The 143,764-nt window shown below is 33.8% G+C and overlaps 12 protein-coding genes, 1 non-coding gene and 1 pseudogene across 23 annotated transcripts; 8 read left to right on the plus strand and 6 right to left on the minus strand.

Annotated features, from left to right (window-relative positions):
• Positions 1 to 481: 481 nt before the first annotated feature.
• LOC110624969 (PLASMODESMATA CALLOSE-BINDING PROTEIN 3) lies at positions 482 to 2,528 on the minus strand. The gene is made up of 4 exons (XM_021770449.2): positions 2,287 to 2,528; positions 1,783 to 2,028; positions 1,653 to 1,683; positions 482 to 1,012 (listed from the first exon to the last, which is right to left on the minus strand). Exons 1-4 carry the CDS (start codon positions 2,336 to 2,338, stop codon positions 784 to 786), a joined length of 558 nt encoding a protein of 185 aa, XP_021626141.1. The 5' UTR covers positions 2,339 to 2,528; the 3' UTR covers positions 482 to 783.
• Positions 2,529 to 12,641: 10,113 nt separating this feature from the next.
• Positions 12,642 to 16,666, plus strand: LOC110624978 (pentatricopeptide repeat-containing protein At1g26460, mitochondrial). 2 transcript variants are annotated; one of them, XM_021770457.2, is made up of 7 exons: positions 12,642 to 13,353; positions 13,500 to 13,722; positions 13,831 to 14,313; positions 15,185 to 15,391; positions 15,682 to 15,819; positions 15,911 to 16,099; positions 16,274 to 16,666. In XM_021770457.2, the coding sequence occupies exons 1-6, from the start codon at positions 12,734 to 12,736 to the stop codon at positions 16,097 to 16,099; spliced, it is 1,860 nt and encodes a 619-aa protein (XP_021626149.1). In that variant the 5' UTR covers positions 12,642 to 12,733; the 3' UTR covers positions 16,274 to 16,666. The 2 variants fall into 2 exon arrangements, with proteins under 2 accessions (XP_021626149.1, XP_043810233.1); XM_043954298.1 differs by lacking the exon at positions 16,274 to 16,666 and having other exon boundaries at positions 15,911 to 16,256.
• Positions 16,667 to 22,533: 5,867 nt separating this feature from the next.
• On the plus strand, positions 22,534 to 24,652 carry LOC110625036. Its single transcript, XM_021770533.2, has 5 exons — positions 22,534 to 22,776; positions 22,893 to 22,965; positions 23,676 to 23,727; positions 23,853 to 23,922; positions 24,275 to 24,652. Exons 1-5 carry the CDS (start codon positions 22,672 to 22,674, stop codon positions 24,356 to 24,358), a joined length of 384 nt encoding a protein of 127 aa, XP_021626225.1. The 5' UTR covers positions 22,534 to 22,671; the 3' UTR covers positions 24,359 to 24,652.
• A 1,865-nt stretch (positions 24,653 to 26,517) lies between these two features.
• Positions 26,518 to 28,946, minus strand: LOC110625028 (14-3-3-like protein GF14 iota). The gene is made up of 7 exons (XM_021770519.2): positions 28,794 to 28,946; positions 28,390 to 28,696; positions 27,794 to 27,881; positions 27,598 to 27,707; positions 27,372 to 27,520; positions 26,992 to 27,038; positions 26,518 to 26,894 (listed from the first exon to the last, which is right to left on the minus strand). Exons 1-7 carry the CDS (start codon positions 28,864 to 28,866, stop codon positions 26,883 to 26,885), a joined length of 786 nt encoding a protein of 261 aa, XP_021626211.1. The 5' UTR covers positions 28,867 to 28,946; the 3' UTR covers positions 26,518 to 26,882.
• Positions 28,947 to 29,259: 313 nt separating this feature from the next.
• On the plus strand, positions 29,260 to 29,332 carry TRNAA-UGC. Its single transcript has one exon. It is a non-coding gene; the product is annotated as a tRNA-Ala (tRNA).
• A 1,639-nt stretch (positions 29,333 to 30,971) lies between these two features.
• LOC110624988 (probable methyltransferase PMT5) lies at positions 30,972 to 38,230 on the minus strand. 2 transcript variants are annotated; one of them, XM_021770467.2, is made up of 10 exons: positions 37,964 to 38,230; positions 36,618 to 37,538; positions 36,374 to 36,509; positions 35,900 to 36,140; positions 34,415 to 34,640; positions 34,036 to 34,196; positions 33,095 to 33,398; positions 32,864 to 32,996; positions 32,178 to 32,385; positions 30,972 to 31,393 (listed from the first exon to the last, which is right to left on the minus strand). In XM_021770467.2, exons 2-9 carry the CDS (start codon positions 37,124 to 37,126, stop codon positions 32,236 to 32,238), a joined length of 1,860 nt encoding a protein of 619 aa, XP_021626159.1. In that variant the 5' UTR covers positions 37,127 to 37,538; positions 37,964 to 38,230; the 3' UTR covers positions 30,972 to 31,393; positions 32,178 to 32,235. The 2 variants fall into 2 exon arrangements, with proteins under 2 accessions (XP_021626159.1, XP_043810237.1); XM_043954302.1 differs by having other exon boundaries at positions 30,972 to 31,414.
• A 5,782-nt stretch (positions 38,231 to 44,012) lies between these two features.
• On the minus strand, positions 44,013 to 48,787 carry LOC110625001 (COBW domain-containing protein 1). 8 transcript variants are annotated; one of them, XM_043954306.1, is made up of 11 exons: positions 48,575 to 48,787; positions 48,362 to 48,391; positions 47,862 to 48,079; positions 47,382 to 47,496; positions 47,190 to 47,288; positions 46,713 to 46,802; positions 45,728 to 45,898; positions 45,508 to 45,627; positions 44,893 to 45,003; positions 44,348 to 44,429; positions 44,013 to 44,232 (listed from the first exon to the last, which is right to left on the minus strand). In XM_043954306.1, exons 1-11 carry the CDS (start codon positions 48,734 to 48,736, stop codon positions 44,171 to 44,173), a joined length of 1,260 nt encoding a protein of 419 aa, XP_043810241.1. In that variant the 5' UTR covers positions 48,737 to 48,787; the 3' UTR covers positions 44,013 to 44,170. The 8 variants fall into 8 exon arrangements, with proteins under 8 accessions (XP_043810241.1, XP_043810239.1, XP_021626174.1 ...); XM_043954304.1 differs by having other exon boundaries at positions 47,382 to 47,499; XM_021770482.2 differs by lacking the exon at positions 48,362 to 48,391 and having other exon boundaries at positions 47,382 to 47,499.
• Positions 48,788 to 62,144: 13,357 nt separating this feature from the next.
• On the plus strand, positions 62,145 to 66,668 carry LOC110626424 (beta-glucosidase 40). Its single transcript, XM_021772322.2, has 13 exons — positions 62,145 to 62,566; positions 63,671 to 63,737; positions 63,908 to 63,966; positions 64,057 to 64,132; positions 64,297 to 64,368; positions 64,528 to 64,615; positions 64,805 to 65,060; positions 65,139 to 65,254; positions 65,336 to 65,559; positions 65,663 to 65,694; positions 65,788 to 65,890; positions 66,149 to 66,254; positions 66,347 to 66,668. Exons 1-13 carry the CDS (start codon positions 62,420 to 62,422, stop codon positions 66,519 to 66,521), a joined length of 1,521 nt encoding a protein of 506 aa, XP_021628014.1. The 5' UTR covers positions 62,145 to 62,419; the 3' UTR covers positions 66,522 to 66,668.
• A 1,286-nt stretch (positions 66,669 to 67,954) lies between these two features.
• LOC110626436 (NAC domain-containing protein 96) lies at positions 67,955 to 69,547 on the plus strand. Its single transcript, XM_021772343.2, has 3 exons — positions 67,955 to 68,817; positions 68,920 to 69,209; positions 69,292 to 69,547. The coding sequence occupies exons 1-3, from the start codon at positions 68,505 to 68,507 to the stop codon at positions 69,397 to 69,399; spliced, it is 711 nt and encodes a 236-aa protein (XP_021628035.1). The 5' UTR covers positions 67,955 to 68,504; the 3' UTR covers positions 69,400 to 69,547.
• Positions 69,548 to 69,730: 183 nt separating this feature from the next.
• LOC110626607 lies at positions 69,731 to 72,018 on the plus strand (annotated as a pseudogene).
• Positions 72,019 to 102,000: 29,982 nt separating this feature from the next.
• LOC110625045 lies at positions 102,001 to 105,645 on the plus strand. Of its 2 annotated transcripts, XR_002489503.2 has the most exons (4): positions 102,001 to 102,689; positions 103,488 to 103,630; positions 103,775 to 105,383; positions 105,545 to 105,645. XR_002489503.2 is itself a non-coding variant. In XM_021770544.2 (3 exons), the coding sequence occupies exons 2-3, from the start codon at positions 103,492 to 103,494 to the stop codon at positions 105,247 to 105,249; spliced, it is 1,614 nt and encodes a 537-aa protein (XP_021626236.1). In that variant the 5' UTR covers positions 102,001 to 102,689; positions 103,488 to 103,491; the 3' UTR covers positions 105,250 to 105,516. The 2 variants fall into 2 exon arrangements, 1 of the variants encoding a protein (XP_021626236.1); XM_021770544.2 differs by lacking the exon at positions 105,545 to 105,645 and having other exon boundaries at positions 103,775 to 105,516.
• Positions 105,646 to 110,054: 4,409 nt separating this feature from the next.
• Positions 110,055 to 112,319, plus strand: LOC110623518. Its single transcript, XM_021768498.2, has one exon. It carries the CDS (start codon positions 110,608 to 110,610, stop codon positions 112,015 to 112,017), a length of 1,410 nt encoding a protein of 469 aa, XP_021624190.1. The 5' UTR covers positions 110,055 to 110,607; the 3' UTR covers positions 112,018 to 112,319.
• Positions 112,320 to 127,909: 15,590 nt separating this feature from the next.
• Positions 127,910 to 131,618, minus strand: LOC110625054 (probable WRKY transcription factor 57). Its single transcript, XM_021770561.2, has 3 exons — positions 131,012 to 131,618; positions 129,188 to 129,331; positions 127,910 to 128,559 (listed from the first exon to the last, which is right to left on the minus strand). Exons 1-3 carry the CDS (start codon positions 131,416 to 131,418, stop codon positions 128,196 to 128,198), a joined length of 915 nt encoding a protein of 304 aa, XP_021626253.1. The 5' UTR covers positions 131,419 to 131,618; the 3' UTR covers positions 127,910 to 128,195.
• An 8,851-nt stretch (positions 131,619 to 140,469) lies between these two features.
• On the minus strand, positions 140,470 to 143,725 carry LOC110625071 (probable inactive purple acid phosphatase 2). Its single transcript, XM_043954324.1, has 2 exons — positions 142,888 to 143,725; positions 140,470 to 142,076 (listed from the first exon to the last, which is right to left on the minus strand). Exons 1-2 carry the CDS (start codon positions 143,569 to 143,571, stop codon positions 140,805 to 140,807), a joined length of 1,956 nt encoding a protein of 651 aa, XP_043810259.1. The 5' UTR covers positions 143,572 to 143,725; the 3' UTR covers positions 140,470 to 140,804.
• Positions 143,726 to 143,764: the final 39 nt, after the last annotated feature.

Here is a 143,764-nt window from a genome sequence, read left to right on the forward strand (position 1 = left end):
TTTGAGTTTCTATATTAGTTGTTTCTAACTGGGAGACTGTCTTTTCTTTTTTTGTATTGCTGATGCATTGGATAGAAATTTACTGTTTTTGAATTAATAATTAATGTATTTTTCCCATTAATGGCTTCCCAGAACTCCAAGTTGAATGCTTGATTTGTCTGAGATTCATAAAATTACAGTACATTATTACTTCCATGAAGGTGCTTAGTTGGAGAAAGAATTTTAAGTTTTAAGCATTAAAATTTTACTTTTTAACAAAAAAAATTAATTTTGTTTGTTTAATTAGTTTTTTTTTTATTTTTTGAAAAGTCAAAAAGTTTTTTTTATATTTTTTCTGACCTATTTGTGCACAAATCATCATTGCCAATTTGTTAATCTAGTTGGTAAGTGGTTCAGCAGTCGTCATCATTGATCTGCCTGCCAACTGTTCCATCAAGCAAAAAATTCACCCTAAATTAAAATAGGAGGAAATAAAACTAGGTTAGTGGATGGGTACCAATTTTTCATTAAGATCAAAAAAAAAAAAATACACTAGCTCTCTCTAGATATACAAAAGGAAAAAGAAAGAAAAGAAAAAACATCAGCAAAGAAAGATCAGGTTCTAGCCCCTCATTATAGGGAATCAAATTCCCAGGTTTTTTAACACTAGAGGAAAGAAACCTAAAACCTTACTGGGGTTTGTCTCTAGATCCCCTAGGGTAAAATTGCATGCCCCATCATCTATCCATGGCAAAATCTCATCCACACATCAAAACCCACTTGCTATCTTCTTAGCTTTCATCCTCAAAACACCAAAAGTAGGACTGGAAACCAGAGGCCCAAGAGCATGCTGCTAGTGACTTCAATGGGAGCCACACCAGAATTGTCAATGCCAGTGCCACTTCCTGTTGGGCCCAACCCAAAAGTTGGAGTCAGCCCTGATGTGCCTGTGCCTGTTCCAGTGCCTGTGCCAGTGCCTGTCCCAGTTCCTGTGCCTGTGGTTGGAGTAGTGGTGGTTCCTGTCCCTGTAGTACTGTAAATACAAGAGAAAAAATTAATCACAGAGGCAAATTATCATACTCCTTCTCATCACAATACTTGATCAGCTTGATCAAGATTCAGACATGGAATCAAAATGTGAGATTGTGGGGAACAGATGTCAAGCTGAGAATGAGGAATCAGAGAAAAATTGACAAGAAAGAGGACAAACAACTAATGAAATATCAACATCATGACAGCTCACAGCTGTAAAGATGCATCCCCTTAACCTATAAAAATATCAATGCAGAATTTTAATATTTAAGAATGTTAGATCTACCCCTTTTTATCAATTTCTTAGCTATTACGCTGTTGATTAAAATAAATAAATAAAACACATGAAATTGATGCAAGAAAAACCCCATTTCAATAACATGTGGGGGGTTCAAATTCAATGATTTTGACACAAAAATGAAGGAATTTGGCAGTTCTGCCAACCAAGACTCATCTCATCAAACCAGAACAAATCATTGGTGTTTATGGTAAGAAACTAACAGACGAGAAACAGATTCTTGGTGAATTCATCAGTTTGTGGATTACCCATCACCAGAAAATTAGACAATTTACAAGATTACAAAGTTTTCTTCTTCTTTCAAAGAGAATCTAAGCTTTTAATGAAGAAAAAAAGGGGATACCTTGTAGGATAAACACACCCAGACGCTACACCTGCAAATTACAAGAAGATAGAAAAAAAAGGGTAGATTTCATTAGTTACCACAAGTGGATGATTGACGGATGCTTCATCAAAGAGAACAGAGAACTTACTTGAAGGAGGATTGGCACTGGTAGTAGCAGTTCCTGAAAAATCACAGCTCCCAACAGCTTGACCTTTCTTCTGGTAATAACTGTTAACAGCATAGCTGCAATGATCTTTGACAGTGTTGGGTTGAAAACAAGCACCACTTTGAAGAATTTGAGTGCAGTCAGCTCCAGCTCCACATGCATAATCCAGGGATTTTTGCAGTGCTGCATCACTTAATCCATCCTTGCACAAGCAGTAAGTAGCTCCATCTACATGCACAAATCAAGAAAATAAACTTCATTCCACAAAATCAAGTGTTTCTCCCAAATTTCTTAAAGAAAATGGAGAAAAAAACAAACTTTATGTGATAAATTTTGCTGAGATTAAAGAAGAAAAGTAGAACGACTTTTCTCCTTTCTCTTTCTTTCGGCTAAATGATCATACTAAGAGAGAGATCAAGAACCCATCTCATGATCATTGAAAAAAAGGCAAAAAGGAAGAACAACAACAACAACCCAAAAGCTTACTTGAATGGCCGGCAAGTGCTAGTAAAAGCACCAAATACACTAAAACAGCCATGGTTATGCAGAGATTATGGCCAGAAACTCAAGAGGGTAGAGCTAATCAAGCTGAGAAAAAAAGACAGAAAGAGAGAATCTGAGAGAGAGAGAAAGAGAGAGAGAGAGAGATGAAATGGGTAAGTGTGGGGATGGGGATTTCTGAGAGATAATAATAGTGGGGGGAGAGTGACGGTAGGTGTGGTGGAGTGATCTCGTCGGCTTGTGGTGAAAGAAGATGGCTTTATGGTTGTGTGAATTTTACAGCATAGTAATATTAACATGGGTGAATTTTACAACAGTAATGAAGACAAGACAAGACAAGAGGGAAGGCTGCGTGTGTGTTTATGGGGAAGGGAGAAGCTCTAACTTTCTCTAATCTCCATTGTTTTATTTGTCAGAAGTGGAGATTTGTCTCACAACGGTCATAAACTCAAGTGCTTGATCGAAACTTAACCACCCTGATTAAGGTTGGTACTCGGTACTGTGCGCGTGTGATGAATACCCAGGATGTTCATTAATCTCTAGTGGGAGTTTAGGTATTCGGTTAAAAGCATCTCACTCAATTTCAAGCTGTCTAAGTTTGAATTCAATCTCTATTTTCATCGCTTTCGAATGAGATTTAAATGTTATTGTCATGATAAAAAAAAAATTAAAATGTCAAATTTACTCTGAAATATACAGTGATGATTAAATATATCAATTTAAATAAAAAAAAAACCTTAAAATTTTACTATTTTTACTTTAAAATTTATAATTTAATTTATATTAAAATAATATTTATTGTTATATTATTAATAAATAACGATAATTTTAATATACAATTAGAAAGTATTGATATAATAAATAAAATATAAAAAAAATTATAAATATAAAAAATATCATCTATTTTTATTCATTTTCTTGTTAGAATTTATAATTTAATTTGGATCAAGTAATCGTTCATGATATGTTTTTTACGTCAGTTTTTCTAACGGCATGTGAAAATTATTGATGTTTGTTGAGTTAAAGTACTACGAAATACTATTTTGATATAAATTAAATTATAAATATTAAAAAAATAAGAAAATTATTTTTTAATTCCTAAAATTTAATGTAATTAACACTTTTATCTCTTTATTTTGGCGACTCAATACTTAAATCCTTTATTTTCTCTTCTAGCCAAATTCGTAGTCCTTTCATTCAAAATAGCCATTTGGAATACGTGAATTGACAAAATTGACCATCACTAAAAGTCCCGCTATTTCAAAATCACGAAATCCAAATCCAATGCCTCTTCACTGTAAATTCTTCTTCTTCTTCTTCACCATAATTCATATCATTTCTGCAACTTCTTCTTCTTATTCTCCTTCTTCTTCTTCTTCACCATAACTTCTACCCTTTCAGCAACTCTCAAATAATGTTTTAGGGAGAAGAAAGATGGAAAAGAGAAAAAAAAAAAATCAATAATGTCAAAAGGAAATAGAGAAAATATGAGGGAGAACAAAGATGAAAAAAAGAGAGAAAAAAAATCAACAATGTCAAAAAGAAATAGAGAAAATATAAGGATAAAAAAGATGAAAAAGAAAAAAAAATCAACAATATCAAAAGGAAATAGAGAAAATATGAGGAAGAAGAAAGATGAAAAAAAGAGAGAGAAAAAAAAGAGGAGAATTAACAATGGATAAAAGGAAATGAAGAAGATATGAAATAAAAGAAAGATATTGATTTTACGTTGAGAGGGGGGTATTTTTGGAAAAAAAATTATTACCTCTCATCTTTGACTCTTTGACCAAACGGCTTAAATGGCGGAAGGACTACGAATTTGGATGGAAAAGAAAGTGAGGGACTTAAGTGTTGGGTCGCCAAAATAGAGAAACAGAAGTGTTAATTATGTTAAATCTCAAGGACTAAAAAGTAATATTCCCTAAAAAATTGATAGAATTATAAGTTAATTTTTATACTTTCTCCGGAAACATGAGTTAGCTCCTGCTTGCAAAAATCACAATAAATATTGATAACAATTGGACTCTCATATTCATATCACGCTCAGGCCCATGTTAAAAGACCAAACCATAATTCATCCAAGTTTAATGTGCAGGCCGGGCTACTAGCATGCAGCCTAGGTTTGATTCAGGCAAGCCGGACTCAATAAAGAACAGATCCACAGGAAAGAGGTTCATCTCACTAGAGGTGATGGATACACGAAGTAGCGAACTCCCGAGCGTTCGGGATCGTATTTGCATAATACTGAGAGATATTAAATGGCCATCTAACAATAAGAAAAGGGCTAAACGTTCATACATACGGACTCGTACGGAATGACAGATTGTAGGGATATAGGACGATACAAAAGACAAAAAAAAAAAAAAAAGAATAAAGGAAAAATGAGGGAGTAAATGACACCAAGCTGACACACATATTCCAATACTATCCTCGATTGAATATCAACTTATTAGATAGTACTTTATTTGAAATTTTATTAATAATTTAAAAGTAAATTTAAATTGAAAAATAATATTTAATAATGTTATCGTCTAATAAAATTAAAGAACAGATTTAATATTTTTACTGATTTTTAAAAAATGTTGATTCATAATTTTTCTGTATATATTCAATCTGATTGAATTTTAATAAGATTTACTTGAAATTAAGCTTGGAATTGCTATACCTAATTTATTAGGTCATTCAATGATTTTAAAATTAAACTTTCATTTAAAATAAAATCAAATACACTCATGATATGTTTTAATATTAATTTAATTTATGAACAATGTAGTATCTTATAAGCATTTTTTTTCTAAGTTATTTGATATTCAAAATTTATTAATTCGATTAATTTAATTTATTAATTCGATTAATTTGATTTTACCGTATTAAGTCCATTAAATAAAATAGATAGTCTTTCAAATTTTAAACATATCTCCTATTTAATATTCAAACTCAAACTATTATTTGGATAAGATGATTGGATTAACAACAAAATTTAACCATTCTCTCTTTGGTTGCTTGAGAGAGAGAATCTCTCTAAGTGCCTCTACCCTTCCTTCTAAACTTAGATCATTTCATTTGCCATAGTTGAGTGTGGTTGTCTTTTCCATCTTATTCAAAAAATCGAGTTTTTTTCTCTCTCTCTCTTCTTTAGATAAGGTTTTGCATATATAAATAATTTTTTTCTTCGATTTTGAGTAAATATTGATCGATATATTTATTGTGGTATGCTTTCTTTTTTGCTTGTTTGCTCGCCAAGAGGATCTTGAAAATTGAGTTTTCCTTCCAGCAATGCAAAGCTTTTAATTTATGGCTTGCATATGATTTTTGGGACCTTCTCTGTTATCTCCTCTTTGATTTGCAGGTTCATCTTTTCTCGAACTTTAGTGAGATTTCTATAATTTTGTCCACTGTTGAAAGTTTTCTTCAAGCTAATGTGGGTTTTTTTTACTTGGATAGTCAATATTTTCAGTGGAGAGGTAAAGCGGTTTGAATTTCAACTAGATTGTAATACCCGGCTAGACTCCAGTATCGGAATTCCTACCGTCCGGTGGAATCTCGGATGTCGGAAGCCTCTAGTAGGGTAAAACCATGTTTTTATGAAATGTTTTAATGTGTTTTATGTTTTTTAGCATGAAAGAAAATGAGTTTTTGCATGAAAATAGCATTGGAGGAAAACTCAGGTTCGGCCGCTGAACCTCAAGTTCGGCCGCCGAACATGCATGAGTTGCGGGTGTGCTTTAGGCCCCCAAAAGCATAAGTGAGGGAAGTCCAGGTTCGGCCGCCGAACCCCAAGTTCGGCCGCCGAACATGGCATGCATACGGAGGCACATTCGGCCCCCGAACGTGGTCTGGCCAGCCACTATAAAAGGGTCCCTTAGCCGAAAACGGGCGAGCTTTTTCCCCATTTTCGGCCAAGGTGAGTCTCCGCCGCCCCTCACCCATTTTCGACGCCTTTCCTCTAAATCTTTCAAGGTTTTCACTTGTTTTCACTTTGTTTTGAAGATTTGAGCTTTTGAGCAAAGTTTTGGAGCTTGGAGGTTCAAGAACCCAATCTCTCCCAACTTCGAGTTTAGGTCGTCTCTCTCTCGATCTTCAAGAGGTAAGAGCCGATCTTAAGCTCATTGCATGTTTTAAGTAAGTTTTAAGTAGATATAGGGGATAGAATGCATATTTAGGTTATGGTTATGCTTTTGGAGTTTATGGGTATAAATGTATGTTCATGAACAATGTGAGTTGCTTGATGTGTTGTAGATGGGGTTTATGTTGGTTTGAGGCCCCTAGGAACATGTATGCTTGTGTTTGTGTGTTGTAGAATAGGTTTGATGCATGTTGGAAAGGTTTGGAGGCGAAATGTGCATTGGGAGCCAAGTTTCTGCCCTTTGGCAGAAACCAGGTTCGGCAGCCGAAGGACTTTCGGCCGCCGAACATGGCTGGGGAGGCAGCCTTTCGGCTGCCGAAGCTTGCCCCCGAAAGGGAGACTTTCGTCTCTGTTTGGCAGTTTCGGCCGCCGAAGGTGCCGCCGGACATGCATGAGTTTCGTCTCTGTTTGGGAGTTTCGGCCGCCGAACCTGCCTGACTTTCGGCTCTGGAGGGACTTTCGGCCGCCGAACCTGCCGCCGAAAGTGCCCTGTCCAGGCCTTCCTTGCATGTTTTTGTATGGTTGTTTCATGATGTTTTAGGGGGTTTTTGGGGAGTAGTTTATAGTTATGTTCAGGTATGTTTGGTCTCTCATTTGAGTCCACCTGTGTAGGTTCGGACCCGAGGAACCGAGGACCCCAGCAGTGAGTTCAGCTGCTTCGGTGTTATCAGAGTCAGCCAGAGGTGAGTGGAACTAAACTTAATCTTTTAAATTAAATGTTTTATCATGTTTCATGCATCATGATTATGCAATAGGATGATTGCATTAGTTTCACGAATATGCCGCATTGCATCGATTGTTGTTGATGTGGGTGAATGTTGGATGACCCAATTAGTCCATGACAGGAAGACCAGGACCCCATTCTACGGCCTGGCACTATGTAAGGAAAGACCAGGACCCCATTCTACGGCCTGGCACGGTTATGGGACTCGAAGACCAGGAGCCCAGAGGATGCCCTGGGGGAAATGGTAAGTAATGTATGTTATGACAGGAAGACCAGGACCCCATGCTACGGCCTGGCACAATGTTAGCTTGGACTAATTGGTGACAAGTTCACCCAACCCTTATGTGAATTGTCTGTGTTATGATGCATTTCATTGGAGCATAGTGTTAATATGTTTTATAGTCCTACTCACTGGGCTTTTAGCTCACCCCTCTCCCTTTACCCCAGGCTTGCAGGTACGGTATAGTGCGGGAGTCCGGATAGAGTAAAGAAGTCATGATTATGTAATAGCTAGCAATGGACATGATCAAATTGTAATGTAATGTCTTAAGTACAGTATGGTTATGTAATGATGTTTATGGATGATTAGAGGTGTGCTTGACCATAGATGTTGTAATCCCTTCTAATACATGATCTTGGTTATTTTATGTCTTTTATGTAAACCAACTCAGCATATGTTGTGTCACCCATTGGGGGCACTGATGAGATCCCACTGAGGGATCAATGTTATGGTTATGTTAAGTATATGTATATGCACAGGTTGAGTTTGGTTGATGTATATGGAAAGAAAAGTTTTTAATTTTTATGTATGTTGTTGATCATGTATGGGATTAAGCAGGTTCACAGGATGCATGTTAGGCTTGCTACGGGTCCCGGCGGCCTTAAGTCGACCCGGATCCTAGCGCCGGTAGCGGTCCGATTTTCGGGTCGTTACATAGATCAAGCTCAAGCTCTGGGTTAGGACTTTTTTATGAGTTTAACTCTCCAAATCTAAACTTCATTTTTTTTTTAATGTTCTTTTAGTTTTTGAGCCCTAATTTGCTTTGTTTCAAGCTGTATGGACCTTTATATTTTTTGATTTTGTATGTTACTATGGAAGTTTTGATATTTTAATTATATACTGAAAAAGGGTAATCTAAACTAGTGGAATTCATTTATTAAGAAAAACTAGAAGTCCAATTAGTGCAAAAATGAAAAGGACAGAATTGCACATTAGTCTTGTATTGTGGGGAAGAATTCATGAATAGAAGAAAATGTCTAATAGCTTGGAAAAATTATGCAAGAAGTCTTCTAATTTTATATACGATAATTCATATTGAATGAAATTAATTACAAACTCTATATTTTTTCTTTTACAAATATAAAAACCCTATATTTAGTTTGGTGATGTGTTGACAAATAATTGGACTGATTCGGCTTTTTGACATAATCTATTATTACAAAGGCCAACCAATAAGTTCTCCGAATCAATTATACATCAAATGATTAAGACAAAGAAAGTTGCATTTGACACCCAAACATTCGTAACCACCACTTATAAAATATCTTTTTTTTTATAAAAATAAATTAAGATTCCTTCAATTCTATAGAAATCGTTATCAATTTCATTTGCTAAATTTTTAGAAATTAATTGTTTTAGTGGATTAATTAATCTATGGCAGAGTTAAGTGAAAAAAAAAAAAGAGAGAAAAAGAGTGGGAAAGTGAAAATACAGAAACGATTGTCAGTATTGAGGGTTGACGGAGTGTTTTGAAAGGAAAGTATCATTTTTGCTGTGATTTTATAGCGGCTCTGTGTGATTGTGCTTTTTTTTTCCTCTCTTCATAATAAAAAGTTGTTTGTTGTTTTTGAATCCTTCATTCTCCGGCTTTTTCTTGCCGGACGAACATATTTTGTTGGCTCGTTATACTTTACTATTTTGTCTTTACAAATTTTTTATTCTCGTTGTTGAGAGATCTAGCTTTTTCTTGCCGGACGAACATGTTTTGTTGGATCATTATATTTCGCTATTTTATTTTTACAAGTTGTTTATTCTCGTTGTTGAGAGACTTTTGTGAAATTTGTTACTCTCGTTTATTTTGAGGATGGTGACTCTATTTCACTTTTCATGAGAGATTTTATGCTATTTGGCATTTGTTGTTCAGGATCATAATCAATCCATCTAAATTAGAGGTTCTCCATCCATTTTTATCGTTAAAAGTGTAGAAATATTTTTTATTATCCTTTTAAAATTGATAAACTAATTGAGTTCTTAAATTTTAGCGTAATTAATGGATCAATTTCTGTAATTTTTAAATTGTACACTCTAAATTCCTCTATGATTTCGTACTCGTCTATTATAATTCAAACATTTTGATCTTTTATTTTTAATTTAAAATAATACTTAAATCTTCATTAACTTTTGTTTATAATATCTCATTTAACTAATTTTTAACACTTTGTTCTTTAATTTTTATTTATTAAAATATTTCAATACTTATAACTTTAAAATTTTCAAAAAATACTTACAATTTTAGCTATTTTTAAATATTATCAAATAACATTTAATTAGATTGTCAACTTTTATAAATTGTATATTAGGAAGAAAGAAAAAAGTTTGATTATCCACTAATTTTGAACTAATATTTATAATTAATAAAAGAATTCTAATTTTAGATAGATTAAATATAGAGGAGTTTAAAGATTTAATTTAAAAAATATAAGAACTGTTTCGTTAATTACGTTAAAATTTAAAGAAAAAATGTAATTTATATAATATAAAATTCTCTATAGGATTTAAATATTCATAAAAATATTTTAAATATTTTAAATATTTATTCTCCTTTCGACCGGTTAACTAACGGAATTATTGATGAAAATTTCAATTTAGACAGAATAATTATATAAAGATTTAAGTATTCGATTTTCGATTTTAAAAATAAATGAATCGATTTATTAATTAGAAACTAAACTATAATTACTCAATAATAATTGTGTTTTAAATTTATTATTTAACGAGTTTAGATAAAAATTGTCTTATTATTTAATAAGTTTAAATAAAAATTATTTTATTGTATATATATATTAAATAATATAAATATTTAAAGTAATTAATAATATCCATTTTTTTATAAAAAAGCCAATTAATAATTTTAAAATAATAATATAGTTTAAATAAAAAATAAAATTAAAATAGCTACAAGTGCGAAACAATTCTAATAATAGAGCTACTCGAAAATGTAGCTAATAGGCCTTATATTTATTGTAAAAAAATAAAATATATTTTTAAAGATTTTTCTTTATTTATAAATATTGATTTTAATTTTTCAAATATTTTAAATCTCAAATATAATTATTTCAACCGGTAAAATATTATAATTATTAAAAATTTTATTTATGAAAATTTTTTTCATATAAATTTGATATTAAATTTAATAATTATAATTTAATTATATTATTTTAAAATTTTTATAACAACTTATAACCGTTAGTTTTTCATTATAATATACTGGATCTTCATAAAGAAAATTATTTTCATTTTTTATTTTATATTTTTTATATTTTCTGATAAATTATAAATTCTTATTAAAAAAAATAAAATATAAATTTTAGGGTTAATGCAAATTAAAAACCACAAAAAAGTTAGGTGGAATGAAAAGAAAGAATAGGAATTGTTGTTTGAAAATTTGTGGTTGCTTTTAGATCACTTTACTTCATATTCCCTTAAAAAGTCCTTGATTAGGGTTTTGAAGTTTCCTATCAGCCAAACAGAGAATAATTGGACCACTTATTGCTTATTCATATATATTTACATTTTTTTTAATAAAAATATAAAATATATTAAATTTACTATTTAATCGGTATGTTTAAAAAATTCATTAATTAATTTTTTATTTAAAAAAATAATTTTTAACATTTTAAAAAAATATATTAGTTAATTTTTATTTTATCTGTTTTTTCGAAAGGTTTTATTTTATCTGTTAAATATTATAAAATATTTAAAATATCATTAATATTAGAGGGAGTAGTATTCAGTTCAAATCGAAAAAATTGATCGAACTAAATTAAATTTTGATTTGATTTTTAATTCATATCGGTTCGGTTCGATTTTTAATTTTAACAATTTCAGTTATTTTAATTTGATTTATTTTTTATTAAAAAAAATTAAAAAAACTGAATCGAACATATTAGTGATAATAATATGTTATTTTTAATAAGATCATAGTAAGATTAAAATATTTTAATTAAATTTTAAAATACTAAAATTAAAATGTAAAAATTAAAAAATTTATTAAAAATTGAAATCGATCAAACTGAATTGAACCGGTTCTGTTCGATTCGATTTTTGACTAAAATTGATTCAGTTTGATTTTCATAAATACTAAATTTTCAGGTTTCTATTTGTTTGGTTCGTTTCGATTTTAAACTAAACCAACCGAGTGCTCACCCCTAATTGATATAAATGATAAATTAGTAGACATTTTATAAAATTGAGAGAATAATTAATAAATTTTTTATTAATAATATTTTAATATATTTTTTAAAATTTTAAAAACTAATTAATGAATTTTTCCATAAAATTTTCTATTTAAAATTATTAATAGAACATTATTATATTGATAAGAAACATTGTTTAAATATAACCTCATTTGCAATAAAATAATTTAAATAATGCTCATATAATTATTATAGTAATTTCGATATAATTTTTATTTTTTAAATAAATTATTTTTTAATTTTAAAATTATTGAAATTTTCACTTACCTATTTGGTATAAACCATTTACAATAAAAAAAATCAATTAAAATTCTAAATAACTATGTATAATTTCTACATCTTTAAAATTAAATCTTTATATCAAAACAATTAAATCATTTCACTACAAATATATATTTAAAATAAAATTTTCTAAATAAAAAATTAAATTCTTTCATTATAAATATAAAAATTAAAAAATAATTAAATCGAATTTTTATAAATTTTTTTATTATAATAAAAATTTAAGTTTTTAAATATGAAAATTGAGAAATTAAAAATTAATTAAATTAAATTTGTAGCATTGTCTGAATCCACCCCAATGAATATTATTCACTTTGGGTCAAGAAATTATTACCTTTTTCGCCACAGATTTTATTTCCAGGTCAAGGGATTGATTACTTTTTCTTTTCAAAACGAACATGCCTTATAACCAAATTTATTAGTAATAATAATATATTATTTTTGATAATTTAAATTATATTATTTAATTTTTTTATTATTTAATTTTTTGAAAAAAAAATTAAATAATATAATTTAAATTGAATTATATATGCAACAGTTATTTGGGCTTTTTGTTTAATCCTGCATAAGATAACAAGAAATTACAACGAAGTCAATGGGCCGAAATAGTAAATGCCCATAGGCCTATGAATTTACAAGGCTTAGCCTAACCCATTAGTTTTATTTAATTATACTAATGCCCACGTATTTTCAGATAATATCCAGAATGCCCTCCTTGCTAAAATGACCGCTTTCCCCAGCGGATCCGATTACGAAGTCAGGGTCATAAACCCTAAATCAGAACTCAACACTCTCAGTCACTAGCAACCTCACGCAAATCATCAATGGCGTCTCAAGTTGCCATTTTTGCTCGAAGGAAATCCCTAATCAAAACCTTTAGCTCCATCAAATCCATTTCCACCTTCACTTTCCTTTCTCAGGAACCCCAACTCGCCACTGAACCAACAGACTCCGATCCCACCACCACCGCTGCCCCTACTCCTCTACCTCCAAACCCAGCCACTGGTAGCCCTCTCTACCATGAGAACTGGCGCAGCCCAATCCCAAACTCACCACTTGGTCAGTCTCTAATCCCTCTCGGCTTCACCCAACAACACCTAGCCTCTCGCCTCCATTCCACATATGAACATCTCGACGTCAATGCTCTGTTGAATGTGTTCGCCGACTGGATGACCTCGCAGCGATGGTCAGATATAAAACAACTTTTTGAATTTTGGATACGGTCGCTGGACACAAATGGCAAGCCTAATAAGCCGGATGTCAATTTGTATAATCATTACCTGAGAGCGAATTTGATGATAGGAGCTACTGCTGGGGATTTGCTGGACTTGGTTGCTCGGATGGAGGAGTATGCCTTGATGCCTAACACAGCTTCCTTCAATTTGGTGCTCAAAGCTATGCATCAGGCCAGAGAGACTGAGGCTGCCGAGAAGTTGCTCCAAAGGTTAGCAATTTGAGCTTTTAGGTATCGCTTTATGTGCAATGGGTCTGATTCTGTTGATTTTAGAATTAGAATTGATAATTCTCACATGCGTCTCTTCAAAGTTGGTGTTTGTTGGCTTTGTGATCAGATATTGTTTATTATTTCAGGATGGAGCTTACAGGGAATGAATCTCGGCCTGATGACGAGTCTTACAGTTTGGTCATTGGCATGATGTTCTCGACATACAGAATTGATGCTGCCTTGAAATATGTAGATAAGAGTTTGAAATCTGGTTATATGTTATCAATGAGAGTGTTTAATGATTGTGTAACTAGCTGTGTAAACAAAGGCCGACTGGATACTTTGGTGTCAATTATTGAGAAGTGCAAGGTAACTGAGACTGCTAACTAATAGTTAACTCATTCTGGGTAGGGTGTATACACGAATGTTTTACATGAATTCTTTTTATGTGACTTTATACATTTGTGCTGCTCTTAGACAATGGATCAGAACAAAGCTCTCTGTCCACCTTGGAACATGTGCAACGTTATTGCAGAAGCTGCTGTACAAGCAGATAACAATAAGTTAGCATATTATGCCTTAGAATTTATGGCCAAATGGATTGTTAGAGGTGAGAATGCAAGGCCGCCTGTTATACTTTCTGTGGATGAAGGGCTGATCATATCCACACTTGGAACTGCTGGCAAGACCTATAGCTCCACTCTTTTGGATGCATCATGGGAAATTCTCCGCCGCTCATTGCGCGAAAAGAAGGCCCCGCAACCAGAATCTTATATTGCCAAAATATATACCTATGCATCTCTGGGGAATCTGCAGAAGGCTTTTAGTACTCTTCGTGAATTTGAGATTTCCCATGGGAGTTCTGACAAAGCAGCAGAAGAAGAATGGTTCTCACCATTTACTTCTTTATATCCATTGGTTATGGCATGCTCAAAGAAGGGTTTTGAGACTCTGGACTTGGTATTTCTTTATATTTGGAAGTAATAAACATTTATATTATTTTGAAATTGTTCCATTTATCTTTAGTTTTTCAAATTCTGTATATTGTCTTGAATATCTGCAAATTGATGTCATACGTGAATTTATAGGTTGGTTATTCCAATTAATAACAAGTTGAGATTTGATGATTGTAAAAGGAGAGGACAGAATCACTACTCTGCTACATCTTTCATTATGATAACCAGTGTATTCAAATTGTAACGCACCCTTACCAGGATTTTATCAAATTATTAGGCTGTTGCACTGATGTGTGTTGGGCTCTTTTATCCGAAATATTATGAAGTCAATTATTGTTGTTATTATTATTATTATTTTCACTGTGGGCCATTAAAAGAAATGTCGGTGTTGCCTGTTATTGCACTGATTTCCACTGTTCTGTACGTTAAAGATCTTGCATGGTCACATCATACTTGTATTATACTTATGCCTCTCTGTGGCTGCTGTATCTAATATAAGCAGTTTAGTTTGTCTTTAACTTTCTATATATTTTGTAGAGAAATAGAATTTTTGGTTGTGCCTTGGATTGCATGCTTTGTCATCGGAATATCTTAATATTGAACTCAAGTTTTTTACTAGCATTCTGGCAAAAGCATTATACAATTACCTCGATCCTGTTGCCATATTTTTCTTGAGACCAGTTTGGGAATTCTCATGGCCTTTGCATTCTGAAGCACCTGTAAAGCAATTTTTTTGTTGCTTTAAGGTAAAACATCCAAAGATTCCACTTGAAGAGATATTATTTCTATTGAATTGGTTGTAGGACTTGTTTTCCCGTTATTTTTGTTCGCCTATGCAAACTCTGTTGCTAATATTCATTGTGAAAATGTATCAGGTATATTTTCAGCTGGAGAATTTGAGCCGTGCAGAAAGTCCATACAAGTCTGTTGCTGCTCTTAATTGTATAGTTTTAGGCTGTGCAAGTATATGGGACCTTGACCGTGCTTATCAAACTTTTGAGGCAATTGGCTCATCTTTTGGATTGACTCCTGATGTTCATTCATACAATGCTCTGATGTATGCCTTTGGAAGGCTCAAGAAGGTGGGTATCTTTTTGTCACTCATCTCTTTCCCCCCCTCCACAGAAAATAAAATAAGATAAAATAAAGTATGCTGCCATGCTGGACATTGCAACCATCTATCTCTGACTGCATTGAGCAATTTGCTGAATGGCTGGGGGATTGTCAATGTGCTTGTCTTGGAAAAATAGGGAAAGCTAAAACATTATCAGTAATCATAATTAACAGAAGGTGCTGAGAAGTAGTTGTGAACTACTTGTTTGACATGCTCAGATTGTTTTATGGTTAAAGTTCTTTTGCTTTCTCATAACAGACATTTGAGGCTGCAAGGGTATTTGAGCACATGGTAAGCTTAGGAATCAAACCCAACTCAACATCATATGCATTGCTTGTTGATGCTCATATCATCAATCGTGATGTAAAAACTGCTCTCTCTGTAATTGATGAGATGGTAAGTTCAACCTTTCTTCTCTTTCAGTGCTAATTGAGCAATTCTGCGATTCTATTCTCTTGGATTAATATGTTATGAATTTGCTGGCCAGGTGTCCGTAGGATTTGTACCCTCTAAGGAAACACTAAAGAAAATCAGAAGGCGCTGTGTCCGTGAGATGGACTATGAAAGTGATGATCGTCTGGACTCCGTGGCTAAAAAGTTCAAAATTCGAATGGGTTCTGAGATTCGTAGAGACACGCTGTTTAATCTTGATTATGGCACTGATTTTGCTGGATAGGTAAATTATGATAAGGGAAACCTTGTTAAAACACCAAATATACTTTAGGGGTATAATGGTGTTTGCTCAAGTTCCATGAGATGAAAGACCTCACGCTTCATAATTTGTTGCCTTGATATAGGATCCTGCAGTAATCATTATATGCTTATTTTATCCACATTTATCTTCTTGCAGGTTGCTTATCATTCTTCGTGTCAGTCTCAGTTTGGACTAGAACTCTACTTTTTGAACAAGAAGCCAATTCTTGTTTGTAAATTTCTTTGTTGTACTCAAATTTGGGTGTTGGCAGCATGACTCTTAGGATCATAGCCTCATAAGTTTCTTTTACTTCAAAATTATTATTTACGCAAACTATAGGGGAGCGAGATGATCCAAGAAATATTTTCTAATAAATGTAGGACAATTTTTATTTTTAATTTAGGGTAGAAATTCTGTGTTAGGTGGATGAGACCACATCCTGGAAATGGCTTAGATGTCGGTGTCTTTCTCTACCTCATTTGGATTTTTTCTGCTCTCTGTAAATGTTGAGATTAATTTTGGCTTTCAAGGATTTGATTTTGGAGCTCAGTTTGTGGAACTTGTGTTTTTTCATATTGGAATTGTAGCTTTTTGTTCTCCCAAGGAGGTTGCCTTCTACAAAGAACTAGTACTTGGCCTTTGGGAATGGGTGGGTTGTGTTCATTTCCATTGGAACTAGCAGTGTGAAGGCCTGAATCTATTGGCATTGCTATTGGGGGTACCGTTCAGAATATACAGGAGTATTAAAAATATATTTTAAAAATAATTTTATATATTTTTGTAGTACGAATTTGAAAATAATTTATTTTTTAATTATTTTTTATAGCGCATACAGATATATATATATATATATATATTCCATAAGTAATTCATGTATCGGATGGAAGGCTTAAAGCCCAAAGCCCAATACAGGCTTCTAAGCTGATAAAAAAAACTTTTATTATTTTGATTAAAATAATGTAATTTATTTTAATTTTTTTAATTTACTCTAATATATTTAAGAAATGTTTTTTTTTCTCAACATCTTTAATGTTAACATTAATTTAATTTAAAATCAAAACTAGATTGAACTCTTAAACTTAGTTTTAGAATTATTTAAAATTATAAAAATCCTGCAGTTAGGTAAACTTTGTTTGGAAAGGCTAATTGTGTTAGTAGTGGATAATTATATAATAATAGTTAGCTAAAAGTTAAAACAATAATTTTCATAGTCGCTCTCTTAATATAGAGACCCTACAAGCTTTGTTTGGAAATACTAATTGTTTTAAGAGTGTTAACTATTGTAGAATCTAATTGTAATAGTTAATCAAAGTATAAAAAATAATTTTTATAATTCAATCTTTTAACATTTAATAATTAGTTTTTTTTTACTAAATTAAGATATTAAATACTAATCTAAAAATTATAATTGAAATAACGTTTTAGTCATTCAATCTGATCTATGAGAGACGAAGATCATACCTTCAGTACCCTTGACTTTATTGATATTCGGAAATCCCTTAACTTTATTGATATTCGGAAACTGACAGGAGGACCATTTTAAAAGTTTACGTCCCAAATACGAATCGAACAATGAAGACTTTCGACTTTAGTGATCAAGGGACCCTCCTCCACACAGATTAGGTGAATCAAGCACGACCTATTTAGACAAGAGTAAGAGATCGACTTTCTATGCGTTAGTCGTCTTTTCGATACATCATAGAGGTAATAAATGCACACGTGGGAAGATAGAATAACATAAGACACACGATAGACGGAGTATGGGCTAAACCTGCCCACTATTAATGAGCCACATAATGCTTCTACCAAAGGTGTCCACGTTCTATCTGATGAGATTTAGCACTGAACCATTGAACAAACCAACCGGTATATATATCACCAATCTAGCCCAAAAAAAGATTCTCTCCCTCCCTTTTTGACACACGTGGGGAAAATAATCAAATACCTCCTCTCAAGGACCCCTCCAAAAAGCTTTTCTCTTGCCTTTTCTTCCTCTTTGTTATTTTTTCTCTTGACACCATTAAAAGCCCCAGAGTTAACTTGAGTGTTAGAGAGTCTCCTCTGAGTGCATCACCGGTAGGCTTCTGACCGTCTTCTCATATTTTGCTGGTTCTTTTCCCCAAAATTGAATACAGAGAGACTTACACGAAATCAGCGAAGTATCTACCTCTCTTCAAATCAATCATGAACTAATGATCAACCTATCGAATCAAATCTCTCTTCAGGTGTCTGTATCAGGTCACCTCGCCAGATCTCAGAACCATCAATCAGTTTTGATAACATAATAATAACAGATCCCATTGAGATCGTGACACATATACAAGAGGAATAGTAGTCTTTCGCACTAGGTCATCTGGTCCGACCGAGCAATAGGAGGTCCGACCTATGCAAGGCACAGGTCAGACCTCCCATGTCTCTAATCTTATCTATACCCAATACGAGTAAGCTGATCTTACTAGCACTCAGAGCAAGCATATCGACCTCTTTAAAGCCCCTCGAGCCTTGCTAGGGCCATAATTGTGCATGCGGTAGGGCTGACAGAGGTGATGCGTGTGATTGACAGAGTATAGGCCAAGTGGCTCAATATTTATTAGCCGATTGTCTGCCATTAATGAGCCACCTGACACATCTACCATGACAGATAGTGTCCAATCCGAATGGATGTCTATCAGAACGTCCTAACTTAACTAGGGTATAAATACCCTTAGACCAATCACCTTTGGGGACAAATTTTCAACCATCACTAATCCAAAAAAACTCTGGATCTCTCCACAAAATCTCAATCTTCACGAATTATAAAGTTAAACCCTATTAACTCTCAACCACCCAAACAAATCCATTAATTTCATTGTGAATCAAGTCATCGCCTACGTGTCTCCATTCCCTCACCTCACCGGATCATAGGCTCATCATTACCGAATGCACTTCTCAAGTGTAAATGAGTTTTGCTTAGTTGCCATTCAACTTGGGTAGATAACACAACAAAGGTCATAAAATAACGAAAAAAAAAAAACATTCAAAGACAAAATAATAGTTTCGTATGGCCAAACTCAAAATCTAATTAGTAGCTAAACCTTCAAAAGCTGCCATTGAATCAACCAAGCCAGAAAGAATATTATTTAGGTTGAGGAAGAGGATGCTATGCGGAGCTTATTAGTGATGTGGCAGAAAAGAAGTCGAAAATAAATTGTCACTCCGCAAAAGAAAGAAAGTGAGGTGGTTGGTACCTATAGGCAGCCACTTTGACGTTAAAGTCAGTAATTTATCAGAGAGGCAAATGTAAGTAAATTGCTTGAGTTTTAAAATAGTGTATAAGAATGCGTATCTAAATTATGTGCGTGCTTCGCTTTTATATTGTAAGAAGATAGAGTTAATTGGTGATTTTCCTACAAATTCGATTAGTATCGGCTAGTGGATAAAAAATATCGTGTTTGTAGATATAATGTGGATGCGTTATGTGATATCTTTTAACAATAACTTAAATGTTATAAAAGGCTTGATCAATCATAAAAAGGCTAGTTTTCTGTCGTTCCGAGTATTGACCATCATGATGATCAGATCTCTTTTCTTATGGGTGAGACCTGCGTGACTAAGTGTTACAGTTTATTAAAATCTTGTCATGTAACTCTGTTATATGGTGATGGCCTATAACATATTTTGCACAAATATTGTATTATATCAATTACTTTCGTGTACTATACCTTGAAGTCAACCATCCAACAACAGCAGATGGGTTAATCAAACATCAAATGGCGTTTCCATATAGTTAAATACAAATTGAGAACTAAGTGGAGAACATTAGATAATTGTCTAGAAACAAATCTAAGAAAGGGAGGAATTCGCAAAGCATAGGCGGTACATTTTCCTTACCTTTGCAAAAGGAAAAATAAAACAAAATCAAAACGTACAAATGTCATATCACTAAAGTGACCTTCACAATCTCTCCAAATTGTTATATATATATATATATTTCAAATAAATAATATCTACACATTAATCCACCGATAGAAAAGGTAAGACCTGCTATTGCTCTCATAGAAAGTTTTCTTCTGTCTATAAAAATAAAGGTCTTGTTTGATCAAGAATAAGTAAATTAAGGAAATAGCATTTATCAGGAAGTACAAAAAACTCTTTTGTTTTGTTCGCATTTTAAATCAATTTTCTAAAAGTTATTTCTTACAAATAACTTATCTAGTTGAAACTTGATAAATTGCACTTTCCTAGTTAACTTATATTGAATTTATGAATTTATTTTTTAATTTATTACATTTAAAATTATATTATGGATATTATTATTTTTTACCACTTATAAATAATTTTACCTTTTTAAAAATTGATTTGCATATGCATTTCGAGAAATTAAATTTTTGAAAGTGTATTTCTTGAAAAATATACAAAGTAGGGTATTTTGAACTAAATAAAATCGGAAAAAAACTTCCAGTAATATACAATCCACATGTTGAAGAAGAAAAAAAAAAGACCTATCTGTTTTCCAACATACCAGGGATGAAAATGGAGGATACCTATGAAATAAAATGGAAGGATTGAAATGGATAATCCTAATGACACATACCATAAAATTCACCTATCATGAGTTCTAATTAGAGCTCTTAATTCCCACTCCCCACTTATATAGAGATTACTTCTTCATATATTTTCTCTTTTAACTTCTCAACTCTTAATAAGCTACCTCTTTTTTCATCTCTTAACCCATAATTAGTTAATTTTTTTAATCCCCTTTTATTTAATTAACAAAATATAATTATTTTTAAAAAATTAATTAAATTAAGGGAGAATTACTATCTAGTATCTCCGTCAATGAAATAATCCTTTCTTTTTTTCTTTTTTCTCCTCCTTAAAGAAAAAAAATTGAAAAAGAACCGAAGGAAAAGAAGAATTAAAAAAAAAGGGAGTAATTTGGTCTTTTGTTATATTTTTAACAGCAAAAATAAATGAAATTGAATGGAAGAGGTTATTTCGTTGACGGATAGAAAAGATAATAACGTTTTAATAGGTTTTTTAAAATTAAAAAACTCATTTGTTAATAATAACAATACTCAAAAACTAAATAATAATTTTTTAAAAAATAATTATATGCCTATTTTTTGTGAGAGTCTAGGACTTGAGAGCTATTATATTTTCTATGTAACTCCATCTTTCGATTAAACGTGTTATATAGTATCATTTTAAATTACAAGTTTTAGACTGAATCTGGTTAGCTCTTCCCCCATGCAGTCGTTTAGTGATTGGTTTGTTCGGGTATGCAATTCAGTTTTTATTTCTACTTTACACATGGTGGTTATGGTAGTTTAGGGTTTATGAGAGAATAGAAACGCTCAACATCATGTTGTGATTAGGTGTGTGTAAAGTCCCTTTTCAAGATTGGGAGGCGGCTAGAAGTTACAGGGAGTTAGTTGTTAATATTTCGATTTGCGTTCAAAGGAAAAAGCCACTTATTAGAAGTTTTAAGCTAAATGTTGATACTGCATTATTTCTACATCAGGCTATGGGAATAGATTGTGTTTTAAGGGATAGAGTGGTGAGTTTATTGCAGCACGTCAACAATGAATTCTTGATAATTTTGATACTTCTACGGCTAAGGTCATGGATTTTAGAGAAGTTTTAAGCTGGCTCAAAGATGGTGGTTGGTTCTCGGTTATTGTAGAGTCAGGCACTCAGCTTTTGGTTTGAGGTATAGCTGATCCTAATTATCAGTATTTTTCATCATGTGGTAGTCTTGTTTTTTATTGTAAATCTCTTTATCTTGGAGATAATCTCTATTCCTATTAACTTTGTTTATAGGTCTGTTAATGGTGTAACTGATACGCTTGTTCGAACTAGCCATGGTATTTCGGACCTGATTGAGGTTTTTTCCTCACTTTCTAGTTGTATTTTTGAGTTGATTGTTTTTGAATTTTAATGAAATTTATATTTTTTTATTAAAAAAATTACAATTTTTATGTTTTATACTTTTAATTTTTACAATTAAATAAATTAATTTATTTTTAATCAAAATTTATTTATGTTTAATGTAAATATTTTAAATATGTAAATTCTTCTAAAAAATTACCTAAAATATGAAAAACTAACTGATATTCTCTTTAGCAGATAAACATAAATTTTACTTTCCTTTTTTAATTTATTAAAAATTAAAAATTATTTTTATAGTAATTTATTTATTGAATTCTAATTATATATCTATTTAACGTGTATTAAAAATAATATTTAATAATTTCAAGAATATTTTAAATTTTTGTAATATTAAAAGTAATGGATAAATTAATTATTAATTTTAAAAATATTTAATGTAATTTTTAAATTAAAGAGATTAATTAATATTTTTTTTTTATAATAAGGGATCAAATAATAATTTTGTTCAAAATATAATAGTTTATATATAGCTGAATAAACCCAAACATAAAAACAACGTCGGCTAGTGCCCTTTCTGGATCAAAACGCTAAACCCTTGGCAAACGCCAATTCTTAATTTTCAATTTTCAAAGTTATTGAAAGCTTATTTTAGCTCAGCAGAAATCAAGATTTCCTCTTTGAAAATGGAGGCTGGTGGTAATGGCAAAGAGAGAGAAGAGGAACAAGACGGCATGTCCGTACATTCTCCTTGCAAAGCTCCTCCTTCCTCTGCTTCCTCTCTCCCTAAGGTCTCTCTCTCTCTCTCTCTCTCTCTCTCTCTGTTCCTCTGTTTTTTGTACGATTTTTGAATTCCTTTGCATTTCTCTAGTGGTTAACAGATTTTGGTTTTGTTTTGGTTAATTAGGAGCAATCACAGGTTGAATTGGAGCTTAGACTATTAGAAGCTCTTGAAATTTATCCTCCCGTCAAACTACGAGGCTGGTTCTTTAAGAATTCACCTTAAACTTCAATTTTATTTACTTGTTCAAAGTATTAGTTTGCTTGATTAATTGAAGTCGATATGTTGAACACCCAAAATTTTAGAACAAAATTCTTTATCAGGTTGGTAATTGTGAAGAAAATTCGTAAGTGGCAATTAGTGCATTCGAATTGTTTTTCAGAAAATTGAGATGCTTAACGTGTAAATTTTTCTTCTCCTGTGATCATTCATGCAAATTCAAAATATGTCATGAAACCCATATTCTTAGAGCTTCTATCTGGATAATTTTTTATTTTTATTTTTATTTCCCCCCTAGGAGAGACATATTTGGAAGCTTGATTAAGTGGAGCTGGATTTACTTCGTTTGATGTGTTTTTTTTTTCCTTTTTTTTGTCCTTCATTATTCATTTTTAGCCTCTAGAATATGTCAAGCATTTCAGTTGAGTTGTTGAATGTGGTTTTTGTCATTAATTACCAGTCAATTTTTAGGTCCAAGGTCTGCATCATTTTTGCAGATTGATCCTGAAGCATTAGGTGACTTGTCTAGTGCTTAATCTTTTTAATGTGTACTAGGAAACAGACACTTTCCAGTTTCCACAAGTTCATTTCTATCATAAAGTTCTATATGTTTATCTTATCTTACAACTAGAACTGCATAGTATGTCTATTCAAAAATTTGATAATCACCTAATGAGTACTTTTATGCAGGCATTCATCGCCACTTCGTTCTTTATGGTCTAATGGAATTTCTGCGAAGAAGGTTGTTTTGCCTCAGAACTCTGTTCTTTTTTTTAAAAAAAGCTTTTGCTGGGCCTTGAAGTAGAGAGTTTGCTGAAACTACTGTTTCTATTCCGTATTGTTAATACCTTAATGACCTCATTGCAGTTTTGATCGATATTTTTCGCCGGATGAGGTTTTGCAGTTGCTGGACCGTTTCTACAACATAGAAATGCTGGTAATTATAATTTTGATTGTATTTTTGCTTATATTTTAGTTACATGGATGTAATAAATACTATTTTATCATACAGTATTTGGAAGCATTTAATAATTAAGAATCAAATGGAGCAAGTCTTGGAACTGAGAGTTTGGAAGTCTCCATTTTCAATAGTTTTATATGAAATATATGCATCTTTGTGGTTGCATGCCTAATACTCAGAATTGCATAGCCTCTTGTGGCACTCTAGTCTAAAACTACAATGCCCAAATATTCCACTTTTGCTGTTCGAACCTCATCTATATTTCTTTTAAAGAAGAGCACATGTAATTTATCTGTTGATATTGGTGTGTTCTTTTACTGAGTTTCAGAAACCAGATGATGAAGAGTCAGAAATCCTGGGCCATGAAGAAGATTTTACTTTGCCTCAAAGTTATTTTGTCAAGGAAGAGTAGTGGCTCAGAGTTCTATCATGTGTTCATTTCAATACTTAGTCCTGCTTGTGTTTTCAAAATGTTAGGAAAACAAGGAGAGGAGATGCATATTGATTAGAATCTCAGATTTTTTTTTTTTAAATAATTTTCTGGGTGTGATCCTTCTCAATGGTAGCTGTCACATGACTTTGCACTTGCTTATTTGGGAACAGAAATTTGTATATACAAGTAGAGATGAACTGTAGTGCTTACAGAGAACCAGCTTGTCTGAACATTATACATAAAAATGCTATATGGTTTGAACAATCAACTCTACCTGAGGAGATTAAATCACCTACTATTATTCGGATTAACCCTTTGAACCTTGAACAATCATTTAATATATAAACACTTGAAATATTTCTTTTTCCATTAAATAGGAAGTAATAAAAATTATTTGTATTAGAGTACTTAATTGTCTTTTTTTTTAAATATTTTTATATATTTTTTTCTTATTTAAATAAATAAAACTGATTTTTTTTTTTTCAATAAAATTATAGTTTGATTGGTATCTAGTGTCAAAGTGCGAGAAATAGCAATCGCGGCTGCTAAGGTGAAATAACAAGAAAGCTTGACGGAAGAAGGGAGAAATGGATAGTGATAGTTTCAAAAAAGATAAGCAATTCTAAAATAATTTTTTAAATTATATTACATAAGTGATTAAGTTGTGAAGTAAATTCATAATTTTTTATGATAACCAGTCATGAGAACTCCGACTTAGACTGAGTTCGTATTGAAAATATCAAATTTTAACTCTATTAAGATCTAATAGTTAAATCTGTTTCACATATAAGTTTAGAATTCACTTTGATGAGTCGAATTGCGCTCGGATCTATATAGAGAAGTCCTGATTCTGCTTATCTCTTTGGGTCCGTAAAACAACAAACTCTATAATATTTGGGATCGTGTTCACGTAACGCCGAATGAAATTAAATAGTCTCTTAACAATGAAAAATGATACGGTACGTCTCCGTATATACGATCAATGTGACCATAGCAGAAGAGTACGAATATAGGACGGCAATTACGTGTCATTAGAAAATAAAAAAAAAATAATAATAAAAAGAAGAGACGTATTATTAAACTTATCCAAATATACATTGCATCCATCCTTTATCGGATCTCAGCACATCAAAGATATTAAATGCTCAATCATATAATTTTTCAATAAAATATTGAAATAAAAAATTATAAAATAGTACATTTGAATCCAATAATATCATATTCATACTAATTACAAATTTGTTATTTTTCACATTTAATACTTTTCATCGTCTGATAAGCCTTATTTTGATGCTTCATGTGCTGTATTCTTTCACTTGTTAATTTATCATCATTAATTTCGCAACCAAGATTTGACATAAAACTCGTTGCAATGTTATGAGAAAAAAATTTTTAATCGTAATAAATATTTTCCAACACATAATCATGTGGAAATAAAAACAATATATATGAAATTAGCCTTGATATTGTGCCTAATCAAGTTTCATGCATGCATATATATCCAGATATTGAGTTTGATCCAGTTGATTGATTATTCAATTAATAATTTAATGGGTTTTTTTTAGTTCAGTAATAGTTAAATATTCAAGTTTGAATAAAGTGTTTTTCTTTCTTAGATTAGGTTTTTAATTAATGTTTGATTGAAGTTGGTAAATTCTTTGAAAATAATTTTTAAATATTATCTTATTATTTTGTGGGGCCATAAGCTTAAATGGTTTTATCATTTTTTTTTACTTTACCAAATTTGTGTAATATATTCTTTGAACAACTTTTAATTTTAGAATCAATTGTTGAAAAATTGAAAGGTCCAGAAAATTTCATTTGAGTCCAAAATTAAATATTTATAATTATAAAGTTTTAAAATTAATTTAGAATTAGTAGACTCATATCATATGCAATGCATCTTTCTTAAAAATAAACTAATAAAAATTTATAAATTAAACATCCATTTATTTATAAAAAATAACTTTTTATTAAAAAAATTATTAAATTTTTTAAGCGTTTTAAATGTCAAAAAATATAATCTAGATGAATATATGTAATATAGAGTTAGTTTACTTTTTCAATGAAAAATTTTAAATTTTATTTTTATTTTTTATATGAAAAACTACTGAAAATAAAAGTTTAATTCCAACAGCTAGCAAAAGGTTTTGAAAACATTCATTAATTTGATAAAGGTTCATACATGGAAGAATATTTAATAAATGTAAACAAGGAGAAAAATATAAAATTTTGCTTCAAAAATTGAGGAAAAGGAACGAATAGACACAATAATACAAAGAAAAATTATAAGGTATTGTTGAAGCAGTGTCTTTGAAATATGGAGAGCAGTTGATCAATCAACAATCATCTAGCTTTGGTAGACCACAACACCACCATAACGTCATGGAGCGTCTACTTCATTTGATCAAATCTCAATCCCCCTCCCAAGAAAACCTAATAAAAAGCAGCCACTTCTGCAAATTTGCCCTAGACATGGCCATGTGCAGGATTCTCAATTTTATCAATGCTGGCTCTGCAAAAACGACTACACTTTGAACACTTTGGAGGAAAAAAAAAGTAATAAAAGGATTTTTGTTCATCCAAATTAACGAAATTATGTATGAACTCACCTCTCCTGCTGCAGGCTTGGATTCTTCATTTTTAAAGTTATCCTCACCTACATGGATATCGAATTCTCTTAGATAAAACATTTAAGTTAATTGAAATTGAATTAATTTATATGGATGACACCGAATTGGGTAATAAAAAATCAAAATATCTAATTTTGAATATGTTAAATAATTATAATACTCAAAATTCCATTGAAAATTGATTACAAAGCATCTGTGCTTATTTGAATTCGATTATTATTATTTAAATATTATCTAAATTTGTTCAATTTTATATTCATCATAATAGAATTTGATCGGATCAAGTATCTACAAATACCAACAGCTAAGTTTCTATTCAAGGCTAGTATAAGTGAGTTGCTTGTTGAGTTTAGCTATACCTCCATCTTCAGGCAAGTCAGAAGTCCAGAGAGTGAGGTTGTCTCTCAATAACTGCATGATTAGCGTGCTGTCCTTATATGATTCTTCACTCAAGGTGTCCAATTCTGCAATTGCCTCATCAAAAGCTTGTTTTGCCAAATGGCAAGCCCTGCAAGTTTTTTACGAATCATACAGCAATTATATAATCTTGAACAAATTAACAGCAGAGATAATTCATCTATATACCTCTCGGGAGAATTCATGATCTCATAGTAAAAGACAGAGAAATTAAGAGCAAGGCCAAGACGAATTGGATGAGTTGAAGGCAGGTCTGTGCTTGCAGTGGCAGAAGCAGCCTAAACAGAAATAGCAACAAGAGTGCACTTCAATTAAATCAAATTCACACAGTGTTTCTGTGTCAGGAAAATAGAAGGAAACATGCCTCATAACCCTTAAGTGACTGCTCAGCTGCCTCCTTCCTGTCCTGATCAGTCTTGAATTCAGCTAGATATCGATAGTAGTCACCCTTCCTGAATCCATTAATGCCATGACACAATCCAGAATTAAACGACAAAAGACTTAAAATTCTTGGTACCAGTGAGGTTTAGCACAAAGTATCGAAGTCTTTCTAAACTGCATAATCCTATCCATTAATTTAAGAATCTTGTACACATGTATGCGTTCAGTAACTCAGAAATTTCCATAGAAATTCTCAAAGAGGGATGAGATGTTTCACATCTTGTACCAAACTCAAAATATCCAAAATTGAATATGATAAATACCCAAATTCGATTAATTCTAAATCATATGTGTGCATTTGATTTTGTCATTGCTCCTATATTATACAAATTCGTTCAATTTTATATTCATCTTAATAGGTTTGATCGGATCAAGTATTGAAAGAATCAAACAATAGAAGCCCTAAAATTAGCTCGCCTATTGAAATCGTTTAATTTAAGAATCTCGTATACATGTATGCATTCGAGAACAGAGAAAATTTCCATAGAAAATCTCAAAGAGAGAGATGAGCTGACTCACATCTTGTAGTAGAAAACAGTAGCTTCCCCAGATGTAGATGAGGGGATGAGATGCTTATCGATGATAGAGAGAATATCACTGCAGATTTTATCGAGTTCCTCCTCAACCTTCTGGCGATAACTCTTAATGAGTTTAACATAGTTTTCATTGCCTTTAGTCTCTTCCTTCTGTTCAATCGAAGACATAATTCGCCAAGAAGCTCTTCTAGCACCAATGACATTTTTGTAACCAACAGAGAGGAGATTCCTCTCTTCCACAGTGAGTTCACAATCAAGCCTTGCAATACTTTTCATACTCTCAACCATTTCTGTTTCATAAGTAATCAAACAGAAATGAGAAATTAGAGAAATTAAATTACATAGAGAGGCAATTGAAAAGAAGATGATGATTATGATGATATATGCCTTCGTAACGCTCGGCCTGTTCGGCGAGCTTGGCCATGTAAACGAGAGTGTCTCGCTCCTTCTCGGCGGACATGGTTGAGAGCTCAGTAATGATGAAAACTGAAGAGAATGAGAGAGTGATGAGAGCAGAAGAGTGAAAAGCGAGGAAAAGGAGAGAGATGGATTAAATAAATACAAGAGAGAGAGAGAGAGAGGCGCGTGGGAAGAGGACGACCGTTGCTTTGCTTTCAACTACCTGAGAGGAAAACCCGCGAAATTTCGGTTTATTTTTGGCGTTCATGATCCGCTTCTTTTGGAATTTTATTTATAGTAAATAATTATTCATAATTTATAAAAGTTATTTTTTTTAATTAAAATTACGATAAAAATAAAAAAATAAAAGCAGTAAATAATTTTATAAGGTTTTAGGTCCTGATTCAGTGAAACTAATTCCATAGTTTAACTTCCTTATCAGCCTATCAAACTTGGGGATGTAGCTCAAATGGTAGAGAGCTCGCTTTGCATGCGAGAGGCACAGGGTTCGATCCCCTGCATCTCCAAATTTTGTAGTACGCCACGCTCCATCTTAAGCTGTTTACCATATGCTTTTCTTTTTTCTAAAAAAAATAAATCTCTATTATTAATATATTGATTTCTTTATTTTAAATGATAAAATAAAATGTTCTTGGCAAATAATTTATTTCTTCTTTGTATTTTAAATATATTTCAAACTTCTTTTAAATATTTTCTTAAATATTAATAAAATAATGAAAGTATCTGTTCATCATCAAAACCAAATTAAAATTTTGGTACAATTTTAATTCAATTCTTTATTTTTTTTTAATATCCTTTGATTTCACATACTTTAATTTCAAAATTTAATCCAATTTCGGTTTAAATTTTCATTTTTTAAAACAGTTTTATAAAATTATTATCATTAAAAATACCTAAATTGTTATTTGAATATATAACTGAATTATATTATAATCTCTAAATTTTAATATAATTAATAATTTGATTTATATATTTTTAAAATCGAACACTTAAATTTCTTTATAATTAATTCATCTAAATTAAAAGTTTTTCTATTTATTTTTACTATTAAATTAAATCCTTAAATTTTAGCAAAATTAATAGATTAATTTCTATATTTTTAAAATCATACAATTAAATTTTTCTTTAATATGTATATTTTCATTTATTATAATTTAAATATTTCAATTTTTTAATTTAAAAAATACTTAAATTTTTATTAATTTTTATTTATAATATCTCATTTAACTAATTTTTAACATTTTTTATTCTTCAATTTTTATTTATTAAAATACCTAAATACTTATAATTTCAAAATTTTTAAAAAATAGTTATTATTTTAACTATTTTTAAATTGTACCAAATAACCTCTAAGTTATAAACTTCTATAAATAGTATTTTAAGAACAAATTGTATTTATAGAAAAAGTTTGATAATCTACTAGTTTTGAACTAGTGTCTACAATAAATAAAAAAACTATAATTTTAAAAAAATAAATTAAATATAAAGAGATTTAAGAATTTTATTTTAAAAATATAAAAACGGATCCATCAATTACGCTAAAATTTGAAAATTAAAATGGAGTTTATACAATATAAAATTCTTCACCTATACTGAAAATAATTTAAGTGTTCACGAGAATATTTTAGGTATTTAAAATATCGATTTTTCCTTAGACCGATTAATTAATAGAATTATGAACGAAAAATTATCTAATTTGAACAAATTGATTACACAGTAATTTACGAATTTATTAATTATAGTTAAACTCATAAATTAAAATATAATTTAACTTAAAATAAAGCATTAAACACACATTGTACTTATAATTAAAAATTATTTAGTGATTTAATATATTTATAACTAAAATTATTTAAAATTACAAAATGTGAAAGAATAGCAAAGAAAATAATATTTTTTTTTATAGATCTACAAATTTATTCCCAAGTTCCACTACTATTTATATTTTTTTTATATAAATATAAATATTAAAAAAAAAAAACAAGTTAATGAACTAAACTTTTGTAGACATCAGTATTACTGATTAATTACAGGCTGGTTCAGCCACTAAATCAATTTGATTTTTCTTCTGGTTCATTCTATTTTGTGAAAATTTTAAAGAGAATAGGTTGAACAAATTACAAGTGGAGGTCAAGGACAAAGACATCAGCAAAATGAATCACTTTCAGAATGAAGAAACACTAAGTTCAGGTACAGAAATTACAACTGTATAAACATATTCACTGGAAACTTGAAAGCTTTAGACCTCACCTTCTAAACATTACACACCTAAAACAATAAACTTGGCAAGATCCCTTTAGGGTTTAGCCCCCACCAACTTCAAACACCCAAGTCCAACCCAAGAGAGAATATTGTTTAACTAACATTTCGTGGTTTTGCTAATTCTCCATCCACTGTAGTTAATTTTCAATACAGGGTAATTTTTTTTTTTTGAGAAAAAAGAATTTGCTTTGAAAAAATGATGAATGAATTACAACAAATGCCTTGACAAAAATTGCATGCTTCTCAGCTACTTGTGCAGCCAGCCTCCCTTTTACTTTACAGCTTCCCCGAGCAACATGGTGATACTATCAAAAAAGATTCATGACCTGGCGTTAATAAAAATATCAAAAACAGCTTCAAAGGACAACTACTCTTTTTATTATGAAGAAAATACAGAAAATAAGCTAGTCATTAATGAAGTATTCCTTATGTGCCGAAATAAGTAGCAGCCCTATTGAACATAAGCTTGTGGAAGCTCTTAACAAAATCCTAGTCATTTTTGGGGTCTCAACTCTCAGGTCATTGATGATCAAGAGTTCAGTTCACATATGCAACTAATGTGCAACTTCATGGAAGGAAAACTATTATGGTCCTTGGTCAAGAATCGTGTCACAGGATAATGGAAAGGGAAGGAGCTCATTAGAGGGAGCTCTTAACGCCTCAAAACTCAATAAAGGGAAGTCTCAATCTCACAATTTTGTAGACTCCTTTTTCAAGGCTTGGTGTTAAGAGCTTCCTCCAATAAGGGCATTCCCTATCCATCATATTGGACGCGATCCCTGACTTGGGATTGTAACAAAAACATTGCTGCTAAAACAGATTAGGTGTTTCCCTGGAGCTAAAGGCAGAAAATATTGTGACCAAAGCATAAGAAACAGCTGCAACAAGAAATTACTAATAACTAGTACATTCAGGTCCAAAACCTAATCTAAGCTCCAATTCATGCAGACATCAACTAAGCTAAGACTTGTAATGAAAAAATGTGGCTCTTACCAAGACTAAATGGTGAAGCTTAAAACATAATTAAACAACATATTCTTACCTAAAGGTTACATAAATCATTTTTATCGATAGATTAATAGGAATTACCAGAGCAAAATAAGTTTGTACACTTTGGTGATGGCGAGACCACTTAATGCTAGATCAATCATTTTCTCACAAATGGTTTCTGACAGACAAGTAACCTCTGGTCACTACCATTCTGCAAGTCAATAACCCTCGCTTCCCAGTGTATCTGTGTAGCAAGTGCCCGTGCCATCTCTATAGCTCCCAATTTATCAGAAAGAACAATCCATCCCTGCCAAACAAACTTGTTACAATAAAAATGTTGCATAGGAAGCAAGGGCCAGATGTGCTAGATACAGAGGAATGCATCCATGCAAAATAATATGAAGATGCGAGCTACTGTTTGGTTTTAAAAAGAAAAGAAAAAGGCAAACAACCACTTTACTAGTTATCCATTTTGAAGCATACAACAACCACTTGAAGTTTGGATGAGCAAAAGTAATCTTACTCCTATGAGACATGAAGCATCATTAAACCATGTATTGCATGGTAATTTGTTGTGCAGACAGGACTTACATAAAAAATAAGAAAATGGAACTTATGATAGATCCATTAATAAATTTAGCAACATAAAGCTGGAGCATAATCCACAGTGGGTTGTGCTAGGCTAGGCACTTTCACCATAAAATAGGGGGGCAACCTTGAAAGATGCTGCAGAAAGCGCTCAAGTTTAGATGATGAATAAAATGCCAAGAATGCAGTGAAAATACCTCAGGGCGTAGAATTCTATCCATCTCTAAAAGCAAGTCCATCATGCGGCATCTCTCTGAACTAAGATGTGAGAGAAGCCCATTGGCATGAAGCATGTCGTATGTACGGGGGTATGTAGGGAATGGCTCACACCTGTATACCAATAGATAAAGCAATTTTAATTTATCAATGAATCTATTTTCTAAAAGTTTGATGAAATATTTTTTTTTCTTATAATGAAACTAACATACCAATCATGCAAAACACCAGCAAAACCTCGGTCAAGTATTAGAGGAAGTGTATTATGAGCCCAAACAGGCACAACATTCATCACCCACACTGATTTCTTTTCCTCCAGAAATGCAGCATTTAGACCCCCATAGTGAGCATTCATGTCCATCACATTTCGTATCATGTTATATGGAGGTAATGGGTCCTCATCCCCTGGCCTCTTAGGATGGTCAGAGAAAATTAAGGGTGTAAGCAAAGACCAGTAGTTTCTTAGAGCTGATCCCCAAACCTGTAAGTCTTCAAAGAAATCTTCAGGCTGAACTTCTGCAAGGCCAAAAATGAATCAACAAATTAGACAGCAGTTAATATGTCAAACTAATATTGAAGAAAGAAATTGAATGATTTTACATAAATGATATATAGACCATTGCACGGCACAACAGAAAGTCTCAGACTTGCAAACATAAGACTGCAGGTTTAATTCTAGAGAGCAACCACTTCTAGTAAATGCAAAAGAATAGAGCTCTCTCTAAAATAGGTATCCTACATCACTTTGATAGGATGAATAACTGGGTAATGACTTTTCTTAATCTGATAGCCAAGATGTCATAAAAATAAGTCGAACAGAAACAAAATTAATAATCTCTTTGGAATTGCTATGAGAGAGCTGCTGGTGAGATGAGAAAAATACATTCTTAAATATGTTAGTTAAAGAGCATAAAAATTGGTTAAAAAAAAAAAAAGAAATTGATATGTTTTAGCCTAAAGAACACTAAAGTAACAAAACAACCTTTTCCACACTGCTTTTTTTGAATGGGATCTAGAATTATTCTTTTTTCTAAAAAACACTTTTTTGACCTTGAAACAATGCCAAACGGGGGCCTAAATAAATAAATATAGGAAAGACAATAAATACATCAATAGATCCAAGAACTATAGTGTGCAATTAAACAATACTTGCCATGAACTTGAAGCTCAGCCGAGTTCAAATGGAAACCCAAAGACATCTTCTGAATGGGAATCCAGCGTTTGCTGGTGGTTCCAGTTATACATGCCACAAGGGGTTGATAATATGGTGAAGCATCGTGCCCATCATTGCATAGTGGTGGTGTGTCCTGCTTACTATAGTAAAGAAGGGGAAAAAAAGAAACAATATTAACATGGATTTGCCAGCAGAGCTTCCATGTGATAGGAAAATAAAAAAGGAGAGGAGGAAGGGGGCAGGAGGGGAAGCTCTACAGATTCAAGTGCTCTTGCTAAAGTTTAAAACTTGCCTGATAATATATTAAATAAATTAACAATTCAGGAAAGACTCTGCACTAAATAACTAACATCCTCACCGGGATTTATAGCAATTGACATCCACAGTTTTCTGCCAGACAAAAGTCTCCTCCTGCTGAGCTAGAAGATTCCAACATATTTTTTCAGTTAATGCTTCCATCACCGTCACTATGTTTCTCCTCTTTGAGTTCAACGCACTCCCATGAGGCTTGCTCATTGGTGAGGTTAAAACAAAGTAACCTCCAGGCTTGAGAAGTCGATCAACTTCAATAAGAAGCATACCATCTGTTTTATCAAGCCAATGTTAGAAAGCAAAGGCATTTGACTTTTAGAACAAAGAAAAAGTGTTACCCCTTAAGTTTACCAATTTCACTTACCAAAGAAAGGCATGTTTAGAAAAGTGAATATTTTCAATGGTAGCATTAAAAAACCAACGTGATTATTTTGCACAAACCTTGTAAACAATGAAATAGCAATTCCATTGATTTGGATATGGATAATTTCATTTATCATTTTCCTTTAAGTTTCATCATTCACTTGCCTTTTTCTTCTACTGTGACAGCACCAAGAACTCTATTTTTTTTTCTTTTTCTGAGGGAGGAAATCCCTGTATGAACCATAAAAACTTAAGGAGATAAATAATAATACACTACCATGACAATTCTTTATGACTCCATTTACAAATGTAGTTTAATCAGTTTGCCATTTCTAGCATTGATGACAACTATATTTTACATGACAATAACCATTTTTGTTTTATGCAATGGTTATAAATGTATCAGAAAACTTTTCAGTATATTTATTTACAAGTTACAAGTTTCTTGCAATGCAATAAGAAAGTGTGCAAGTAAACATGTTGCTAAGTAGCCCAGAAGACACCAGAAAATTCAAAAATCTAAAACTTTCACCTTAAAATTCTGCATACATATTTTTAAGTATCAAAAACATGAAGCCACATTGTGAGGGCCTCATTGTGATAGTGCCATGTGATGAAGAGGCATCTACTTGAAGCCACAAACTGCTTCTACTAGATCTGTTTCTCAGCAGGAGGGTATGGTGCAAATGTTCCTTAAGAAACACATATTTTTTTTTGTCATTTAACTAATTCCTCTAATTACAAAAGGGATAAAAGGCTGTAGAAGTATTTCCAGGTTGGCAGTATTGTCTTTCCATAAGGATCAAGTCTGAAATCACATCTAAAAATTATTTTTATAGCAGTTTTCTTTAGGAGAATTGAAAAAAGAAATGCAAGACATAACTAGAACAAAAGTTCACTCAAGATTAACAGTACTATAGAACTGCTAATTCCAAATCAAAGTTATGCAAGAACTGAAGCTGTCAATCAGTGCATTCAAAAGAACCAACATCTAAAACGAAACTAATACATGAATTAAAAAAGGGAAAAAGAATCAACAGAAAGCAAGGATGTGGCAATAAAACTACAGCTGGTCCTTTTTAATAAAATAATTTTTGTAGGGCACACCCAAAACAATGCCGTCCAATCCAAATAGTAGCAGAAAATATGCCAAAACAAATAGAAGTACCTTTTTCATCCCAATTAATACCACATTGAGCACAATGAACCATATCAAACGACAATGATGGATATGGAAGTTTCCGTGAATTGAAGTTTCCAATAATTGCCGGAAGACCTCTCTCAAGGGCCAGCTGAACTTGACTGCCAGTTGCTTGATATGCCGCAATACAAACAGCCATTAACTTCAGCGATACCAAATGAGCTCCAAAGCTACCAAATCCACAACCAATATCCAGTACAGTTCGCACCTATAATTAAATAAAGCAGATGAAAACTATAAACAGATAGCCATATATTCATGCTTCCATTCAGAATACAGAAAAGGGTACACCATATGGCATCCTGACTATCATGACTGTGAACTTCATCATGAGCCAACAGAAAACTATTAAATACTCTATAGAACAAAAGCTAATGTGCTTAAAATCCTTGCCCCACAACATAAAAAGAATAGCAATGATAAACCGACAAGAAGACTTACACCAGCTTGAAGAAATTCTGAGTCGCTTCCTAAACCTATCATCTCTGCAATCTGGCGAGAATAATCTTTGACGCCATCAAACACCAATCCATCTTCTGATTGAAAAGCAATTTGATTCTCTTCCAATAACATCAACCTATACAATCATTTATTGGACACATGACCCCAAACAATTAAATTATTATAACATGCAGAAGTTTGATGCTGATTAGATCCATATATAATATCAACAAAAGAGAATGACCTTTTTGTCATGCTTCCAGATGAAAGAAACTGGTCCTTGGTAAGCATCACATTACCGCTCCATATGACATCCCTACCAGCAGGCCACCTTAAGGGGATCTTATAATCCTTTGGGGGGCGAACCAAACACCATTGTCTTGGTCTTGACACTTCGCAATGTCTATCTAACTCCTCCCCATCTTTAAATCCAGCCAACAAATTTGCTGAAACATTGTAACAAGGCACAAAATTTTCTCTTTCTTTGCCACAAAGTCCCAGCTCTTTTTGCCGACTAGCTCCTAATGAGAGAGTTCTCAGCTCCAAATAATCAACTGCAGCTTGCTCCTTTAACCTTCTATAGTTGGAATAGATGTCAGGAACTGGAGTGTTTGTCACAGAATCAAATGTACTTGAAGTAGATCCTAAAATAGCAATTAGTGCAAGTACACAAATGACGCACAAAAGCAACCAACTATGCGGCAGTCTAAGGCCGAAAATGAGAGATAGTTTACTGAACCAGGGGCTTCTCATGTCCAAAGTTGTTTTTAAGAGGAAACAGAATCCACTAAATAACCGGTGTCTCTCCAAGAACAGCAAAAAACATAACCTATCATAACATATGAGCTTCTATATATGTTACCACGAATCCGCACTATTCCTACAAGCATTGAAGACAACCTTCCGGAGATCTTTCTCAGTAAAATCATACCAATCAGTACTCACATTTTCCGAAGTCCAATAACACAACTTAAGTTCACTATAAAACAATCATTAAACCGAGTCCCAGGCACCTGAATTCCAATCCTACTCACGAATCAAGAATTCAGCACGCAGAAGAACTACGATTCCGAATCACCTTTTGGTGTCTCAAAAGCAGAGAACTGAACGCAATTGAGTAAAATCCAAACCAATCTCCAGTAACTAACCAATCAGATCAACCAACCTGCCAGAAATTCAAAATAAGCAAACAAAATAAATGAATTTGAGTCTCTAACGGTCTGTTTAGTTATTTAAGAAGAAAACAAAAGGAAAAGAGAATCTCACAAGAAGTTGAATCTACCCAAAAAGAAGTTCATTTAAAAAAAAAAATTCAGTTCTGCAGAGAGGATTCCAAATTCTTCAACTTTATATAGTTTAAACAAGAAATTCTGAAAAGAAAAACACAAAAGATTCAAATGCATAGCTTTCCATTTTCACTGCAGTCTAGATCTCGAAAAAAGAAAACCCAGTAACGAGATCAAACCAAAATTACACGCAGAATAAAAAAGGAAAATCTAACCACTTATAACAGCATACATTGTTTACCAAAATGGAAAGAAACCCAACAAAAAAGGAAGCGAATTTAGGGTTTTGTGGGGGGATAAATACCAGTTTTGATTCGTTGAAGACTGGAGATTCAAAGTAAAATCAAGAGAAAGAGAATGCAGCAGAGAAGTAACTAATGGAGCGTCCAACTATATGGGGTAGTAATTTGTTTGTTCGATACAATAAAGAATTGCGTAAAAATCAGTGACGAGATCTAAATCAAGAATCGCCTCTGGCTCTTCAATACACAACAAGAGACAGGTTAATTAAACAAGGTTTCTGCAGGAAGAGGAGGGAGATCAGAGAGAGAATATTTGTAATTTTATAGTGTTCTGCACTTTTACCCCCCCTTTATTTTAATTTAATTTATTTTCGAAAATTTGTTTTATTTTATTTTCTGTTTGGACATGCTGGAGCTGGAATGACAGCGATGGCCTGTAATGTCCACTCTCAAATTTGACATTAGGCCGTAGAATTTTGATATTACTTTTTATTTATTTGAATTTCAATTTAATTTTATCTTAATTCAATATTTTTATTTTAAAACTTTAAAAATAAAAATTACTTGCATCTCATAATTTTTATTTATTTTTTAATTAAAAATATTTTTTATTTTTAATATATTTTATTTTATTTTATTTAAATTTATTTAATTTTTAATAATAAAAATAATTTATATAAAAATATTTATTCTAAATTCTATATATATTTTACTTTTATATAGTAAAAACATGAAGTTAATTAATAATTTTTTGACCGATATCAATTAGTAAATAAGGAATTATACGATTATAAAAAAATAATAAGGATTTACTATATATTATTCTTAACGGTAATTTAGTTTATGAAAAAGCAAATTTTTATTATTTTGAATATTAACTATTATGACATCTGTATTTATTTTTTATGGATGAAATTTCTAAATGTTATAATTTATTAAAATTTTATCATATAGCTATTTCATATAATAATAACTCAAGGTAAAATTATGTTATAACATTCAATTATATTACTCATGGGGTAGAAATATTTGTGATTAAACAGAATAATTACTTATATTAAATTAATTTTATATTTTATTATATTTATTTTTGAATTAATGGCAAAAAATAAGTATGTAATTTTAATTTTATTGCAATTACACCGTCTACATTTTATTTTGTCAATTAAAACCTGAACTTTTAAAATTACTTTAATTATACCCTATCATTATTTCTGCCGTTAAAAACTAACAAAATTACTACGTTACTTATCACATGAACATGTCATATCAACAAATTTTAAGATAAAATTGATAGTAATTTAAAAGTTTAAAATAAAATTGCAATAAAACTAAAAGTACAAATTTTTTTGATAATTATTTATTTTATTATTATTTTTTTAAATTTAAACTAAATATTAGTATAATTTAAAAAAATAGTGAATTAATATTATATTTGAGGATTAAAAGAATAATTTTTAAAAAAATATCTTAAAAAATTAATGATAGTTTTAAAAGTAATGTTAAATAGTAAGTATATTAGACAGATTCAAAAAAAATCGATCCATAATAATTTTAGTTAAAATAAGATCAAGATAAATTATTATTATAAAATTATTGATAAAAATTAAAATAAAATTGAATAATAATAATAATAATTTTTAAATATATTGAATAGTGAAAAAAATAATTTTATAATTTTATAAATTTTCAGGTGTATTTGATTAGATATAAAAAACATAGTCTATTTGATAAAAAATAAAAATTTAGGACAGAATTGAAATAAAAATAAAGTATAAATTTTTTTTAATAATTAATTAATTAATTATATTATAAATTACGAGTAAAAAATATAAAATATAATTATAATAAAAATTAAAAATACAAAATTTTTAATTATTAATTTTTTATTTTTTGTTGTTGAATTTTAATTGAGTAGATAAAAATTGAATGGATAGTCGCGTCACGTTGGTTGAAGTTTGTTTATTTCATTAATATCCCAAACAACTCTCTTAATCACGACATTGCTATAAACAGACCATAAGCTTATCTTAATGATATTTGTTAAAATAAGACAATCTAACCGACATTGTGATGTTCATATTTATATATTTATACTCTGTTTAATTTCTGAAAATAAAAACATTTCCAAATAAAAAAAAATATTTTTCTTAAAAAGATTAATTTTAATTCAAAGTTTCCCTTATTGCAAGACAATGACTTAGTAACTTGTACAATTTACCCATAAATGTACGAAGCCATTTCCAACAGACAAAAAAGACATCAAAAACATTATAAATTTGTCGTTTTCTAGAGAAATTTTGAAATTTTATAATACAATTAAACATTAACCATCGATTTTGACGAGATTTATACAAAATTAAGAGTTAGTAGTATTTAATTTAAATTAAAAAAATTGATCGAATCGAATTAATTTAAAATTTTAATTCGAGTTTTTACTCATTTCAGTTTAGTTTGATTTTTAATTTCAAAAATTTTGAGTTATTTCAATTCGGTTCGATTTTGATCAGAAAAAAATTGAAAAAATCGAACTGAACCTATTAGTGATAATAGTATATTATTTTCAATATTATAGTGAGATTAAATCATATTAAAGTTAAAATATTTTAATTAAATTAAATTTTAGTATAAAAAATAAAATTTATTAAAAATTCAAATCAATCAAATCGAATAGAATCAAATTGATTCAATTCAATTTGATTTATGATTAAAATTAATTCGATTCGATTTTTATAAATACTAAAATTTTAAATTTTAATTTATTCAATTCGATTCGATTTTAAATCAAACTGAACGAATGCTAGTCTTGCAACGGAGCTAATAGTTATAATAATTTTTCCAATACCCTCGTACTTGCCTAACACACTCTAGTAATTAGGGATGTCAAACAAGTTTTAGAGCTTTTTTTTTTTAAATAAAAGATATTAAATAATTAAAATTAAATTTTAAAATATGATGATTTTTTATGAACATGTATAATTTTTATTTTATAATATTGAATATTATAATTAATTTAATTATTATTTATAATATTTTTAATTTATATATTATGTAGTATAATTTTAAATAATTTATTGATATAAAATTTTAATTTTAAATTGTAATTAATAAATTATAAAAAGATAATAAAATATAAATAAAATATGAATTCGTGACCAGGTTTTTTTATTTTAGTGATTTTTAGTCTTTTATAGACTTATATTTTTCTTTTATTCGTCCAAGTTATAGGTATTTTTTTTACAGATAATAATTTTTTGGTTAATTTTTTAATATACTACTAATTAATATATATTGAAAAATAAAATTTTATTAGTTTTAAAAATAATAAGAATAAAAGTAGGCTTATTTTTTTCTTTTATTCATCTCAAGTTATAGGTAAATTTTTTTTTATAGATATTAATATATTGGTTAGCTTTCTAATATACTATGAAAAATAAAATTTATTAATTTTAAAAATAATAAGAATAATTTAGAATGGACAATATATTAGTAAAAGTAATGTAAAATTCATTATTTTTAATTTATATAAAATAAATAAATAGATTTATTTCTATCACAGAGAAAGAATAATTTTTTTTCTAAATAACAATAACTTTTGCCACGTAACAATTAATTTTAAATTTAACACGTAATAATTAATTTTAAATTTTACGGTAAATTTAAACCGAATTTAACTTTTATTATTGACATTCGATGGAGACCTACGATATTTTTTTTTAAAAAACTTTTAAAACATACGATTTTAAAAAATATGACAAGAACAGTAATCTTATTATAAAATTTGATATGAAAATTTTACCATTTATTTCGACTTCTAACCACTATTTTTTTGTAGCGTTTTAATTAAACGATATTAATTAAAACGATTGACAAAACCTAATTAGTTATTTATCAGATTTTATTATTTTAATAAAATTTAATTTTTTAAAAATAGTATAATTATTTTATTTGAAATAAAAAATTTCATAAAAATTTAATTCAATTAATTTATTTAAAATAAAAAAATTAATTCTTTTTAATTTAAAATTTTTAATTATATATAAAAATAAAATTAACTAAAATCGTTTGGTGAATAGCGTGCAAATTTTGAAGGTAGTTAGTGAAACCAATGATGCCTAAATTTCAGAAACTGTGGTGATTTGATTTGTTTGTTGAGCAAATTGGTTGAGTTGTTCACTATTTCTTGAAATCAGTAATCTATTCATAAAGGAAAGTCTTTGGGAAAATGACAGCCCAACCATAAAGAAAATAATGCCTCTTTTCTGATGAAATCGCAAGTTCTTGCAGGCATCTATTCTGAGAATTTTGGATTCTACCAAGCATTACCCTTCAAAATGTCTTTGGAAAAGTAGAAAAAATTTATATATATATATAAAAAGTTGGTGCCCTCAATGTCTAAAGAATTCAGCTTTCTTTAAGACAATGCAGATCAGCCACTCATCCCATAAAATGCAATTCTCTTTCTCCTGATCGTTAGTATAATACATTGGAAAATGGCTTATATCAATAAAAATTTTGATCTTTACGTCTTATTTTATTCAATTTAAAAAAAAAAAAAGTAAGATTTTGTATATATTACCACATTGAAGCATTTTATAAAAATTTTCAATGGCTTATAAATTAAAAAAGAGTAGAAAGAAGGATGAGTTTGAAAAATCAAGCAAACTAAACAACAGTTTGAGTAGAGAGTAAGTGTTGAGATGACATATCAAACTCAATACTACCGTTGAGATGGGCGGCCAAATGTACGTAGTCACATTTTTTTCAATTCTCTTTTTTAAATTAAATAAAATTCAAATTTTGAATTTTTAAACTATAATTATTAAAATTAAAAATTTAGGATTAAAATGTCAAGACGTATAAAGGTTAATGATATAACTTATACGAGCTATTGGTTAATCTGCAAGAAAAAAAAAGCGAGATAATTGACGCATATAACAGTTATTTCGACGTTCAATTAAAAAAAAATCGAATGTAATGAGATATTTTAAATTTAAGAGTAATTGTGTAATAATGCATACCTTAAACTCTGTTATCATTAGGTTCTATACTGTAAAAAATAGAGTTAATTATAAAAAATATGACTAACACTGGTTAGTAAATAAGAGATCCTACAATTATAAATGTAAAAAGAATATACTATATTGTGTTCTTTAATGGTAACTTTTTCGTAAAGTCTCGTCTTTTATTTGAGAGTGAGAGTTTTTAACATAAAATTGAAACTTGCTACATTCGAATCTTCTTTTCCATCGGTAAGACCAAGCATCATCTGATCTGACTCTTTCCGTATGATTTATTTTCGAGCGCTAACTCATGACTTAGTTTGATAGATTATTGTGTTATATTAAGTAGTATTTTTAATATTATTAGGTTTGAAAAATACATCACAATCTTTTTCCTTAAAAAGAAAAAAAAGGCTAAATTCAAATCAGCTATATAAAATAAACAATCTAAATTAACAAGTAGTTGAAATTAATTGTCTGAAGTTGATGCCTAAACGAACCTTGTTTGCAAGGTCAAGCGTTTAAGTAAAGAAGTTTTCATTGTTGGAAGGGCTTTATCTAACTACCAATCTCAGCCGGAGAGAGATTAGTATGTAATTGATATAAAAAAAAAGTAAATATACTAATTTTAAATTTTGATAGAAAGATAATTTAATAATTAAATAGTTAAATTTATTAATTTGTAATAATAAAAAAAAAGTCAATTGACCCCTCATTTTAGTATAAAGATATGATTATATGATAAATTATTTTTAATTTTTTTTTACAAAATAAATTATTGCAAAAAAATTTTATTTTAAATCATTCACACCCATTTAAAACCCAATTATCATTATGGTCAAACCTTTTTGAACTCATTCATTTATTCCTTTACATTTTTTTTTTCGAATCAAAATTGAATTGCCTTTAGATTTTGAACTTGATTGAAATCGAAATCGTAAAAAACATAATCGTAACTGCTGTAAAATTGGACCAGAACCATAAAAAACCGAAACCATTTCCAAACCGTCATATATCAGGCTGGTTCCAGTTCGATCCGTAAATTGAATCGAACGGCCAGATTACTAACTAGCATTGTGTTTAAACCCATGGAAGGGGGAGGCTCCAGTAAAAGAGAATAATTACCCATATTTATGTAGTTTATCTGATGGACCACAAAATCTAGAATAAACATATAAAACAAATTCTAAAGTTTTAAGTTTAACCTGCAAGCAATCTTTAGAACCCACTACAATAGTCTATTTGCAAATTCAGAAGGTTAAAGAGCTAAGTTGTCATTGCACAACCTCTAAATGAATCAAAAAGGATGTCCTCATTTAGATTATGGCCTGCAAAAAACAAATGGAGAAGGAAATGAACAGAGAAACGAGAGAGAGAGAGTAGCTTTTTTGAAACAAACAAACAAATAAGCTCTCGCATGGATAAGTGCTACCAGAATCTTACCTATAAAAACTATCTTGTTCATTTGAGTTTCTGATCCTTTCCATTTGCGAGCTGGAACAATATCATATATCTCCCTCACAGCCTGCCAAATATTTCATGACAATTTATTACTAAGTATCACTGCATTATAACGTTTTAATTTCAGCTTGAAGAAAGAATCTACATCACTGGGTAAAACATCTTAACCAAGGCCAAAAGAAACAGTAGCATGTTAGCGTGGCAAGACATGTTCATATCAAAGGTTGCAGAGTTAGATTGCAATCCAAGCCTCTAATCATTTACAGATTCACAATTTTGACCCCAAACTCCAACTATCAGGAATTACAACATTTCCTACTAGTACATTATCAACTTCCTGTCATAATTACTGATAACATAAAAAATAAAAAAAATAAAAAAAACAATAGGCCACAAAAAATAAAATATAACATAAGAGAAAATAGGCCAGACTGGCAAATCCATAGTCTGTAAGTAATGGATGCTACAGCATGCAACGAGTAAACTTCTCATGATAAACAATTAGTAGCTTTTATTTGCAACACTACCTGCAAGGTATGTAGTTCATCAGAGTTTTGAACCCTTAGAACCCCTTTGCATCGGTATACGTCCATGCCATCTTTCTTATCCCATAGAATTTCCTCAAGCCATAAACGAACCTGTAATAGTTGAGATACCAGGATTATCACGAGCATGCAACTATAAAAAGGCACTTGGACAAGCAACAGATAATTCTAATCAAAACTAACAAAAGTGATAAACATATAAATAACCAAGCACAAACTCCAAAAAAAAAAGCATGGTCCATTAAGAATTTTAGAAACACAAATAGACAGCTTTAATGAAACATCAACTGTATCAAAAATGCATGAGCATATAGTTCAGCTAAGCAAATCTTGTTTCGGATATACAGGCTTCTGAGATGAACAACAAAATCTAACACAAAATTAAGCATTCACGTTTGAAGATATTGAAACACCTCGCCAAAACAGTTGTAGAGTTGGAAAGAAGAAAAAAAAATCAGCATTGGAAAAATTACAGAGGCTCAGTTCATCTGACTACTCTTGATGAATACACATATAACAAATGAGGCACAATTTTCACATCAAAGGACTCAGTAGTAGCAAATTTTGTCAACAAGGATGAGCCATTTCAACAACTACCTTATCAAGATCAACCTGCTGTGAATCACAAATGCAAACAGTTCGCACACCACCATCATGAAGATCCCTGGTAGACAGGGACTTGCTTTCTTCCAACAGTACTTCCAAATGAGTAATATGCTATGAGACAACAAGTGAAAACTTGATATTCTTTTGCATAAAGGCAAGTGTAAGTCAAAATGTAGAGATGCTGGACAATGTGATATATTCTGTAACTTACAGTTGCATCATATGCTCCACAGTTCAATATTTTAGACAAGTCAACTTCACACCTAACAGAATGAATGATGTTGGCAAGCGAGTTAATGTTATGTATCTCCTTCTCCAATTCCTCCAAGATCACAGAACCTTCTGAAGAAACCAAATCAACCTTGTTAAGAATAACAACATCCTACATGGAACAACAGAACAAGTAAGATCACAGCATCTTAAAGAGATCCAATATGAAAATATAAAAAACAGAAAACAGAGAAAGGCTATATGCTTACAAATTATACTGGATCATATACAAATACTCATATATACAAAATTGCTCAAACACCTATAATCAATTGGACCTCATCACAAACTACTTCAGCTGGGATACATAAATTCCTTTTCTCCATTCTTTTTTTTTAAGTTGAACATTCTATGAATTTGTTTTCCGATTAAGTTGAAGAGGTTGCTTATAAGCATCAAACTTAGGACCTTAGTTATTAAAGATTCAAGACGCACTAAGGCATAAAGTGGTCCCGGGGCCTAGGCGCCAGGTGCAAGGGTGGGAGGGACTGAACTGAGGCAAAAAAAATAAAACTTAATAAAAAACCAATTTTAGGCAACCAACAACCAAGAAGCAGTTAAGATCAAAGATAATAAAAGAATATTGAAAACAACGTATGAGGAGAGAGATTAATGGCAATTGCCAAAGGTGATTAAAATTGGAGTCTAGTAGATTGGAAAATTTCAAGTGAGGTTTTTTGTTTTTCTTTTGTGTGTGTGTGTGTGTATGTGTATGTCTGGGGAAGTACTTGCCATGCCAAAGGTGGAAATAGTGGTACACTTTCCTAGAGCCTTACACTTGGAATAAGATGCATGCCTATGTGCTTAAGGTGTTAGGATTAGAGCTTGGTGAGCCTTGAGCCTAAGGCGTGCCTTCAATTAGTTTAGTACAAATGGCATTGCTTATAAATAATACCATCCACAGCATCATTAATCATGAGAATTACCGCAAAAGCTATTTGAAGAAAAGCTTCAGGAAATGAAGAAGAATCGCGATGCTTGTTGAGCTGAAAACGAAGATTTTTGGCATCCACAACCTATGCAAGCAGAAATTTGTTAAAATATAAAATTGAAGGGGAAAAGATATGGTAATTTGACTTGCTCCAATATATAATGAATCCATAAAAAATGGGGCATTTTGACCTAAGGGCCTTACAGTATACCATAAAATTATTTCATACTCTATTGGCACAAGGTGACATTAATTTTTTCCTTTACTTTTTATCCTTACTTTTTCTTTCCTTGGTTCTTTCAAATAAACAAAACAGAATAAGCACCTCAAACAAATGAAAATGTATTCTAAATGCATGCTATTGACAACGACATTAAAATTCTGCAAACAAAGTATTGAAGAAAAATAAGGTAGAGTGCTGGACATTAATATGGATGGAGGTAACTTATGTATCCAATGTGTACCATCTTACATCAAAAATTGCTTTAGAATACTGCCAACATGATAAAGTGATTGGCTGCTCAGAATGATCACAACAATTGGATACCAAGAAAAGCTGGAAAAACAAAAACTAAAGCCCGGAGCACATTACTATATATCATAGGGACAAGTGATTATAACTAGTAAATTATCACGAAGAACTGAATAAGAGTACAAGACGTACAGTGATTATAGAATCAAGCTTAACAGACGATTCCAGCTGATCATCCAACCAAAGAACAGAAGCAAGAGGAGCAGGATTTGCTAACCCTGTGGTCTCGATTATTATATGATCAAGTCTACTGAAAAAAAATAATAATAATAATTCATCAAACATTTATTAGTTCCACCAGTCTCCAGCATTCAATCGTTAAAGATTTTCGTGGTAAACTGTCCACTTGTTACTAAATTGGCTACTGAGTGATAGTCTTAGAAACTAGAGGAACAGATCAATTGTCCCAATAAAGATGCAGCTTTGATCTTTTTGGAAGTATGTTCTGTATATTTTCTAAAGCAGCAATGATAATGCCTTGATGGAAAACATGAAACAGAGAAAAAATCAGAATTCAGAGACATCGAAATATATTCCCACGCCAACTAGAAAGTGTCCTCTCTAAAAAGTAATGTATGTGCAAAGATCATTGACAAATTCACAAAGCAGCACCTTTCCTTCATCTGTACAAGTTGCTCCAGTGCTTGAACTAAACTATGCTTAACCGTGCAACAAATACACCCATTTGCCAGCTCAACCCATTCTTCAACAAGTGCACCGCCTTCTCCTTCATTTATCATTGCCCTTTCAACTCCAATCTCTTCCCCAAACTCGTTCAAAATGACAGCAATCCTCTTTCCATGTTGAGAATTCAAGATATGGTTGACAAGCTAAAACAAAAAACCCAACAGTGAGTTAGCAATTGGGCAAAATGTCCACTCACATTATATCTCCATACTCATAAGAGCAAAAATCTATCAGATTTACATAGTGATATGAGAAATCGTTTCAAATTCTAGAGGTTCAATTCTAAAAGATAATGACTAAATTCCACTAAACAAGAAGCAAATCCACAAAATATCAACCCGTGGTAATTAGGTAATTTACGACTTGCACCAGAAAGCTATAGCTCAAATTTGGCAAAAATAAGTCCAACCCATTAAATTATAAACCCTCATATTCTTCTTCAACCAGACAAAAAGCTACAAATGCAGAAACATCAAACAAACGCACTCAGTAACTGCACACAGTTAGAGGAACAGAACCAGTGATATTTCAACGAACATCTTATGCTCTATATATACTTTCTTTTTTTCTGAACTATTGATGAATAGAAATGCACACATGGCTAATGTTGTGGAGACAGTAAGGGACAAGGATTTTACAGTGGATTTGCCGGCACCGAGATAACCCGTGATTACGGTCACCCCAACCGGAACGTCATCAGTTTGAGGTCGTTTTGAATCGGATTGTGGGTGGGAGTAAGATTGTTGGGCAGATTGGTCGATTTCAACTGCGACAGGTGGGTCGTCTTCTTCTTTCTCCATTTCAACCACTTGCTTCTCGCATAACCCTCAATGCGCTGCCGACGCTATAATCCACATTTTTTATATTTATTTATTTTATTTTCTATTTATTATTGTGTATTTTGCATGATTTTTTTTGGAGGAAAAATAAATTTAAAAAAAATCTTTTACGACTATTTATAAATGAATTTTTGTATTAAACAACATAATTTGAAATATTAAAATTTAACGAGTTTGCATAATTTATGCTCAACTCTTTTTGAACTTACCTGACCAGTGTTATTTTTTCTAATTTTTTAAATAATTTATAATGCACAAGCAATATTTTATTTTAAATTAAAAATACTAATTTAATTTAATCACGTTCAACAAGTTTTAATCCATTAATTAAAAGGTAATTTTTTTTTCAAAGAGATATTTACTAAATAATAAATTAGTCTTTTAATTTTAAAAATTTTATTAAAATAAATAATCCTTTTATTTAATTTTACCGTTAAAAATATAATAAAAAATTAATTTTTTTTTATTTTTCTTTTTTTTATTATTTGAGAAAGAAGAGCAAAGACTATTTTATTGATAAAAATAAAAAATAAAAATATTTTAATATATTAAAAAAAAGATAATAATATTTTAATAGATTTTTAAAAATATAAAAACTGATTTATTAATAATTATAATACTTAGAAACTAAATAAAGATTTATTTGATGGTAAAATTGAGTTTTAAAATTTTTTTTCTTTATTTTTCGTCTATTTTTAATAAAAAATATGATAAAAGTATTATTTTATTAATGAAAATAAAAAATAAAGATATTTTAATAAATTTTTAAAAATATATAAACTGAGTTAATAATAATAATAATATCAAAAACTAAAACTCAATAAGAAAGTTTATTTGAGGAAAAAATTAAATTTAAAAATTTTTTCACATATTTTTATTTTTAATTAAAAATATAACGGAATGATTATTTTATTAATAGAAATAAAAGATAAAAATATTTTAATAGATTTTTTAAAATATAAAAATTAATTTATTAATAATCATAATACTCATAAATAAAATAATAAATCTCCCTTTTTAATATTTCACTTGGATGAGTTTCTTCAAAATTATATTCCACTTTGTTAGGCTTAAGGTTGCTTGATTGATTATTAGAGAGTGCTTGTTGAAGAAAAATAAATTATTGCTCTTAAAAATATGAAAGATCAATCTAAGAAATAATATTTGCATTAGGAAAAGTATGTTCAATTTTTTAAATGTGAAAAAAATTGTGTAGGAAAAATTAACACCGGCGGTATTTGGTTTAAATCTAAAAAATCAATCCAACTAAATTAATTTAAAAAGTTAATTTAATTTTTTATTTTTTCAGTTTAATTTAATTTTTATTTTTAAAAATTTGAGTTCAAATTTAATTTTAAACAAAAAAAATTCAAATCAATTAACAATAATAATATATTATTTTAATAATATAAAGAGATTATATTATCATTAAAATTAAAATATTTTAGTTAAATTTTAAAATATTAAATAAAAATAAAAAATAAAGCATTTATTAAAAAATTTAATTTAACAAATCGAATTGAATCAAATCAATACGATTTAAATTAATTTTTACTTAATTTTCATAAATATTAATTTAATTTTTAATTTATTTAATTACTTTTTTATATAAATTAAAAAATAATAATTATGTTAATTAAAAATTAATTTTTGAATTTTTTTATTATTTAATTACTCTAATTCTTGAAAGTTATTACCTTCTTTCCATAATATCTGTTGTTTATAGTTTATTCATTTAAACTAATAAAATTAATTAATAATTTATTTAAAATATTTTTTAAATGATCATGCTTTTTTTCACCTGTTAATATTAAATGACTCAAAAGTATATAGATAATACAATGAGAATTTTAGTTAAAATAAATGAGAAAATTAGAGAATTTAACAAATTTTAATATTCTCTTTTTTTATAATTTTTTGTTTATTCTGCTTTTTTATATATATTAAAAAAATATAATTTTTTATAAATTATTCCTTAATTTCTATATTATAAATATAGTATAAAAAAATTTACTAGGTAGTATTCTTATTTTAAAAAATAAATTTAAACGTTCATAATATGTAACAACCCGAAAATCAGACCGCTATCGGCATTAAGATTTAAATCGACTTAAGCTCGCCGGACCCATAGCAAGCCTACTATACATCCTGTATATCTGATAAAATTTCATATATGATCATACCTTATCACATAAAACTTATACATTTCCATGAAACCGAGCGCAACCTGTGCATGTATCATACTGAAAATGCTCTAGTGTGGTTAACATCACATACCTCAAACTTGGTTTAAACATAAATCATATTTAAAACTTTTACATAAAGATCATGTTAACACGGATTACACGGTAAAGAAAACTATGGCCAAACACAATTCTAAACCATTATACATTACATGTCCACAACTATTCTATTACATTAAACTCTACAAGCTACTGTGCCGGCTCCCCGTGCTATCTCTGATCCTGCAAACCTGAGACTAGGGGGAAAGGGATAAGCTAAAAGAGTCTAGTGAGCAGAACATAAAAACAATTTTATAAACATATACTCGTATGAAATGCGTCACAACACAAACAATTCACATCAATATGGACTTGTCACCAATAACCCTCTACATAATCCAATGTGTCAGACCCTTGACAGAGCTCCTCAAGACTTTCGCTTAAACATAATATATCCAATATGCCAGGGGCGTAGAATGGGCAAGCTCTGGTTTTTCCCTTGCATCTTGCCAGGGGCGTAGAATGGACAAGCCCTGGTCTTTCCGTATCATATCATATCATAACATCTCGAGGGTTAGTGGGCCATCAAATATCCATCCACATCAACAACAAATTATGCAATGCATCATATTCGTGAATTCTAATGCAAAACAACCTAATACATATACATGGTATTCGTGATGCATGAACATGCTTAAAAATTTAGTTACTTTGAAAAGATAGTTCAGTTATACTCACCTCTGGCTGACGCTTGCCTAAACTATAGCAGCTGACTCACTGCTGGCCTCTACAGTCTCTCAGGTTCGATCTTACACAGGTGAACTCACGTGAGGGACCAGACATAACTATTACATGACTCTAAACAACTCCTCAAAAACCCCCTAAAACATAACAAAACATGCATAGAAAACAAACAAAAGAAGGCTGGGCAGGAGACTTTCTGCGGCAGGTTCGGCGGCTGAAGGTCCTCCACAGATCCGAAAGTCATGCACTTTCGGTAGCAGGTTCGGCGGCCGAAACCCCATCACAGATCCAAAAGTCACCAGCTTTCGAGGGCAGGTTCGGCGGCCGAAAACCTTCCCAGATCCGAAAGTCTATCCTTTCGGGGGCAGGTTAGGCGGCCAAAGGCTGCCTCCACATGCAGGTTCGGCGGCCAAACCCTGTTTCAGCGGCCGAACCTGGGTTCTCCAGAATGACAGAACCCGATTCTGCCTTATGCACTCAGCCACCAAAACTCTCTAAATCCTCACACCCAACTCCTCAAAATATGCATACACACTCATCAAGCATAAGGGGCATAAAAACTAACCTAAATCCCAACAAACAACCATAAAAACTCATAAGAGCAAACATTTATCATCAAAACTAACACAAACTCTAAAACTTTAGATCTAACCATTTCATGCATTTTTAACTCTTAACCCTTTTTAAAACTTACTTAAAACATAAGGAAAGGCAAGGATCTACACTTACCTCTTGAAGATCCAAGATAGATGCGACCCAAGTTTGGAGTTGAGGAGAAACGGTCTCCAAACTTTAAAATCTTGGATTTAAACTCAAATCTTCAAAAACAAGAGAAAACTCATGAATATTTTGAAAGATTTGAAGAAAAACAATAAAATCAACTATGGAATGGCAAAAACTCACGTTTGCCCGAAAATTGAGAGAGAAACTCTCCTATTTTCGGACTGGAGGTCTCTTATAGATGGCTGGCCAGACCACTTTCGGAGGCCGAAAGTGAAGCTTCCGCGGCAGCACCATGTTCGGCGGCCGAACCTGGATTTTCCTTTCAAAACTATTTTCTTCAAAAACTCTTTTCTTTCTTTCTTAAAATCTTAAAATTTTCAAAAACATTTTATAAAAAACCTTGTTTTACCCTTGTAATAGGTTCCGGTATTCGATATTCCGGATTCCAACGGGAATTCCATCGGAAGATTGAAATTCCGACGCCGGAGTCTAGTCGGGTATTACATAATATTTGAAAAAGTCTACTAATTAATCTTTCCGTTAATTTTATCATTAAATATTTTATTATTTAGTTTCTATAATTTTAAAAAATTTATTAATTGGTCTTTAATATTTTTAAAAATTTACTAATTAATCTTTCGTATCAGAAATATTTTAAACTTTTTTTATAATACTTAACGAATAAAATTAATTGAAAGACTAATAAACTTTTTAAAATATCAAAAATATTTTAATATATTTTTCAAAATTGATGATCAAATTAATCAGTTTCTTCGTATTTTTTAAAAATAAAATAAAATAAAATAGAATTATAATAATTAATTTATATGTTATTATAGTTTTTAAAAAATAAATAATAATTATAGAATAACTAATAAAAATTATGAGAAAGAGAATATAATATGAAAATAAAAATTAATTTTACTTTTAAATTTGTAAAATAATAAATAATTTATGACATAAATTTCTCTAAAATGAGAGTTATCGTGGGAGAAAATCTAGGTCATGATCAGAGTGCAGATTGAATTCTAATGGGCTTTACTTAATTTTAAACATAAATCTAATTAGATAACCCCAAACCAAAAGACAATGGTGCAAATACAATCAAAGGTAGAATTATTATTAGATTTTAAAAATTCAATTAATTTATTTATATTTTAAAATTATTCGCTTAAAATATTTATATATTTTTTAAATTAAACTCTTTATTTTTTTATTAAATAATAATTATCGATATATATTGTTAATTTTTATAATTTAAATATTTATATTATTTAATTTCATTTCATAAAAAATAGAACAAGTTGATATGGTTCTATTTGTTTTTGCAAAATTAATTATTAAAAAAGAAAATTTATTATTAAGTTATTGGTTTTTTTAAAAAAATATTAATTTATATTTATTTTAAAATCACTCAATTAAATTATTTTAATATTTTATAAAAAATTAAACTCTTTAATTATTTTATCAATTTATTTTAAAAATATAAATTGTAAAATATGAATATTCAATTAGAAAAATAAAGAAGAAAAAAAAGAGAGAGAGAAAATAAGGTATATTATTGGCGAAGAAGGCTTCAGATTCAGCTTCAGCCTTGTTGAAGGTGTAAAAAAGAGAGGCGGCGGCGGCGACGGCGACATGGATTTGCTTTTTGTTGCTTTTCGACGAAGATTGCTTTTTCAAGTAATGGACAAGTAAGGAAGATTGGTAGATTCTTCAAGTAATCAGAGACATCCTTTATTATCAAAATTATCATATCCATTTCTAAATTTAAGTGAATTGAGGTTAATTTTATTCTATCATTAACCAGAGAGAAAAAAAAGTAGAAATTAAAATAACATTACAATCCAATAGGTGGTAGCGTTGAATATTTTAAAAAATATTTTAAACTAATTAAATATTTTTTTTTAAAAAATTTGAACTCTATTGTAAGTGAGATTATATAATAATTTGAGTTTTATAAATATAATTAATAGTATCTTATACTGAGATTAAAGAATTATCTTAATTTTATTGATTCGGTTGTTTCAAAATGAAAGTTTATTAGTTATTATGGGTTTCCAGAATTTCAACGACGAAGTCAATTTTAGAATTTTATTCGAGTTTTATCTCGTAGAAACTCTCTTCCTTAGTTTTGTTCGAAAGATTTGAATGATTTATATTCGAGATGTGAGAAAAAATGAGGAGTATTTTTGTCAAATTGTCTTATGTAGGGATTTAGATACGCACTTGAGGAGTATTTTTACTAAATTATCTTATGCGTGGTTTAATTTTAAATGAGTGTAAATCTTTGTTAGACTTTTGTTAGATAGATGGGTTCGTCGTAATGCTACTCTGACTGCTCAAAGTAAAGAATTTAAGGAGTATAATCATCTCTCTGTTTAGAATGTTATCCCTCTTTATGTGATGGAATTTTATTAATACAAACAGTAGTTTTACTTAAAAAAAAAAAAAAAAATTCAAATATGTGTATGATATTTTTGAAATTTAGATGCTACAATTTTTTTTTTAGTAAAATTTGGTTACTTATACGTGCATATTCTTTGAATGATTATGCTGCAGATTAGATGATGATAATAATTAATATCATTGTCTTTGTACTTTTTTGTATTTCTTTTATTAGCAGCACCACGTCTACATCGTCTGGATTTATTTAGCATTAATAAATAATTGCAAAGGACACAAATCCTAATATTAATTTATTTGCATTGCATTGCTTCAAAGTTTCTCCAACTTAATTTGCGTCCTATACGAAAATATAAAGAAAGAATTGTTATTTAATTTTTATAATATGAATGAAATTTATTATTTGATTTTTTAATTTTAAAAAATAATTATAAAATATTTTTCACAACAATATTTATAAATATTATAATTTAAAAATAAAATTATTAATGAAAATAAATTTCGATTATTAATTTAAAATATAAATGGTCGAGTTGAACTAGTTATGATAAGTTTTAATTAGGTCTGGATTTAAATATTAAAGACTTGTCAAAATCCCGTTGATGGTAAACTAATGTACAATAATGCAATGGGACTTATATAAAATTAAATAAAAATTATGTATTTATGTCTTAAATCCACTAATTAATTATAAGTTGAGTGTAAATAAAAATTATCCTAAAAATAATAATTAAATTCAAATTTAATTATAATAATTTTAGCAAATATTTTATTAGACTGGACATGTAGTCAGTTCAATTTAAAATCAAATCAAATCGAAAAATTAAAAATCAAAATTTTAATTTTATAAAAAATTAAACTAAATTGATTTTAAACAAACTTCGTTATTATCTTTGTATTTTACTTAAAAGTGAGTTGGGGTAAGGTTTATCTAATACATAACTTAATGGCAAACGATTGGAGCAAAATTGTTGGAAAGGTTGTTAATTGCTTAGTGGAATTCTAATAATGCAAAAGTGGCATCAAAATCATGAATTCACGTAACTTCTTAGCAAATTCCAATTTGGTTAACATTTAAAGTAAAAGTTTTAAAATAACTAATGGGTAACTTTATTTGTGTAAATAACCAATGATAGGTTGGATTTAATTATTTGTTGAATATCTAAATATCTAAGGGAATTAGGAGAGAGAAAAGAGAGCAAGAAGGCGAAGCGGGTGGAAGTTTTGGAACGGTGCCGTTGCTGTCGAGCTCCTTTGCTTTTGGGCGTGGAGTTTGCCGCCATAGGCTTGTATAGTTTTTATTTTCATCTTTTATAGTTTTTTTTTTTTTTGAGTTTTGGTATTTTTTTTTATTAAAATAGATTTGGATTTTAATTTAGGCGATCATTTACTTGTTGTTATTCAACGGATGATTACTGGACGCCGGAATTAATTCCGTTTAGTTGTTCTATGATTATCTAAAACTGAAAATGTTATAGGTAGATTGTCTTTTCGGTAACTACTAGCAATGATCTTTGCGCACATAAAATAGAACTGATTAAACTCCATTAAGAATTTTAATGAATAACGTTTGATTAAAATAAAATTTAAAAAATGAAAGATTGAATGTTGAAATTTCTTATTAAATTCTTAAAAATTAAAAGGTGGTTCAAACAGTTAAGAAAATGTCTGTTTATAATAGCAAAAATTTTAATATGAAAAATTATTAAAAAATCTAAAAAAATAATAAAAATATAAAATTGATCTTTAAATGATGAAATTTTCACTTTGATTTTGTGACAGGTCTATGACTTTAGTCACACTTTAAAAGTCGTGCGTTTTAAAATTTTCTGTCTGAAAAATTTCAGCAACAAAAGTTAAGTCCGATTCAAGTCTGTCATAAAATCTAAAACTAATTGCTCCTCATCATTTCCTTTCACTTGTAAAGAACTTGATCTCAAGTTGTTATCAGCAGGATAATACTGAAATAAATCTGTCACGTTAAATGTCTTTATAAATTTTCATATAATCTAGAAGATCAATAACATAAGTTTTGTCATTAATCTTTTAAATAATCCAAAATGGACCAATTTTATTTGGGTCAATATTTTTCTGTCCTCCACCATATTTTTTGCGCAAATACATTATAACTTGATTATCAACATTAAAGGATTTAAAATGCTTATGTTTTTCAGCTGCAACTTTATATTTGTCATTAGCTTCCGTAAATGTAATACCCGGCTAGAGTCCGGCACCAGAATTCCTGTTGTCTGGTGGACTCCGGGATGTCGGAATCCTCTAGAGGGTAGGAGATATGAGTTTCTCAAGAAATGTTGTGTGGTTTATTGTGTTTTGAGTTGAAATGAACTAAGGCAGAGGAGCCAAGTTCGGCCGCCGAAGATAAGTTCGGCCGCCGAAATTGCTCAATGTTCGGCTTCCGAAGTTCAAGTTCGGCCCCCGAACGTTGCATGGTCTTGCATGTGATTGGGCAGCCGAAGATGAGTTGGCCAGCGAGCTGAGTCATGGCTTTTGACAGATGTTGGCCTCAGATTCTTGCCATAGAATAGGCCACGTCTCTCATGACTAATCTGCAAATAATATTGAGCTGCTCATACAGAAGCGTGAAGTTTGTTTTTTTTTCAAAGGTTTTGAAAGTTTGGAAACAAAAGCTCAAGGTTTTGAGAATTTGAGAGTTTGAGAAGAGTTGGTCCGTTTCCCTTGTTCAGAGTGTTTAGCTTCTTGCTTCAGGAGGTAAGTGATGCTCTTGACCATGTTTCTATGTTTTCTGAAGGTTTGAGGGGAGTTGTGGAGAGAGAGGTGCATGTTTAGGTTTTACATGGGAGTTTTGCTGATATATGCCTATACATGTTTATGTGTTATGTTTGTTTTGTTGTTTGGGGTTATTAGATAGTTTTGGACCCCTGTGACCATATACTTGAGTATATGTGAGTTGAGTAGATGAGGTATGCATGTTTGGAGAGATTGAAGGGAAGGAGGAGATGGTTTGCCGTTGAAGCTGAGTTCTGGATGAACTCAGGTTCGGCAGCCGAAGGTTCATTCGGCCGCCGAACCTCTTGCATGGTGGCTTGGCTGCCACAGCCTGTTTTGCATGTTCGGCTCTGTTTGGGGGGATTCGGCCGCCGAAGGTGCCGCCGAAGGTGCTTGAGTTTCGTCTCTGGAGAGGACATTCGGCCGCCGAACCTGCCGCCGAAAGTGTCCTGTCCAGCTTTCTTTTGCATGCTTTGCATGGATAGTTGAGTGAGTTTAAGGGGATTCTTGGGTAGTTCAATAGAGTTATTTTAAGGTAGTTGGTCCCTCATTTAAGTCTTTATGTGTTTATACAGACCAGAGGAACCAGAGAGAGCAGCAGTGAGTACTGCTCCAGAGGTTCAGAGCCTGCAGAGTCAGTCAGTCCAGATAGCCAGAGGTGAGTGGAACTAAACTTATGACTTTTAATTGAACCACAAACTGCTTTTAGCATATCTCATGCATCATGTTTATGCCATAGGTTGAGTGCATTAGTATTCACGAATATGTTGCATTGCATCGTTATTTGGTAATGTGAGTGAATGCTGAATGATCCCATAGTCTCAGACAGGAAGTCCAGGAGCCTTTGACTACGCCCTGGCAGGTATAGCAAAGTCCAGGAGCCTTTGACTACGCCCTGGCAATGGTAAGTACAGAGGTGTTATATACACATATACATATATGACAGGAAGACCAGGTGCTCGATTCTACGCCCTGGCACAGAGTTACTGGGACTATGTGGTGACAGGTTTACTCTTGATGTGGCTTGTCTGTGATATGGTGCATTCCATGAGATCATATTTACTGAGATGTTTTACTGTTCTACTCACTGGGCTATGCATCATGTTTATGCCATAGGTTGAGTGCATTAGTATTCACGAATATGTTGCATTGCATCGTTATTTGGTAATGTGAGTGAATGCTGAATGATCCCATAGTCTCAGACAGGAAGTCCAGGAGCCTTTGACTACGCCCTGGCAGGTATAGCAAAGTCCAGGAGCCTTTGACTACGCCCTGGCAGGTATAGCAAAGTCCAGGAGCCTTTGACTACGCCCTGGCAATGGTAAGTACAGAGGTGTTATATACACATATACATATATGACAGGAAGACCAGGTGCTCGATTCTACGCCCTGGCACAGAGTTACTGGGACTATGTGGTGACAGATTTACTCTTGATGTGGCTTGTCTGTGATATAGTGCATTCCATGAGATCATATTTACTGAGATGTTTTACTGTTCTACTCACTGGGCTATAGAGCTCATCCCACTCCCTTAACCCCAGTTTTGCAGGTTCAGTGTACAGTGTACAGGGACAGTCCAGCAGAGTACAGGAAAAGTAAAGAGATCTGTAATAGCGTAGAGTGGACATGTAATAGTAAAGAGATGTAATAGTTGTTGCTTGACCTAGTGCTGTATGTTTAGTACATGATCTGTATATGTATGTATGTTTTTCTGTATGTGAAAACCAGGCTTAACAGGTATGAGTTAACCCATCTAGAGCAAGCTCTAGTCAGGGATACAGAGTACAGAGTACATGAGTACAGAGTACAGAGATAGTGCATGCACAGGTTAAGCCTTAGTTCAGAAAAGAGTTTTATTTTCACAGAAAATGTATGATCATGTATGAGGTTTACAGGTACACAGAGAGTATAGCAGGCTTGCTACGGGTTCTGGCGGCCTTAAGCCGACCTGAATCCTAGCGCCGGTGACGGTCCATTTTGGGGTCGTTACAGTAAAACATTGTTAGATTTGCTTAAAAATGTACATATCTGATTTGCTAAGTTGTTTGCTGTAATACGATTATGAAAACTTATAAAAACTATAATAAGGTCAATTGTATGCACAAAAATTTTTTATTTTCCTATACACAACTGTAAAAGTTGATATATTTGTAGAGTTAGACAGAACTGTTGTTGTAAGCAAATTCTACTTAGACAAGAGCAATATTCTAAATAGTTTTTTTATTACTGCAGATACAATGCATAAGATTGTCAAGAGTGTAGTTCACCACTTCAGTTTGCCAATCAGTTTGGGAATGAGCAGTACTGCTGTATCGAAATTCAATCCAAAATACTTTCATAAAGTCATCCAAAAGTGAGTTATAAACTTCACATATCTCTCAGAAGTAAAGTAACGGTTTTAGGAATGTCATGTAAATGAATAATCTCTTAAAAAAACAGTTTTGCAATATGAGAATGAATGAAATGCGTCATTTTGGAGAATTTATTAATAAGAATAAAAATAGAATTAGATCCACATTGAATACATTGAATGCTAAGAATAAAATTTATATATAAGTGCTCTCAAATACATTTTTCACAGTTTAAGGTTTTACGCTGTGGCTCTGTTCTTCTTTTCTGTTTTGGTGAAGCAATGGATGGGGCTGATTACTGGGGTGATTGTTTTGTCGATAGTTGTTTGTCTAAACAGTGGTGCTACAATTTCGTTTTTCCGATGGGTATGGAGACGATGATATCTGTTTTTCTAGAACATACCTCAGATTGTGGGTTTGATTCTAAATTGAGCGGTTGGACTTCTATTTGTGGACTTTTGAAACTGTTATTTTTTTAAAAATAATTTTGTATTTTGTATTTATGAAACTCTGTATTGTCTTATAAATTTAATATGAAAATTAACATTATGTAAACAGTAACAATTGAGTTTAAAAAGATTTCGATAGTTTTATAAATTTAAATATTAAAAATAATAATTGAATTTAAATTCAAATATAATAATTTTAATTGGCAATCACAATATATTTACTAAAAATGAGTTTTATTAATGTTTATCTAATAGATAACTTAATGGAAAAGTTTGAGGCAGAATTGTTGGGAAGGCTGTTGATTGCTTAATGGAATTCTAACAATGCAAAGCATATTCATGAATCTTCCTTGCAAATTCCAAATTGGGTAATTTCAGTAATCATCTTTAAATATTTCATGCTTGTTTTGGTTTTTCATTCCAAATTCTTATTTTATTTTACATAAAAAATAAAAAAAGGAAAAAAGGGTTTGCTTGTAGATAAATAATTTTCTAATTCAAAAAAATTAAGAAAATAATCATTAAAAAATATATTTAAAATCTAAATTCTTATTTCTTTTATATAAAATAACTTAGAAAAATGTCATTTTCTATGACACATCATACTTCGGTGCAAACATAAACCTGAATTTTTCAGAACAGTTGTCTAAATAATTATTTTAATTTTTCACAATGAAACAAATCAACTGCCAATGAGTTGATGCCAGCAAGATGACAGATCTGAGATTTCTCATTGCATTGTTCTTGGTATTACAGCACAAAGAAATCATTCTAAATATATAAATATTATTTTTATTTACTATTTATTATTATTTTTTTCATATATAAGATTTGTTAATTGAATTAATTCTAAATTTTAATTTTTAAGTATTTTTTTAAACCTTTATTCATACCATTAAATAAGTTCTATTTAAAAAATTGTGAATTTTAATACATAATTACAAAAGTTGTAGTATCACAATGATTAAATTAATTATTTTTAAAGAGATAATTTTTTATATATTTTAATATTTGATATATTTTAAAAAATTAATTAATATAAAATATTTTTTAATTAAAAAGAAAAATTAAATTATTTATTGATGATAAAATATTTTTTAAAAATAAATAGATCTTAAAATAATAAATAGAATAAAAATAAAACCGAAAGGGTAAAAATGAAAATAATGCATTTTGACTTAGGGAGTGGACCCACGGAGTATGGGCACAGAAATGGTGGGTGGCCACTGGCGAAAATCGGCGATTGTATTGTGGCGGACATCCCACGCGCTTTCATATTGGCGCCACTGCCTTTCTCAACAGGAAAATATCTTTCCAATTTTCATTTTTTTTTTCATTTAAATTAAAAAAAATAAAAATAAAACAATATTAACACTCCCTCTAATAACAAGTGAATTGGAATAAATCGAAAGATTTTAAGTTTTATTTTTTTAATTTTTAATTTTTATTTAAAAAAATAATATTAGAGTGGAAATTAAATTATGTAAATCATAATCAAATTATATATTCAACGGAAAATTTATTGAGAAACACAAACTCACTATAGATATGAAAGATCGCAAGAGATACAGTTACGTACAGTCATGTAGTCCTCCTGCGGAAAGCAATCCAATTGATATCTTTTAGCATGTGTGCTTACAAAGTTTGCATACTGAGGTGTGAATTCAATGACTTTCCAATTTGAATTGCCACCACCCACCACCACCATTACTGCCATCATCTCCTCCACCATTACCACCGTCGCTGTTTTTTTTTTTTCATTTTCTTGATACGACCCTTTTCACACTTTGTCTTTGAATATTCATCTAATGAATATAATTCCTATATAAATCCAAATCAGTCTTAGTCTCACTCCAAGTTTTATTTATAAAGATATTCCCCTTTTCTATTTCTTTCACATCTTAGAAACCAAAGAATCCTGTTATCCTTTCTTGTTCTATCTCCATATCAGACATTCAGAAACCATTCTATCTCCCTCTCTTAATTCTCACCGAGCTGGCGATGAAGACGATGATGATGAGAAGAAGAGGCATTGGTCTGGTTATTCTAGTGGTGGTGGCTTTTGAGATCCAGATATGCTTGGCGGAGATTAACAGAGGAAGCTTTCCAAAGGGATTTGTGTTTGGCACAGCCTCTTCTGCTTTCCAGGTTAGTTGGATTTTTTTCTTGAGAACCAAACACATAATCCTTTACGCGTTGGTTTGGAGATGGAGAGAAATAAGGCTGTAGTGTCATTGGTGTCTTTTTCCTCTTTTTTCCATGTTCAAGGGATACCATTTTCACGTGACCTTGCCGTTTCATTTCTTCTTATATGGGTTTGTGACGCTGTAAACAAACAGTGTTAAACAGAGTTCTGATAATCTTTAAAACTTTTTCCAACTCAAATTCCCTTATAAGTTTAAGTTATGTTTGGTTTGCAAACCAACTAAGATGAACGGAGATTTCGAGCTAAAATGAGTTGAATTTTTTATGAAGATAATATATGAATGGTTTAATTCATTTACAATATTATTTATGAATTAATTTATAAATAAAAAAATAAATTTTTATTAGATCGAATTGTAATTTTTTTATGAGATTAGATTTGTAATTTTATTTTATTCACAATGTATAAATCTAGTTTTACTATACGAATGGATTACAATATATAAATCTAGTCTTATTATACGAATGAATTACAATATGTAGATATTATTACGTATCGCTAATTTTCGTTATTCGATCCGATCGAATACTAATAGAATGAGTTTCGATAATTATGATCAATTTGAAATGATTTCGGATAATTTAGAATAATTTTTAATAATATTCAAAATAAATTTCAATATTATTAATATAAATCTGAGTTGAAATTCGAATTAACTTATGAGTCTTTTTCCTTACTAATTACAGTTTAACTTTTAGTAGGGATTATCTATTTTAAATGATCTTATTAAATTAAATAGTATATATGTTAAAAAATATTTATAATTATTATTTTAAAATAAAATTTATAATATATTTAACTATCATATTATTTATTTTTTAAAAATTAAAATTATATTAAAATACGAAGCACAGTTAACTCTTCTTTATTTTCTTTTCCTCTAGTTCGTGAAAATGCGTTGACTTTGCGAATAATAATAATAGTAATAATGTTGTCTATTGACTAATCAAAATCATTTTTCAAGAAATGAATTATAAAGTCAAAAATAGCAGCATTTCTAAAATTAATTTTGTAATTATGATTTTTAATTGTTCTTGTCTTTTCAGTATGAAGGAGCGGTGAAAGAAGATGGAAGAGGTCCAAGTGTTTGGGACACGTTCTCACACTCGTTCGGTACTTTCTTTAGAGACATTCTTTCAGTACTTTTTATTTCATATATGAACTATTTAAGTTGAGAAAAAAATTTTATTAATACGATTAATTAAACTGTGCCTTTATGTATTACTCTTTTCTTCAACTATTACAAGCTCTTTCTTACATGATCAAATTACACTGCGCTTCAGGGAAGATAATTGATTTCAGTAACGCTGATGTGGCCGTTGATCAATACCACCGTTTTGCTGTATGTATTCTCATTACTTGCCGTTCTATGTTTAATTATCTGTGAGAAAGAAGCATATCAAAATTAGACTTTGTGGGTCATTGCAAACAGGAAGACATTCAACTTATGAAGGATATGGGAATGGATGCCTACAGATTTTCAATTTCTTGGTCTCGAATATATCCTAGTAAGTTCTTATACATAACCTGTTCTAGGTCCATATATAAGTATTTTTCTGCCGAATCTCACAGTTCTAAAGAAGTTTTAAATATTATTAAATTTATAGTTTTTAGTTTTAGAGGTATGAACACGTCATATGATCGTAATTTCTAATTTATATATCTTTTTCAGATGGAAATGGGGCAATAAATCAGGCAGGAGTTGACCATTACAACAAGCTTATCAATGCTTTGATTGCAGCAGGTGCCCTTTGTTGACATTTACTTCGCTTATATTTTGATAAGGAGTTAGATTTATCAGTAATCACTAGCATAGAATTAAGTGGATTTGCATCACTGCACTATATATATGAAGATGATAAGCAGCTCTCCATAGCTAATACTCACCATTAATCATGTGCAGGCATTGAGCCATATGTGACCATTTACCATTGGGACCTTCCTCAAGCCTTGGAGGACAGATACAATGGATGGCTCGACCCACAAATCATGTAAATATTTTCTCACGGTCATATATGCTGTTAAAAATTTATCTTTTCTCGGTGGGCCATTAGTTCAGTGGTCGAGTGTCTGTCTCCTGATGCAGGATGCCAGAATTCAATTCGAGACAGTATTTTTTAAAAAAAATTTCTGGAACTATGATATTGGAGACATGAACTAACCTCACTCATCATTTACAGAAAGGACTACGCAACATTTGCAGAGACTTGCTTTGAGAAATTTGGTGATAGGGTGAAGCAATGGATTACATTCAATGAGCCTCATACATTTACCATACAAGGGTATGATGTAGGTCTCCAGGCTCCAGGACGGTGCTCCATCCTTCTGCGTCTTCTCTGCAGAGCCGGAAACTCTGCCACTGAACCTTACATAGTTGCGCACAATGTCCTCCTTTCTCATGGAACTGTGGCAGATATCTACAAGAAAAAATACAAGGTAAAACAGTGGAGAACTAATGCTCACTATTTGTATAAAATAAACGTCAGAAACCAGCTTTAACACAAGTCATTGCAGGCAAAACAAGGTGGATCACTTGGCATATCATTTGATGTTATGTGGTTTGAACCATCAAGCAACAGCACAGAAGACATTGAAGCAACTCAAAGAGCCCAAGATTTTCAGCTTGGATGGTAGCTAATATCCCTCACTTTGTATTTGAGGTCGTTTGAACAACTAGCATTCATTGAAGAGATGCTCTTGTTTTCCTGCAGGTTTATTGAACCTCTGCTGTTCGGAGATTATCCAAGTTCAATGAAAACTAGAGTTGGAAATCGACTGCCATTATTTTCAAAATCTGAGGCTGCTCTTATTAAAGGGTCTTTGGATTTTGTAGGAATTAATCACTACACTACATATTATGCAAAACAAAATTCAAGTAACATAATTAGTAATCTCCTTAATGACTCCCTAGCAGACTCTGGTGCCACCACACTTCGTAAGTTAACCATGACCCTCCAAGTTTTCTTTTTGATTCAAGCCAATGCAAAATTTACTCTTCTTTACATTTCTCATCAACTCATTGTTCTTGTTCCTTCCAGCATTCAGAGGCTTGAAACCTATTGGAGACAGGGTATGTAATTGAACTTGCACTGTAGCTTCTGCAATTCGTAGCTTCTGCAATTCTTGGCTTGTAACCTGTTGTCTCACTTACCTTATATTGCAGGCAAATTCTATATGGTTATACATAGTTCCTCATGGGATTAGAAGCTTAATGAATTACATCAAGAACAAGTATGGGAACATCCCAATCTTTATAACAGAAAATGGTAATATTTTCTTCCTTGAAAACTGCAATGTAACTGATCCTATTATTCAACAATTAGTGACTGTTAATACCCATGTGTGCCTTTTGGTTCCTCGATTAATCCATGATCTCGAGATAGAACTTAGGAAGCACTTTGCCCGTTACTGGGTCGGCCGAGCACAAATCCGAATTAATCGGGCAAATTAGTTTTGGATACTGAATAGTCTAGACAAAAAAAGAACACCCGTGTGTGCCTTTCACTAACTCATGTTCTTTGCAGGGATGGACGACTCAAACACCTTTATCTCCATTAAAGATGCTCTGAAGGATGAGAAGAGGATCAAATACCACAATGACTATCTAACAAACTTGTTAGCCTCTATCAAGTATGACCAAATCTCTTGCTTATTGAATATTGATTCTACTATAATATCCTGAGGTATGCAATCTCAAGCTGAATTGTTTTTGGCTATTGCAGAGAAGATGGGTGCAATGTAAAAGGTTATTTTGTATGGTCATTATTGGATAATTGGGAGTGGGCAGCTGGGTACACTTCAAGATTTGGTCTCTTCTTTGTGGATTATAACGATAAGCTTAAGAGATACCCTAAAGATTCTGTTAAATGGTTCAAAAATTTCTTGACATCTACTTGAAAATGGACAAAGTAGGCAACACAAATTTGCAATTGAATGTTCTATACACGTTTCTTAGGGCACTATATTGAAATTCAGAATAATGAATACATTATCTTTATGTGCTAATATAATTACATTTTCTTTCTTTGTGAAGGGTTTCAAGAAGATGACCAACTTGCAATTTCACCTTTTGCTCTTATTTCCAACAGATAACTAATCCTCTCTAATTAGGAAGAGAACCTGTAATCCAAAGTTTTTAAGAAAGATTGAGATAAAACAACCATTACATAATCAAACATCCATACTATTAAGGAAATTGACTTGAGAATGTATCCATTGTATTTTTTTTGGACAATAGGATTTCACATCTTTTCAAAATAATTAATATTATTATAATAGTTAGTATTTCTTTTTAAATTGGAGATCAGAGATTAAGAGAATACTGAAATCTTTTAGATTTATTCAAATATACTTATTATCGGACTAAATCTGCGAATGTTTATAACTGTTAGTATTATTGAGCATATCTTAACATCATCATATAAGATTAAAAAAATATACATCCAATAAAAATTACCCTTTATTTGAAATTTAATTACATCTTTCTTAAGCAACATGGCTGTGATTAGATCAGAGAGTTTGGAGGAGGATTCCGCCAATTCGCATCAGGTTTGCCATGATTGCGTCGGGAAAATCGTTCCAGTTTTTACATATATAATGGGCCAAAAGTCCCAAAACTCTAACAAGTACAATAACAAAAATGGACCCAATCCAGCTTCTAGCTGCGAAGATTTTCCAAAGACGTGGCCATGGGCCAATTCCGCTTTAGAATGGACAGTTCAATTTATTTTTCAAATTGAATTAAAATTGACGTAATTTTAAAAATAATTTGAGATAATTTTTATTTTTTTAAAGATTTCAATTTAATTTTATCCTGATTATAAAATGATTGTAGTTTTTTTTGAAATGAAAATGATTGTAGTTATAGTATTTCACAATATCAGTTCGGATTTCAAATAAAATTTAATTATAAACTGTCAATTTGAAATTTCATTTTGAACAAAAAAAAATAAAAGTAAAAAATTTAAATAAAATGTAAAGAAATAAATATAAGTATTAAATATTATTAAATATATATTTTATTAAATAAATAAATTATATAAAATATATCTATTTACATAATATAAAAAAATAATATTACATATAATATAAAAGATAAAATAATATTATATTTAAATGTAAATAATATTTTTTACAAATTAAAAGTAAACTTGAATTAATCTAGATATTAATCATATCCGATAACTCTAATTATTTGATAATGTAATTTATTTATACATTAATTTTAAAAATTTATTTTAAAAATAAAAAAATCAAATTAAAATTAATCAGATTCTCAATTCAAACCGACCGATTCAGATCCAATTAGGGTTCTAGTTTACAAGAGGACCGTGCCCACGGAAAATATTTCTTTCAACAAAGTCCCGGTTGGAAAAATGAGTCTGTCATCCCCTCGGTAGGGCAGCATGGTCGAAAGATTCGGCTTTTGAAACAACAGCTTCGGTATCCCACTCTTTCAGAGCCTAGGCCTTCGGCTTCACTTTGTCGAGGAAATCGCTCCACCTCTATTTACTAGCTTTAGGAACAAGAAGGTTGCTGTAGAACCACATAGCTTGCGGTCACCAGTCCTTTGGCCTTATAAGGTTCCGGTCCGAACCGTGGATTTTCAAATTTCAGCTCTAATCCAACTCCTACTAGGAGAAGGACTCCAATACACGACAAAATAAAAAAAGAATCAATATCTTCCATAACCGAAACTCTTCTTATAGAAAATGGATCCACCGTGATTTCCTGTCATAATTAAATAGTAAAGGTGTATTACATACAATTCAGATATGGAGAAACCAGGAATTGCTTTAAATACGCAAGTCTCTTCTTCTCTTCAACATCGCCTTCCAAGTATTCGACACAATACTCAGCAGGAGCCGCAGCAGCAGCACAATGACAGGTTTCTGCAATTTGCTCATCTTGGCCTTGATAAACATGGTCTCTGCAGTGTGTAATAATTCTCTTGATGTAAGAATTACAGAGGAAGAAGAAGTAGAAGAAGTAACAGAAGACAACCAAGTTGGGTCTGAAGTTTGGAACTTTAAGCTAGATGAACTGAAGTTAGCATGTGGGTATAGATTTTCACCACATGATTCTGAGCTAATTGTTCATTATCTTCTAAGGAAGATCTTGGGTCAGCAACTTCCTGTAAATATAATTCCAGAGATTGATCTCTACCAATATGATGCTGATCAACTTCCCATTAGTGAGCTTCCCTTTGAATTTCTTCTTTCAATGTAATATCTCATTGTCTGAGCTTTGAAATTGGGTTGAAAAGTAACAATTGAAAATAAAATTATCAATGCAGGCGAATTCAAACATGGCAAGCCAGGTGAAGCATATTTTTTTACTCGTGTAGAGAGAAGATATTCAAGAGGATCATCCTGGAAAAGGACTACAAAGACAGGTTTCTGGAAGGCTACAGGTTCGGATGTACAGGTAGAATACAAAAATAAAGTTATTGGTTTGAAGAAAACAATGGTTTTCTACTGGGGAAAAGCACCAGTTGGGGAGAAAAGCCCCTGGATTATGCATGAATACAGAGTCCATCCCAATTTTTTTTCTCAGGATGATGAGTATGACAGGTTCAAGTCCATGGTAAACACACTCAAGACTCTTTTACTTTTTTTTTATAAGCTTGATTTTCTCTAAGCTTAAGTTTCTGATATCAAATTGACAGTTGGAGAGCTACGTGGTCTGCAGAATTCGTAGCAAAGGCGAAGATTCTGACTCTGAGAGCAAAAGTTTTAGGAGGAAGGCAGGAAAAAAGAATAGAAAATTTAAGTAAATGAGATTATGTTTAGCATTTTTTTTTTGTGAGAGAGATGATATGTAGCATAAGGAAACGACTTCAAGGTTTCTTTGTACCTACACAATTGTTTCTGTACATTAAGTTAACAATAGTTTAACTTATAATTTTGCAATAAAAAGATCCCTTTGTTATGTAATTGTTTGTTTTTTAATTTGAAAATCTAAAATAAAATTACAAAGTCTAGCTTTGGTTAGCATTCAATATGCAATCTGCAAGTAAAATGTAGTACATGTCAGCCTCGAATATCATTAAATTTATTATTCTTAGTTTTAGAGACATGAACATGTCAGATGATTGTAACTTCTAATTTATATATCCCTTTTCAGATGGAACTAGGGCAATAAATCTGGCAGGAGTTGACCATTACAACAAGCTTATCAATGCTTTGATTGCAGCAGGTGCCCTTTGTTGACATTTACTTAGCTTATATCTTGATAAGGAGTTAGATTTATCAGTAATCACTAGCATAGAGTTAAGTGGATTTGCATCACTGCACTATATATATGAAGATGATCAGCAGCTCCCCCTAGCTAATAATCACCATTAATTATGTGCAGGCATTGAGCCATATGTGACCATTTACCATTGAGACCTTCCTCAAGCCTTAGAGGACAGATACAATGGATGGTTCGACCCACAAATCATGTAAATATTTTCTAACAGTCATATATGCTGTTAAAAATTTATCTTTTCTCGGTGGGCTATTAGTTCAGTGGTTGAGTGTCTGTCTCCTGATGCAGGATTCAATTCGAATTCTGACAGTATTTTTTTAAAAAAATTTCTGGAACTATGATATTGGAGACATGAACTGACCTCACTCATCATTTACAGAAAGGACTACGCAACATTTGCAGAGACTTGCTTTGAGAAATTTGGTGATAGTGTGAAGCACTGGATCACACTCAATGAGCCTCGTACATTTACCATACAAGGGTATGATGTATGTCTCCAGGCTCCAGGACGGTGCTCCATCGTTCTGCGTCTTCTCTGCAGAGCCGGAAACTCTGCCACTGAACCTTACATAGTTGCGCACAATTTCCTCCTTTCTCATGGAACTGTGGCAGATATCTACAAGAAAAAATACAAGGTAAAACAATGGAGAACTAATACTCGCTATTTGTATAAAATAAACGTCAGAAGCCAGCTTTAACACTAGTCATTGCAGGCAAAACAAGGTGGATCACTTGGCATATCATTTGATGTTATGTGGTTTGAACCAGCAAGCAACAGCACAGAAGACATTGAAGCAACTCAAAGAGCCCAAGATTTCCAGCTCGGATGGTAGCTAATATCCCTCTCTTTGTATTTGATGTCGTTTGAACAACTAGCATTCACTGAAGAGATGCTCTTGTTTTCCTGCAGGTTTATTGAACCTCTGCTGTTCGGAGATTATCCAAGTTCAATGAAAACTAGAGTTGGAAATCGACTGCCATTATTTTCAAAATCTGAGGCTGCTCTTATTAAAGGGTCTTTGGATTTTGTGGGAATTAATCACTAAACTACATATTATGCAAAACAAAATTCAAGTAACATAATTAGTAATCTCCTTAATGACTCCCTAGCTGACTCTGGTGCCACCACACTTCGTAAGTTAACTATGACCCTCCAAGTTTTCTTTTTGATTCAAGCCAATGCAAAATTTACTCTTCTTTACATTTCTCATCAACTCATTGTTCTTGCTCCTTCCAACATTCAGAGGCTTGAAACCTATTGGAGACAGGGTATGTAATTGAACTTGCAGTGTAGCTTCTGCAATTCTTGGCTTGAAACCTATTGTCTCACTTACCTGATATTGCAGGCAAATTCTATATGGTTATACATAGTTCCTCATGGGATTTGAAGCTTAATGAATTACATCAAGAACAAGTCTGGGAACATCCCACTCTTTATAACAAAAAATGGTAATATTTTTCTTCCTTTAAAACTGCAATGTAACTGATCCTATTATTCAAAATTAGTGATTTTTAATACCCATGTGTGCCTTTTGGGTCCTTGATTAATCGATGATCTCGAGATAGAATTTAGGAAGCAATTTGCCCGTTACTGGGTCGGCCGAGCACAAATCTGAACTAATTGAGCAAATGAGTTTTGGATACTGGATAGTCTAGGCAAAAAAAGAACAGTCGTGTGTGCCTTTCACTAACTCAGATCTTTGCAGGGATGAACGACTCGAACACCTTTACCTCCATTAAAGATGCTCTGAAGGATGAGAAGAGGATCAAATACCACAATGACTATCTAACAAACTTATTAGCCTCTATCAAGTATGATTAAATCTCTTGCTTATTGAATATTGATTCTACTATAATATGCTGAGGTATGCAATCTAAAGCTGAATTGTTTTGGCTATTGCAGAGAAGATGGGTGCAATGTAAAAGGTTATTTTGTATGGTCATTATTGGATAATTGGGAGTGGGCAGCTGGGTACTCTTCAAGATTTGGTCTCTTCTTTGTGGATTATAAGGATAAGCTTAAGAGATACCCTAAAGATTCTGTTAAATGGTTCAAAAATTTCTTGACATCTACTTGAAAATGGACGAAGTAGGCAACACAAATTTGCAATTGAATGTTCCATACACGTTTCTTAGGGCACTATATTGAAAGTCAGAATAATGAATACATTATCTTTATGTGCTAATATAATTACATTTTCTTTCTTTGTGAAGGTTTTCAAGAAGATGGCCAACTTGCAACTTCACCTTTTGCTCTTATTTCCAACACATAACTAATCCTCTCTAATTGGGAAGAGAAACTGCAATCCAAAGTTTTTAAGAAGGATAGAGAAAGAACAACCATTAGATAATCAAACATGCATAATATTAAGAAAATTTACTTGAGAATATATCCATTGTGTTCTCGTACAATACTAAAGATCCGTCTTTGTCCAAAGGAGAACTCTTATGGATTGAGAAATTTGCTTGTGCCCAAGTAGAAGGAAAAGGACGTGACCTGTAAAATTTTGCAACATGACCAAGTTTATCATATAATAGACAAATTACTCTATGCTGATTTTCATTGAATGTAGGCATCCAATTTTGAATTAACTGATTGGAAGAATTTTGAAAGTGATGTTCTCTTTATACTCTATGAGTGTTCTGCTGGTATTGATTGCTATTATTGCCCCAATAGCTATTGTTGTTACCACTAAAGTTGGTCTGATTTGAGAGTTGAAATTGCCTTTCTTACCCTTCTTGTGGTATTGTTTTTGTGAATACTGAGTAGTGATTGGAGAATCTTCTTTTGTTGAATCTGATTGGTTGAGACTAGTTTCACAGCCTAAAGATTTTTCTCCCAATTCTTCAAAGGAGATGGGTGACTCTTTTGCATGTAGAGTTACTTCAAGTTCCTTGTAGTCATTAGTGAGACCATTGAGTGTATGAACTACAACTTCTCCATTACTCAATTCATACCCCATCATTTACATATATTCAAAAATATGTTTTCCTTCTTGACTGACCTTGGTAAGTGAGTCAATGAGTCGAACCATATGAGTATTATATTTGTTGGCATATGTTGGTTTTGAGTTTCTGCCAGGCCTCCTCATTTGTTTTGCAACATGATACAAATGACCCAACAACACTTGTGACAACAGTTTGAATGGCATGAAGCAAAAGGCAATCTTCTTGGGGAGTCCAAGCTTTGTCATCCAGAAATTTTATGAGATCATAATCAAGAAACAGATTTGTCATCTATGAGCTCCACATAGAATAGTTTCTTCCTTTGGAAAATTTGTTAAGAATAAGTGAGGTTGTGTTAATTGATATGACTTGAGTAGTAGAAGATGTAGAGGAAGAGTTTGTATTGGTGGACATAGCTCTTACTTCATCATATTGAGCCATAGTTAAAAAGGAAGGATGGTGAGCGTTCAGTTAGTTCGGTTCAAAATCGAATTAAATATACTTATTTGGTTCGGTTTAAAATTAAACTAAATCGAATAAATTAAAAATTGAAAATTGAAATTTTAGTATTTATATAATCGAATCGAATCGATTATGATCAGATACCAAATTGAACCAGTTTGATTCGGTTCGATTCAATTTAGTTTAATCAGTTTGAATTTTTAATAAATTTTTTATTTTTTGTCTTTTACTTTTAGTATTTTAAAATTTAATTAGAATATTTTAACCTTAATATGATCTAACTTTTTTATATTATTAAAAATAATATACTATTATCACTAATCGGTTCGATTTGCTTTTTTCAATTTTTTCTGTTCAAAATCGAACTGAACCGAAATAACTGAAATTTTTAAAATTAAAAATTGAACCGAATCGAAATGAATAAAAAATCGAACTGAATTTTTAAATTGATTCAATTCGATCCATTTGAGTTTGAACTGCATAGGCTCAAACCTAAATCTCAGGATTGACGAAATAATTACAACAAGAATTACCCTTAGGAATTGTGTCTTGATTGAAGGAGAAGATATACTGAAATTTGGGTAATTATTATGAGTGATTGATTAGCATTTGTTGACTTATCACTTACTGAGTTGGATGAGTTCAAAACTCTTGATTATTAAAAGATTTATGATTTATTTCCAAAAAAAAAAAAAAAAAAACCAGAAGATTTATGATAAAACGCATAAACCTGCATTTGTATTCCATTATGATAAGCTGATGAAAATTGATTTCATCATTTAGTCAGCGGATGCAGAAATTTACGCGATTTTATTTTTTCAACAATGCTTTAATTCTATTCACTTAAAAAAAAAAAAAATTCATATGCATATCAGAGATAAAATATTTAAATTGAATTTAAATTCAAGCGGAATAATTAAAAGAAATGTACTTTGATAAAATTTTATAAATCGAATCAATTTATCCAGTTTAAATGTCAAATATGACTCTTTAAAATTTATTTTTTCTCGTAATATTTGATGACCGCTGGACTTTCTGCATTTAGAGGTAAGGGCAGACCTTAAAAGAAGGACGCAGGCCCAAGACCCACCAAACCTTTCTCAAAGCCAACCAACCCCACGTGGCGCGCCCCAGCTCCGAGAAGCCAGCCGGACAAATCACACGCGCGGACCCATCTGAAGGGAGTTTAGCTCGGTGACGTGACAAGAAGTAGGGGAGCAACCCAGTCACCTCGCAGTCCTGCCCGCATGCGCGTCAGTGAGAATTAAATGGCTGCCTAGCGTGGAGAGGGGTTCTGACACATCCGTACATACGGAGCTGAGTGATAGGGATAGGAGGCACTGTAGCAGAGAAGCAGTTATACATCACTAGCAGAGAGGGGGGTCTCTTCCTTCCTTCTTCTTTCTAGGCTCTAGATATTTATTTTTCTCTACAAATCTTGCCTACGACACTAGTTCATGAATCTGACTTGAACGTTGGAGGGTCTCCACCGGAGGTATCCCCGGTAGACCCCTGACCATCTTTCTTCATTTTGCAGATTTTTTATTCAAATCGAATATTGAGAGACCCATATGATGGACCAAGAAGAAAACCAGATCTATCAAGTGGAGTAAGAGGAAAACCAGATCTAGCACGGAGTGAAAGGAAATCCAGATTTATCAATTGGCGCCGTTTGTGGGAAACGAAGGAGATATTTCCGTCACCGGAGTTTCCATTTTCATAACACCCACTGAGATCCACATGGCCAATCACAACGAAAATTACATCGGAGCCATCTCAAACGATCTGAGCTCTGTTCGGGAAAGACCGCAGTTCTTATTCTCTAACTCTGTGGTGTCACGAGACGGGAAAAGACCCGAGAATCACCACATACATCAAAAGCCACACGGCGAAAGTCGGACAGAGGAATATGTCGATATGAAAAAGAAGGGCAACACCGAGGTGATTCACAAATCATGGAAGAAAGGCGTCATAACTAAGTTGCACGGTCACTTCTTTAACCCAAATTATTTTCATTATCATGATTAGTTATAAAATTGAGATTGTATGCGAAGGCCCCATGTGTATGAGACTGAACCTGGTAGTGTGCTGAAGTAGCTTAAAGACGTGTTGTTGAGAAAAAAACTGTAAAATGAGTCAAGCATGAGAATTATTATTTAATGAATCCTTTAAATCACATAAAAAGATAGGGTTGGTGTAATGACCCGGAAACCGGACCGCTACCAGCGCTAGGATCCAGATCGGCTTAAGGCCGCCGGGACCCGTAGCAAGCCTAACATACATCCCGTATACCTGATAAATCCCATACATGATCAACATATACATGAAACTGTAAACTTTTTCTTTCCTTTACCAAGCTTAACCTGTGCATGCACATAACCATAAACATAAACCACACACTGGAGCCCTCATCAAATGCTCCAATGGGGTATCATAACATATATTAAGCTTGGTTAAACATGAACATCATAAAAATATTTTATAGATCATGTATCAAAGGGGATACCATACATATAGGGTCAAACACAATTCTAATCCTCAATATCATTATTACATGACTATTCAATACTTTACAATTCATCATGTCCACAACTAACTATTACATAAACATAACTTTACTCTTCTTGACCTCCTGGCCTATCCCGTAACTGCATACCTGGGGGATTAGGGAAATGGGGTGAGCTACTAGAGCCCAGTGAGCAGAATAATAAAATATTTAAAACATATGCTATAATGGAATGCATCACATCACAGACAAATCACATCAAGGATGGTTTTGTCACCAATAGTCCTCTACATATCCAATAGTGCCAGGGGCATAGAATGGGCCTCGACCTGGTCTTTCTCTTAACATAGTGCCAGGGGCGTAGAATGGGCCTCGACCTGGACTTCCATACCATACCATACCATATCATATCATATCACATCATATCATACGAGGACTAAAGGATCATCCAACACTCATCCACATCATCATCATATTATGCAGTGCAACATATTCGTGAATTCTAATGCAAACAACCTAATATATCTCATGGCATTCGTGATGCATGAACATGTTCTAAAACTGATTTATTTACTTTGAAACATAAAGAGTTATTCTACTCACCTCTGGCTAGCTCTGAAAAGACTCGGAAGCAGCTAACTCACTGCTGGGGTCCTCGGTTCCTCGGGTCCAAACCTACACAGGTGGACTCAAATACAGGTGGACTCAAATGAGGGACCAAACATACAAGAACATGACTCTAAACAACTCCCCAAAAACCCCCCTAAAACACCTTAAAACAATCATAGAAATCATGCAAAGGAAGGCTGGACAGGGCACTTTCGGCGGCAGGTTCGGCGGCCGAAAGTCCCTCCAGAGACGAAAGTCATGCACCTTCGGCGGCACTTTCGGCGGCCGAAGGTTCCTTCCAGAGACGAAACTCATGCATGTTCGGCGGCACCTTCAGCGGCCGAAACTCCCTTCCAGAGCCGAAAGTCTACTTTCGGGGGCAGGGTTCGGCAGCCAAAGGCTGGCCTCTATAGGCAGGTTCGGCGGCCGAAAGTCCCTTTGGCTGCCGAACCTGAGTTCTTCCAAAGGGCAGAACTCAGCCTCCACAATGCACATTTGCCTCCCAAACCATCCAACTCAAAACCAACACTTTCTAAACATGCATACATACTTCCATAAGCTCAAAGGGGCCTCAAACTAACCACAAACATATACAACATACATTGCTCAAAAACTCCACATAAACCCATAAACTCAATAAAAACCTAAACATGCATTTGTACCCCATAAACTTTCATAAAACTCGTTTAAAACATGAAATGAGCTAAGGATCTACTCTTACCTCTTGGAGAACGAGAGGAGAGGCGATCTAACTCGGAGATGGGGGAGATCTAACTCCTTGGGTCTCCAAGCTCCAAAACTTGCTCAAAGCTCACAAATCTTCAAAAACCAAGCAAATACTTGTTAAAACTTGAAAGATTGGAGGAAAATCGTCAAAAAGACCATAGGAGAGCATGGACTCACCGTTGGCCGAAAATGGGGAGAAAACTCACCCGTTTTGGCCATGGAGCCCTTATATAGGGGCTGGCTAGACCACCTTCGGCAGCCTAAAGTGCCTCCAAAACTCATGCAAGTTCGGCGGCCGAACTTGAGCCACTTTCGGAAGCCTAACTTGCCCCCCTAAACTATTCCATGTTCGGCGACCGAACCTAGAAATGCCTCCATGATCTTTTTCATTCAAATTTCCATTTCTTTCTTACTTAAAATCATAAAACACATTAAAACATTTTATGAAAACATGATTTTACCCCTCTAGAGGTCTCCGACATCCGAGATCCCACCGGACGGTAGGAATTTCGATACCGGAGTCTAGCCGAGTATTACAGTTGGTCAAAATTAATATTATATTCACTTGTAATATACTCTATGCAAGCTTTTACTTTGTAGAAAAATATTAGAGAGAGAAGGAAGCCCTTAGTGAGGTAGGTGACCGGTCTCGAAAAATGACCCCCGGCACCACAAAAACGGATAAGATGATGAAGCGACAATGCCAAAGAGCCTGAATCTTGCGCAAGACCTTAGTGAGGTAGGTGACCGATCTCGGAAAATGACTGCCAGCACCACAAAACCGGCTGGGGAGTGAACGCCAACATAGAAAAACAACATCAATAAAGGCCACGAGCCTCCAAGAGGAAAGGCAAAGGCTTGACTCCGACCTCGTACAAAAAAGCTTGAACAGCGCAAAAACAACACGTAAGGACACATTTCCAACCTCACATAAAAAGATTGGGGCATGGGACCATAAATGAAAAGTTAAAATCCGGCCCTTCAAAGGAGCTCGAGTCACAAGGTAAAGAGACTTCGATCTCACACAACAGTCAAAAGCGCTAAAGCGCCATGCTGACCTCAAGAGGGTTCTAGAACAAAAGTAAAAAATATGGATCCGACCTCTCAAAAGAGCTCTGATTATAGGATAATAAGACCTCGATCTTGCCAAGCAGCTAGCGTATAAAGAAATTAAACTAAGGCACTTTCATGTAGCCATGCGGCCTACTAAAAGCCAATTCAAGGCTCATGGAGCCAAAATGCTAAAGTGCCATGCCAATCTCAAGAAAATGAGCTTGGCACCGGTAAAGCCAATAGGCAGGAAAAATTAAGGCGAAGCGAATCCTAAGCAAAAGGCGTACCGAGATAGAGAATCAAATGAAAGACTAGGGGCAATCATAAGAGACACCGACCTCAAAAATTGACCGCTGGCACTAAACCAGCTCGGTTAGCCTAGAGAAAGGTCTAAGCAGCAAAGAGCCCGCAAAACGCTTGAGGGCAGACAGCCCGAAAAATACTCGGGGGCAAAAACCCAACTAACCGAGACATACCCGAGAACCAAACGCTCAGATAAAGAATCAAGGAGACAGGAGCAATGTAAAAGACCGAATAAACTATTCTAAATGACCGGATGGGGCAGTAGAAAGCCCTGACTCATTGGATATAAAAGAATCAAACTGCAGTATGGTCAAGTCCAAAACAGATAGTTCGACCTCTTCAATCCAGGGTCGATCTCCTCAGAAGCTCAGAGGGGCTTTATGTCTGTACCGGCAAGGCTATAAGCCTATAAAAGAAAAGTTAGAGCTGAACAAACAAGCAGTCAGACTGAAACATAGCCCGTATAAAGCTCGACAAGAAAGCAAGAAATTAAGTCCGACTTCACAAAAGAGCTTGGGGCACCAAAGTGAAGAAAGCGAAATCCTAAACTCCCGAGCTCGTAGCACAAACAGTGTAACGACCCGAAAATCGGACCGCTACCGGCGCTAGGATCCGGGTCGACTTAAGGCCGCCGGGACCCGTAGCAAGCCTGACATAAAACCTGTAAACCTGTATAATCCCATACATGATCAACAACATGCATAAAAATTAAAACTTTTCTTTCCATGAACATCAACCAAACTCAACCTGTGCATAAACATTAACATAACATTGCTCCCTCTGTGGGATCTCATCTGTACCCTCAATGGGTGACATATTAACTGTTGAGTTGGTTTACATAAACATCATCAAAATCTCTAAGATCATGTATAAAGAGGGATACAACATTCTATGGTCAAGCACACACTAACATCCATAAAACTCATTACATAATTATACTGTACTTTTACATTACAATTTGATCATGTCCATTGCTAGCTATTACATAAGCATGACTTCTTCACTCTAACCGAACTCCCGTACTATACTGTACCTGCAAGCCTGGGGGTGAAGGGAGAGGGGTGAGCTAAAAGCCCAGTGAGTAGAGCTAGTAAAATACATTAACACTATGCTCAAATGGAATGCATCATAACACAAACAATTCACATAAGGGTTGGGTGAACTTGTCACCAATTAGTCCAAGCTAACATAGTGCCAGGCCGTAGCATGGGGTCCTGGTCTTCCTGTCATACATACATTACTTACCATTATTCCAGGGCCTCCTCTGGGCTCCTGGTCTTCGAGTCCACAATCGTGCCAGGCCGTAGAATGGGGTCCTGGTCTTTCATTTCCGTGCCAGGCCGTAGAATGGGGTCCTGGTCTTCCTGTCATGGACTAATTGGGTCATCCAACATTCACCCACATCAACAATAAATGATGCAATGCGGCATATTCGTGAAACTAATGCAATCATTCTATTGCATAATCATGATGCATGAAACATGATAAAACATTTAATTTAAAAGATTGAGTTTAGTTCCACTCACCTCTGGCTGACTCTGACAATACCGAAGCAGCTGAACTCACTGCTGGGGTCCTCGGTTCCTCGGGTCCAAACCTACACAGGTGGACTCAAATGAGGGACCAAACATGCTAGAACATAACTCTAGAATATTCCCCAAAAACCCCCTAAAACATCATGAAATAATCACATAGAGATATGCATGAAATGGCTGAACAGGGCACTTTCGGCGGCACCTTCGGCGGCCGAAAGTCCTGGACAGAGACGAAACTCAGGTAGGTTCGGCGGCACCTTCGGCGGCCGAAAGTGCCAGACAGAGACGAAAGTCTCTTTTCGGGGGCACCTTCGGCAGCCGAATGCTGCCTCCACTGTAACGACCCGAAAATCGGACCGCTACCGGCGCTAGGATCCGGGTCGACTTAAGGCCGCCGGGACCCGTAGCAAGCCTAACATAATACCTGTAAACCTGTATAATCCCATACATGATCAACAATAAGCATAAAAATTGAAACTTTCCTTTGCATACTCATCAACCAAACTCAACCTGTACATAAACATTAATATAACATTGATCCCTCTGTGGGATCTCATCTGTGCCCTCAAGGGGTAACATAACATCTGTTGAGTTGGTTTACATAAACATCATCAAAATCTCTAAGATCATGTATAAAGAGGGATACAACAATCTATGGTCAAGCACATACTAACATCCATAAAACTCATTACATAACTATACTGTACTTTTACATTACAATTTTGATCATGTCCATTTCTATCTATTACATAAGCATGACTTCTTCACTCTATCCGAACTCCCGCACTATATCCTGTACTTGTAAGCCTGGGGGAAAAGGGAGAGGGGTGAGCTAAAAGCCCAGTGAGTAGAGCTAGTAAAAACACATTAACACTATGCTCAAATGAAATGCATCATAACACAGACAATTCACATAAGGGTTGGGTGAACTTGTCACCAATTAGTCCAAGCTAACATAGTGCCAGGCCGTAGCATGGGGTCCTGGTCTTCCTGTCATACATACATTACTTACCATTTTCCCAGGGCCTCCTCTAGGCTCCTGGTCTTCGAGTCCACAATCGTGCCAGGCCGTAGAATGGGGTCCTGGTCTTTCATTTCCGTGCCAGGCCGTAGAATGGGGTCCTGGTCTTCCTGTCATGGACTAATTGGGTCATCCAACATTCACCCACATCAACAATAAATGATGCAATGCGGCATATTCGTGAAACTAATGCAATCATCCTATTGCATAATCATGATGCATGAAACATGATAAAACATTTAATTTAAAAGATTGAGTTTAGTTCCACTCACCTCTGGCTGACTCTGACAACACCGAAGCAGCTGAACTCACTGCTGGGGTCCTCGGTTCCTCGGGTCCGAACCTACACAGGTGGACTCAAATGAGGGACCAAACATACCTGAACATAACTCTAAAATATTCCCCAAAAACCCCCTAAAACATCATGAAAACATCACAGAAAATATGCATGAAATGGCTGAACAGGGCACTTTCGGCGGCACCTTCGGCGGCCGAAAGTCCTGGACAGAGACGAAACTCAGGTAGGTTCGGCGGCACCTTCGGCGGCCGAAAGTGCCAGACAGAGACGAAAGTCTCTTTTCGGGGGCACCTTCGGCAGCCGAATGCTGCCTCCATAAAAGGGGTTCGGCGGCCGAAACTCCCTTCGGCTGCCGAACCTGGTTTCTGCCAAACGGGCAGAAACTTGGTTCAAATGAACCTCCTGCCTCCCAAAACCATAAATCATGCATATATCTCAACCAAAACATGCATACAAGTTCCTAGGGGCCTCAAACATGCACATACCCCATCTACAACACTTCAAACATACTCAAACAAGCTACATTGTTCAAAACATCAATATATACCCATAACCTCAACATATAACCTAACATGCATTTCTACCCATAGATCTTGCATAAACTTATTTAAAACTCATAAGGAGCTTAAGATCGGCTCTTACCTCTTGAAGATCGAGAGGGAGACGACCTAAACTTGGAGATCCACGAAAGTGAGCTCCTGAGTTCCCAAAGCTCCAAAACTTGTTTCAAAAGCTTAAATCTTCAAAACCAAGTGAAAACAAGTGAGAATATTGAAAGATTTAGAGGAAGAACATTGAAAATGGGTGAGGGACGGCGGGAAGCTCACCTTGGCCGAAAATGGGGAAAAAGCTCGCCCGTTTTCGGCTAAGGGACCCTTTTATAGTGGCTGGCCAGACCACGTTCGGGGGCCGAATGTGCCTCCGCATCCATGCAAATGTTCGGCGGCCGAACTTCACTTTCGGCGGCCGAACCTTTACTTCCCTCACTCATGCTTTCGGGGGCCTAACGTGCCTCCAAAACGCATGCATGTTCGGCGGCCGAACTTGACTTTCGGCGGCCGAACCTGGGTTTTCCTCCAAAGACTTTTCATGTAAAAAAAAAAACTCATTTAATTTCATACTTAAAATCATAAAACACCTTAAAACATTTTTTTTATAAAACAAGATTCTACCCTTCTAGAGGTCTCCGACATCCGAGATTCCACCGGATGGTAGGAATTCCGATACCGGAGTCTAGCCGGGTATTACATTCTCCCCCCCTTAAGAATATTCGTCCCCGAATGTTCCTCAACTAGCACATGCATAGCAATCAACATAACATACATACAACACATAGAGACTAACCTTAAAAGAGATGGGGATACTGTTGGAGCATGGACTCCCGTGTCTCCCAGGTACACTCCTCAATATTGTGGTGGTTCCAAAGGACTTTCACCATCGGGATTTCCTTGTTCCTCAGCTTCCTGATCTGGGTGTCTAAGATCCGTACTGGCTGCTCAACATAGGTGAGATCCTCTTGGATCTCCACATCAGGCTCACTAAGAACCTTGCCCGGATCTGACACGAACTTTCTCAACATAGAAACATGGAAAACCGGATGGATTCTCTTCATTGAAGCAGGTAAATCCAGCTTGTACGATACATTCCCAATCTTTTGCAAGACTTCAAAGGGTCCGATGTACCGCGGAGCCAACTTACCTTTCTTCCCGAACCGAACCACTCCTTTCATTGGAGACACCTTGAGCAATACCAGATCCCCCTCCTGAAACTCTACTAATCTTCTGCGGATGTCTGCATAACTCTTCTGTCTGCTTGTAGCCGTTTTGATTCTTTCTCTGATCATGGGCACCACCCTGCTGGTGATCTCTACTAGCTCGGGTCCTGCTAAGGACCTCTCTCCTACCTCTTCCCAGCAAACAGGTGATCTGCACTTCCTTCCATATAAAGCTTCATATGGAGCCATCCCGATGCTAGCATGATGGCTGTTATTGTAGGCAAACTCCACCAAAGGTAGATGCTGCCTCCAAGAACCGCCAAAATCCAGCACACACATTCTCAGCATATCTTCTATGGTCTGGATGGTCCTCTCTGACTGTCCGTCTGTCTGTGGATGGAAGGCAGTGCTAAAATCCAATCTAGTACCCATGGCGTTCTGCAGACTCCGCCAAAACCTGGAGGTGAACTGGGGCCCTCTATCTGACACGATGGAAACAGGAACCCCATGCAGTCTGACTATCTCATCAACATATACCTGCGCCAACTTGTCCACAGAATAGCCACTCCTGACAGGGATGAAGTGAGCAGATTTGGTGAGTCTGTCCACAATCACCCATATGGAGTCCAATCTGTTGGACGTCGCCGGTAACCCCACTACGAAGTCCATAGCTATGTTCTCCCATTTCCACTCTGGAATAGGTAGCGGGTTAAGCATTCCAGCCGGCTTCTGATGTTCCAGCTTCACCCTCTGACAAACTTCGCAGGCTGACACAAACTGTGCCACTTCTTTCTTCATAGCTGGCCACCAATAAACCTTCTTTAGATCCTGATACATCTTGGTGGCTCCGGGGTGAATGCTGTATCTTGCATTATGAGCCTCTCTCATAATGTCTCCTTTTAGCCCAATGTCATCTGGTACACACAATCGACTCCCATAGCGGAGGATCCCCTTGTTGTCGAATCTGAACTCGCTGTCTTTGCCCGACTGAACAGTCCTGGCAATCTTTACTAACTCTGGGTCCTCATGCTGTTTCTGAGCCACCTGCTCCAGAAACACGGGTGTCACTTTCATCTGAGCAACCAAGGCACCTGTACCAGACAACTCCAACTGTAGACCTTCCTCAATGAGCTTGTAAAACTCCTTCACCACCGGTCTCCTCTCTGCCGTGATGTGGGATAGGCTGCCTAGTGACTTCCGGCTTAGGGCGTCTGCCACAACATTCGCCTTACCCGGATGATACTGAATCTTGCAATCATAGTCACTCAGCAACTCTACCCATCTCCTCTGTCTCAAATTCAAATCTCTTTGACTCAGGATGTACTGCAGGCACTTATGATCTGTGAAGATCTCACATTTTACCCCATAGAGGTAGTGCCTCCACATCTTGAGTGCAAAGATTACTGCTGCCATCTCAAGGTCATGTGTGGGGTAATTCAACTCATGCTTCTTTAGCTGTCTAGAAGCATAAGCAATCACCCGTTCGTTCTGCATAAGCACACAACCCAGTCCCACACGGGACGCGTCACAAAAGACTGTAAAGTCCTCTCCACTAGATGGCAGAGCTAAAACTGGTGCTGAAGTCAACCTCTTCTTGAGCTCTTCAAAACTCTCCTCGCACTGGTCGGTCCACAGAAATTTCTGATTCTTCCTGGTTAGTCTGGTCAGAGGAGCTGCTATCTTTGAGAAGTCCTGAACGAACCTCCTGTAGTAACCTGCCAAACCCAAGAAACTTCTAATCTCTGTCACTGAAGTGGGTCTAGGCCAGTTAGCCACAGTCTCTGTCTTCTTGGGGTCTACCTCTATTCCATTCTCTGACACTACATGCCCCAAGAATGAAATGCTCCTTAGCCAGAACTCGCACTTGGAGAACTTGGCATACAAGCCATGTTCCCTTAGGGTCTGTAGAACCAACCTCAGATGATGGGCATGCTCCTCTGCATTCCTGGAATACACCAAGATATCATCTATGAAGACAATAACAAAGTGATCCAGGTATTGGCTAAACACTCTATTCATGAGGTCCATGAATGCTGCAGGGGCGTTAGTTAACCCGAACGGCATCACAAGGAACTCAAAATGCCCATATCTGGTCCTGAAAGCCGTCTTTGGCACATCCTCTCCCCTGATCCTCAACTGATGATACCCGGACCTCAGATCTATTTTGGAGAAACAACCCGCTCCTGCTAGCTGGTCGAATAGATCGTCGATCCTTGGCAATGGGTACTTGTTCTTGGTAGTGACTTTGTTCAACTGTCTGTAGTCGATACAAAGTCTAAGGGATCCATCCTTCTTTCTCACAAACAAAACTGGAGCACCCCAAGGTGAGGTACTCGGTCGGATGAAGCCCTTGTCTACCAGCTCCTGCAACTGCTCCTTCAACTCTTTCAATTCAGCTGGTGCCATCCTGTAGGGAGGGATAGAGATCGGTCTGGTACCAGGCATTAACTCAATCTCGAACTCTATCTCCCTAGCAGGTGGTAACCCTGGCAGCTCGTCCGGGAACACATCTAAGAACTCTCTAACCACTGGCACCGAGGCGGGCTCTCTAACCTGACTATTAAGCTCTCTCACATGAGCCAAATACCCCTGGCATCCCCTCCTAAGCAACCTACGAGCCTGAAGAGCTGAGATCATACCTCTAGGTGTACCCCTCCTGTCTCCTCTGAAGACAACCTCTGATCCATCCTGACCTCTGAACCTGACTACCTTGTCCCTGCAGTCCAAGGTAGCACCATGGGTAGATAACCAGTCCATCCCTAGAATGACGTCAAAGTCTGTCAAATCTAGAACCACAAGGTCGGCGGACATGCATCTCCCCTCAACAAAGACTGGACTACACTGACAGACTGACTCTGCCACTGATGGATCACACTTGGGTCCACTGACCCAGAGAGGACACTCTAACTCAGAGATCATCAATCCCAACCTCTGAACGGCTCTCAGAGCAATAAATGAATGAGATGCACCAGGGTCCATCAAGGCATATACATCTGAACAACCAATAATTAAGTTACCTGCCACCACGGTGTTAGATGCATCTGCCTCTTGCTGTGTCATTGTGAAGATCCGTGCTGGAGCTGATGGACCTTCACCTCTGAAACCCGCTGAAGAAGAGGCTGCTCCTCTCCCTCTGCCTCTGCCACTGGCCTGAGTCATGGCTGGAGCTGCTGGCTGTGCTACACTGCCTGAAGCTGTCTGCTGGGACTGAGCCATCGGGGCCGCTCTTGGACAATCTCGAGCCATATGCCCTTCCTGACCACATCTAAAACAAGTGTTCGTCCCAAACCGACATACTCCCCTGTGTGGTTTACCACACCTTGCACAAACTACATTGTCCGCACCAGAGCTTGAGCCACTCCCAAATCCCAGACTGGACTTGACTTTACTCCAGAACTTATTCTTCTTACCCTTGGGTTTACCCCATCTTTTGCTGCCTGAAACTGCTGCACTCAAGGTAGAGGGATCTAACCTTCCCCCTCCCGGAGTTTTAGAACCCGAAGCTTGTGTCACTGTCTGCTTAACTGTCCCCTGAACGATGGCACTAGCCTCCATTCTCCTAGCCATGTCTACTATGGCGTGAAAACTCTCTCTATCTGCTGACTGTACCAAGGAGGAATACCTGGGATGGAGCTTCATGATATACCTCCTCGACTTCTTCTGGTCTGTGCTAAGGTCTTGCCCTGCAAATGGCAGCAACTCCATAAACCTGTCAGTATATTCGTCTACACTCATGTCATCAGTTTGCCTCAACTGCTCGAATTCTATCATCTTCAATTCCCTTGAACTATCAGGGAATGCCCATCCTGCAAATTCGTTTGCAAACTCTTCCCAAGTCATGCTGTCCACTCTCGGGTTCACATAATTCTTGAACCACTCCCGTGCCTTCTTGCACTTAAGCGTGAACCCAGCCATCTGAATGGCTCTACTGTCATCCGCCCCTATCTCATCTGTAATTGCCTTGACCCGCTCCAAGTACACGAACGGATCATCACCTGTCTCAAACTGGGGAGCACCCAGCTTCATATAGTCTGTCATCTTAACCTTGCTCCCACTGGCTGAGCTAGGTCTAGGAGGTTGAGCAACTGGGGCTGCTGGTTCTGTAGGTGGTGGAGGTGGTGCAACATTTTCTGAGGTAGGGTTTGCTGGATTTGGATAGTAGGGTGGAGGTGGATACATTGGGTACTGAGAGTATGGTGGGTAGTATGGTGGGTATGGCATCTGTGTGGGATAAGGGGTGAAACTAGGGTAATCCGATGTACCTCCCATCGAATACCCGGGATGTTGTGAGAAATGTGGGTAGTGAGGTGGCTGTACAAATCCCGAGGCCTGAGTGCCTCCTTGGGACTCTCCCATTCCTTCTTCTGGCATACTGACTCCCAAACTGCCATCCCTCCTCTGTTCCACGTCCATATCATCTCCCATATCCTCTGACGCTCCTCCCTGAACTGTTCCTCTGACTGACCTGCTTCTACCCAGATCCAAAGACCTTCTAGGGTCTCTTGCTACTCTGTCCCTGTTGGACCTGCTAGACATTGCCCTAGGCAATGCTGGAGGACGGGCGCTCATGCCCTCATCCTCAGGTGGTACTCCAGTCAATCTTGCTGATCGACGAGTTCCTCTCATCCTGTTTTCTGAAAAACAGTACACATCACAAGCAACATTAGCATCATATGGTTCATGTGGGCACACATGAACCCTCATCACATACATCACATATCATAGCATATCATTAATGCACATGCATATTATCATGGCATTTCACATCATCATACAAGACAGGACTCCACATCCTATCCTAGTGGACATGATCTTTTCCTATTGTGCTTGACCTTCTATAACCTCTATGAGCCCGACACTCTAGGTCCGACCATATGAACCTAGGGCTCTGATACCATTCTATAACGACCCGAAAATCGGACCGCTACCGGCGCTAGGATCCGGGTCGACTTAAGGCCGCCGGGACCCGTAGCAAGCCTAACATAATACCTGTAAACCTGTATAATCCCATACATGATCAACAATAAGCATAAAAATTGAAACTTTCCTTTGCATACTCATCAACCAAACTCAACCTGTACATAAACATTAATATAACATTGATCCCTCTGTGGGATCTCATCTGTGCCCTCAAGGGGTAACATAACATCTGTTGAGTTGGTTTACATAAACATCATCAAAATCTCTAAGATCATGTATAAAGAGGGATACAACAATCTATGGTCAAGCACATACTAACATCCATAAAACTCATTACATAACTATACTGTACTTTTACATTACAATTTTGATCATGTCCATTTCTATCTATTACATAAGCATGACTTCTTCACTCTATCCGAACTCCCGCACTATATCCTGTACTTGTAAGCCTGGGGGAAAAGGGAGAGGGGTGAGCTAAAAGCCCAGTGAGTAGAGCTAGTAAAAACACATTAACACTATGCTCAAATGAAATGCATCATAACACAGACAATTCACATAAGGGTTGGGTGAACTTGTCACCAATTAGTCCAAGCTAACATAGTGCCAGGCCGTAGCATGGGGTCCTGGTCTTCCTGTCATACATACATTACTTACCATTTTCCCAGGGCCTCCTCTAGGCTCCTGGTCTTCGAGTCCACAATCGTGCCAGGCCGTAGAATGGGGTCCTGGTCTTTCATTTCCGTGCCAGGCCGTAGAATGGGGTCCTGGTCTTCCTGTCATGGACTAATTGGGTCATCCAACATTCACCCACATCAACAATAAATGATGCAATGCGGCATATTCGTGAAACTAATGCAATCATCCTATTGCATAATCATGATGCATGAAACATGATAAAACATTTAATTTAAAAGATTGAGTTTAGTTCCACTCACCTCTGGCTGACTCTGACAACACCGAAGCAGCTGAACTCACTGCTGGGGTCCTCGGTTCCTCGGGTCCGAACCTACACAGGTGGACTCAAATGAGGGACCAAACATACCTGAACATAACTCTAAAATATTCCCCAAAAACCCCCTAAAACATCATGAAAACATCACAGAAAATATGCATGAAATGGCTGAACAGGGCACTTTCGGCGGCACCTTCGGCGGCCGAAAGTCCTGGACAGAGACGAAACTCAGGTAGGTTCGGCGGCACCTTCGGCGGCCGAAAGTGCCAGACAGAGACGAAAGTCTCTTTTCGGGGGCACCTTCGGCAGCCGAATGCTGCCTCCATAAAAGGGGTTCGGCGGCCGAAACTCCCTTCGGCTGCCGAACCTGGTTTCTGCCAAACGGGCAGAAACTTGGTTCAAATGAACCTCCTGCCTCCCAAAACCATAAATCATGCATATATCTCAACCAAAACATGCATACAAGTTCCTAGGGGCCTCAAACATGCACATACCCCATCTACAACACTTCAAACATACTCAAACAAGCTACATTGTTCAAAACATCAATATATACCCATAACCTCAACATATAACCTAACATGCATTTCTATCCATAGATCTTGCATAAACTTATTTAAAACTCATAAGGAGCTTAAGATCGGCTCTTACCTCTTGAAGATCGAGAGGGAGACGACCTAAACTTGGAGATCCACGAAAGTGAGCTCCTGAGTTCCCAAAGCTCCAAAACTTGTTTCAAAAGCTTAAATCTTCAAAACCAAGTGAAAACAAGTGAGAATATTGAAAGATTTAGAGGAAGAACATTGAAAATGGGTGAGGGACGGCGGGAAGCTCACCTTGGCCGAAAATGGGGAAAAAGCTCGCCCGTTTTCGGCTAAGGGACCCTTTTATAGTGGCTGGCCAGACCACGTTCGGGGGCCGAATGTGCCTCCGCATCCATGCAAATGTTCGGCGGCCGAACTTCACTTTCGGCGGCCGAACCTTTACTTCCCTCACTCATGCTTTCGGGGGCCTAACGTGCCTCCAAAACGCATGCATGTTCGGCGGCCGAACTTGACTTTCGGCGGCCGAACCTGGGTTTTCCTCCAAAGACTTTTCATGTAAAAAAAAAAACTCATTTAATTTCATACTTAAAATCATAAAACACCTTAAAACATTTTTTTTTATAAAACAAGATTCTACCCTTCTAGAGGTCTCCGACATCCGAGATTCCACCGGATGGTAGGAATTCCGATACCGGAGTCTAGCCGGGTATTACATCCACAAAAGGGGTTCGGCGGCCGAAACTCCCTTCGGCTGCCGAACCTGGTTTCTGCCAAACGGGCAGAAACTTGGTTCAAATGAACCTCCTGCCTCCCAAAACCATAAATCATGCATATATCTCAACCAAAACATGCATACAAGTTCCTAGGGGCCTCAAAACATCAAATACCCCAACTACAACACTTCAAACATACTCAAGCAAGCCACATTATTCAAACAGTCATAAAAAACCCATAGGTTCAACATATACCCTAACATGCATTCTATCCCTTAAAACTTCATAAAACTTGTTTAAATCATACATTGAGCTTAAGATCGGCTCTTACCTCTTGAAGATCGAGGGTTGAGGAGATCTAAACTTGGAGATGGGAGAAGTTCCAACTTTTGGTCTCCAAGCTCCAAAACTCATTCTAAGCTCAAAGATCTTCAAAACCAAAGTTATAAACTTGTAAAGATCATGGAAAAAGGAAGGAAAAACTCAAGATTGGGGAAGGATGGCGGAATGCTCACCTTGGCCGAAATGGGGAGAAAAAGCTCGCCCATTTTCGGCTAAGGGACCCTTTTATAGGTGGCTGGCCAGGCCACGTTCGGGGGCCGAATGTGCCTCCGCATCCATGCAAATGTTCGGCGGCCGAACTTGACTTTCGGCGGCCGAACCTTGACTGCCCTCACTCATGCTTTCGGGGGCCTAACGTGCCTCCAAAACGCATGCACGTTCGGCGGCCGAACTTGACTTTCGGCGGCCGAACCTGGGTTTTCCTCCAATGCTATTTTCATGCAAAACTCATTCAATTTCGTACTCAAAACCATTAAAACATGAAAACATTTCATAAAAACATGATTCTACCCTTCTAGAGATCTCCGACATCCGAGATTCCACCGGACGGTAGGAATTCCGATACCGGAGTCTAGCCGGGTATTACATTCTCCCCCCCTTAAGAACATTCATCCCCGAATGTTCCTCAACTAGTACATGCATACCAAACAACATAACATACACATAAACACATAGAGACTAACCTTAAAAGAGATGAGGATATTGCCGGAGCATGGACTCCCGTATCTCCCAAGTGCATTCTTCCAGATTGTGGTGGTTCCAAAGGACCTTCACCATCGGGATTTCCTTGTTCCTTAGCTTTCTGATCTGGGTGTCTAGGATCCGTATTGGCTGCTCAACATAGGTGAGATCCTCTTGGATCTCCACATCAGGCTCACTAAGAACCTTGCCCGGATCTGACACGAACTTTCTCAACATAGAAACATGGAAAACCGGATGGATTCTCTCCATTGAAGCAGGTAAATCCAGCTTGTACGATACATTCCCAATCTTTTGCAAGACTTCGAAGGGTCCGATGTACCGCGGAGCCAGCTTACCCTTCTTCCCGAACCGAACCACTCCTTTCATTGGAGACACCTTAAGCAATACCAGATCCCCCTCCTGAAACTCCACTTGCCGTCTGCGGATGTCTGCATAACTCTTCTGTCTGCTTGCAGCTGTCTTGATTCTTTCTCTGATCATGGGCACCACCCTGCTGGTGATCTCTACTAGCTCGGGTCCTGCTAAGGACCTCTCTCCTACCTCTTCCCAGCAAACAGGTGATCTGCACTTCCTTCCATATAAAGCTTCATATGGAGCCATCCCGATGCTAGCATGATGACTGTTATTGTAGGCAAACTCCACCAAAGGTAGATGCTGCCTCCAAGAACCGCCAAAGTCCAGCACACACATTCTGAGCATATCCTCTATGGTCTGGATGGTCCTTTCTGATTGTCCGTCCGTCTGTGGGTGGAAGGCAGTACTGAAATCCAATCTAGTACCCATGGCATCCTGCAGACTCCGCCAAAACCTGGAGGTGAACTGGGGCCCTCTATCTGACACTATAGAAACAGGAACCCCATGCAGTCTGACTATCTCGTCAACGTACACCTGCGCCAACTTGTCCACAGAATAGCCACTCCTGACAGGGATGAAGTGAGCAGATTTGGTGAGTCTGTCCACAATCACCCATATGGAGTCCAATCTGTTGGACGTCGCCGGTAACCCCACCACGAAGTCCATAGCTATATTCTCCCATTTCCATTCTGGAATAGGTAGCGGGTTAAGCATTCCGGCCGGCTTCTGATGTTCCAGCTTCACCCTCTGACATACTTCGCAGGCTGACACAAACTGTGCCACTTCTCTCTTCAGAGCTGGCCACCAATAAACTTTCTTCAGATCCTGATACATTTTGGTGGCTCCGGGGTGAATGCTGTATCTTGCATTATGAGCCTCTCTCATAATGTCTCCTTTTAGCCCTATGTCATCTGGTACACACAATCGACTCCCATAGCGGAGGATCCCCCTATTGTCGAATCTGAACTCACTGTCCTTGCCTGACTGAACAGTCCTGGCAATCTTCACTAACTCTGGGTCCTCATGCTGTTTCTGGGCCACCTACTCCAGAAACACGGGTGTCACTTTCATCTGAGCAACCAAGGCACCTGTACCAGATAACTCCATCTGTAGACCTTCCTCAATGAGCTTGTAAAACTCCTTCACCACTGGTCTCCTCTCTGCCGTGATGTGGGATAGACTGCCTAGTGACTTCCGGCTTAGGGCGTCTGCCACAACATTCGCCTTACCCGGATGATACTGAATCTTGCAATCATAGTCACTCAGCAACTCTACCCATCTCCTCTGTCTCAAATTTAAGTCTCTTTGACTCAGGATGTATTGTAGGCTTTTATGATCTGTGAAGATCTCACATTTTACCCCATAGAGGTAGTGCCTCCACATCTTGAGTGCAAAGATTACTGCTGCCATCTCAAGGTCATGTGTGGGGTAATTCAACTCATGCTTCTTCAGCTGCCTAGAAGCATAAGCAATCACCCTCTCATTCTGCATAAGCACACAACCCAGTCCCACACGGGACGCATCACAAAAGACTGTAAAGTCCTCTCCACTAGATGGCAGAGCTAAAACTGGTGCTGAAGTCAACCTCTTCTTGAGCTCTTCAAAACTCTCTTCGCACTGGTCGGTCCACAGAAACTTCTGATTCTTCCTGGTTAGTCTGGTTAGAGGAGCTGCTATCTTTGAGAAGTCCTGAACGAACCTCCTGTAGTAACCTGCCAAACCCAAGAAACTTCTAATCTCTGTCACTGAAGTGGGTCTAGGCCAGTTAGCCACAGTCTCTGTCTTCTTGGGGTCTACCTCTATTCCATTCTCTGACACTACATGCCCCAAGAATGAAATGCTCCTTAGCCAGAACTCGCACTTGGAGAACTTGGCATACAAGCCATGTTCCCTTAGGGTCTGTAGAACCAACCTCAGATGATGGGCATGCTCCTCTGCATTCCTGGAATACACCAAGATATCATCTATGAAGACAATAACAAAGTGATCCAGGTATTGGCTAAACACTCTATTCATGAGGTCCATGAATGCTGCAGGGGCGTTAGTTAACCCGAACGGCATCACAAGGAACTCAAAATGCCCATATCTGGTCCTGAAAGCCGTCTTTGGCACATCCTCTTCCCTGATCCTCAACTGATGATACCCGGACCTCAGATCTATTTTGGAGAAACAACCCGCTCCTGCTAGCTGGTCGAATAGATCGTCGATCCTTGGCAATGGGTACTTGTTCTTGGTAGTGACTTTGTTCAACTGCCTGTAGTCGATACAAAGTCTAAGAGATCCATCCTTCTTTCTCACAAACAAAACTGGAGCACCCCAGGGTGAGGTACTCGGTCGGATGAAGCCCTTGTCTACCAGCTCCTGCAACTGCTCCTTCAACTCTTTCAATTCTGCTGGCGCCATCCTGTAGGGAGGGATAGAGATCGGTCGAGTTCCAGGCATCAATTCTATCTCGAACTCTATCTCCCTAGCAGGTGGCAAACCTGGCAGCTCGTCTGGGAACATATCTAAGAACTCTCTAACCACTGGCACCGAGGCGGGCTCTCTAACCTGACTATTTAGCTCTCTCACATGAGCCAAATACCCCTGACATCCCCTCCTAAGCAACCTACGAGCCTGAAGAGCTGAGATCATACCTCTAGGTGTACCCCTCCTGTCTCCTCTGAAGACAACCTCTGATCCATCCTGACCTCTGAACCTGACTACCTTGTCCCTGCAGTCCAAGGTAGCACCATGGGTAGATAACCAGTCCATCCCTATAATGACGTCAAAGTCTATCAAATCTAGAACCACTAGGTCGGCGGACATGCATCTCCCCTCAACAAAAACTGGACTACACTGACAGACTGACTCTGCCACTGATGGATCACACTTGGGTCCACTGACCCAGAGAGGACACTCTAACCCAGAGATCATCAACCCTAACCTCTGGACGGCTCTCGGAGCAATAAAAGAATGAGATGCACCAGGGTCCATCAATGCATATACATCCGAACATCCAATGACGAGATTACCTGCCACCACGGTGTTGGATGCGTCTGCCTCTTGCTGTGTCATTGTGAAGATCCGTGCTGGGGCTGACGGACCTTCACCTCTGAAACCCGCTGAAGAAGAGGCTGCTCCTCTCCCTCTGCCTCTGCCACTGGCCTGAGTCATGGCTGGAGCTGCTGGCTGTGCTACACTGCCTGAAGCTGTCTGCTGGGACTGAGCCATCGGAGCCGCTCTTGGACAATCTCGAGCCATATGCCCCTCCTGACCACATCTGAAACAGGCGTTCGTCCCAAACCGACATACTCCCCTGTGTGGTTTACCACACCTTGCACAAACTGCATTGTCCGCACCAGAGCTTGAGCCACTCCCAAATCCCAGACTGGACTTGACTTTACTCCAGAACTTATTCTTCTTACCCTTGGGCTTACCCCATCTCTTACTGCCTGAAGCTGCTGCACTCAAGGTAGAGGGATCTAACCTTCCCCCTCCCGGAGTTTTAGAACCAGAAGCTTGTGCCACTGTCTGCTTAACTGTCCCCTGAATGATGGCACTAGCCTCCATTCTCCTAGCCATGTCTACTATGGCGTGAAAACTCTCTCTATCCGCTGACTGTACCAAGGAGGAATACCTGGGATGGAGCTTCATGATATACCTCCTCGACTTCTTCTGGTCTGTGCTAAGGTCTTGCCCTGCAAATGGCAACAACTCCATAAACCTGTTAGTATATTCGTCTACACTCATGTCATCAGTCTGCCTCAACTGTTCGAATTCTATCATCTTCAATTCCCTTGAACTATCAGGAAAAGCCCATCCTGCAAACTCGTTTGCAAACTCTTCCCAAGTCATGCTGTCCACTTTCGGGTTCACATAATTCTTGAACCACTCCCGTGCCTTCTTGCACTTGAGCGTGAACCCGGCCATTTGAATGGCTCTACTGTCATCCGCCCCTATCTCATCTGTAATTGCCTTGACCCGCTCCAAGTACACGAACGGATCATTACCGGTTTCAAACTGGGGAGCACCCAGCTTCATATAGTCTGTCATCTTAACCTTGCTCCCACTGGCTGAGCTAGGTCTAGGTGGCTGAACAACTGGGGCTGCTGGTTCTGCAGGTGGTGGAGATGGTGCAACATTTTCTGAGGTAGGATTTGTTGGATTTGGATAGTATGGTGGGGGTGGATACATTGGGTACTGTGAGTATGGTGGGTAGTATGGTGGGTATGGCATCTGTGTGGGATAAGGGGTGAAGCTAGGGTAATCCGATGTACCTCCCATCGAATACCCGGGATGTTGTGAGAAATGTGGGTAGTGAGGTGGCTGTACAAATCCCGAGGCCTGAGTGCCTCCTTGGGACTCTCCCATTCCTTCTTCTGGCATACTGACTCCCAAACTGCCATCCCTCCTCTGTTCCACGTCCATATCATCTCCCATATCCTCTGACGCTCCTCCCTGAACTGTTCCTCTGACTGACCTGCTTCTACCCAGATCCAAAGACCTTCTAGGGTCTCTTGCTACTCTGTCCCTGTTGGACCTGCTAGACATTGCCCTAGGCAATGCTGGAGGACGGGCGCTCATGCCCTCATCCTCAGGTGGTACTCCAGTCAATCTTGCTGATCGACGAGTTCCTCTCATCCTGTTTTCTGAAAAACAGTGCACATCACAAGCAACATTAGCATCATATGGTTCATGTGGGCACACATGAACCCTCATCACATACATCACATATCATAGCATATCATTAATGCGCATGCATAAAGTCATGGCATTTCACATCATCATGCAAGACAAGACTCCACATCCTATCCTAGTGGACATGATCTTTTCCTATTGTGCTTGACCTTCTATAACATCTATGAGCCCGACACTCTAGGTCCGACCATATGAACCTAGGGCTCTGATACCATTCTGTAACGACCCGAAAATCGGACCGCTACCGACGCTAGGATCCGGGTCGACTTAAGGCCGCCGGGACCCGTAGCAAGCCTGACATAAAACCTGTAAACCTGTATAATCCCATACATGATCAACAACATGCATAAAAATTAAAACTTTTCTTTCCATGAACATCAACCAAACTCAACCTGTGCATAAACATTAACATAACATTGCTCCCTCTGTGGGATCTCATCTGTACCCTCAATGGGTGACATATCAACTGTTGAGTTGGTTTACATAAACATCATCAAAATCTCTAAGATCATGTATAAAGAGGGATACAACATTCTATGGTCAAGCACACACTAACATCCATAAAACTCATTACATAATTATACTGTACTTTTACATTACAATTTGATCATGTCCATTGCTAGCTATTACATAAGCATGACTTCTTCACTCTAACCGAACTCCCGTACTATACTGTACCTGCAAGCCTGGGGGTGAAGGGAGAGGGGTGAGCTAAAAGCCCAGTGAGTAGAGCTAGTAAAATACATTAACACTATGCTCAAATGGAATGCATCATAACACAAACAATTCACATAAGGGTTGGGTGAACTTGTCACCAATTAGTCCAAGCTAACATAGTGCCAGGCCGTAGCATGGGGTCCTGGTCTTCCTGTCATACATACATTACTTACCATTATTCCAGGGCCTCCTCTGGGCTCCTGGTCTTCGAGTCCACAATCGTGCCAGGCCGTAGAATGGGGTCCTGGTCTTTCATTTCCGTGCCAGGCCGTAGAATGGGGTCCTGGTCTTCCTGTCAGGGACTAATTGGGTCATCCAACATTCACCCACATCAACAATAAATGATGCAATGCGGCATATTCGTGAAACTAATGCAATCATCCTATTGCATAATCATGATGCATGAAACATGATAAAACATTTAATTTAAAAGATTGAGTTTAGTTCCACTCACCTCTGGCTGACTCTGACAATACCGAAGCAGCTGAACTCACTGCTGGGGTCCTCGGTTCCTCGGGTCCGAACCTACACAGGTGGACTCAAATGAGGGACCAAACATGCTAGAACATAACTCTAGAATATTCCCCAAAAACCCCCTAAAACATCATGAAATAATCACATAGAGATATGCATGAAATGGCTGAACAGGGCACTTTCGGCGGCACCTTCGGCGGCCGAAAGTCCTGGACAGAGACGAAACTCAGGTAGGTTCGGCGGCACCTTCAGCGGCCGAAAGTGCCAGACAGAGACGAAAGTCTCTTTTCGGGGGCACCTTCGGCAGCCGAATGCTGCCTCCACAAAAGGGGTTCAGCGGCCGAAACTCCCTTCGGCTGCCGAACCTGGTTTCTGCCAAACGGGCAGAAACTTGGTTCAAATGAACCTCCTGCCTCCCAAAACCATAAATCATGCATATATCTCAACCAAAACATGCATACAAGTTCCTAGGGGCCTCAAAACATCAAATACCCCAACTACAACACTTCAAACATACTCAAGCAAGCCACATTATTCAAACAGTCATAAAAAACCCATAGGTTCAACATATACCCTAACATGCATTCTATCCCTTAAAACTTCATAAAACTTGTTTAAATCATACATTGAGCTTAAGATCGGCTCTTACCTCTTGAAGATCGAGGGTTGAGGAGATCTAAACTTGGAGATGGGAGAAGTTCCAACTTTTGGTCTCCAAGCTCCAAAACTCGTTCTAAGCTCAAAGATCTTCAAAACCAAAGTTATAAACTTGTAAAGATCATGGAAAAAGGAAGGAAAAACTCAAGATTGGGGAAGGATGGCGGAATGCTCACCTTGGCCGAAATGGGGAGAAAAAGCTCGCCCATTTTCGGCTAAGGGACCCTTTTATAGGTGGCTGGCCAGGCCACGTTCGGGGGCCGAATGTGCCTCCGCATCCATGCAAATGTTCGGCGGCCGAACTTGACTTTCGGCGGCCGAACCTTGACTGCCCTCACTCATGCTTTCGGGGGCCTAACGTGCCTCCAAAACGCATGCACGTTCGGCGGCCGAACTTGACTTTCGGCGGCCGAACCTGGGTTTTCCTCCAATGCTATTTTCATGCAAAACTCATTCAATTTCGTACTCAAAACCATTAAAACATGAAAACATTTCATAAAAACATGATTCTACCCTTCTAGAGATCTCCGACATCCGAGATTCCACCGGACGGTAGGAATTCCGATACCGGAGTCTAGCCGGGTATTACAAACAGCATCATAGGCTATAGGCATAAAAGCCTAAGCAAAGAACAAAAATTCGAGATCCTGAACTCGCAGTACGGATGGACTCACAACAAGTAAATAACCAAGCAAAATATAGCTAAATATGGAAGAAATAGTGGAGAGCCGAGCTCCGTATATGAAAAAGTCGACAAATGCAGAATGCACAAAAGGATAAACGAAAGTAAATGGTAGTGCTCCCAACTCGGATCAGCTCGCAGTGAATAAAAAACTTAAACAAAATAATCTAAGTATAAAGGAGGCATAGGGCGAGGTGAAATATCATTCATCATCGAATACACATCTCCAGATCGCCATACATTCAAACATCAAAGTAAAGAGACAAAAAAATAAAAAGGCAAGAAAAGGACATTTTGACAAGAGCCGTTCTAGGGCAGCGCGGTCATAATGGAGCCTAGGGATTTACTCCCTCATCACTCATGGAATAACTACTAAGGAGGTAAAGGGGCACTTGATGACCGATGGGCTTTCTACATCTGGGGGCAAGGCCAAGCCTTCAAAGAAGGACACAGGCCCAAGGCCCACCAGGCTTTTCTCAAAGCCAACCAACCCCACGTGGCGTGCCCCAGCTCGGCAATGAAAAGCAGGCGGGACAGGTCACATGCACGGGCCCATCTGAAGGGAATCTAGTCTGGTGACGTGACAAGAAGTAGGGGAGCAGCCCAGTCACCTTGCAGCCCTGCCCGCATGCGCGCCAGGGAGAATTAAATGGCCGCCTAGCATGGAGAGGGACTCTGACACATCCGTACGTACGGAGCTGAGTAATAGGGACAGGTGGCACTGTAGCAGAGAGGTAATTATACATCACTAGTAGAGAGAGGGGTCTCTTCCTTCTTCTTTCTGGGCTCTAGATATTTATTTTTCTCTACAAATCTTGCCTACGACACTAGTTCATGAATCTGACTTGAACGTCGGAGGGTCTCCACCGGATGTTGACCATCTTTCTTTATTTTGCAGATTTCTTTTTCAAATCGAATATTGAGGGATCCATATGATGAATCAAGAAAAAAACCAGATCTATTAAGTAGAATAAGAGGAAAACCAGACCTATTACGGAGTGAAAGGAAATCCAGATTTATCAGTATTGATAGTATAACATATTACTCGTACAAACATTATTTGATTTTTATCTACATTTTAGATATTTTTTAAATTTAAATAATCTAACTCATATGTTGCAGTTTTAAAATTTATATTCTTAAATTTAAATAGTCAATGAAATCCATATTAAATAATTTAACGGTTATTTATACATTTATTTTTAAAAAATAAAATTTATTTTTCTAAATTTAAATAATCTAACATATAATTTCTCTAATATAATAGAGAATGAATAAAAATATCTATAATTTTTAATAAAAAATTAGATGTCATTACGAATATTAATATAAAAATGAGATATTAATTTAAGATAAATTAAATCACAAATCTTAAATAAAAATATTAGTAAAACTACGTTATATTTTTAAAATTTTTATTTTTAATGAATAATTATATTTTATTTATAACGTGATTATTTCTTAATAATATAAAAAAATTATCGTTATTTGTTAATAGTTTAACATAAATTAAATTATAAACTTTAAAATAAAAATAAATGAAATCATAAAATATTTTTTTATACTTTTTTCTTAATTTTTTCTTTCTTCTAGTATTTCAATTTAGATATTCCTTGTTTTTGTAATGATTCCATGATAGAATTATAAGTTCTTATAAAGTTCCATTAGTAGAAATTTGTTCATACTTGCAATTGATGAATAATAGATACATGAAATTTTAGCAAATTTCCAATAATTACATATATCTAATAATTACATTTTAAAAAAAAAATCCAAAATGAGGTTAACATGTAAGTGAATTCAAACATGGCAAGCCACCAGGTAATGCATGTTGAACACAGACAATCAAGTTGTTGGGTTGAAGAAAACTATGATGTTTGAGCGAGAAAAATACCGATAGAGAACAATCTTACATTATGTTAAATAAGTAATATTGAGTTATATTAAAATAAAAAAATTTATTATTTAGTCTTTAATTATTGCCATTATTAACAAGTTAATTTCTATATTTTTAAAAATTTATTAAAATATTATTATCTTTTCTCACTATTAATAAAATAATCTTTTCGTTTATTTTTGCCGTTAAAAGTATAGTAAAAGACGAAATTACCTCTCTTTCTTATTCTTCTGGACGCTTTCTCCTCTTCTTCGATTTTGATTCTCCTCCTCCTTTTTTGAGGAGAAGGAGAAATGATTATTTTGTTGACGAATAAAAAAAATAAAAATATTTTAATAAATTTAAAAAACAGATAAGAAAATTATAATAAATTTCTAAAAATATAGAAACTGACTTGTTAATAGTGACAATATTCAGAGACTACATAAAATGTTTTATTTAAAGATAAAATTGAGTTTTAAAAATTATCATCATTCAGGATTGATCTTTTTCTATTTTAGGACAAAAAAAAAGTATAAAACTTTTTGATAGGAGTTATATTAGGATTTTTTCCCCTAAAGATATAAATTGCTTTTATCTTCTCTAAGTAGGGCTTATTCCAATAAGAAAAAAAAAATAGTCTAAGACTCTTTGATATAAATTTATATTAAGAATTTTTTTTAAAAAAGTAAAAGTAGGGAATGTTATTAATGGCTATTTAGTCTTTAAGGAATCACAAAGGAAATTAAAATTTCACTAGATTCATCACATAATGAGCAGTTTTAACTAAATCATGAGTTATACCATTTACAGATAGTAAAATAAAATAGAGAAATCTCACTAGTCTAACATAATAGAGATTTACAATCATCAATAAACGAACCAAAGGAAGAGGTTCAAGTAATTAAAATCAGTAATAGTCTGAACACAAAACTGAGCATCTGACTCCACAATTATCCGAAATCAAACATTACCCTTAATCCAATTAAGAGTTTCTCAAATTGCTAGAATTTCCACTATTTGGGCACTAGCATTATCAATAGCAAAAACTTATTTAATCCGTACAAATTCACTATCACCGTCTCGAAAGACTAAACTAAAACAAACATACTAAACTAAAACAAACATGTGAAGTGCCAAAGACTGCAATATCCACGTTAAGCTTCAACATACCTTTAGGGGGCCGAAGAATTTTTCTCTTAAAGTTACATATTGCCATTTAAGTTGTGTTTAAAAAGGAAAAAAATCTTGAAAAATCAATGCGAGGACCTTAATGTAATTTCACAGGAAGGCGGGCCGGTTCAGTCTATAACAGGATCCAGTTCCCTCCCATCTAACCCGGTTGGTTCTCTCGGACCGCATAGTGTACAAAAACCTCGAACCTGCAGCTGCAGATCGTATTTCATCGTCTCCCTCTCCCTAACTCCTCCAAAAATCGATCTCCGATTTCTCTTTAATTTTCCCTTCTAACTCTTCCAATTAACGCTCTATCCGTTCAATTCACGGTCTCCTCTTTTGATCGATACCTCTTTCGATCTTGGCCGTTGATTTCGCACCATTCTAGGGTTAGGGTTTCGAGTCGCGTTCTCGTTGGTCCTCCAATCTCTTGATTTCTGAGAGCTTTGAGATATCCGCTGTGTATTTCTTAATTTCCCTATCAATTTTGGATATATTATTGTATATTATTTCGTTTCTCTTTGATCTTAGGGTTTCGAATTTTTTCGATCCGTGTAGTGTTTGTTGCAATTTGTAAATTGTCTTGGGGCTTTGATTCCTTTCGTTATTTCGTCTTCGTATTACCCTTTTTTGACAGGAAATTGGGTTGAATTGTTGGTGAATTCGGAACTTAGGGTTAGGGTTTTTTCGAAAATTTTTAAGTTCTCTTTTTGCGAAATTGGATTGGGGGTTGGTTTCCTCTCACCTTTAAATCCTCTTAGCGGTATTATTGCTTTTTCTTTCTGCCTAAATTAACCTCCAATTTTCTCATATTCAGTCTTTGAGTTTCAATTCGACGAATTTTACCGGTAAAGAATCTATGTTCTCTAATTTTAGTTTATATTCTTGTATTGATGAGAATTTATGTTTTATAGTGCTATAATAATAAATTTTATTTCACATAGAGGGAGTGGTGTGGTTGGCTAATTGCTTGTTTGGCTATTGTTGTAATTTAAATAATGGGATTATGCTACATTGAATAGCGTGGTAGTAAATGGGTTATCTTGCTAGTTTCACTAAGATAATGGTACTATGTCACAAGCATCGGCATAGCAGTAGTAAATGTATTACATCTGAATTTTTCGAGCATGCTTCTTCAGTTGTATTGGCATCATTAGATTTCTTCAGGAAAAATTATCTGGATTATGCTATAGATTTGATGTTGTCCCTGCAAATTCTTTGGTAAAGCACGTTGAAGCAGGCTTCTGCAAAATTAAGCAAGAATTTCTCATATTTATTTATATAATTGACAATATCATGCTTCCTATCTTTAGTTAATTATACCTTCTGTATGATTAATTTCTGTATACTTGTAATTATGTTTTTTGCATGTTTAGAATACATCTTTTATGTGCTAAATATTCTATTATATCCTATCCTGACTCCTTAGCAAAGTGCACTAATATTTAATTTTCTTATTATTCTTAATTTAGAATGAAGTTAGGGCTTAATTCTTGTGCATTATTTAATCAGTAAATGCTTGTATGCTTGTTAATAAATTCTGTTCTGAAAGGGTTTTGTCATCTTGTTGAGGCATGCTGTAGCTTCTGGCTTCTCAGAATATCAAACTTTTGAACTGCCATAATTTTTTGTTCCATTTTTTGCAGGCTAATGGGATTTAAACGACCTTTTGATAGTGAGGAGTTTCAGGAGCTTCCTTTTAAGCAGGCTCGACAGGTGGACTACAGCAATAAGCTGACCCAATTTGCAAACTTGTATAAAACCGCATCTCAGGGGCTCGATGTTACATGTAAAAATTGTGGCCTCTTAACTTTCTCGCATACTTTTCTACCATAGTTTGCTATGTTGTTCTGTTGACCTGACTGCACTATGTATGTTTTGCTTGATATAAAACGACTTACCTTGTTCATGTATTTTGTTTGACATAAATCAGACAATGAGGGAAGCTTTGTAAAACCTCAACAGCATGATACATTTGAAAATAAAAGTGTAGATGAAGAGCCTAGTTTTGCTAAAGATGTTGAGTTCAGTGCTCCTTTGTCATTGGTCACAAGCAGTTCTAGTGATGAAGATATTGGGTCCGGTGTGGCAGCTTATTCTTCTCATTCCCCAGAACATCCTGAATTTGGTTTTCCCCAGAAACTTTTTCCTTTTGGGAATGCCTACTCCTCATACTTGGATCATTCTCCTAGAAAGCAAGTTCCTCTTGGACCAAATCATCAAGCCAGCATTCCAATGTGGGGCAGGCACGAAAAGGCGAACCCATCCGAACATGACTCTGTTGATCCAAATAGGTTCTCTTCTCTTTCTGGATCAGACCTGATTTGTGATGACAATGAAGAGAAGCTGATGGGCACATGCATTATTCCGATGCCAGATACAGTGTCTTCTGCAGACTGCAATGATGAGGCTGGACATGGCAGAACTGATTGCAGTTGCCTGGATAAAGGCTCTATAAGATGTGTGCGACAACACATAGTGGATGCTCAAGAAAAACTCAGAAAATCCCTTGGGCCTGAAAAGTTGATGAATTTGGGGTTTTATGACATTGGAGAGGAGGTGACACATAACTGGAGTGAGGAAGAGCAACGGGTGTTTCATGCAGTTGTGTATTCAAATCCTGCATCCTTGGGCCAGAACTTTTGGAAGCATTTATCACAAGTTTTTCCTTCTCGATCCACAAAGGAAATTGTCAGCTATTATTTCAATGTCTTTATGCTTCGGAGGCGGGCTGCTCAAAACAGATCCAACTTCCTCGATATTGACAGTGATGATGATGAATTGCATGGAATCAATAGGGGACCCTTCAAAGTTCGAGTTTCAGATGAAGATGATGACTCTGACATTGAGTCTCTTGATCAGTATGGTCATGTAGATCATGGAGAGGATACTCTTCTTGAAGATGATGATACTGATGATGACGATGATGATGATGACGGTGATGGTGACGTTGAAGGGAATATGGGAGATGTTAGTGGAGATGCCACTGGAGAAGATTCTGGGGTAGATTATGTTTCAGAAGCTCATGATCTGAATGCATTTGATGGCAGCAGGTTTGATGCAGTCATTGAGCATGTGGATAATAATGCAGGAAGTGGTGAGGAGGATTTCACTTTTCAAGATGACTCATGCATGTCATTTGAGTTGCAAGCTGATAAGTTTGACTCTTGTGATCCAGTCGACGCTGGTGCTGCTTTGCAACTGAGTGGGGTTAAGGGTGACGACAGGGAATGTATGCCTGGGAACAGGGATGAGTACAGTGATGTTGTGGATCAGCTGTACTTATTGGATAGTTGTGATGCTAAAGCTTGGGATGCCCGGTACACAGTTCCAATGAAAGGTGTTGATCTTCTGCCCACATGTAACATCATAGAAGAAATTTTTGGACAAGGAGCATCCAATGAGTAGATAAGAAATAACTGTGGCAACAGCTAGTGCCTCTCCAAGATCCTCAAGCATGTACAGTTTGTGTGGCCCTTGTAAGCGTCTGGATCCTGGGAATTTTCTAGCTAAGCACACTTGGCAAGAATTTTGATTTCTAGGTGATCTTTTTTCCTTTTATTAAATTGTGGGGGAAGGAGCAAAAAAAGAAAAAAAAAGAGCAGATTTTAGATTTAGATTTTGTTCATGTACATTCATATGTGGAATTTAACATTTGAGAGTTTTTTTATATAACTCCATTTTTTGTCATTTATTAATGTAGGTGCTTCTGGTAATTGCTGGGGCATAAAAACATGGGCTTGTAGAATAAGGTTTGCCTAATTCAGAGCAGGAAGGATAATGAAAAGACAAGAACCCTATCTCTATGTTCTAATTCCACCTATATCACAACACATCACCTCCTTCTCCACCTATATCACAACACATCACCTCCTTCTCTGGGGAAAGGAAGAATCACCCCACAGTATATAGTCCTCATAACTTTGTAAGCTAGACTCCAATTCCACCAAATTGGATAAGAATCACCAAGTGAAGTCCTCGTAACTTTGTAAGCTAGACTCCAATTCCACCAAATTGGATAAAAATCACCAAGTGAAGGGACATAGTTGAATTCAAAATTTTCCCACTTAGAATATTAACAACTTCCATGGCTTGAGTGTTTCAGAGATGGTGTGTTCTTTCAATTTGGTATGCTGGTTGTATATAATAGTTGGAACGAAAATATTGAATAACTGTATATAATAGTTGGAATGAAAATATTGAATAACTCTAACTTGGTTGACCATATTAAATTTCTCTAATTCGATTTACATAAATCAAGTGAAAAATGGAATAACCCTTTTGAATTAAATAAAAAAATAAATTCAAAAATAGACTGTTATTACAATAAATTTGCTGGGAACTCCATCTAGTTTTTGACTGTGCTTTGTTGGAGCAGTCCCAGATTCCAATTCTTGAGTTTGGTGTGTGTATGTGTGAGTGTTTGAGGTCATGTGATGCAGAATCAGAGTTTGGCAGATTGGCAATAATCATTGTTTGAAGTTGGCCAAGTACAACTTATTGTTCATGTGAACCTTTCTTTTTGTCTTCTTGTCATTTTCTTTTCTTTCTATTTCAATCTTGTTTTATATGCATTTTCAACCCAACTATAACGTCACAGAAACTGAAGAAATGTAAACAAATAAAAGAAGAAAGTGATTAGTTTTCTTCATACGTAAGTGTTAGGCCAATGTATGTAACAGAGATAGAAGTCAGGATGAAACTTTCTTTTTGGCAAGCGGAACAGCTTCAGACGGATTTTTATTTTTATTTAATTAATTATGTAATGTGAATTTATTTATTTATTTTTTAATATAGAAATATAAATATTCTTGTGATTATAATAAAATTAAATTATAAGTTCTTGAACAAATAAAAATGCAATACTAAATTAATTTTTATTAATATATTTTCTTCTACATAAATTAAATAAACTTACTAAATTTCATGCAAAAAAAAAAGGAATGTGAGAGATTATAATTAAATAATTGGCTAAAAAAATATTGATGTAGTTATATGATTAAATTAATTATAATTTAGCTATTTTAGTATTTACTCTTATTATTTAAAAATTATTATTATATCATAAATGATAAATGAAAATTCATAGAATATGAAGGAAAGTGATAATTTAGTTGTAATTTACAGGATATAGTGCTGTGAGGTACTATATTTTCAAGAGAAAATGTTAAAAAATCTGAATTTAACTTTTGTTTAAACTATATTTCCTTTTTTTTTAAATTTATTAATTAAAAAATTTTAAATTTTAAAAATAATTTATTATTAATAAATTATTTGTTATTATAAATATAAAAATGCACATATAAGGAGAAAGAAAAGTGAGTAATAACTACTGGCATGGAGTTTGCTTGAGCACGCGGAAACAAGAGGAGTGATTCATTCACATTCCCATTCCATATATTACAGATGGAAATTTATTTTAATTTAATTTAGTTTTAATTGATATATAAAATCAAAATTTTATCATAGATTATTATTAAATTAAAAATAAAGTAACATTTATATTTTTAATAATATTAAAAGTGAGGTGGTCGAAAATATATTAAATTATCATTAATTAATTTACAAGAGAGAAAGACTGAGGTGTTGACGTCGCAGACAATTGATTTAATGTTAAGTAAATAACTGTTTAATAAATTTTTTGAACTCAAAATTAATAGTTTAAAATTTGTGCATATTTATTTTTATATTGTAAAAATAGAAAGTTAATAATGAAATTTTTTATAAATTTAACTTAATAAATAAAGAATTTTACAATTGTAAATATAATAAGATATGTTAGATTATATTTTTTAACGGTAATTTTATTCTATGAAAAATTCAACCGGCCCAATAGGGTGTGAATTTTAGTATTCTGTATTACGATATCCTAATCTTTATTTTATAAATGAGATTTACGTAAATAGTTATAATATTTTATTTTTTGTTTTCATGCATAAAATGTTTATAAACTGTGTCTTATTAGGATCTACCACTTAACTCTGTTCTATCATATTAAATAGAAATTTTATTTTTTTATAAAAAGATTTCTGTAAATCGTGTGTCGCGTTTTATTAGGATGTATCAATTAACTCTGTTCTATCAGATCATGTAGAAATAATAAAATTGAGTTTATAACAAAATTTGATCCCATTTGAAAATAAATACAATTTTTGTTAAATAATTTTTTAAATTTATATGTTAAATTATATATAATTTAATTATTTTGGATATATTCTCATATAAATATTTAAATTCAGTCAATTTTGGTTCCAACACTCCCTCTCCGATATTGGATAAGATGAGGATAGAGAGAAAATCTCCGTTTTTGGTTCTATCTTTTCATAATTTTATAAATTTTTATTATTAATTGCATTAAAAAAGTAATTTATATTATTATTATTATTATAATTTTATCAATGACTTTATATACCATATATCTTAATTTAATTTTGAATTTAACTATCTCTTAAATTATTTTTTTAACCCATTTTAATTATCATTATAATTTTAAAAATATATGGTTAACAATATATTTAAAAGTAAAAAAATACAAAAACCATATTAAAAAAATTTATAATTATTTTTTTATTTTATATTCTTAGAATTAATTTTAAATAAATTTTGAGAATTTTATAATTAATATATGCAATAAAGTTGTTTTTCTTAAAAATAATAATCATCCAAACTTATGAAATAAATAAAAAAATGGATATAGTTTGAAACAAGATAGAATCGAAATAAATTCTTATCCCTGAGATATTGATAAAAATAATAATAAACGTAAAATTAATTGTAAAAATTTATAAAATATATAATTTTTTAAATTAATTTTACTAAAAATTTTGAATTGGATCCATAAAAAAAATAAAACAGAAACCGTTTTAAATGAAAATGTTTTGAATTGAAACCGTTTTGCAATGTTAACTCTTAAGAATTTCAAAATAATTCAATTTAACTTTTTATTAATTTTTTTATTTGAAAGATAAGAATTTTATTTTATTTTAATTTATAAAATTCATTTTTTAAAAAAAAACTCACATATATGATTTTGAAATTATTCATTTATTTTTTTAATAAATATGAATTATATTGTGATAAATATTAATTTTTAGAATAAATTATATTTTAATATCTGATTTTTAATATAATTAATAGATTTATTTTTATATTTTTTAAAATTCAACATTTAAATTCATATATAATTATTCTGATTAAATTAGACCCATCAGTCCATCGATTAATAAAAAAATAAAAATTTTAAATATTTAAAATACCATCGGAACACTTAAATTTCTTTTAATATGGATCAAAATTTTATATTGTTTAAACTGTAATTTAATTTCTAAATTTTAATGTGATTGAGAAATTAGTTTTTGTATTTTTAAAATTAAATTATTAAATTTTTTTATATTTAATTCATCTAAAATTATAATTTTTTTAATATATTATAAATATTAATTCAAAATTAATGGATAATCAAATTTCTTTTAAAAATATAATTTATTTCTAAAATATTCTTTATAAAACTTTATGATCTACTTGAAATATTATTTGGTATCACCTAAAATTAGCTGAAATTATAAGTATTTTTTTAAAATTTTAAAATTATAAATATTAAAATATTTTAATAAATAAAAATTAAAAAATAAAAATATTAAAAATTAGTTAAATGAGATATTATAAATAAATTAATAGAGACTAAAGTATTTTTTTAAATAAAAATAAAAGAATTAAAATATTTAAATTATAATACACGAAAATAAATAGATTATGAAAATTTTAAATATATAATTTTAAAAATATGAAAATTGATTTATTAATTATGATGCTAAAATTTATACTTGTAACATTAAAATAATTTGGACAGATCGATAATTATAGAGAAATTTAAATATTTAATTTAAAAATATATAAATTAATTTATTAATTATATTAAAATTTAAAAATTAAAATATAATTTACTTGACAATGTTTTTATAAAAAAAAACATAATGATAGAAGAAGAATATCAAAGTGAAAAGTGAGTGAGAGCAGGAGATGGGAGATTAGTTGGAAGTTTCCAGGAACTCAACATATCAAACATGGACAAGTACTATAATGCCAAAAGGCAACACTAAATCCTCATTCGTTGGGATCCTCAAAAGTCACTCTTAATCCTGACCCTCCATTTTCACACCGAACTCTTCTCACTTTACTACACGTGCTGCCTATCTTTTATTTCCCTTTTTAATGTATTTTTGCTTCCATGCATGGATTTCTCCTCCAACTAGAGAGAGAAACGCAAAGAGAAAGGGTCATGGTTTTGCTTTGATTCTTCTCTTATAGCCTTGTTCATCGCCATCATTAGTGACCCATTATCATCTTCTTTCTAAAGTTTTGATCTGGAAATTGCCCCCCTTCAATTTCTTTTCTTTTCTTTTCTTGTTTTAGCTTTCAAGGAAGGTGTTTGTTCTTGTGTGTGTGAGAAAATTGGATGGGCCTCTTTTTGGTGGGTCTGATCTTGTACTTTACAAAAACTGTCACATCGTTTCAACACTTTATGAGTCTCTTCATCAATCAATAGTGACCTAGAAAATAAACTTTGTGATCTGTTTTCTGTGTTTCTTGATCTGGATTTGATTTCTGCTGCTTCTGTCTCTGCTTAGTTTTACTATAATTTTGGGTATTCTTTCAATCATGAAAATGCTGCATTTTTCAAGGGTTTAGTTAAGGTATGAGTTGCTGATCTTGCTTTCTTTACTGGGTTTTTTTTTTTTTTTTTTGTTTTCTGCTATTAGATCAATCATGGAACCAAATCAAAAGAAAAAATTGTTCATTTGTAAGTTCTGCAACAAGAGGTATCCTTGTGGCAAGTCCTTGGGTGGTCATATTAGGATCCATTTGAATAGGAATGGGAATTCAACTGACGTTGAAGAAGATGATGTCAAGCTCAAGCTCAACACAAGCAAGTCTATTGCTGCTAATGGAAGCAACAGCAAGAGAGACTCTGAGCTTGAAGCTGGTGCCCAATCTGGTTATGTCCTTAGAGAAAATCCCAAGAAAACTAGAAGGTTTATGGTGGATTCAAGCAACAAAAGATTTCTGCAAGAAAAGGTGTGCAAGGAATGTGGTAAAGGTTTTCAATCATTGAAAGCTCTTTGTGGTCACATGGCTTGTCACTCCAAGAACAGCCTTGAAGATCACTCGGAGACTACTGAGAAGCTGAAAGATCAGCTCATTGATAGCCAATCTGATACTGACACATCGACTCCAAGTAAGCAAAGGAGATGCATAAAGATGAGATATAATACTACTGGAGTTTACTCTTCTTCAATGGCAAGTGGTTCTTTGTCTTCTGCTTCTGATATAGAGCAAGAACAGGAAGAGGTAGCTATGTGTTTGATGATGTTGTCTAAGGATTCTGGTTTTAAAGGTTGTTTTAGTTCAATTGCTGATTCCTCAGATAACAATTCTGTGATTTTAGAGACTAAATCATCACCACCCAAAATGAAAATTATTGTAAAGAATGGTAATGGGATTATGGAGATGAAGAAAGCAAAGCAACAGGAAATGATGCCTGTTGAAAATGATCACTCTGAAAATTCTGATTATGGGTATTTCAGAAATGGGCTCAAAAGGTTTGAGTCTGATATTTCTGTTCATGGGAATAATGAAATCAAGAAGCATAAAATGGATTATGGGTCTAGATTTGAAGAGGGCTTTGATCCTGAATTGGGCAAAAGATTAAGCAGGTTTAGGCGTATAAAAATGGAATCAAGTAAAGCTCTGGTAGATGAAGACAGATATGATGAAGCTGATAGAGTTTCAATGAAGTATGATTCAAGAAACAAAAGCAAGAATGATTCTTACAATCCTGAATTACTCAGAAGCAATGCTTCAAAGACAGCAAGTAACAAGATGATCAACACTTGCAGTAAAAAAAACCCAATTGAGAAGAATTTGTCTGGAAATTCAGAGAAAAAATTGGGATTTAGAAAAGGGAAAGTACATGAATGCCCATTTTGCTTTAAAGTTTTCAGATCAGGTCAAGCATTAGGTGGTCACAAAAGGTCACATTTCATTGGAGGAGCTGAAGATAGAACTGTGGTGATTAATCAAGAGGTGCCTGAAATATCAATGGCTGGACTTATTGATCTCAATCTTCCAGCTCCAATTGAAGAAGCTGCAAATGGGTATTACATTCCAACATGGTAAATTCTTGAGTTTCTTCAATTGGGTAAATTTAACTTCAATTTGGATGAAGATTCCATAGATGTGTACAGGCAGGTTGGTGAATGTTTTTAGCCGTTTTGCTTCAGGTTCAAGGATGTCTTACAGAGGTAACAATTCCATATGTTGCTTAAGAAATGTAAGAATCATTAACTTGTTCTTTTATTATTGGTCACTGAGTTGCTTAGACTCATAGGCCCTTTTGCTCTTGGTAAGCATAGATATAATATTATATTGAATTCTCAAGTTTCTATCCTCAATGTTAACCCGAGAAGTTTCCTTTTCAATTTACAAGCTTAGGCTTTGTTTTTTTAACATTCCCATTTTCTACTCTTTTGGTTTTATTTACTTTGGCAAATTTATCCCTTACTTGCATTCAACTCTTTAGGGCTTTAGGTAGAAAGAGATAAGGAAGGGTATCTCAAGTTTGAGTTTCAAATGGGGTTAAGTATGATTAGAACGGTGTCGTTTTGTTCGGAGATTTGTTTCCATTGAAAGATGTGGTTTGGTGTGGAGTGGTTGGACTGCTCTGGACACTTGAGATTGAAGGTTGGTTGTTTCTTTTTGGAAGAATGGTGAGTTGATATGATTCTTGTCAGTTTCACAATGCACCATTTGATACGCTACCGTTTCAAGCAAGATTATTATCATTATTTCTATTCTCAAAAAAAAAAAAAAAAAAAAAAAAGAGAGATTATTATCATTGTTTAAACAAATTTATAATATTTGAAAAAGTCATTTGATATTATTTTTCTATATGCCATCTCAGGTCTTCCTTTTCAATAGGATGACAATTCGAATTAGCAAGTAGTGTTTGTATCCACATGATCACGGATTAGAAGTAAATATAAATAAATTCCATATTGAATTAATTTTTTTATTTATTTTTATTTGATTTGATTTTTATTTTTAAAAATTTTAGTTTTTTTTAATTTAATTTATTTTAATTATAAAAAATTAATAAAATTTAATTTAATTGATTAGTGCGTAATACCATGTTAATTTTTTTTATAATATTGAGAGATTATTGAATTAAATTAATTTTAAAATTTTATTTTATTTTATATTTTTTATTTTTTTAATTTAATTTAATATTTATTTTTAAAATTTTAGTTATTTCAGTTTGATTGAATTTTAATTATAAAAAATCAATAAAATCGAATTGAATCGAATCGATTAGTGAGTAATATCATGTTATTTGTTTTATAATACAGGGATATTAGATCATGGCCAATATTAAAATACTTCAATTGATTTTAAGACATAAAAAATAAAGTGTAAAAAAATAAAAATTCAATTGACAAAATTGAATCGAATTGAATCAAATTAGTTTGATTGTAAATTGATTTTTACTTAAAATTGATTTGATTTTTATAAATATTAAAATTTTAATTTATTCTATTTAGTTTGATTTTAAATCGAATCGAGTGAATACTTGCTCTAAATATTAAATCTTTAAAAAATTTAAATATAAATTATAAAATATAAAATATAATAAAATATCAAATGGTATAGAGCTTGGACCATACAACACATCAATTTAATATTATTAATTATTTATAAATATAAATGATATAATGTGATGATCGCTTAAAGTTAGCCATGTGCAGGCACCGAAAAACAGAGTCATGTGACAAGCGTTTAATTAGATGACACTCGATTTCATCAGAGAAAAGAAAACCTAGACGCTTTAAGCTTTAAATTTTCGTCAAGACTCGCCCTTTCAACTACAGGGTGAGATTCAATGGGAAGTTACCGTTAAAGAGTACAATATAACAAATTCTCATTACACTTATAATAGTGGAATCCCTTATCTACTAATCAGTACTAGCCGGATTTCTTGGAGATTTGATAACCAACTTCACCTTTTTACAGTATAAAAAGTTGATGAACACAGAAATTAAGGTACATATTTTTACACAATTATTCTTGAGTTCAGAGCATTTCATTACACTCGCCTTTTTTTTCAGTTTACTGATTTGAGCGTCGGAGTAGCTGTCATAGGCCAATTACCTCAATTTTTTTTTTCTTGCAGGTTGATCAATCACAGTATAGTATTGTTTCAACCACATCATATAGTTCTGTTGTCAGGCATTTCATTGGATTATCTCTGTTCAATTGGATTAGAAATCGATCTTTCATTTTCTCTTAAAAAGCAATCTTCTTCCTTTTTCATTCCCTAAAATGGTTGACAATTCACGAGTTGCTGCCAACAATGGTATTATCATTTTCTCCTCTCTCGGTAGTGGGCAAAATACTCCATTGATGGTCAATGAGGCTGATCTAAGCAATCTTTGCTTCAATACATAGAAAGGCTACAGACCACTCTCGAACAGTATAAAGCTCGAAATGAGGCCTCCTTCATGGCTTTCAAGATAAGGGAGGAAGCTTCCATCAACACTCCAAGAACTCGGATAGAGGCAGTCCAAATGCAATCCAAGTTATTACATTATTATATTTTTTTTATTAATTTTGATTTTATTAATATAGATTCTATTAATATGGATATATATAGGGAGATAGTATGAGGCAAAGCTGGAGGAAGAGGAGTCGTTGGACGAGGCTCCAAAGGATGTGGATTGGAAGCTAATACAGGTCGTGCAAAGGTACTAGAAGAAGCAGGAGGGGGATTATGGGCTGGATGATGCCTTGCCACTGTCAGAAGAGATCTTGGCAGAGACATTTCAGGTCAAGTTCAAACTTTCAAGTTTGGACAAATACGATAAAACAGCAGAACCCAAAAGTCATATGCCAATCTTTAGGATAACAATGTAGCTCCAAGATGTCAACGATTTTGTATTGTGCCGAGTGTTTCTGTCAAAACTCACAGGTTTGGCTCAGAAATGGTACCAATATATGAACCCATATTCAATTTAGAATTTTATATAATTTCTTATGTTATTTAAATCCAGGTTTATTATTTGTATACCTCCTAAAAAGTTCTCATCTGACTTGTAAAAGATCCACCAAGGAGAGAGCGAGTCTTTAAGGAGTTTTATCTCACGGTTTAATACAGAAGCAATACAGATGGAGGAATTAAATCATGAGATAGCATGTGAAGCGTTAAAGAAATAAACACGCAACATCAAGTTAATGGATTTCCTAATCAAGAACCCAACTGCTACGTACCAATAGCTAATAGACAAAACCTAGAAGTACATCAGGCTGGATGATGAAGTCCAAGCATTGAGAGAGGATGAATTGACGAGTCAAAAGCAAGACCAAAAGCAAGAGAGGTAAGGATATGAAAGAGACCGCATAAGTTACCCAGTCTCTTGAAGAAGGCATGACCAAAATAAGTATAAGAATTATACTCCACTGAATGACTCATGAACACACATACTTATGTGGATAAAAAAAATGGCAAAGAGGTCAAATGGCTTGCCAAGCTTAACCTAGACAAACCAGGCATGCGAGATAGAATAAAGTAGTGCCGCTTTCACGAAGACCATAGACATAGAATGGAGGAGTGCCGGTAATTGAAAGATGAGATCAAGAGGTTAATAAGGGACAACACACTTCGAAAATTCACCAGAAAGAGTAGAGAAGAGAGGAGGCCTGAGCCCAAGGTAACAACTCTGGAAACCACCCCTGACAGTGAACCTGTAGGGGTTATTCATGTAATTGCAGGAGGACCAAGTAGCGATAAGGGTCTATAGAATTAGAATTAGAATGTCACATATATCCAGCTTCTGAGTCAAACTCCGAATTTTGAAAATGGTGAAGTTAGATGACCAAATCTTTTAATTATTTTTGAACGAAATATTTATAATTTATGAAAATATTATCAAATAAATCTATGATGTATTCTTCAGACTTTTTTAGTATTTAGATAAGAAATGTTGGATAGATGAAAGCGTGAAGACAAGAAAAAAACCACAGGGCAAGTATCCGCTAGGCCGATACTGGGTGTTAGTTCCGTTAACCAAAGCATTTTATGTCAAGGCCACAAGGCGGGTATCTGCTAGACCTATGATTGGGTGCTAGTCCCGATTAATCAAGACATTTTATGCCGACACCACGAGACGAGTATCCGCCATGCGAGTCACAAGGGGGTAACCGCTAGAAGAGTCTTCGAGTATTAATCTAGTATAATAAAATTTATTAAGACATTTTATACCTGAGTCACAAGGCGGGTATTCACTAGGTCCATGACTGGGTGCCAGTTCCAATTAATAAAAATTTCTATGGCATTTTATGCCTAGGCCATAAGGTATGCTCCGCCAGACCCAATAACCAGGTGTTAGTCCCGTTAAACAAGGCATTTTATGCTAAGGTCACAAGGTGGGTATCCTCCAAACTCATGATCTAGTATTAGTCCCGTTAATTAAAATTTCTAAGGCATTTTATGCCAAGCCCACAAAGTGGATATCCGCCAACCAATAACTGGGTGTTAGTTTCGATTAATCAAGGCATTTTATGCCAACGCCACGAGGCGGGTATTCGTCAGGCGAGCCATAAGGCGAATAACGGCCAGGAGAGTTTTCAAGTGGTAGTCCCATATAATAAAAATTTATTAAGGCATTTTTTACTTGGGCCACAAGGTGAGTATCCGCCAGATCCATAACTAGGTTTCAGTCCCAATTAATAAAAATTTTTAAGATATTTTATGCCTAAACAACAAAGCGGGTTTCGTCAAGCCCAATGGCCGGGTGTTAGCCCCACGTTTATAAGAAATCTTCTAAGGCAGTTCATCCCCAGACCACAAGACGAGTATTCACCAGGCCACATATTTGGGTGTTCGTCCCATTTTGTAAATTTTCTAAGTTATTTATTTTATGGCAACGAAGAGGGCACTAATTAGGCCAATGACCGGGTTTTAATCTCTTTAATTAAATTTTCTAAGGTATTTTATGTCAAGACCACAAGGCGGGTATCCGCTAGGCCCATGATCGGATATTAGTCCCGTTAATTAAATTCTCTAAGGCATTTTATGCCAAGGCCACAAGGCGAATATCCATCAGACTCATGACTGGGTGTTAGTTCCGTTAATCAAATTCTCTAAGAAATTTTATGTCAAGACCACAAGGCAGATATCCGTCAGGCCCATGACCAAGTATTAGTCTCGTTAATCAAATTCTCTAAGGCATTTTATGCCAAGTTCACGAGACGGATATCCACCAGACTCATGAATGTGTGTTAGTCTTGTTAATCAAATTCTCTAAGGCATTTTATGCTAAGGCCACAAGGCGGGTATTTGCTAGGCCCATGACCGGGTGTTAGTCCCATTAATCAAATTCTCTAAAGCCATTTTATACCAAGGCGGGTCTTCGGGTATTAGTCCCAAAAGACAAAGGTAAATTTTTTCAAAAGCAACACGAGGCGGACAACCTCGAGGCACATGATCGGATGTCGGTCCCAAAGCTTCGAATCTGAAGAATCGAAGACCGATGGGGGACTTCTGATATAATATAATAATCGCTCAAAGTAGGTCATGTACTGACACTCCAAAACAGGGCCACGTGGCAAGAATCAAATCAGATGATACTCAATTCCACCGAGAGAAAAGAAGACTCAGACGCTTCAGACCTTAACTTTTCGTTAAGAGTCGCCCTCTCAACTACAGGACGAAACTCTACGAGAAGTTATCATTAGAGAGCACAATCTAACAGATTTCCATTACACTTATAATCACGGGATCTCTTATCTATTAGTCAATACTAGTCGGATTTCTCAGAGATTTGTTAACCAACTTCACCTTCTTATAGTATAAAAGTTGAGGAACTCATAGATTAAGGTACACATTTTTACACTACTACTTTTCAGTTTAGAGCATTTCATTACACTCGGCCTTTTTTTCAGTTTACTCACTTAAATGTTGGAGTGGCTGTCATAAGTGTCAATCATCTTACTTTCCTTTTCTTGCAGATTGACTAATTGCAGGACAGTTTTATTTCAGCCACATCAATAAATATATAAAATTTATACATTAATTTAATCATGCAGAACATTCAATCATATATGAAAATATGAAACCTATGATTTAATATTTAGCAAACAAACAAATAAATATGATATTTCAATATTTTGTTAATTAATATTTAAAAAAATTAAAAATAAATATTTACATATAAACATAAATAAAAAATTTAATAAAAGTATATATCTAATATAATAAATAATTTTAATAATATAATTTGCAAGTTTTACGGATTATGAGAGAATATGTGATACAAATAATAAGCATATAATAATTATATTAAATCAAGTTAGCGAGTCAGCCTATAAAATTACTGGCATATGATAAAAAGATCAATACGAATATGAAAAATTCAACCTTAATCCTCCAATTTCTTTTGTTTTTATTTAATTTAACAGTTAAATAAAATTAATATTAAAATAAATATTAAATATTAATTTATTATATAATAATTAAAAATATAATTAATAAATCATAAAAATGATAATATGAATTAACAAAAAATAAAATTAAAATAATTATCAGTCAACTGAAAATAATTTTAATTTTAATATTGATCTAAAATAAAGTCGATAAGTTTTATCAATTATTGATTAGTTATATTTTTATTTTTTAAAAATTTATCAAACACTTAATTTAATTATTTAAATATTTATTAGTTATTAATTATATTTACTAGTTAAATCAAATATTATTTTTAAATTTAAAATTTTTCCTAAAAGAAAATATTAAAAAAAAAAAATTATGTATCCAGCAGATGAATCATGCAGAAGAGGTGGAGAATTGGGAGAAGTTCAAATCAAGTTGATTGATCCACATGCCATGTGTTAACTAAACCCACTATCTTTTGGAATCCAATTTTGAGCCCACTACAGTGGGCCACATTTGATTGTTGCCTCAACCATGGCCATGGCTCCTTGAGTCTATTAAAGGGTAATTACTAATATCACTCAATATTTGATTTTTTTATTAATTAATATATATATATATATATATATATATATATATATTACCTTTTTTTACCGTAACATATATATTAATTTAAAGCATTAATAACTAATATTTTTAATTTCATTCGCTACATACTATTTTTTATCATATTTATAATTGGTTAAAAAGTTTACCGGATCAAATAGGAGTAACGAGCCTAATAATAAAAAACTTAATTCACAATCTAATAAGTTATAATTCTATTAGTGTGTATAGATCATATTTTGGATCGTATATTTCTACTGTGTTTTAGTAGGTTATGGTCAATATCTTGTATCTCTAAATATGGTATATTGAGATGTGTAATACATTTTCTAAATTTTTCAATACTATATAAGTTAATGAGAAAATTATTTTCTTTAAAATCAAGATGGTATCAGAGCAGGTTACTTAAAGACACTGCTCCCTCGGTACTACCTAAACTAAAATAGTGTGTTTATTGTCTCCTTCAAGATTCATGCCATGGAGGAGACCAGTTCGGCTAGATCACTCCATCCGGCGACTCCAATACAAGACTTAGTAAAAGGTGTTATTGACGACGTTCTAGTCTTGCAGAACTCTGATAATCCAGCAATGCTTCTTATTTTCGTTCAACTAACAGGAATCAACTACAGAGGATGGAGCTAAATGATGAAAATAACTCTTGGAGCGAAGAACAAACTCGGCTTTATAGAAGGAAAGATAACTATTCCTCAGAAAGGATTTAATGGCTATGAACGGTGGAAAATGTGCGACTACATGGTAACTTTCTAAATCTTAAACTCCATATCAAAGGATCTAGTAGGCAGTTTTCTCTACGCCACAAATGTCAGAGGACTGGAATGAATTGGTTGAACGGTATAGCAAGAGTAACAACTTAATGATCTATCAAATTAAACGCAAGATCGCATCGATTTCGCAAGAAAGCTTATTGGTAACCATATTACAGTAAGCTAAAATAACTCTAGGATGAGTTGCCTAATATCGAGATCATGCCGCCATGCAGCTGTGGTTTTAAGAAATTGGAGATTGAAATACACAATACGAGTCAGTTGATGTAGTTCCTCATGGGACTCAATGAAGCTTACGATCAAGTGTGAAGTCAAATCTTACTTCAAGACCCGCTATTGATGGTGAATAAGGCATTCTCAATGGTGTTACATGTTGAGTCATAGAAGGAAGTCCAGGTTAATTTCTCTGATCAAACAAAGGTAATGGCCTTGGCTGTTAGGACACAAGGAGATTGCAAGGAAAATCATAAATACAATCAAAATAAAGGTCGTTGCGACTACTGTAATAGACACGGACACACCAGATCAAGTTGCTTCAAGCTAATAGGGTATCTGGAGTGGTTCAAAGCACGACACAAGAACTATGTTAACCAAGGACCATCTCAGCACAAATTCGCTGCTTGTGCCTCATAATTGCAGGGACACAACATCGAAGAAACACCATTGATAGATAAGACTACTCTCACCGTCGAGCTGAGCAAATATGATGAAGTCAACACAAAGCTTGAGTTATTGCAGCAAGAAATGAATAAGTTCATCCAAGGTAAGACAGTTGCTACTATGAACACGGTTGTAATATCCGGCTAGAGTCCGACATCGGAATTCTACGTTCCGATGGAGTTCAGGATGCCGAAAGTCTCTAGAAGGGTTAGATTTATGTCTTTCTAAAAGGTTTTGATATGTTTCATAATTTTAAAGCATAAGGAAATGAGTTTTTGAGTGAAATGAACCAAGGCAGAAAAGCCAGGTTCGGCCGCCGAAGTTGAGGTTCGGCTGCCGAACATGCATGGCTTTCGATTTCACGTGTGGCCGCCGAAGGTGGTCTGGCCAGCCACCTATAAAAGGCCCTCAGTCGGTTGAAACGATAAGATCACCGTTTCTTTTACCTTCTGAGGTGAGACCCTGTCATTTTTAGAGTTTTTTTCATGTTTTCATTACATCATGCAAAGATTTGATTGATTCAGGACCCCAGTCTACGGCCTGGCACGGCATAATTACTGGGACTATGTGGTGACAGGTTTACCTTTGATGTGGATTGTCTGTGGTTTGATGCATTCCATTAGAGCATGTGTTAATGACCTATTTTCCTGTTCTACTCACTGGGCTATAGAGCTCATCCTACTCCCTTAACCCCAGTCTTGCAGATTCAGTGTCCAGTGTACAGGGAAGATCAGCAGGGTACAGAAAGAATAAAGAGATTTGTAATAGCTTAGTATGGACATGTAATAATAAAGAGATGTACTAGTTGTGCTTGACTTAGTTATTTTGTGTTGTAAATCTTTTGGAATGTACATGATCTGTATATATGTATGTTTTACAGAGTATGTGAAAAACCAGGCTTAACAGGTATGAGTTAACCCATCTAGAGCAAGCTCTAGTCAGGGGTACTGAGTACAGAGTACAAAGATAGTGCATGCACAGGTTAAGCTTTGGGTCAGAAAAGAGTTTTTATTTTTACAGAAAATGTATGATCATGTATAAGATTTACAGGTACACAGAGAGTATAGCAGGCTTACTACGGGTTTTGGCGGCCTTAAGCCGACCTGAATCCTAGCGCCGGTGACGGTCCATTTTGGGGTCGTTACAACGGTGAGCTCATATTCAGCTCGTTTTTCAACATACAGTCCTTTTAATTACTCTGGTAACATCTCTCAACCTCAATCCATAGCTAATAATAGTGTTGGTTTAGTTACTCAAATTTGTTGTTCTGTAACACAAAAAAATGAGATGTGGATTATTGACACTGGTGCATCTAATCACATTACACCATATGCTTATTTGATGTCATGCATTTCGTCTATCAAACTACATATCACAATATACTTACCAAATGATTCCAAAATAAAAGTTTTTCATACCGGTACTGTTGATTTGCATAAAATATTGTAGTTGCTAGATGTTTTGTTAATCCCTTACTTTACTTTAAACTTATTATTTGTGCCAAAACTTCTTAAAGATACTGCATTAAAATTACAATTTTACTCAAGATATTGTTTCTGTTAGTATATTTGCTCTAGGCCATTATCTTGAATATTTTTGTATGTCATTTTGATTATTAATAAAAGAGATTTTTACTATCATTATTATTTGTTTGCATGTTACATAATAATGATTAATATCTCTGGTTACTTATTATTATGTTGATAATAATAAAATATAACTAGTATAATTATTGATTGATAATCATGAAATGATTATGTATATGTTGATATAATTCAATAATCATATATACTTGTTAGAAAACAAAGTATTGGATGGACACGCACTAAGATTACTATATGGGTTATTGTCATAAGTGAATCTCAAAGTAGTTATATCTTAATCCTTTGACTTGAGATTGTCATAGTTTCCAACATAAGGATTGTTATGTTTTGACATAACCAAACATTATTTTTAATCGGACAATCATAAAAGTTATGATTGAGCATAATAGAAATTATGTAGAGGATATTGAACAATCAAGATAGAATTTGTCCCTCTCTTTGAGAGAGATATCTTCTGGGCCCCTCGATAAGTGAGACTGAGAAATGTATGGCCGTGCTCAAATGAATTGATAGTGTGATCAATATCATTTGATTTTATCAGTCTACTTAGAAATCGAGAAATTATAAGTTTGAACATTATAAGTTTGACATTGACCATGACTTATGTTCAAACTAGATATCGTGAGATAAAGGGATTAATAGATATTCTATTTATTAGGATTTATCGAACTATCAGTCCTCATATTAATTGGATAGTCATAATATCTTGCTAGAGGCTGCTTATGATTTATGGGCCTTGTGGGACTAGGCCTATTGCCAATTTATGTGAGCCTATTGGGTCACACACAAAAGAACGTTGTTGATGTACTATGTCATATTAATGGGCTAAAAGCCCAAAGTCCATTAATATAATTAATAATAATAAAGTGTTATTATTAAATATTAATTATAATAATAATTAAAAGGATCTGCAATCTATCTATAACTGTTATAGATAAAGGACTCTATCACATAAGATATTTGAGTATCTGCGAGATTGTGATAGTTGGTTATAAACACAACTCTATCACATAAGATATTTGAGTATCTGTGAAATCGTGATAGTGGGTTTTAAACACAACTCTTTCACGAAAAGGGTTGTGGAAAAACAAAAGACTAAAAATGAATAAAAACCGCTTCTGCGAAGTGGAAGTAACGGTTTTTGAGAATTTGTTTTGAGTTGCAGATCAGGAGCACATAGTTTATCAATGTTGAGAGAGCTAGTACTCTAGTAGGATAGAAGACGTTTGTGTGGATACCATAGAGGGTGTTCGTTGAAAAAGCAGCACCATCAGTCCGCAATAGTATCTTCTCGTCGAGTCTAACAGGTTAGTATCGTATCCTTCTCTTCGAAATAAACGAAGCACACGGATTCTGGGAAGAAAAACATATATTTTTAATTTTTTCGCTGCGTGTTTGGGTTGCAGTAAATCTCTAGGTTTCCTAACAGTTTCTTCTAGGACCAGAGGAATAACTATATGATAGCTGTTGTAAAGCTAGTCAATGGTCTCTATATTCTTGATCACACAAGTTCCTGTATTTCTAATATACAGAAGTTAATTGCATCTGCTTGTAATACTCTATCCATAGAGCCCATTGTAAATACCAATGTCTCTACTGAATACAAGAAAGAGACCAATTCTTTTGCTAATTCTGTTACTCAAATTCATTTCTTTGTTTTACATACTAGATCATGTCATACATTTTATCACAAAATGGTACATATTTTTGAATTTGCAAAATCTGTTGATAAGAATCTTAATTGCTCTATTTGTCCTTTAGCCAAAATGGTCAGATTGCCCTTTCATGCTAGTACTAGTGCCACATCACAACCTTTTGAACTCATTCATATGGATTTATGGGAGCCTTTTGTTGTCTTGTGTATAACTGGTACAAAATTTTTTGTTAAGTTACTTGGACTTACATGATTAATTTTAAAGATCAAGCATATTCTGTTTTGTGCTCTTTCATTCAATATATTGAAACTCAATTTGGGAATAAAATTAAAGTCATAAGAAGTGATAATAGGGGAGAGTTTGTTAATGACAAATGCCACTAACTATTCATGTCTAAAGTGATTATTCACCACGCCACATGACCATATACTCCTCAATAAAATGGTGTGGTCGAGATTAAACACAAATACATTTTGAACATAACTCATGCTATTCAATTTAAAGTCAACTTCCCTAAAACATTGGTCAGAATGTACTTTAGCTGCTAGCTCCTTTTGAGGCACTTTTTCATAAACCTCCCAAATATGATCATTTGAAAACTATATGTTGTCTTTGTTTTGCTATTAATCATGGTCCTAAAAGGGATAAATTTAATCCTTGAGCTGCAGAATGTATTTTTTTGGGATATTCAGCTACTCAAAAAGGATATAGATTGTAATAATTATCTTAAAAAAGGATTATCAATAGTAGAGATGTTATGCTTCATGAATCAGTCTTCCCTTTTGCTTCCAAATATTTAAGTCAGTCTCCTACTATCAATCATGTCTTTCCTATAGTTCATGATGATGATACTACCAATACTTATCATGTCATATCTGGTTTTGATAATGATTCATTTCACACTCTCATACTAATGTGATTGATCCATCCACGCCTATTAGTGAAATTTGTGTTTCATCTCCACCACCTAGAAGAAGTACTAGGCCTCATAATAAACCTTCTTGGATGTAAGATTTTGTTGTTAATAATCTTGTTTGAAGCTCATCTCATGAATGCTCCATCAATTTCACCTCATCTTATCACACCTATTTTAACTATGTCTCACAAGTTCATGAACCACACACATTTCTTCAAGCTTCCACTAATCTGAACTGGATTGAGGCTATGAACCAAGAGCTTTTGCCTCTTGAACAAAATGGGACTTGGATCCTTATATCCTTATCTAAAGGTAAAAAGGTCATTGGATCTAAATGAGTTTATAAGGTTAAGGTCAAACCTAATGGAGAGGTTGATCGATACAAAGGTAGATTAGTAGCAAAAGGTTATAGTCAAGTTGGAAGATTTAGACTTCAAAGAAAGATTTTCTCCTGATGGCTAAGATTATCACTGTTAGAATTTTTGTATCTTTAGCTACCACTAAAAATTGGCTCATTTTTCAACTTGATATTAACAATACTTTTTTACATGGTTTCTTAGACAAGAAAGTCTATATGTAGTGGAATCTAGAATTTATTCATTTTTTTCAATTTTTGGAATTTGTTCAATTTGTTCATGATCACTGTCTTTTTACTAAACTTATGGATAATGAGTTTTTTCCCCTGTTGATATATGTTGATGATATTATTATTACAAGCACCATACTATGCAGCAAATTAAAACAACTTTGCACAATAAATTTACTATTAAAGATCTTGGTTCTCTGAAATATTTTCTTGATTTAGAAATTGCCAAGCCTTTTTTGAAATATTTTCTTGGTTTGGAAATTTACTATTACAGATCTTCTTACACCTATACATGATGAGTTTCTTGCCTTGTGATTGAGAGAGCGAGTTTTTTACGGAGTGAGACTCCACGGGAAATTACCGTTAGAGAACACAATCCAACAGATTTTCATTACACTTATAATCACGGATCCCTTATCTATTAGTCGGTACTAGTCGAATTTCCAAGAGATTTGATAACCAACCCTACCTTCTTATAGTATAAAAACTGATGAACACGGAAATTAAGATACGCACGCATTATTACATAACTACTCTTGAATTCGAAATTTCTCATTACATTCGTCAATTTCTTTAGTTTACTGACTTGAGTATCGGAATACCTACTATAGACAGCAATTAACTTGTTCTTACAAGTTGACCAATCGTAACACAGTTTTATTTCAGTAACATCAATAATAAATATATATAATTAATTTAATTATGATTTATAATATTTTTAATTAATATATTTATTTTATAATTTAAATTTTGAAATTAATAAAAATTTAAAAAAATAATATAATCTAAATAAAAATAAGATCAGATTTAAAAAAATCGAACTATAAAGCTTATCTAAAATACAGCTCATAAGTTCATATGGGCTGATTTTCAACTATGAGTTAATTTCGTAAAAATTCATATTTAATTACTTAAATATCTACTCGCTATCAACCGGATAGACGCCAAATTAAACAATCTAACGAAAGGGTAAAAGGTGAAAAAATGTTACCATATGAAAGAAAGTTTAAAAAAGAAAAAAAAAAAAAAAAAGAACCGTCGGCTGGGCTGACTCTGGAGCAACATCGAAATTCACGCAACTGAAAGTGGAGCACTTGGCAGACCATTTTATTTACTATTCACCTTCCACGTGCAGTCAATCACGTACCCTTCTTTTCAATTCTATCACCATACACACGACTACCACGACCAAATCAAATTAAAAAGATCCATCGTTTTAGAAATCAAATTAAGGATAGTTTTACTCGGAATATATAATCACGTCTCCACTTATTCCACCTAATCATGGGCCCTAATATTTACTCCTTGCTACTTAAAGACTTCAAGACTGCAGCAGGAGGATGAGGACAACCATACATACAGACACTCTCCAGCCGTGAATGCTACTTTTACAGTAAGTAAATACCTTACAGATAGCCACAAACTCCATCATCATCCGCATAAGAGCTAGCGCACCCGTCTAAGCACCACCTGTTACATGTATACGTATGAATGAGAGAGAGAATCACTCTGATATCAAGGACAGAAGTTTTTAGAGAAGCTGGACCACTCACTTTCAAAGCTAGAAAAGATGGCGTTTCTCCGATCTCATCACCAGACATATTTATATGGACACCCTCCCCAACACATAAGGTAACATGAATTCTCCCTATAGATGTACATATGTGGATTATAACTGAATACCCTGTATTATTCTTGCTGGGAGGGTTAGGTTTAAATATCAATATTATGTAGCAGTGATAACGGAAATTGAAAGCGATCAATATGCCTTCATGCATTCATTTCTATTCGTGTAAATTAGGGAGGATGTTGTTATTATTATTATTATAAAAAACAACAAAAAATGAATTAAACCAGTTCCATCCAGATGGACAACGTGAAATAAATAATTGAATGCAATAATAAAATGACTTGAATATTTAGGATGAGATATCAATAACCTTAAAGGAATTTCAAATTAATAATGCAATAAGCTCAAGATTTTTGCTATTATGCTTCATTTCTTTCCATAAAAAATCTTTTGATTACTTCATAAGAAAGCATAATATAAAGTGGGCAATTATTCTATTAAAAACAAAGTGGGCGATTATGGTACATAAGCAATAACTCTTACCAACAGTGAGTAGTGAGTAAGTTTGGAGTCAATAATAGCTACATAATGCTGGTAATGATGCAAGGAAATGAAGACACGGTACACATCACAGGAAACACTCTGGCCTACGTCTCAGTATAATTAATATCCATTAACATGTTCGCCATAAGTCACATCAGCAGTCTGATAGGTCGAGCCGAGTGCTTTTTAAAAAAAAAAAAAAATAGAGAAAAAGAAAAAAGATTCACCAACGGTCTAAACCTGCAAATGTTATAATAGACAAGTTGTAATACGTATAGTGTGGTGCCCGTTATTATAATAAGTTAAACAACAGTTCCTGTGTCGACACTATCGCTTGTTCACATATTTTGCAGAGCACACTTATATGAGATTTATTAAACGATGGTTCTGAGTTTCCCTTTGCCGAAAAAATATAAAAGAATTGTCTAGAGCTGATAAATTTTTAGAATTAAATTAAATTAAGAATCAATAAAGAAAAGGAAGCATCTCATAATCTTCTATCACCCACTGCTAATGCTGTGTCTATATGGGGACAGAATATGAATTTAAAAAGTTGGAAGTACTTTTAAATTTTTTGAAATTTTTATCCTTTCTCTTTATGAAGTTGTGACATGCAAAAATGAGTAATCCATGATCAATTTTGAATTGGAAACGAAATTCAGTAAAGAAGAGAAAAAATATGAAGGAAATCCACTTAAAAGTCTACTATCAGCTAACAAAATTCATGAATTACCCTTCTATTACATGTTCAAAATACATTCAGTCATACTGAATTAACGCTATGACATAATGATGGTCATCTCATAGGAATTAGTGCACTGTGAATGCAAATATATATTGATTTATCCCATCTCTCAAATACACACATGCTGTGTCTGCACCAGTATTACGACTTCTAAGGAGCCACAGTTACTAATTAAAATTAGGCAAGTGATGTACACCATTTACCTCATCTATTACGCATTCCAGGGGGGACAATGTCCCCAAGCAGTCCTTCATCTACTGGAATCTGTGGGGTTGGCTCTCTCAATGTACTGGATTCAACGGTTTGAACGGGTACTTGTTGCGACTGTGTAATATTTAGAGGGCCTTCTCGGGATAACAGAATTCCAGGATAATAAAATTGCGAAACTGGGGAAGTCAAGTGGTTGACAAATGTAGACTCATGGCCAATGATTCCACCTCGGGGGAAACCAACAGTATGGTGGCAGTGTTGGCCTTCATATGTAGTAATAACAATGGTGGGATCTTCAGAAGACCGTTCAACCCTCTTTTTCACGGTACATTTACTATTTGTGCAACGATAGTAGCTCCTGAAAAATGCACGAAGTTCAAATGAAGTAAAATAGTTTAGAAATTATTTATTCCATACTAATTTTTCAACATAAAATTAATCTATTCTGAATAAGTAAGAAAATAAAAACAAAAACTCCTTTTTCTCCTTTTTGCGTGTGACTCACGCCAAAGATGCAACTAGTGTAAGAAGCCAATTTAAGACATAATTTTGTTAATAAATTTCAAAGAAAGGAAGTAAAGTATTTCCTCTAATAATTCTCTGAATAAAGCATCCAATGTGAATTATCGAAGTGAATAAATAACTTAAAGTGGTGACATGGCACTGAAGAATTTTGGCAAAAACTGAATTGTAGATTAAAATAGAATTTGACTATTTTTTATCATTAGTTAGTTATTTTAGAATCTATTTGGAGCATAAATGATTGAATGCAACGGCAACAATAATGGAAAAAGGTGGACTGGAAGCCTTAAACAAACCTTAATTATTAGTGGAAGTGATGAAATCACCAATAAAAGGAAAACATATATATAGATACATATTCATATTTAGGTCTAACCAAAAGCGAAAAGGAATGGTTCATACTTCTGGGACAGTGAAATGAATATAAAAATTCTGGAATAAGGAAGAGAGGATCATTCGCAGACCTGGGAAATGGGCTATTTTTAACTGCTTTCTGTCCATATTTCCGCCAACGGTAACCATCCTCAAGATGATCAACTTCACTCTTAGTCATAAATGCAAAACGCGGCTGCCGGATTCGTTTTTGCCCCTTCTTTCTAGCTTTGCTCCTACAAAATATTACACCTACATTTATCAAAATAAAAATAAAATTCCGAAAATAAAGAAATCAAAGTGAATTTATGTCTTAATAACTACAAGCAGATTAATGAGGCAAATTAAGTTATCTTTCATGACTTGAAAATCAATAAAAAAAATGCTGTGATCTACAAAGCTTGTAATATCTTGCATTAATTGTTTTGAAATTGCAAAGTTTTACCTTTCCGTTAGGAAGAGATAAAAGATTAGATAACTACTTGTGAGTTACCCCAGGCATAATTGTTCTATCTATATATCATACTGCCTCAGAGAGCTGAAAGAAGATAAATGAAAATGGATGAACTTATTTAAAATCATTAGAACCATTTTAATGTTACCCCTGAGGCTCAGACTATATTGGCTACGAGCGTAAGGTACATGTACCTTATGCAGGTGAAGAATTTACTTCAAACAGTAGAAGACTGTATTGCATTTACGGATAAACTTAGGTTTTGTAATTTGGAACACGTCAATAATATATAAGTTCACAGTTTTTTTTGGAAATAAACTAATGAGTTAAAACTAATATATAAGTTCACGGTTGTTGTCCACAACTCCAAAAATATCATTCTAACAATGTGCTTTGCATTCAGTATGTGGCAAATATTTCAGCTAATATAACCTCTAATCTGCCAATATTAGATCATGTAATCTGCCTTCAAGTGCCCTTCTTTAAGGAATATATAAATGACTAAATGTAGAGAGAGGGAATATAGGACATGACAGTTTGATAAGATGATTCAAAAGCCAGAAAAGTGCATATTTCATGAATAGACTCATAACAAATCATAGGATTGATGCTAATTGCACGTGAATATGGCCATCCAAAGCAACAATAATAAAGAAAGGAGATTTTAACCTGAAAATAACAAATGGGAAAACGGTAAAGCATTGGGTCGTGCAACTTGCAGACACGTATCGCTCTCGAAATGATTATTATGCATACGCACTATCCCAAGGGAATGAATGTAGAACATAAAACAAGCATCCAATAAATAAAACACAATCATAAGAGAATATCTCTTTCATATACATATATATGTATGTAGAGATAATGAAAAAAAGAATTTCTTTTCATGTGGGCGAAAGAACATCTCCCTGCGTTATTGAAAATTATATATAAAAAGGAAAAAAACGAAAATTTAGTTTCGAGAACAGAAAGGGTCCTTTTCTAGCTATAGTCCTGCTTTATCAATGCGTGCATATCTCCGTTATAGAAATTTAGAAAGGAAATAAATACCTAAAACGAAGAGGGAAAAATTATTCTCCAATATGTAGTGTTAAAAAGTTAAGAGCACGCCATTTCCGCCGCAACAACGGCGGTACTCGAGGACTCTTCAATTATTATCCTTTTTTTTCTTTTTTTGAAAATGGCCCTTTGGTTTCAAGAACTTCACTCATCTAGCCCTATATGTTCCGTCAAATTACGAAACTACCTCACAGCCCCAACTTGCACGAACTAGAAAATTTGACAGCTTCTAGAGTGTACGGACGCGCAAATTGCACACTCTCTCCCAAACAGAAAAGGCCACAATTGGATTCTGTTTCTGATTTTATCCGCATTATTTTAAATGCAAAACCATCGCTGTGCCTTGAAATTCGAGCTAACTAGAGTACTATTCATTTCATCTTTCATGGATGTATCCACTCACGGTATCTCAGCCAGTTTCCCGCCGGAGCTCGTAGCCTTTTCGGGCGGATCCTCGCTGGAGCTCGAAGAGACTGACGGATTAGAAGTAGACACATCGCCAACACCAGCACCACCACCGCTCCCAGACCCGACCGTACAAGCCTCACCACCACAACTTACCGATCCTTGAAACCTACTGCTCTCAGATGCAAACCCAACGTTTTCAGAATCGATCCGGTCGAGGCCACCAAACCGGTCCGACTCACTGGAAGTGCGAGCAGAGTGAAGATTCCATCCGAATTCACCGAGTATACTGCTCTCTCTGTCGCTAGTGAATAAATAATTGACTGTATCAGAATCAGAGCCGAGATTCCAGTTGGAGTCGGTGGCAAAGTTGCCTCCCGGATCGGGATTATGAGCATCGTCCATGGAGGATCTATTAGGGAATTGACGATGAGGTGAGAAAAATTGAGCAGAGAGAGAGAAGCTAAAAGAGAAAGGGAGAGAAAGTTAGGGTTTAGGAGGAGAAGCAAGGACGCGTAGCTTAGAAAACGTATTCGAGCGTTTGATGGGTTTGTTTCGTCAATACATTGGAGAGAGAGAGAAGCTGGAAAAAAATGGCGTCAACTGCATAAACAGTACGCAGGCGGATATTTAAGGGAGGGAAGGAAAAGATGGGGCCCAGAACGCGCGTGAATCAGGAATTTTTTTTTGTGTATTTGAAAATTTAATATAATTTTAAATACATGTTAATAAATTTCTATATTTGTGCCACATAAAATATGTTAACTTTATATTTATATTTAACTATTAAAAATAATAAATAAAAATAATTTATAATTTTAAATAAATTAAAAATAATTATACAGAGATAATAGTTTAATTTTATTTAAAAAATTTATTATCACAGAATTAATAATTACCGATCACTAAATTTATCTAATAAATAATAAATACTTTTGGATCTACTTTTTTTTCTTTTCTATTCTCACTTTTTTTTCAATACTTTTCAAAATATCTATGTTTGTGGCTAATAAATAAACAAATTTTAATTCAATAATATCAAATTTCAGTCCAAATTAATTATAAGAAAACAATAATAATTTAAATAATTTAATAAAAAATTAAAAGACAAAAATTAAAATATTTAAATAAAATTGCAGCTTTTTTTAGTAAGGATTTTCCTAATACTATATAATATAAAATTGTCTTTTGTTTAGGAAGTGTTGTTTATAGTAACCACATAATTTTACAGAACAAGCGAAATTGTAAATTAGAAAATGTATAAGAGGGAAAATATTATAGATATTATTTTAATATAAATTAAATTATAAATTTTAAAATAAAATTTAATAAAATAAATGTTTTTTTTATATTTTTCTTATTATTAATTAAGATAATATTGTTTAGAGAAAAATCCTCTTTCCTTCTTTATTCGAGAGTAATCCTGGCTTCTTCTTCTCGGGAATGTCCCTGTGAGTGAAGCAGTTCTCCTCTTCCGTGGTGAATCCTGAAATAGAATAATATATGCTTTTTACCTTTACTCTGCTGGAGATTGCGTGTGGGATACCGCTTTCTTAAAATATATATATACATAAACATATTTTATTTTCACTTATTTTTAAAATTTATAATTTAATTTATTAAAATAATATTTATATTATTATATTTGATAACATGAAATCCAGAAACAAGCGTTTATAATAGTTGGATAAATTTGATATGAGAAAAGAGTGTTTCTCTATTTTTATTTTTTTCTGTTTTTGTCCGCCAGTGACGCATAACTAGGGCTGAGCAGAATCCGGTTTAAACCGAAAAAACTGACCGAACCGAACCGATTTGAAAATTTAGTTCGGTTTTTTATATATTTTAATTCGGTTCGGTTTTAAATTTCAGAAATTCCGGTTATTTCCGTTCGGTTCGGTTTTGATCAGAAAAAAACCGAAAAAACCGAACAGAACCGATTAGGGATAATAATATATTTTTTCAATAATATAGAGAAATTAAATTATATTAAAATTAAAATATTTTAATTAAATTTTAAAATACTAAAAATAAAGAGTAAAAAATTAAAAAAATATTAAAAATCGAAACCGATCAAATCGAACCGAACCGAACCGAATCAGACCGGTTCAGTTCGATTCGGTTTCTGACCAAAATCGGTTCGATTCGGTTTTCATAAAAACTAAAATTTCGGTTTTCGGTTTATTCGGTTCGGTTCGGTTTTGAACCGAGCCGACCGAATGCTCACCCCTACGCATAACGGCCTTACTATTATGGGACCATCTGTCTCTGCCATACGGATTCATATGTATGGGACGCCAATCGCTTGCGCCATGTTAAACAGCCATTTAATTCCCTTTCTAGTACATGTGTAAGCAATTTTGCTGGATGTACGGGTCGATTATCCCTTATCACACTGAACCTCAAAATTAAGATGGATGTGAGAAGACTGAGGCCCATAGGAGGTCCCGGCCTCAAGGCCAGAGATCTAGGCCGCCTCATTGAAGACACCTTTCAACTCTTGGATTAAGTTTGCGATTATGGATTGAGTCTTATATCGAAGTGGTGAAATCCAGCGGTTATCAAAATTATTAATAAATAACAGTAATTTTTAATGCTGTCAAAAAATATTTTCACTGCTTTTTATTTTATATTTTATAATTTAATTTATATTAAATTAACATTTTATAATATAATTTTTTAATAAATATTTTTTTATAATATTTAAAAATTATAATTTTTTCTAACAATTTATATTATAAATATTATTTTAATACAAATTCAATTACAAATAAAAAATTAATAAAATTACATATATGAAATTTAATTTACAATTCATTTTAATAAATATTCGTAAAATATATTTATAAGAAAAATATATATTATTCAATGCTTCTTATTAATAGGAAAAAAGTAGAAATTAATTTTCAATAATTTTGATTTTAAGATGTGGCCCACTAATATAAGGATTGATGTTGATAGCAAAACTAATTAGTTTTTTATTTGATTTTGCATATCATATTTTCTGTAAAATATAATTTTCAGAAAATATATTTTTTAAATTAATTTGTTGGAAACGATAATATAAATTTGTTTATATATAAATTAATTTTTTTAAAAAATAAATTTATTTTTAAATTGCAAAAAATACTAATATCCATAATATATTATTTAAAAATGATAAAATAAAAGATAAATTAATAAGTTTCATTTCATTTAATTAAATTAAGTTAATTTCATTAGTAAATATTTTTTTTTCCTAGGTCTGATAGAAATGAACGTAGCAATTCTTAGAATTAATTAATGCAGAAATTTTAATAGAGTTATTGACAAATGTATGGTCCAAACGTAGTCCTCCATGCACGGGTTCTCGCTTTGACGTGGAACTGTTGTGTCCTCTAGTACACCTAATTATCATTAATAATAATAATAATAATAATAATAATAATAATAATTTTAAACTCACGTATTTAACTGCAGTGAATATATTTAAATAAATATAAAATTTTATATTTTATATTTTTAATTTTATTTTTATTTTAAAAAAATAATTTCACCAATTAATAAGATTATTTATGAGCTAAAATTTATTAATTAATTATTCAGTTAATTTTATTATTAAATATTTTATTATTTAAATTTTTATATTTTAAAAAATTTATTATTTAATTTTTATATTAAAAATATTTTAGATTTTTTATAATATTTAATAATTAAAATTAATAAAAAAATTAATTAATAATTTTTTTTATAAATAAAAATTGAAAATCAAGAATTTTAACATCTCTCACAGATATATTTATTATTAAATTAAGTCTATAAACAGTACAATTAATAAATTTTTTAAAATATAAATAATATTTTAATATATTTTTTTAAATTAAAAAATTAATTAATAAATTTTATCACATTATAAAAATTAAACAGTAATTTAAAAAAAAAAACTAGATTGGGTTTTAGGTGGGTGTGCGGTGTCGTTTTAATTGGCAACAACACCGGCATAATTTGCTCTCGTGTTTTGTCTTAAGCCATACGAGGGATATATTATATGTCATGAGATGCACCATGTGATTATATAGTATTTATATGCATTAAATAAAAAAATTATTAATTTAATCATTAATTAAAATTATAAAAATTAATTTATAAATATTTGAAATTATAAAAATTAATTTATAAAAATTATAAAAAAAATTTCCTAATTATAAAATACTATCATTTTGCCAGACTTTATCATTGAATTAACTTAGTGCATGCTTGCCTTGCTTGGAGTGGAAATACATCATGGACAAATATTGGAGTAATACCTAACTTTATAAACAAGAGATAAAAAGCAAGCAAAAGGCTTAGTCCAATATCACCAAAACCCTAAAAGTTATTAAATTAAAGCAATCTCAAATTTTCTTTCTTTTTTTTTTTTAAAATCCCTTGATGAAAAGTGGGGTTTGGTGTAGAATTAGACCTTTTTGGTAGGTGATTTTTATAAATATGTAATTTCATGTCAATGTGACATTTGGGAAGATGAGCTTCATTGAAACTTTTGAAAAAAAAGACTTATATTCCAATGTGGATCTCAAGTAGTAATCTCATTTAGCTACTTCCTTTTAAGTTCAAATGGCTAAAAGAGATCCCAATTAACCTAAATGTTAGGTCTATGTGTTCCATTATTTAAATTATTTAAATTTTTATATTAAAATTAAAATAAATTAATAATTTTTTTTAAAAAAAATATTAAATAATTTGATTTTACAAAATATAAAAATATTTTAATCAATTAATTATGAAATAAAATATGAAGTTAGGAGTGAATATTTGATCGTTTTCATTTAAAACCGAACCGAAATAAATAAACTAAAAACTAAAATTTAAGTATTTATAAAAATCAAATCGAATCGATTTTGATCAGAAATCGAATTGATTTTGATCAGAAATCAAACCGATCTGATTCGATTCGGTTTGATAATTTCAATTTTTATTAAATTTTTTATTTTTTACACTTTATTTTTAATATTTTAAAATTTAATTAAAATATTTTAATTTTAATATAATTTAATTTCTCTATATTATTGAAAATAACATATTATTATTACTAATTAATTCGATTTGATTTTTTTAAATTTTTTATAATCAAAATCGAATCGAAATGAATAAAAAATCAAATTAAAATTTTAAATTAATTTAATTCAATTAATTTATTCAGTTTAAATCGAATAGTTTAAATCGAATATTACTCTGAAATTTTTAATATTAAGAATATGGAAGTAATATTTTTTTCTTTTTTTAATTATAATTTACAGTTTGTGGGTAACTCTAACCAATCAATTCAGATAAGTCTCTATCGTAAGTCACAACCCTTGTATTTAAAAAGTAAGATTCTTTTTGTATTTTGTGACATCAAGAATAATGGAATAAATATAATTTTTTAGAAATAAATATAATAATTCTTAAAAATATTTAAATTAAATTTATGTAAAATTAATTAAAAAATATTTAATTGAAATTTTATGTAAATATTTAATTAAAGGAATACCAAATTTAATTTCATATAGTAATGGTACAAAATCAATTCATAATTAATCCTAGTTGCTAGGTTGCCAACTCTTGTACCAAATGGAAACTTTTGGCCGCTGGAGCAGAAAGTGATTTTTTTTTTTTTTAATAGAGAAATTTCATTCTATAAAATGAAATAAGTACAAGACCCAACTCAAAGAAATTACAATTATAAAACTAAGTAAACCTCAGAAGATAGGGAGCTTAGAAGAATCGGATAGAGACAGAAGACTTATCTTCTTCTGAAATGGTAGAGAATACCACCAAAAAGGAGAATTCACAAGGAAGAATATGTGGAAATCCTTCTGCTCCCAACCTCTATAAACAAACAAATAGGAGAAAAGTAGTACCAATAACAAATAAGAGTTCAAATTTTGGCTCGATGAATCGGGAGATGATTAGATATGCACAGGAGGGGAAGACTACTATGTCACCTCCTTGTATCAACTGGATGTAAATAACTATTTCATTATGGTCATTAAATTTTAATTTATTTTATAAAAGTGATATAACATTTAAATATTTAATTAAAATAATAATTCGGACAATTTTTTGATAAATTTTTTTATAAAACACCCGTGTAACATATTTTATGGGGCTAAAAAGAAGGAAAAAAATTTTTTTTTTAAAAATGTCAGATGGTAAAATTCCTTTATATACTATTCTCAAACCTAATCTCTTCCAAATTAATCTAAAAATTCTCTTCTTTTTCTTTTTCCATTTTCCTCTTTCAAATTCTCTTTTTTTCTTTCTGCTTGTTTCTCGGTAGAATCATGCTTGTTTTTGCACAGAGTTCATCCACTATAGCAGATCAAATCAAGCTAAGAAAATCCAGAAATCAATTTAAGAACAAGACATGTTTCTCAATAAAACTATGACAGTTTTATCAAGATGTCTCGAGGACATTTTAATAAGTTTTTTAAACTAATGAATTAACTATTTTTTTTTAAAAAAAAATAATAATATACATATTTTAAAAAAAAAATAATAATATACATATTTTTAAAAAAATAAATATTTATGATTTCTTTTAACAAATCATTATTCTATGTTTTATTCTGTTAACGATTAACAACTATAAACATTAACACTGTTAGTAAATTAATAAAAGATTGGGCCTTTGGTTCAAGCTGTTAGTAACATCAGGCCTTAGTCCGAAAAATCAACATCCACGGAAATTTTATAATTTAATCCTATTTTAATGTAATTAATTATTTTTTTTTAGGAAGAAATGCTATAATTTAATCTTTATATTAATGAAAGCTAAATTCATTTTTGTATTTTTAAAAGGCAATTATTTAATCTTTATAATCTTCATAGTGGTTTAAGATTTATATAATCAAATTAATAAAATTAATTAATAATTTTAATTTTAATAAATTTTATAATAATTTATCTAAAATAATGATTTTTTTTTCTTTCACGTATTAGTATTAAGTTATTTAAAAACTAATAAAGGTATATATAAAAAATTAATACTATTTTGAAATTCTCAAAGTAAACAGATAATTAGAGAAAAAAATGTTTTTTGAAATGACCGTTATTGTGGGTAGGGCTGAGCACTGTTCGGTTAGAACCGAATAAACCGACCGAACTGATTTAATTTAATAATTTGGTTCGGTTTTAAAATAAAATCAGTTCGGTTACGTTTTAATTTTTAAAAATTTCGGGTTGATCGGTTCGGTTCGGTTTTGGAGTCAAAATAATTCGGTCGAACCGAACCGATCAAATTTAATTTTAAACGCAGCGTTTTATTATAGGGTTATATCAATTCACTTCCCATCCCTCGTCATTCTTCACGCAGCGCATATCTTCGTCTCTCTCAAACCAAATCCCTAATCTCCATCCTTCACGTCTTCATCTCTCTTCATCTTCATCTCTCTTCAGTCCCGTAGCCACAGCCACCCACCCCAGTCGCCAGTCTCACAGCCACCCACCGGCCACACACCCTGCCACCCACTCGCCAAAGCCAGTCTCTTCTCTCCATCCTTTGCTGCTTCAGTCCCGCAGCCAATTGATTTTGTGAAAGGGTGGGTCGCTTGTCAAGATTGGATCTTTGATAAGATTTGTTGCGGAGAGGTAATATCTGCTCTTAGGTTTTAGCTCAGCTTATTTTTTCACTATAACCCTGGCGCATATTTCTATCTCTGTTTGGTTCCCGAGAAAATTGAGGAAAGCGATGGAAATTCCATTTTGAGGTCGAACTAGAATTCTAATTCATGTGTTCTTTAATCTTTACACCGAGATTATGCTTATTATGTATATAAAACCTTTTTTTTTTCCCATTCACAGTTTAAATTGATTACCTTGGCTTTTAATTTATCCAGAGAATCTTGTTGTTTTGCTGATTATTATTAAATCTTTTGGTTGTTGGTTTACTGAGCTATTAATTTATTCAATATTATTGGTTGAATTAGATCTAACTTATTGTTGGTTGAACATGATGTTTGGAGATGTTACTGCTTCTTTAACCTTCCACGAAACCCCCTTTTTTTAATTTTTTTTTAAATTACGGTTCCTTAGATTGTTGAGTACAATCAAACATTTGAAATCTAATTTAGTTTCTACTTAGTTTCAATTTGTGAATTTGAAAGACTGCTGTGGATTTAATTACTATACTGAAAGCATTGTGTTTTGCAGGACTACTTTTTCTTCTTCCAATTAGAAAATTAAAAAAAAAAAAGAAATAGAGGGTGAGCAGTAACAGTTTCGGATTTTGGAGAGTTCAATTGGTTAGATATAATTCAATGAAATTATAAAAAAAGCTCAAAAATCGGTTTCGAACCGAACCGAACCAGTTCGGTTCGGTTCGATTCGGTTTTCTGTCTTATTTAATTCGGTTCGATTTACATTTTGAAACAATTCGGTTAAATCGATTTTGGCCGGTTTGATTCGATACCGAACCGAACCGACCGATGCACACCCCTAATTGTGGGTAAGTGATAGTATTATTTTGAGCTTTAGGATTATACTAAAATCAACACTTGCACTAATTGATTTTACATATATAAATATTTAAAAAAAATTACTATTTAATCTATATAATATAAAAAATTTATTAATTAGCCTATTAATTTTAAAATATATATTAATATATCCCAACATTTTAAAAAATCTACTAATTAATTCACCTATTAATTTTACAATTAAATATTTTACTATTTGATCCTTATGATTTTAAAAAATTTATTAATAAATCACTCATATTTTTAAATTAAAAGTTTATTAATCAGTTCCTTCACATTAGGGATATTTTAAATTTTTTTACAATACTTAAAACTAATGAAAGAATGAACTAGTAGACTTTTTAAAATATCAGAAATATTTTAATAAATTTTTCAAGATAAAAAAACAATTAGTGAGTTTTTTTATATTATAGAAACTAAATAGTAATTTTTTTTAAAATATTTTAATTCATATATTTTAATTTTATTAAACTTATATACACACTATTTAGAATATAATTGAAAAGACTTTCAATTTGATAGAGTTGAAATATAAAGAGTTTTAAAAATATAGCAGCATATACCTTAATTTTTACATAAATAAGGGTTAAAAATTAATTTATTCTAAAGATTATGATGCACTCTTTCTCTTTCACATGCACAAATGCACAAATGTATTTTTCATAATTTATATGGAAAATGCAGGCAAAATAAAGCCCTTGATCATCTTACTGATGACGTTGATGAGCTGAACTCTCGAGTGAACTGAGCCAATCAACGAGCCCGCCGTTTGCTTGAGAAGTGAGACACTGAGCAGCAGCCACCACATTACCAAACCTGATTTGTGCATATTGTTTAGCAGTCATAATGACCCGCTAACCACTTCTTGTTGAATTCATTTGTTCATACCTGCAAACCCTTCATTTCCACTCATTAGGCAATAAACTAACAAGTGATCAATAGTAGAATAGACAAAATTGCATAGCTGAATCAAACGTTTGTTATTTCACAAGAATACATATACTAAAAACAGTAAATTCCCTTACATATACACTCGTTCACAGCAGAATTATTGAGCAACAGAGATCTTATTATATTTTTTTCTTTCTAGACGTGATGCAATGTTTTTTTTTTCCCACTAAATACGAGAGAATTGAATATTTACAAAATACAAATCAACCTGAGCCGTAGAACTTTGAGCTTCCTAGCTTGCACAAACGGGAATCTTCACGTATAATACCAAAACCTCGATACCCATCAAAATAGGTTTAAAGATACCAGGATACGAGGAAGCATATTCTTCATCTTAGCCAGCTTTCATGACAATGTTTCATGCTCCTCAGTCTTCACGGAAATCCAGTTGCCTTTGGAGGCATTCTTCTTCCTGGCATGTGAAATAAACCCAAGAATGTAGCCCACAAAAGCCCCAAGCACCAGGATACTAGCACCCTTGACATATTTTGAGAATGGGGAGTCCTCCACCACCACTTCAACCATGGTTCCAGCAACATTGCTTAGACCATCACTGCCACTGTGAACTTGGCCTGATGCCAAAATCTCCACCATATCATGCACCTCTCCATCATGGTTGCCTACGTAAGAAAGTGTCAGCTTCTCCTTTGTGGCAACCAATCTAGTGTACCCAAATTCACCTGCACGGTACAAGGACTGCTCTGGTTGTGGAAAGACTGGCACATCTGGATGGTCAGGTCTGGGTTCCCAAATGGGCTGCCAGTCTTGCCCTGCCATCCCAATCACAGCATGAACTGGATATCCCTTCCAAGTGCTTCCGCACGTGTAGTTATTCAATGGACAAAACCTCTCATATCTATGAACATGACCCCACAAGGCAAGGGTGACATTATTTTTCACAAACAAGGGTTCCAAGTGCTCAAGCATTTTCATCCTCAATGGTGCATCTCTGTTTTCATGGCTTGTAGTATACATTGGCCTGTGCCCTTGGACAATCACAAAAGGAGTCTTGCTCCGATTAACTGATTCCAAATCATGCTTTATAAAGTTATACTGGCTGCTCCCAGGAAGGAAATTGGTCTCAGTTGATATGTATACAAAATGTACAGCTCCTGTATCAAATGAGTAGTATAGGTTTCGAGTGGCAGGAGCACGGGTTCCAGTTAGCTCTGAAGAGTTTCCAGGCATATTAAATTTAAGACTGTAAGGAACTCCACATTCACCACCCCCATCAGTTCCATAAATTGAATAGGACCAATCAGGTTTCCACGGTTGAAGAGGCCAATCATATTCATGGTTACCAATGCACACATGGTATGGTACTTGGGATGCAACAGGTTCAATTTGGGTGAAAAAATGATCCCACAACCATGAGTAGCCTCTTGCATAGCTAATATCTCCTATGTGAGAAACGAAAGCATGCCTGTCACCAATAGCTTCTATGTCGCGAAGGATCCATTTCACGGTTGATATGCTTTCATCTTGTGTGCGACGAAAGGTTGTATATGGCGTTGCAGCTCCCATATCTCCAAATAGGAAAGCTATTGTTTCATCAGAGTTTCCATTCCGTGACACAAAGCTCTGAGTTCCACTCCAACCTTTAGAATCGCTTCCAACCTGTCATAACGAGGTTGTGCTAACTCAGATTGTGGACAAGTGAGATTTAATCGCTGCAGCCAAGTTTGCCATGGGCCACAAGTGCAAGAAAGGATTATGTTGCTCTCATCCTCACATTAACATGAAAAATGTTGGAGAACAAATCAAGTCAATAACAAATCTCAATGCAACTGGAAAGTGAACACACGAAAAGGGCCCATCTAAATAAGACTTCTAATAATTGATAAGTGCAAGTTTCCTAAGATGGTTTGTTGCTTTGGTTGTGGGAAAGAAGAAAAAGGAACATGATATGAGATAAAGTATGTCATCAAAGCAAAATCACTTGCAGTTTTAAATGAGAACACCATCCAACCATACCACAAAAGACGAGTTCACTTTAAACTTAAACTGATTTGAGCAGAGGAATAGAGTAAATAAATTAATGTAAGCTGATGAGGAGATGTCTTCCCATGAACCCTTATCAATCAATTCCAAGTCTATGAAGGCATTATCATCAAAGAATCCTCAAAAGGGAACAGTTCATGTTGAAACAGCAAAACAAAAGTTGAAAAGGAATTGCTTCAATTTTTCAAAAACAAGTCATAATTGCAGAGTTCTAATCTAACAAAACCCAGAAAAATGTGGCATGGCAATTGATCAGAGGCAGCTGAGATAAAAAAAAAAAAAAAAAACAAAAACAAAAAAAACAAAAAAAACAAAAAAAAAAAAAAAACAGCTACAAGAATCAAATAATTCTCAGGAAAATATGAAATTTGAATTATTATCATCAATTAAATGAAAAAACCCAATTGAAATCACCATGTGCAATTACCTGGTAATAATATCTAACGCCATTCTTCAAATCTGACATGACTGCATCATGGATCCACCCAGGATCTCTCCACCCAATACTCCCATTAGCCGGAGCATCACACAAGTCCTCCCTCTCATACCTCACCACACGCGCCACCGTCACGCGACTCCACTCTCCATCGACCTGCCCCCATTTCACCTTCCTCTCCTCCTTGTCACCCACTACGAACATCACCCGCATCTCATCTTCCGAATCCGTATAAGCCAAGTGGATCTGTTCCGGTCCATGGCCCGCATCGAACCCAACCTGCTCGGATTCGGCAACCAAATGGACCGTCCCAGGAAGAGGATTCTGGTCGTGATCGTGGCGTTTGGGGTTGATTTCGGATTCTATCCATCGGAAGATCCGGAATGAGTAGTTTGAACGGAGGTTGATAATGGGTATCGAGATGGAGCCCGACCCAGATTCCCAGGTGGGCGATGAAGAGAGGAATTTATATCCAATGAAATGATCGTGACGTGAGTCAGGCGGTGAATAGAGGCCAAGCCAGTCAAGTTTGGAGGGCGAATCTACGTTGGACCAGGAGACGGTGACGATGTCGCCAGATTTGGAGAGAATGGTGGGTGTGACAGAGATTTTGACTTTGGCGAGAGACGATGGGAGGAGAAGAGAGAAGAGGAAGAGAAGTATAGGAATTTTCATGGCGAGAGAGAGTGATCAATTGGGTAATCGTGGCGGAGGAGAAGGAAGAGGGGGAGGAGGAGAGTGGTGGTGATGCCAATATTGTTGATCAGAAAATGGCCATCGGTGTGGTTGCGGAGCATGTATCAGAGATCAAGCATATTCTTTGAAAATTAGTTTATGAATATTAATATATTATCTTACGTTTATTCTT

Source organism: Manihot esculenta, chromosome 1, assembly GCF_001659605.2.
Source record: "Manihot esculenta cultivar AM560-2 chromosome 1, M.esculenta_v8, whole genome shotgun sequence".
Taxonomy (NCBI): Eukaryota; Viridiplantae; Streptophyta; class Magnoliopsida; order Malpighiales; family Euphorbiaceae; genus Manihot; species Manihot esculenta.

Bases quoted from the DNA above. Each gene is read 5' to 3' on its own strand.
- LOC110624969 (XM_021770449.2), bottom strand. From the start codon at position 2,338: ATGGCTGTTTTAGTGTATTTGGTGCTTTTACTAGCACTTGCCGGCCAT. The intron at 1,684-1,782 runs GTAAGTTCTCTG...TGTAATTTGCAG, and splicing joins CAGTGCCAATCCTCCTTCAA to GTGTAGCGTCTGGGTGTGTT. The intron at 1,013-1,652 runs GTATCCCCTTTT...TTGTATTTACAG, and splicing joins GGGTGTGTTTATCCTACAAG to TACTACAGGGACAGGAACCA.
- LOC110625028 (XM_021770519.2), bottom strand. From the start codon at position 28,866: ATGTCCGCCGAGAAGGAGCGAGACACTCTCGTTTACATGGCCAAGCTC. The intron at 27,708-27,793 runs GCATGTTTCCTT...ATTTCTGTTTAG, and splicing joins AGTCACTTAAGGGTTATGAG to GCTGCTTCTGCCACTGCAAG. The intron at 27,039-27,371 runs GTATAGCTAAAC...ATATCCATGTAG, and splicing joins TGACTTGCCTGAAGATGGAG to GTGAGGATAACTTTAAAAAT.
- LOC110625036 (XM_021770533.2), top strand. From the start codon at position 22,672: ATGGAGGCTGGTGGTAATGGCAAAGAGAGAGAAGAGGAACAAGACGGC. The intron at 23,728-23,852 runs GTTGTTTTGCCT...ACCTCATTGCAG, and splicing joins ATGGAATTTCTGCGAAGAAG to TTTTGATCGATATTTTTCGC. The intron at 23,923-24,274 runs GTAATTATAATT...ACTGAGTTTCAG, and splicing joins TCTACAACATAGAAATGCTG to AAACCAGATGATGAAGAGTC.
- LOC110625001 (XM_043954304.1), bottom strand. From the start codon at position 48,736: ATGGAGAAAGAAGAAGACGACCCACCTGTCGCAGTTGAAATCGACCAA. The intron at 47,500-47,861 runs GTGCTGCTTTGT...ATTTTTTTTCAG, and splicing joins CTTGTACAGATGAAGGAAAG to TAGACTTGATCATATAATAA. The intron at 44,233-44,347 runs GTAAGATTCTGG...TGTTTTTTGCAG, and splicing joins GAACAAGATAGTTTTTATAG to GCCATAATCTAAATGAGGAC.
- LOC110625071 (XM_043954324.1), bottom strand. From the start codon at position 143,571: ATGAAAATTCCTATACTTCTCTTCCTCTTCTCTCTTCTCCTCCCATCG. The intron at 142,077-142,887 runs GTAATTGCACAT...TCGTTATGACAG, and splicing joins GCGTTAGATATTATTACCAG to GTTGGAAGCGATTCTAAAGG.
- LOC110623518 (XM_021768498.2), top strand. From the start codon at position 110,608: ATGGAACCAAATCAAAAGAAAAAATTGTTCATTTGTAAGTTCTGCAAC.
- LOC110625045 (XM_021770544.2), top strand. From the start codon at position 103,492: ATGGGATTTAAACGACCTTTTGATAGTGAGGAGTTTCAGGAGCTTCCT. The intron at 103,631-103,774 runs GTAAAAATTGTG...GACATAAATCAG, and splicing joins TCAGGGGCTCGATGTTACAT to ACAATGAGGGAAGCTTTGTA.
- LOC110624988 (XM_021770467.2), bottom strand. From the start codon at position 37,126: ATGAGAAGCCCCTGGTTCAGTAAACTATCTCTCATTTTCGGCCTTAGA. The intron at 36,141-36,373 runs GTAAGTCTTCTT...ATTTAATTATAG, and splicing joins CAGAATTTCTTCAAGCTGGT to GTGCGAACTGTACTGGATAT. The intron at 33,399-34,035 runs GCAAGTATTGTT...TTGGCCTTGCAG, and splicing joins GGCTGAGCTTCAAGTTCATG to AAGTTCAGCCTGAAGATTTC.
- LOC110626436 (XM_021772343.2), top strand. From the start codon at position 68,505: ATGACAGGTTTCTGCAATTTGCTCATCTTGGCCTTGATAAACATGGTC. The intron at 68,818-68,919 runs GTGAGCTTCCCT...TTATCAATGCAG, and splicing joins TGCTGATCAACTTCCCATTA to GCGAATTCAAACATGGCAAG. The intron at 69,210-69,291 runs GTAAACACACTC...TCAAATTGACAG, and splicing joins ATGACAGGTTCAAGTCCATG to TTGGAGAGCTACGTGGTCTG.
- LOC110625054 (XM_021770561.2), bottom strand. From the start codon at position 131,418: ATGGACGATGCTCATAATCCCGATCCGGGAGGCAACTTTGCCACCGAC. The intron at 129,332-131,011 runs GTGAGTGGATAC...AATATTTTGTAG, and splicing joins GGGAAACTGGCTGAGATACC to GAGCAAAGCTAGAAAGAAGG. The intron at 128,560-129,187 runs GTCTGCGAATGA...TGCATTTTTCAG, and splicing joins AAAAATAGCCCATTTCCCAG to GAGCTACTATCGTTGCACAA.
- LOC110624978 (XM_021770457.2), top strand. From the start codon at position 12,734: ATGGCGTCTCAAGTTGCCATTTTTGCTCGAAGGAAATCCCTAATCAAA. The intron at 14,314-15,184 runs GTATTTCTTTAT...AAAATGTATCAG, and splicing joins GTTTTGAGACTCTGGACTTG to GTATATTTTCAGCTGGAGAA. The intron at 15,392-15,681 runs GTGGGTATCTTT...TTCTCATAACAG, and splicing joins CCTTTGGAAGGCTCAAGAAG to ACATTTGAGGCTGCAAGGGT.
- LOC110626424 (XM_021772322.2), top strand. From the start codon at position 62,420: ATGAAGACGATGATGATGAGAAGAAGAGGCATTGGTCTGGTTATTCTA. The intron at 65,255-65,335 runs GTAGCTAATATC...GTTTTCCTGCAG, and splicing joins CAAGATTTTCAGCTTGGATG to GTTTATTGAACCTCTGCTGT. The intron at 65,560-65,662 runs GTAAGTTAACCA...TGTTCCTTCCAG, and splicing joins CTCTGGTGCCACCACACTTC to CATTCAGAGGCTTGAAACCT.